Source organism: Chaetodon trifascialis, chromosome 15 (assembly GCF_039877785.1).
Source record: "Chaetodon trifascialis isolate fChaTrf1 chromosome 15, fChaTrf1.hap1, whole genome shotgun sequence".
In the NCBI taxonomy this organism is placed as follows: domain Eukaryota; kingdom Metazoa; phylum Chordata; class Actinopteri; order Chaetodontiformes; family Chaetodontidae; genus Chaetodon; species Chaetodon trifascialis.
In genome coordinates this window covers 23,486,665-23,628,289 of record NC_092070.1, presented here as the reverse complement: position 1 = coordinate 23,628,289, position 141,625 = coordinate 23,486,665, and the positions used below count along the sequence as shown (strand labels likewise).

At 43.9% G+C, this 141,625-nt stretch overlaps 8 protein-coding genes across 8 annotated transcripts; 5 read left to right on the top strand and 3 right to left on the bottom strand.

Moving 5' to 3' along the window:
- The first annotated feature begins 1,311 nt into the window (after positions 1-1,311).
- Positions 1,312-8,571, top strand: LOC139343096 (myosin phosphatase Rho-interacting protein-like). Its single transcript, XM_070980500.1, has 8 exons — positions 1,312-1,531; positions 4,004-4,081; positions 4,177-4,242; positions 4,635-4,786; positions 4,874-4,958; positions 5,533-5,707; positions 7,113-7,308; positions 8,364-8,571. Exons 1-8 carry the CDS (start codon positions 1,406-1,408, stop codon positions 8,569-8,571), a joined length of 1,086 nt encoding a protein of 361 aa, XP_070836601.1. The 5' UTR covers positions 1,312-1,405.
- LOC139343957 (trichohyalin-like) lies at positions 8,370-19,640 on the top strand. The gene is made up of 15 exons (XM_070981818.1): positions 8,370-8,463; positions 12,238-12,336; positions 12,813-12,869; positions 12,958-13,026; positions 13,110-13,199; positions 13,272-13,381; positions 13,584-14,109; positions 14,606-14,698; positions 14,789-17,017; positions 17,120-17,267; positions 17,487-17,604; positions 17,695-17,854; positions 18,070-18,171; positions 18,597-18,683; positions 18,881-19,640. Exons 2-15 carry the CDS (start codon positions 12,331-12,333, stop codon positions 19,019-19,021), a joined length of 3,936 nt encoding a protein of 1,311 aa, XP_070837919.1. The 5' UTR covers positions 8,370-8,463; positions 12,238-12,330; the 3' UTR covers positions 19,022-19,640.
- An 899-nt stretch (positions 19,641-20,539) lies between these two features.
- On the top strand, positions 20,540-27,510 carry LOC139344119 (uncharacterized). The gene is made up of 6 exons (XM_070982063.1): positions 20,540-20,899; positions 21,994-23,939; positions 24,808-24,901; positions 25,055-25,104; positions 25,568-25,634; positions 25,791-27,510. Exons 2-5 carry the CDS (start codon positions 21,996-21,998, stop codon positions 25,607-25,609), a joined length of 2,130 nt encoding a protein of 709 aa, XP_070838164.1. The 5' UTR covers positions 20,540-20,899; positions 21,994-21,995; the 3' UTR covers positions 25,610-25,634; positions 25,791-27,510.
- A 6,817-nt stretch (positions 27,511-34,327) lies between these two features.
- Positions 34,328-48,921, bottom strand: unm_sa1261 (un-named sa1261). The gene is made up of 4 exons (XM_070982001.1): positions 48,760-48,921; positions 39,761-39,983; positions 36,709-36,911; positions 34,328-36,529 (listed from the first exon to the last, which is right to left on the bottom strand). The coding sequence occupies exons 2-4, from the start codon at positions 39,930-39,932 to the stop codon at positions 35,720-35,722; spliced, it is 1,185 nt and encodes a 394-aa protein (XP_070838102.1). The 5' UTR covers positions 39,933-39,983; positions 48,760-48,921; the 3' UTR covers positions 34,328-35,719.
- Positions 48,922-66,840: 17,919 nt separating this feature from the next.
- radil2a (Ras association and DIL domains 2a) lies at positions 66,841-92,275 on the bottom strand. Its single transcript, XM_070982113.1, has 16 exons — positions 92,059-92,275; positions 90,854-91,192; positions 90,243-90,478; positions 87,794-88,122; positions 84,335-85,030; positions 84,108-84,145; positions 82,883-83,052; positions 82,650-82,762; positions 78,529-78,748; positions 77,906-78,078; positions 74,688-74,832; positions 73,173-73,354; positions 72,673-73,057; positions 67,494-67,627; positions 67,029-67,168; positions 66,841-66,943 (listed from the first exon to the last, which is right to left on the bottom strand). The coding sequence occupies exons 1-16, from the start codon at positions 92,184-92,186 to the stop codon at positions 66,841-66,843; spliced, it is 3,531 nt and encodes a 1,176-aa protein (XP_070838214.1). The 5' UTR covers positions 92,187-92,275.
- Positions 92,276-99,226: 6,951 nt separating this feature from the next.
- Positions 99,227-111,571, top strand: grap2a (GRB2 related adaptor protein 2a). Its single transcript, XM_070982189.1, has 8 exons — positions 99,227-99,495; positions 104,574-104,734; positions 104,830-104,921; positions 105,329-105,448; positions 107,290-107,479; positions 107,960-108,049; positions 108,917-109,033; positions 109,622-111,571. The coding sequence occupies exons 2-8, from the start codon at positions 104,657-104,659 to the stop codon at positions 109,799-109,801; spliced, it is 867 nt and encodes a 288-aa protein (XP_070838290.1). The 5' UTR covers positions 99,227-99,495; positions 104,574-104,656; the 3' UTR covers positions 109,802-111,571.
- Positions 111,572-112,940: 1,369 nt separating this feature from the next.
- Positions 112,941-126,218, top strand: fam83fa (family with sequence similarity 83 member Fa). Its single transcript, XM_070980882.1, has 6 exons — positions 112,941-113,446; positions 118,958-119,125; positions 120,796-120,917; positions 124,066-124,697; positions 124,788-124,949; positions 125,653-126,218. The coding sequence occupies exons 1-6, from the start codon at positions 112,973-112,975 to the stop codon at positions 125,700-125,702; spliced, it is 1,608 nt and encodes a 535-aa protein (XP_070836983.1). The 5' UTR covers positions 112,941-112,972; the 3' UTR covers positions 125,703-126,218.
- Positions 126,219-127,996: 1,778 nt separating this feature from the next.
- LOC139343318 (cytohesin-4-like) lies at positions 127,997-136,325 on the bottom strand. Its single transcript, XM_070980881.1, has 13 exons — positions 136,247-136,325; positions 135,535-135,617; positions 135,187-135,251; positions 133,669-133,735; positions 132,375-132,493; positions 132,184-132,264; positions 131,933-132,045; positions 131,435-131,583; positions 130,314-130,425; positions 130,149-130,225; positions 129,958-130,029; positions 129,696-129,844; positions 127,997-129,013 (listed from the first exon to the last, which is right to left on the bottom strand). The coding sequence occupies exons 1-13, from the start codon at positions 136,284-136,286 to the stop codon at positions 128,929-128,931; spliced, it is 1,212 nt and encodes a 403-aa protein (XP_070836982.1). The 5' UTR covers positions 136,287-136,325; the 3' UTR covers positions 127,997-128,928.
- Positions 136,326-141,625: the final 5,300 nt, after the last annotated feature.

Sequence of the window (141,625 nt, the reverse complement as noted above, 5' to 3'; positions counted from 1 at the left end):
AACAAAGTGTAAATCGATTTATACAGACGAATATATGGCAAATAAAAATAGTGCATAAATTGGAATCTGTCTTACTGTTTTTATTATTAACATTTTAAAATTTCCTAACTACAGCAGCACAACAAATGCAGCGCTCTACCGACCTCAAAGCTCTAAATACTCTTAACGTGCGTTGTGCAAGAACAGTGTCTCTATTGCTAAATCTTGTGTGTTTTCATTCATTTATTTTCTTTTTTTAATGTTTTATTTACCCTTTAATCCCTGGTGTGCTATTATTTTTTATAATTTCACAGGTTTGAATTAAGAGGGAAAAATAATTCACTGAGAAAACAGCATAAACATGCAACATGTGCTGATAACTGGAAGAACTGTTAAGGGGGAAAATGTATTGTTTGGATTCAGAGTTGGACAGGAAATCAGTTTTACTTAATGTATTTATCTTTTACTTTGCAACTGCTGTCAAACACTCACTTTGCTTGAGACAATACTGTACTGTATGTAGTGCTGTATTGTACTTGGCTTGTAATCTGGAGTTTAATGGCTCTTGTGTTATTTTTATTTTTCTATTAATTTCTATTCTTCTTTTCATTTTATATACTTCTTTTTTTTAAAACTTTTCTCTAATTATCTGTATTTATTTAAGTCCTTGTGCTGCTGCAACACCCGAATTTCAACCGAATTTCACTCTCAGTAACCCTGTAATGTTAAAACATCCCTAACCTACAAATTACGAATTATACATTCACAGTTTAAAATACACACTTTAACATACATCCATCTATAAATCCTGCACGCTGCATATTCTGCATATCGACATGCATTCTGTATACTGTACATAACTGCTTACTTCATGTGGCCTAGATGAAGTAATCCAGTACTTTATCCAGTCAGTTTATTCCTTATTTGTATTTGTTTACAGTCTCCAACACTTGATTTTATGTTGCCGTTTCTGTCTTCCTGTTAATTCTGTGTGAGCACATCAAGAGCACCTTCTCAGATTCTTTGTTTGTTTACACATACTTGCTAATAAAGCTGACTCTGATTTCCCCTCTGGGATCAATAAAGACTTATCTTATTTTATTTTCTCCTGTTTGTCTCCCTGACCTGTTTGTATGCGCAGGTTTTATTCTTGGTTACTTGCTGCAGTATCCTTTATAAATATTTTATTTTATTTTATTTAAAAATAAATGAATAAAGAAGTGTTTGTAGTTTTATTTTGTAGGTTGTGACCGGAAGCTTCTCGTCAGATGACATGTCCATGACGACAGCAATCAACAGAGCTCGAGCTGTGTTTGACAGATGTTCGTTCGGGGTAAACCGTTTCATTCAATGCGGAGCTCCGGAGCAGGAGAGCGGTCTGTGTTTGGATTTTTCACCGGCGGAGGAGAACCACGCTGACCGGAACATGTCGGGGGACAAGGCGACGAGTCCGTGTAACAAGTTTCAAGCCAACATTTTTAATAAAAGTAAATGTCAGAACTGCTTCAAGTCCCGGGAGCTGCATCTGATGAACGACCATGACATGGAGCAGGTAACGTTAAAGCACGTCTGTTCAGTCACTGTGACCGCGAGTTTATTTCAGAAGTGGAGAAAATTTAACGTGTGGAAAAATATCTAGTTGTCACATCGTTTTTACGCCCAAAAAACAGATTTTTGTTATTTATATTCGACGTAACGGTTGTCGTCTACACCTGTTTGTTATTATCGTCAGCTTCCGAAAACTGATCTGAGCTAGTTTTCTTCTATAAACGTTAAATTATTTTTTTATTTCTATTTAAAGTCCATTAACATACTCATATAAAATGTGAAAATGTTGAATTTGAGGTTTGCTTTTAGCTCTCTGCTGCTGTTTGTTAACAGTTCGTTAATCCATTAATCGTGTGAAAACCAACAGTTTTGGTTAAATTAGGGACTGTCAACAAATTATTAACAGGGGAGGGAGGGGGGGTCAGACAAGGTGGGGGGTTATTCATTTAATGTTTATACTGGGGGACCTAGATTTCCAATTCAATTCAACAAAAAAAATAAAAATAATGAGCACTATAAAAAGGAGAGTTTCAGGGATTTATTTTCCTAACAAAAGTCGTTTTTTGTACCTCGTGTCAAACGATAAAACAAAGTTCAAAGTGTCACTAAGTTTGACCTTTTGTATGAAAGTGGTAATCCCTCTTCAAATGTTGACATTGGTGGCTGAATGATTAATGATTACTCCATAAATATATTAAAGTTTACCACTTATGACGTTGGTGGTTTTCTCATAAGAATACCAGCAGTAGTATTTTTATGGCGTTTAGTATAGTATTTGCTGGCTGTAACGACTAATTAAAGACTGAAAGTCTTTAATTATCTCATCTTACTTGTACCAACCCAATACTACTGTTTTGGAAATACAGTGGAGTAAAATGTAAAGTATCTAAGTATCTAACTTTAAAGCAGCATATAGTGGAAATACTCAGTTAAAGCGCAAGTACCCCATATTTTGCTTGCGTGCAGTACTTATGTAAATGTACTTTCTGTCCACCACAATGATGTATTCAACTTACGTAAACCCAATTTAAAGACACGTAATGAGGAACACAAAAAGTCAGAAAGTGTTTCACAATCAGAAAGTGTTCGCTTTGTTCTGGACGTGTGACGAGTAATTAATCAATTATATAATGATCTCTTAATCCTTAATTGGTAACCGGCTGCGGCAGGAAAGACGAGTCATTTGTTGTATGCACTTGCTCTGCGGCGCTGAAAACACTGCCGCTCTGTCATGTGGAGGTGACGCTTCCTACATGCCTCACATTGTTGAAATATGTTATTGCTCTGCGTCCTCCTGCCTGCTTTCACTGTGCCCTGTAATTTCAGCGCCGTTGCTCAACCTGCAAACACTCGGCATGCTGGTGCCCCGACAGTCGCGCTCACAGAGAAAAGATGGTGTTTGCTGTAAATGTGGAGCGTCTTTGTATTGTTTTTAAAAACTCAACATACTGTGTGCACGTAGATTTGATATGAAAACATACGGGCAGCGATGCTCCCCTTAAAGGTGTGTCACAGCAGCATTTATTTTTGGCCATATTCACTAAAAAACATGGATAAACCAGCACAAATAGACATTTTATCTGGAGAAAAACGCTTTGTGTAAACGATTAGCTGATTAACCGATGAATCGATCACAAGAGAAAATGAATGATTTTAAGGCGTCTTTGAAGTGAAAACACGTTCACTTCTTTTAGCATCTGAAACGTGAAAACGTGCTCATTTCTTTATCTTATGTGATGGTTAAATGAATAGCTTTCTGTCAGTATTTGGGTATATTTTCTATTTTCCTTGAAGTGTTAAAAGTGTGGATTGATCCAGAGGTTTGCCTCAATGGTGCTTTCACGTGCAGCCATATAAATTGGAAAAGTGGCTCTTCAGAAGACGTCGGGGTTTAAATACAGAACAGCAAAGTCTGAAGGGACCTCATTCGATCCCCTCAGATTAAACGCTGGAGAGTTTTTCTCTACAGTTTCATACAGTATGCATCAGAAAGGATGCTGTACGTTAGTGATGCATCACCTAATGATTGTTTTCATTATCAATTAAATATTTTTATTCCATGAATAACAGTGTTCCTGTTTGCTTTTTGGTTTCAGATGTGTAGCAGTAAGTAAGCACAGCATCGTGCTGTTGAATGATAAATAAGTCACTGGCACAGATACGTATCAGATGTATTGATCTACCTCGAATCATTTTATCCGTCCACCAACCTAAAACCCAGATATTTAGATTTAAGATTTAATTTACGATCGCACGAGACACAGAAAAGCATCAAAGCTTCACATTTGAGAAGCAGGGATGAGGGAATTGTTGGCGTTTTTGGTGGAAAAAATGACTTAAACAGTGAATTGATTACATAAACAGCTGCCAGAATCGACTAACTGTTTTGGCTTTATGCATTATTGACGCAGCCTGTGCTTCATCATCGCAGCAGAGTCTGAGTGTGAATTATTTCCACTTTCCCCCTGAATTACAGGCAAAGCCCATCTATGGAGGCTGGCTGTGTTTGGCTCCGGAGGGGACAGACTTTGACAACCCGATGCAGAGGTCAAGGGTAAGACATGCGACACTGAGCAGAAACTCACACACGTTCATCAGTTCTTTACCGCGACTGTTTCCGCTGCAGTGACTTTGTGTGTTGTGCCTCAGAAATGGCAGCGGCGCTTCTTCATCCTGTATGAACACGGCAGCCTGAGCTTTGCACTGGACGAACTGGTAAGAAACCGCTCACCTACTGAAGCTGTGACCCAGCACAGATATTGAATTTTGGAAAAGGTAGCAACGTACAGTAAATCAGGCTCCCTGTGTGCATCTGCATTTACAGTTTGTTGAGCTCAAGCCAGCATCTTTAGGCCAGATGTCGCGCTCACAACCACAGCAGATGATTTGGGCTTAGCCTGTCCTCTAATGCACACATCCCCCCTCGCTCTGTGATCCCCTCAAATCTCATTCCCTCATCTCTTTCATCCCACACTTAACACCACAAACTACTTTCTGTTTGACTGTCACTCGTGTGCGTTCTGGTGATCGGCGCTGGCAGTTCCCGATTTCGTAACTAGCTCCCCGACCTCTGCCAGAGTAACCTCGATGCTCTGATTCTCCTCCAGCCGAGCACCCTGCCTCAGGGGACGGTGAACCTGAATCTGTGCACTGACATCACGGATGCAGAGCCCAGGACGGGCCAGAGAAACGCGCTCTGCATCGTCACGCCGGAGCAGGAAATATTTATCCGTGGTGACAATAAAGAGATCACGAATGGGTCAGTATGAAACAACATGAGCGCTGAGCGATAAGGTTTCCTGTGTGCCGCTTTAATGTCTCTGCTGTTTGTACCTTTGTTTACCAGGTGGAGTGAACAGCTTGCCGTCTATCTGCGGACTAACAAGCAGAATCAGAAGAAAAAACGCAAAGTGGAGCGTGTTGCCACCCAGGTAGCTCACGCTGCGTTTCTCCTGCCTCACGTGCTGGTCTGATTGACAGGAAACTCGTTCATGGTGCTCAGAGGATGAACCCTGAGGGTTTTTAGGACCCCCTGACCTTCCATCTTGGATCAGCAGACCAAAATGTCCATTAATACACAGACAAGACAAAGAGTTTACAGCCTTGCTAGCAGCTCAGTGATGCTCTGAGCTGAATGCTAACATCAGCATGCTAACATGCTCACAGCGACAATGCAAACATGTTGATGTTCAGCAGGTGTAATGTTTAACATGCTGAGCATCTTAGTGTCGCATGTTAGCATGCTAACATTAGCACTACACACAACGTGCAGCTGAGACTGTGGAACACATTTAATCTTCTACCTGCTGATGATGCTTGAAGAGAAGTCAGAGGGTCACCCTGACGGGAGCGTGATCATTTCACCCAAAACCACAAATGTCAGCCTGACAAAGAAAGTCAGACGATCGCCAGAATCACCAGGGTTCATCCTCTGAGCACCATGAACGTCTGAGCAAAACATTTCAGTCCAATGAATGATCTTTCTGCTTTTCTAACAAACTTCAGGAACCCACTCCAGCAAAGATGGCTGCAACTGATGCGAGCGTTGCGTCCTCTGAGAGCACTGCAGAGTCCGGCTGCGGTCGGTGGCAGGAGGACCAGCGGGGCAGGGGACCAGGTGTAACCCCCACGTGGACCGTCACAGACACAGACCCCCCCGGCCTGGACCAGACCCCTGCAGGTGCAGCACAAGCAAAACACACACATACTGAATACACACACATGCCGACCTTTCATGTCCGTCAGCCAATCAAAGCCACTTCCTGTCCTCTCGCACTGTCCTAACATCCTGCAGATGTTCACAGACTTACAGCTTCTTATTTGTACATTTCTTTTAACCCTTGTTCAGCCGGGCTTGTTGACCAAGTGCTGATTTGTCACGATGGGAACGAAGCTGGAGGAGTTTCAGCAGGAAGCAGAGTTACATAAACACAGACTGAAACACACTGTGAGACGTGCAGGAAACGTGTGTCTCTAACCTTCAGGCATCATAAAAGCCAAACATGACCCATAAAAGACCTCTTAAACGAGTCCTAATAGGCTTGATGGTAGCACAGCACAGGTATCCGTCCTTCCTGGAGCTCTGTGCTGTGACAGTGGACAGCAGCTCCCATCTGGCGTCAGACTTATTGCCGGGTCTGGACAGGTCCTGTAATAAAGGCCTGGATTAACTCCTGCTGACGAGGCTGCTTCATTAGAGCCATGGAGGGTCTACACAAGGGACCCTCTGAGAGCCAAACACACACTCATGAATGAAGGTCTGTCCTGGACCATCGTGGGTCTCTGGAGGGTAACACTGATCAGTCAGTGTCCAGTTTATTTCAGATGTTACCTGCATTCGATTTTAGCGTCTTTAAGCTCAATGTTTTGGCTTTAGGGCACATTAAGTTTATTGTTCAGTGTCACGGCTCTGAAGACCTCCAGGTGCATTGTGGGCAATGTAGGCAGCAGATTTTGTCTGTCTGTTTCTTAAAATGAGTGAAGCATCAGAGAAAAAACTAAAAATTAGGTTTCAATGACACTGAATCACGTTTGCTTCTTCCTTTCCTTTCCTTTCCTTTCCTTCCTTCCTTCCTTCCTTCCTTCCTTCCTTCCTTCCTTCCTTCCTTCCTTCTTCTTCAGTCCAGTTCAATCTTGATTTTTATTTGTGTTTTTTGTCATTATAATTGTTTTTTTCTTGGTGTTTGTGTGTGAGTGCAGTCTAAACAAAATGATTAAGTGTTACTGTAATAAATGTAAATATTAAAACCCTTCAAACCATTCAGTATCTGGTATTAAAAGAACTGATCGAGCTGCTTCCTGTAACTTTAAGGTGATTTCCTGAGATGCTGAATAACATTAGGTGAAATGTTAGGAGGGAAAACAATGGAGGTTTTGTGCCAGTGGCTTCAGAGTGAACCCTGACAGTGTTGTGTGATTAAACCAGAAGGATTTCATGCAGCTTGTTGGCTGCTGGCTCTTTAAAGATTGTCAGGGTTATGTGGTAAAGAGACATTGGACCTCAAATACCTTCCAAAAACTCTACTTCAGACTGTTTCTGCCCTCAGTGTATCTCAGTCTGAAGCCTGTTGTGCTGCTGTCTCCAGGCGACACGTCTGCCTACCTGTGCCCGGGCTCCAGGGACTCCCTGACCTTGGATGGCGGCAGCGGTTTGATTAGTCCGGTCGGTTCCTTGGACTTGGTGACTGGTGGAAACGTTGACCCTGGCAGCAACAAGCAGCTGGCCGAGTCAAACAACATCCAAACGACAGCGAACAACAAGAGCCAGAGCCGGGACAGAAGGTAAGAGCTGAGTGGAGATCATTTCAGCCAGCTTTAATGAGGATATTTGTAAATGAATCGTCTATAGGTCGAGTTTGGCAGCAGTCTCATGTGTATGTTCCCGTGTTTGCATGTTTTCTGCGGGCAACAGCCATTTAAAGTGCCTTGGCAGAGGAAAAGGGGTAAATGTGCAAGCAATTAGCACAAAGGACATCCACTGCCTCGCCACTTCCCCCCCCAGTATAAAGCCGAACAGCCATCACACACCGCTAAACACCAGATCAAAGGCTCACGCTCTACCCCTCCATTAGAGATCTGACTGCCGCATTTTTAAATTTAGCTTAAAGAAACCCTCCCAGTTTGAGCCCCAGCGGTCACGTGAGGAGAATACATCATTTCTTCACTCATTGCCTTTTTGGGCAATAAAAACAGAAAATACTTATGCCCCCCAAATAAGGCCAGAAATTCCAAAACAGTGCTGTAATTAGATCTCTGCGGCATTGTTTCTCAGGACCTTAACGCTGACTGTCTGCCTGCCCGTCAGGGGAGGAGACTTCAGCTCAAAGCTCAGTTTGAGGGCACGAGGCTGTCTGCACCCACGAGAGGCCGGAGGAGAGAGCCGGACACTGGAACGTCAGGCCGGAGAGACGTGACAGATGTTTCTGTATTTATAATGAACTGAGAGACGCAGAGCAGCTCAGTGAAACAGTCAAACACACAGAGTTCAGCATGTCCTGTTTCATCTTTTCACAGACTTTGACAAAAGTTTGTCAAGTTTTAATTGAGATAAATGAAACTAAAAACTGCCATCGCTGTTATTTGATAATGTAGCCACATTAGTGTCACAACAGCAAACCCCTCTGACACGAGCGGGAAGGACAGCAGCGCTCGTTCTCTGATCCTCTGGGCTCTTTTCTGCTGCACAGGTGCTGATTGGACTCTGTTATCAAGCTGTCATCTTTAGTGTTACGCTGCTGGAAATCACACCACCTGTGTGTTAGCGGCTCAGGGCAGCTACACACACACACACACACACAGGCGAAGTTTGTCACTAATTAGCTGCTCCTGTTTTCCAGCCGTGATGGAGCAACAGAGAGGCTGCTGGGACCGGAGGCCGAAGAGGGGACAGCTGTTTCCAGGACGGGCCGGAGTGAAGCTCGCACCAGCAAGAGAGAGGTAAGCACAGCAAGCACCCACAGCGAGGCTCAGGTGATGACCGCGGGCGCTGTAATACCTCGTGTGGCCACCGTGCCGAAACCGCTCCATTCCAGGGGTTCCGCGTAGCAGACAGTGACGTAGAGCTCAGCAGCCATAAGCAGCTGCTGTTGGAAGACGCACATTTAAATCAGCAAACATGCACGATTTTCATTGGACGGTGGCAGTAAATCATCCCTCCTGTGTGCTCTGGGTCCCTCAGGGTCTCCTCCTCAAATATCCTCAGAGTTAGTCATCCAGGAGGCACGTTTTGTTGCTACACACTGTAATTGTTCAAGAAACTTTGAACCCGCCAAAACAACATGTTGTACACTTTCTGCAAGTTTCCACATGTTTTATAATGTCGCCTTTTGAGCCAGAGGCCGCTTAACTTCACGTGACTGAAACGGGGAAACAGCAACGCGACAGAATCTGCCTTCCACGACCTCTAAGACTCACTAAATCACCTGCTACGTTCGGTTTGGTTAATCCACACAAGAAAGTGTGAAAACTGGCACGTTGTGCTTCTATGGGAGGGTCTGGAGTTTTGTTGACACTGTTAGGTTACCAGGCAACCAGGGGAGGCTCCAAAACGACAGTACTGAGAATCAGGAAGTAGAAAAGTCAGCATCATCCATCTCTGATGCACAGCAATGGATCTGTATTACCTTTAGTCCTTCATCTGCCAAAGAGAGCACTGGCTTTTCATTAAAGCTTTATTTTAATTAACAAAAATGAGGCAAATGTAGAAAAATAAGTGCTAAGCTAGCAAAAAAAAGACAGAAAAGAAGGTAACTGATGTTAATGATAAATTGCTGACAGGGCAAGTAGTTTTCAAAGGATATGAAGAAGAAAAGGTTCAACATGAAAAAGCCTTTTCCTGACTGGTCTGTTCCCACCATGTGATAGTCATAGCCATAAATAGGTAGTGCTGATTAATCCCACCATGGGTTTGTCATGATTCAGACCAGTAACTGTACCCAGCCTGTACTGGGCTGGGCTGTGGGCTGGACTGGACTTGATCATGACTCACACAACCAGGTGTTACGCCAGGAAAGACGTCACCGTAACGCTGAATGTGATCAAACGCCGCGGACTGTTAGCATCAGTCAGCCGGCGCGTCTAAACACGAGACCTGATCCATTCAAGAGTTTCACGCCGCAGCGGCCCACGTTCAGTCCTCACCGCGCGCTGAAAGGAAGGTGACGAGAGTTTGGCGTAAACCGCGTGGACGAGCCGATCCCGCCGTGTCAAGGCATGTGTTTCTCCCTCCAGCTCGTGTGTGAGTGGGTGCATGTGTCAGCAGGTGGGAGAGAGGCGGTGATTCATCCAGAGCTGCGTTTTGTTTGTGAACAGAACTGGTTTTGATGCCCTGCAGGTGTTCAGGCCGCCTCCTGTTGTGTGTTGTAATCTGGGAGACGACATTCCTCTTACAGATTTTTTCCAGGGATTCCTCAGACCTAAAACAAGATGCAGCGTCGTGTCAGGAGCTCTCAAAGACCCTTTTTGAGAATCAGTCACATGACGGCCCTGTGTTCACTGAACCTGATCACCTCTGCAGCTCAGAAAGTGCTTCCTCCATTTGTAGCTCCTTCTCAACTGCACATCTGTTTGTCAGTGCCAGTCACTGTGTGTTGTCAGGCGAGACTCGAGTAATTAAGAGGTGAGTAGACCTCAACAGGTATCCGTCTGCATGAGGGATAAACAATCCACAGGGATGTTACATAAAGCGAGATCATGAGCTGAACCAGGTTTACACTGATCACGTTGATTCATAGTGATGAAACCGGGCATGTTAAGGCCAAACGGCGGCGCTTGCAGCCACAGAGCGGCGCATGTTTAACATACAGTTCAGATCACAGAGCGAAGCAAAGCAAAGCAAAGCAAAGCAAAGCAGAGGAGAACAGAGATGATCTGAAGCCAGCTGCAGTCCTCAGTTGTTGCTGCTTATAGTCATGACGCTGTGGACTGGAATACTGTGCAGGTATTTGTCGACGTGTGACGTCCACATTAAAGGCAGAATGAGTTGGACTTTCCTAAAAACGATATTTAGTCTTATATAAAATTGTCCCTCTCATGTCTTTATCTGCAGAGACCCTGCCTGTGTTTTCCCATTTTGCCGTGTTCTGTGAATTTCTGGGCGTCAGCCTTTGGCAGTGAGCACGTAGCCTCCAGCCAATAACAGCGCAGGGTGCGAGGGCGGGACTTGCACCTGACCAGGTGCCAGAGCGTAAACACGAGCATCGTGTTTTCAACCTGCGACCGACAGACTCCTTTAGAAAACCGAAATTCCTGAATGAGCCTGACTGCTGAAGAAGGTTTCATTGATGATCGTTCTTCATGAGATGCTCCTCAGCTTCGTTGTCCAGGTGTGCCATGTCAGGTGACTCAGGTGAACCTGAGAGCGCCCTGCTGAGCTGAACCATGAGGAGAAAACTTCCTTTCAATATTTCATTCTCCATACATGTTTGAGAGCTGCTTCCCAAACGTGACACTTGTGTCTTCATGTGTCTGTTTTCCTCACCGTGAATCGATGTGATCAGCGCTCGTTGGGTCAGGCCTGCTCACATCAGCTCCCAGTTATGAAACCCTTTAATCCTGGTTTAGTTGGGCTCATTCAAGACAGTAGTGAATGAGCCACCTTCGTGAAACACCCCTCAGCGGCCGAAGCCGAGGCTGAAAAACGTCGTGAAAGTGTGATGACTGTATTCTGACATTACGACACAGATGGTCGTCACCGTGGCAGCTGTTAATCTTTGATTAAACACTGCAGAGGATTTGTCTCTTAAATACTCCAGCAGCACATTTTATCCCACGCGATGGTTTGTGTGTCTGTGGGTGCGTTTGTTTTGGTAACCAGGAGAAGGTCAAAGGAGCCTGTGCGGAGTTCATTCAGGCCTCAGAGCGCAGATTCTCAAGACGGCCTCCTCTTCCTCCCCCAGCCCCCCCCCCCCCCCCCCAGCTTTGGGAGGCTTCTTCAGGAAACAGAGGACAGGCTCTGTCTGCAGCGGTCAGCGATTGTTTGAGAGGAAAAAAAGATCAGTTCACACAGCAGCCGGATCGCCGTGTCCCTCCGTGTGTTGTGTCCTTGGATAGTTTTCAATGTAAATGCCAGAGGAAAAAAAGGAGCACAAAGAATGTTCTGTAACGATTAAAGTGGTCATTTTTTCCCCTTTAAGTGGTTATATAAGAGGGAAGAATGAATCTTTTGAATAGCTCAGGCTCAAGTAAACAAAAAACGTAGCCTTGTTTCATTAAACGCTGAGTAATCCAGACTTGAAAGAGACTGGGATACGTGCTGGTGAAGCAGCGTGAAACCTGACCGTAAGGAGCAGGCGGGAACCCCGCTCAGCTGCCGGAGCATCGTTTAGAAACGTAAGACAAAAAGCCACAGACTATCAGGGATTATGTAGCCTCTAAAAGCCTTTCATGCATTCCATAGCCGAGATGCAGTCATCCATGTGCGGCTCGCCGGCGATGTGAGTAAGAGTTTAACAGGCAGTGTAGAAAAGCCTGTTGGACTCCCCGCGGTGCTCTGCAGCAGGCCTAATCCTCACAGCTGACGGCTCTGCCAAGGATCCAGACTATCGGTTACTCTGGCTGGAGGAATGCAGCCGCACCGACAAACTGCCACCGTCCTGATGGAGAAGGCACGTCACGTCCTCACGTCAGCGGAAACCTGCTCCTCTTAGACGAAACAAAACAGAAGAGGACGTGATGATTTCTGTGTGTTCACACTCGTTTGATTTTTCACAGAAACTGCAGTCATGTGGAGACATAGCTCAGCTCGCCGCACCCCCCCCTCAGAGGAGAGCCCGGTCTCTGGACCGCAGGACGTCAGACACCGTCATGACCGTGAGTCACCAACACATCAAGAATCAGGTTTTTTTCCTCCAGATGAACTCAGATCATTGGCAGCATCGTACACTGAGAGGTACATAAAAAATAAAGCAGTCCCAGTTGTGACCCCTGGAGGCCCCACAGGTGCTCAGCTCCATGAGACCAGAACACCTCAGTACAGACCAAACTTTGTCAAATGAGACCCCTAAACTTTGGTATTTCACCCGGGGCGCTGCCTTAAATGTGAGTGTCTGTCTGATGTCTCGTCATAAAATAAAAGTAAAAGTGAAATACTTCCTTCTGAAATGTGCTGAAGAAAAACTATAAAGCACTATAATATAAATACTCCAACAATTATATCTTTAATACCCTAAAATTGTAAGTAAATTACTTTGTTGCTTTTCTGCACTGCTTACAGTTTAATGTATTACACATACTGTTGTTTACTGTTGCTGTTGTTTACTGTTGCTGTTGTTTGTGTCTTTTCACAGCCAGATTTATTGAACTTCAAAAAAGGCTGGATGGTCAAACTGAATGAAAATGAGCAGGTAAATGTAAATGAAATCATTTCTATACGTTGATCTGTTGACGTCTCCTCGCCCACACTGACTTCATTTGCCTTCTGCTTCCCTCTAGTGGAAGAAATACTGGTTTGTGCTGTCGACCGACAGTCTGAGGTACTACAAGGACTCGATAGCCGAGGAGGTTTGTTGATATTAGTTTTTAATGGAGTGTAAATCAGCAGAGTTTCCTTTATGATGTGTAAATGTGTTGTTTGCTCCCCTCAGGCTTCAGATCTCGAAGGAGAGATCGACCTGACCAAGTGTTATAATGTGTCTGAGTACCAGGTTCAGAGAAACTACGGCTTTCAGATCCACGTAAGGACACATTTCCTGCCATTGACAGACAAAACCAGCACGAACAGGAAGTTAACTGTCTTTATGTTGTAGACCCCAAAGGGCGTCTTCACGCTGTCGGCCATGACTTCAGGGATACGCAAGAACTGGATCCAGGCTCTGATGAAGAACGTGCATCCAGCAAACGCCCCGGACCTGACCAGGTAAGTTAAATCCTGTCAAATCTTAATCTGGTTTTAATGTGGGTGGTGATTTAACATCAGTCTGGTTTTAGATCAAACTTAGAGAATCAATAGAATAAATAACAGAATAAAATAAAATAAACAGCAGAATAAAAACATGCAGTTCTCGACATCGTGATGTTTTCTCTTCCTCCACTGAACCTTACCTACATGTTGTGCACAGTTTACCTGGCCACCACGGACCCTGCAGCCCACCTGAAGCCCTCCCCAAACCAGATGTGACTCAGGACTCCCCCTCCGCCGACGTCTCCACAGACAGAGACCCTCGCCCCAAACACAGGACTGTGATGGAGAGACGTCGGGAGGGGCGCTACAAAACCTTCGACTGGGCCGAATTCAGGCCTCAGACCAAAAGAACGGCTGTGGACGCAGAGTCTCAGAGGACTGACGCTCTGTGCTCGCTGGACCTGGGAGACCTGGAGAGGAGGAAGAGGCGAGAGGAGAGGAGGAGGAGGTACGAGAGCATGCTGGGCATCGCTCTGGAATGGGAGGCGATGGGAGACAAAACAGCAGGTGGCGCCATCAGAGCACTAAGTCCAAAATCGCAGGAAAAAATGGAGGGAGAGATCGAAGAGTGCTGGAAGCTGGTGGAGGAGACGGCTTTCAGGCTGGAGAGAAGTGTCCCGCTGCTAACTGAAGCTGGAGACGGCGTGCAGATGGAGAAGCTGCTGGACAGCTACAGGAAGGGGGTGAGTGCTCTAAGTCCACAAACACCAAAAACTTTATTTAAACTGATCGATTTTAGTTAACAGACGTCCACAGAGGACGAGTCCTGCTGACTGAAGCCATCCTGATTTATCATGTAGCGCCACCAGCAGGTCAACGTTATAATTCCAGTGAAAAATCTAAATGTCTCAACGACTGTTGGATGGACTGTCATTGAACTTGGCACAGACATAGCCAGATGTTTTGGTTTATGTTGAAATATCTGCAAAGCTGATAACATTTCCTCAGCCTCAGCCGTGCTCTGTGTTAGCAGAATTAGCATTTAGCTCAAGCAGTTTGATGTCAAAGTGCAGCTACACAGTCCGCTACCTGCCACAGACAGAAAAACTAGCAGCTAGCTGCTGATGAAACGTGTTGCAGATAAAGAGCCTGAGATTAAAGCCCTTTATCAGAATCATTAATGTAGCTCCAGATTTGGGATGTGAGAGGCTTTTATATGTGAACTGGTTGTCTTTGAAGCTGGAGGATCTGAAGGCCCAGCTGGCTGAATCGGAGCGTGGCAGACTGGAGCTGGAGGCTCAGCTGAGAGCAGCAGGATCTTATCAGCAGCAGGTTTGACACATTTTGGGCTTCAGCTACAGTTTTTCATGTAACATTCAAATCTTTAAAATAAGCTGTTTTTCTCTGTCGTCTTTACTGAAGCTGGACCCGCCAAGCTCTGAAGCAGCCTCTTGCCCGTCGGACACAAATGAAAAGCCAACGAACAGCCACACACAGACCCTGAAAGACACGTACAGAGAAACCAGAGAGCTCTTACAGCAGCAGAACATCATCAGACAGAGCATGCAGGAGCAGCTCAGCTCTGAGCCGCCCGAATTAACACCGCAGACACCCAGCATCTGGCTGCATGACGCTGAGGGACGCTTCCAGGAGCTGGGGGAGACGCCAGCCACGCCTTTATTATCACCTGCATCAGACACACAAGACCTGTTTTCTCAGAGTGATGGAGAAACCAGCCACCAGGCTCAGCTGGACGAAGAAGACTGTGAGCAGGTCCTCAGCTCTGAAACACAAATACATGAGAGTGAATACAGTTCGTTAATGGTGGAGAAGTCTGCAGAGGGAGATGACAACTCGCTGAGCTGCTGTGCAGATCATACACCTCCAGACCAGGAAGTGGTGAGGAGGCTTTCCCAGGAGGTGGCGCTGCTCAGCGGCCAGAACGAGGCTCTCAACCAGCGCAACCAGGAGATGCTAAACCAGCTGACAGAGGCTGACCGCGAGATAGAGAGACTGAAAGCAGAGCTCAGCAGCAGGTACACCACACCCCATCACCTCCCTGAGGTGGAACAGCTGGGACAAACAGCGCTGGAAGATCTGGAGAGAGAGCTGAGCGTGAGGAACCAGGAGATCCTGGAGGCGCAGACCTTGATCGCCTCCCTGGAGGAGAATCTGAGGGAGACGGAGGCACTGCTGCAGCTGAACGTCCTAGAAGAAACAGAAGAGCCAGGAGACGAGAAGAGGGAGAGGAAACCAGAGGGATATCTGCTGCAGTGTTTGGAGGCCACCGAGGCCAAGCTGACGGAGCTGGAGAGGCAGCTCGACCAATCAGAAGTGACCTGCAGGGAGCTGCGGACGCAGAACGCAGCGCTGAAGGAGGCCGAGAAACTTCACCGTGAAAGAGCTGCAGAGGCCGAGGCTGAGAAGGAGAGGCTGAAAGATGGAGGCAGAAACGGATGTGTGTCTGGTGAAGAAAGGATCCAGCAAGTGATCGAGGGGATGGTCGTGAGGTTGAACGCTTTGGGGAAATTACTGGAGGTGATCGACAAGTCGGATGATGGTTTGAGGAAGGATGAGAGCGAAGAGAGGACGCCCACTGTGGCGAGTCGGTTGAAGTGGGAGGAAGAGTTTTGGAGTTCACTGCTCAACAAGCTGAATCCCTCCAAGCTTAACGAGGAGAAACCTGAAGAGGTGCTCCTCAGCGAGGTGACAGAACGCATGATAGTGGAGAGACAGATGCTGCTTTTAGGGCATGGTCTACTTCCTGAGGCGCAGGGAGAGAGGGAGGGTTTGAAGGATCTGGATATTATTTGGAATATTGCAAGTGTGACAGAAACCCAGCAGGCGGATGACAGCCGGATATTTGATTTTAACGACCACCTGTGTGAGATCAGTCAGTTCAGAGTCGTCACACAGATGAAAATGTCTTTGCTAAACCAGCTCGCCTCCTCTGGCAGCGCCTCCACCCAGGAGAAACTCCAGCTGATGGCTGACAGGCTCTCCAGCTTCCACTTCCTGGAGCACCCCTGGTCCGGCTTCATTCACTCTGCAGCAACTGAAGCCTTGTACTGCCGCCACTTAAGCCGGCTTCGGTCGCAGTATGAGCGGGAGCTTGAAGACACCAGACAGAAACTGCTCACTTCTTCTTCTCTCGTCTGCAGCAACTGTGTCGACCTGATGGAAGAAAACAGGCAGCTGAGAGCGAGACTGTCAGAGCGAGAAGAACAACGGTCATCGTCAGTGGTCGATAAGGTGAACACGTGCTGTCAGACAGAAGAGATTTACCCACAGGACGCAGATGATGAGGGTCCTGCAGAGGAAACTGAGGAAGAAAATATCCAAGAGATGCCTGAAACACCAGAAGAAGAGACGGCTGAGTCTCTGGAGCTCGACTGTGTGGAAATCCCACCTTCACGTGTCGGACGTCAGCTGGAAACTCAGGAAGTAACAGAAGGAAACGCAGAGCAAAGCGACGAATCACACGAGGGAACAGATCAGAGCTTCGAGACGGAGCAAGTTTCAGTGCTGAGGAGGAGAGTGGAGGAGCTGGAGGAGCAGCTGTCCGTCATGGAGGAGGAGACGAGAGAGGAGTTTGACGAGAAAATGAGTTCTGTTCAGACGCAGCACGAGAGGGAGATGGAGAAGCTGAAGGTGGGTGATGCCGGGGGCGGGGGGCGGGGGGGGGGGGGTTGGCAGCTCTTAAACGGTGAAGATGAGACGGAGTCGCTGAGGAAACGTCTCTTTTCCCTCCAGGTCACATGTGAGCGTGGCTTCGCCTCCATGGAGGAGTCTCACGTGAAGGTCGTGGAGGAGCTGCAGCGCCGACACCAACAGGAAGTGGAACGCCTCCTGGTAGACAGAGACCGACTGCTGGAGGAGGAGAGTGCTGCTACGGCAACCGGTGAGCAGAGACGCACACGACTTCTGTCAAAACACTGAAAACTGTCTGTCCCAAGGAGACAGTGAATTAACAAAGATAGAACTTGAGCCCTTTGTTTTTAGCCTGCTTCTGTTTTACATTTTGGAAAATGATTCCAACAAGAGAAATCTGTAATTTCATTCCAGATAACGAGCTTTTTATTACTTATTAGTTTATCTAATCGTCAAACTCTTCTCTCAGCAATCGAAGCCATCAAGAACGCTCACCGGCTGGAGCTGGAGAGGGAGGTGCAGAGGAGGTGTCAGTCAGAGAGCATCACAGGAAACGCACACCTGGAGGACATTTACAGACAGCACAGGTACGTCAGGCCGGGATTTCTGCATGCTTTGTTTTTGAGGTCAGAAGTTGTTTCGGTCGACACGTTCTCATGAAAAGTCTGTGTGTGCAGCGAGGAGCTGGATTCGTACCAGCGGGAGCTCCAGGTTTTGTCCCAGCAGTTCTCTCTGAAGTGTCTGGAGAACGGGCACCTGGTCCAGGCTCTGGACGCGGAGAGGAAGGCCCTGTGTCAGTGCCAGCAGGAAAACCAGGACTTGAGGACCAGAAACCAGGTCAGGGCTCTTTAAAGCATCCTTTACATGTTCTCCATGAGGTGACGTGTCGGGCAGCGACCACGTTGTCTCCAGTGTTTGAATGTGTGCTGTAGGTTTCTCTTCTTCTGTGAGTTAGCCGCTAACTGCCGCTAGCTGCTTTTTAAATCCAGCAGTGCTGGCTCGCACACGTGACGTCTAAACCCCGTCACTGTTGTTGTTTGTGCCTGGTGCAGGAGCTGAGCGGTCACCTGGCAGCAGAGATCACCAGACTGTGTTCTCTGGCCAAGCAGGACGAGCTGCCGCTCAGTCAGGGAATGGACGTCTACGAGATGGAGGTAAGGAGCCGGTGGAGACCAAAATCAGAGCCAAAAGAGAGAAAATTCATCAGGTGACACAAACTAGACTCCAGATTAAAGATAATGTTTCGTCACTGCAAATACAAGACTTTAATTTGGGACATTTAAATGAAAAACATGTAAAGACATTAAATTAGAAGATTAAATGGGAACAAAACAGAAAAATAATGTCCAAAAGTGCACGTGACTCCCTCTTGTGGTCGTTATCAGTAATTCTTATCATGTTTGCAGTAAAACTTGAATACAGTGAATCAAAACGTGAGTTGGGGATGGGACGTTTTCTGTGGTAGTTTCACTTTCATTTATGAGCCTCGAGCCTGATCCACACGTCCACAACATGTCACTGAAGACACGAGTCCAGTAAACCGTTTCCGGAGGTGTGAGGCTGAGTGTTCTTCTTTCAGATCACTCTGCGAGTGAAGGAGTCTGAGGTGCAGTGTCTGAAACAGGAGATCACGTCTCTGAAGGACGAGCTGCAGTCAGCACAAAAGGTGAGAGACACGCGAGCAGCAGCCCGACCTGTGATTGGTCTGCAGTCAGAGACAGGAAGTGAATGAGCCAACCTGATCTCTGCATGGTTGCAGTGAACTAAAATGTTCTACAGATGTTTGATCCTTTGAATTCAAAGTTGGGAAAAATGTATTAAAAACATAAACAAAGACACGGCTTTGTGTGTATCGTGTTACAGGACAAGAGGACAGCGACTAAGAAGTACAAGGACATGTACACGGAGCTGAGCATCATGAGGGCCAAAACAGAGCGGGACATGGACGAGCTGAGAGAAAACCTGCGGCTGGCTCATCGCGCTCTCGACCAAACGTCCCCCTGAAGCGTCACGTCTGACAGCAGCAGCACATTTTCATTTGTCTTTATTTTCCTTTAGTTTAACACAGAACATCTTTTCCGTCCGTAACCACTTTCTGTCTTATTTAACAAACCCACAAGCTCATTTCACATTTCACTCCCCTTTTTTTTAAAATTTTTTTCATCTTAATCTTTAAAGGAAATAAAGATGTTCATGTTGTCTGTCCACTGTGCCTGATGTCTGTTATCCACTGAGTTTCTGGTACTGATTTCTCCTGAAATGCTTCTGTGAAACTGCAAGTTTTTTATTTTTAATATTTGTATTTACAAAATATTATGCAAAAAAGCGTTAATGTGTTTCATATGTATTTTATCTGTACAGGCATTTTGTTGTTTTATCACAAATGTGTGTTTTCATCCTCTCATCACTGCTGTACGTGTCGTTAAACTGGTTTTGTTTTAGCAGTTAAAACTTTTAAATTAAACTAATGTTTTAAAATATTTCCTTCAGGTAACTTTACTGACAGATTAAAATCTGTCGTTCACAAACTGTAATTTATATTTGCACACTGCAGTTTTAATAATATGAATGTTTTTTCTATTGTTAATAAATCAAAATGGCAGATGAAACTTCTGCTGTCTGTTATTTCGCTGTCTTCTTGTGGTTCCAGGTTGAAATTAAGAGCTTCGTGTCATCTGTCATGTTTCAGCATTGATGAAATAATTCAACTATAAAGATAAAAACTCACAGCTGCTGCACACGTTGTTTTACAACGTTGTGAAGAAGCAGCCAAAATAATTCAGGCTATCATTAAGAGGATTCATCACTGTCTGGAGGAGGAAGAAGAAGGTGACCGTCAAGCTGGCCTTAAACGTTCCGCGGTAATATTTCAAAATAAGAGCCTTGATTGACATGATGTGTATGACTGTTAGCATTGTCAGGATTTCTTATGGTTTGATGCAGAATTTTAGGCTCCAGACTCCAATTTATGACTGTCAAACGGAATATAATGAAAGAAGTATAAATAGAGTTAATAAAATAGACAATGAAGAGAATAAGATCAGAATAAAAAGCAATAAATCTAAACATCTGATGTGTAAACCATTGCTGTGTAGACATCAGCTTATACGTATAGGTTTTAATACTCTCCTCCACAACAACATCTCACAGGAAATATTTAACAGTTTGCTGATCTATATTTACGTGCTGTTACTTTTGCTCTAATATTGATGTATCAGAACTAACAATGTAATTATGTCACACATGAAAATATATCAGCACAAGGGGACATTTTACTGCAGAACGAGGACTTTTACTTTGATAGTCTTTGATTATTTCAATGTTGCGCTTTTACCTAAGTCTGATTTTAAATGCAGGACTCTTACCTGATTTAAAAAAAAAAACAACTTTTTGCTCCACTGGCGTTAGCTCGTGTTAAATGTGGCTTCTTTTAACGGCGTATAATTAGTAGAACAGTCAAGCCGCCATCTTTGAAACTCTTGAAGCTTTTACTATGAAGGGACGTCGTTCTATTTCTGTGTCGTCCTGCTTGTTTCAGTCTGACTTGACGCTGGAGGAAGAAGGTGTCCATGATGACAACTTTAAAATACAAACAGTAGCGAGGGGTGTGTGGAATTAACCTGCTAGCAGCTATTTAGCAAACATGTTTATCAGCCGTTTCCGTCGCGTGTCGTCTACATTAGGAACTAGCATAGCGGGCTAACGTTAGCTAGCCAGCTAGCATGAACTCGGGCTGCTTTTGTTTACATCCAGTCCTGATGATGGGCCTGGAGAGGTGTGTTAGCTAACCCCGCTACCCGACGTGTCTGAGGGAAAGTGTCATCCTAACAGCCCGCAGCGACAGGACCGGGGTCGCCCATCCAAACCGCCGCCACCTTGGGGGTAAGACCACCGGCAAAGCTAACTTTACCACTCAGATTCAGCACTTGTTGTGAGTTAGAGCTAACGGTAGAGCACAGCAGGTAATTGCTTACAGGTAGGTGACATTACCTTCACAGCGCGTGGAGGGATACTGAAGCGGCCTTCCTGTTAACATTTACTGCTGACGTCCACTTTTTTATGAACTGAATATTACTGAGAATATAGTAAATAAAAATAAATATTGATATCTGCCCATAAAACTGAATAGAATATTTGTTTTTGTTTATTTCCCTTCATGTTGCAGCTGCACAGCAGGCTGAGATCCTGTTAACGTCTCATTAAAATACATTAATCATGTAAAGCATTTTAATATTTTAATTTGAAAACCTGCAGTTCAGTTTTTTTTTTTTAAAATTGGGTTCCCTTTATATTTTGAGTAGTAGTATTTGTTAGGAGTACTACAGTGCATTATATGAAATGAATATATGTATTCAGGCCTGAAAATAACAGTTATTATCAACCAATCTGCTGATTAGGTGTCAGATTAATCAATTAAAAATATTGTTTATAAATGTCTTCCCAGAGGCCAAAGTGAGATTTACACGTTTTATTTTGGTAAAAAATCAGTTTTACTGTGAATTATGACTGAAAAGTGTCGTTGTCTGTTGAGAAGCTGAAACCATCAAATGAGTTGGATTGCGCATTATTAAATAAATAGATCAATAGGTTGTTTTTTGTCAGTCAATGAACGGACTGATTGTTTCAGAGTTCTGGTTCATTTGTGTATAAAAGATTAAAAACAAGCAGAAACAACGTGACTGCATCTCTTCTTCTTTCTCCTGAGTAGAGCTGAAATGATCAGTTTATTCATCGATTAGCTGCTAACAGGAAAATAACCTGCAGCTGTCTTCATAATCAGTCATTTTGGTCAGTTTTCAAGCAGAAATAGTGAAAATATTTTGAGCTTTCAGCTTCTCAAATGACAGAATTTTAATGGACTGCATCTAAAACTCTTTGGTTTTGGACGTTTGAAAACGTCCCTGCAGGCTCGTCTTTAACGCCTTTCAGAGGAGTGATAAAAAAACATGTCAGTCATGTTGGTGTGTGTGTTGCAGTGATGGAAGTGTCCTCTCAGGATCCTCCTCTCATGGCCATGGACCTGTCAAAGGGCTTCTCAGTCACCCCTCTGACCCGCAGCCACACTGAAGCCATGGACCTGGCGAAGAAGCCCGAGTGGTACCACAGACGCCTCCCGAGCTGCAGCACAGAGATCAGCTCCCCGTTCAGGTCCAGAGCCTCGTCCTCCTACAGCTCCCTGCACCCCGAGCCCGGCGCGCCCGTCCACTGCAGAGACATGGAGCAGCGCTCGGAGGCTTTAGGGAACTACATGAACTCGTCGCTGGACCTGTACCGCGACGGAGTTCACGGCAACCTGTGGCATCCGGGTTTCTACGGGCCCGACCAGGCCGGCGGTCCGGTCCCTGAAAGCAGCGGCGGGGAGGAGAGCGACAGCGGCTCTGATGTTATTTTCCTGGTTTCCTCGGCGAAGGAGCCGCTCCTGTGCAGTCCTTTCATCCAAGACAGCGTGAGGCACATCGTGGAGCCACTGTCCCCGGCCGTGTCCTCTCTGGACGAAGGCAGAGGGTGCTATCACCTACCTCAGCCTCTGAGCTCTCCCAGTCCCGACAGCTCGTACTCGGAAGACTCCTCAGACAGCTCGGTGGACATTCCCGTACATCACACCAGACCCATAGTCCTCCTGTCGGACCTAAGCGCCGTTTACGGAAACCCTGTCGAGTCTCCGGTGGACATTTCGAGCGACGACAGCGATGTCATCGAAGTTTCCGTCACTAACGAAAAGAAGAAAAGCAACACGTTTCCTTGTAAGAAGAGTCTGGAGAGAGAAACTCAGAGTGAGGATGGAAAAGCTCCACTGCGAGAAGTTCGACGAAGTACCAGGATCAGGAAGCCCGTGTCTGACGTACCTCAGTTCACGTGCAGCGCGTCTCGCCACAGTCTGAGGAGACGAGCCAAAAACGACGCCGTGGGCATCTACAACGAGAGCTGCGACTCTGACGACGTGATGGAGTACGCCGTGAGGCTGTCCAGCTCGGACGCAGACGAGTCGGTCTCGCAGCCGAACGTGCCGCAGAGAGCGAGCAGTAACTCGGAGGAGTCCGGCGTGGACGGTGGGACGGACGGGAAGTCACCGCAACAAGAGACGCACGAGCAGCAGCCTCGCCGCAAAGCGTCCTGCACGAAAAGCATCAACCATAAACGAAAGAAGCCCCTCACCATCCGGAAGACCAAAAAGTTAAGAAGAACGGAGCAGAAACCACCGCCGGAGCAGCGTCAGGCGAGCAAGTCAGCAAAGACAAAAACTGTCGTGAGGCGGAAGAAGAAACGGCGAGCGCAGGTGAGACCCTCTGCTCAGTTTCCTCCCAGAGAGCCGGAAATCAAGCTCAAATATGCAAACGTCAAAGAGGAGAAGAAGGAGAAGAAATCAGGCAGCTTCTGCCCCTTCGTTCACATGGAGAGGAGGACGTGCACCGTGGTCAACTACCAGGAGGAGGAGGCGTCGGTGAGGAGCAGCAGAGGGGGGCAGCAGCAGACCGCCTGCAGGTCGCTGTCGGGGTTCGTTCCCAACACTTCCTGTTTCCAGCTGGGCCGGTTCGGCTCGGAGAGCAGGTGTCAGGCCACGCTGCTGTGCTGCCTGTGTGGTCAGACCGCCAACGCCATGGGCCTCGGCGACCTTCACGGCCCCTACCATCCCGCCGGCCCCGCGGTGGACTGCCAGGACCCAGAGCACAAAGAGGAGGAACACTCACCTGGACCCGTCAAAAGCCATTCGCCGAACTGCTCAGGTGACGGTCGAGATGGTCACGACCGCGCCGCGGTCAAAGGTGTGCTCGAGAGCCACAACCACTCTCTCCCAAAGGTGCCTCTCCGTCTGCACGAGTGCTGGATCCACGAGGACTGCGGTATCTGGTCCGCCGGGGTCTTCCTGGTCAGGGGGAAGCTGTACGGGCTGGAGGAGGCGGCGCGGCTCGCACAGGAAACCGTGAGTCGCTGAAGTTCACGTTTACTTTTGTCTGATGTTCTGCGCTGATCATTGCTCTGAGCATCAGGTTTAAAGTGCGATTCTGACGCTGTCTAAACGGGACATTTCACAGCACTTCCTGTAACATGACAAACAATGACAACAGTGTAGAATTCTGAATCCTTTTTCTGCCTTTTCTTTTCATTAATCACATTTTAAATGTCATCAAAATTACTGAAACATGCCCAACAAAACTTTCCTAAAGCCCAGTCAGGACAAAACAGGACAAATAAAAGCAGTCAATCGTCTCATGTGAGACGCTGAAACCAGAGAATGAGTCGCACTGAGACCAAATACTGTGTGAAGTTACTGTGTTTTGCCTTTGTAGGCAGTATTAAGATTTAGGGGGTCCAGCCAAGACCAGGACAGCCTCAGACCAGCATGGACAGAGGTGTCCACACACATACATACACACACTTGTCTGTGCTTCTCATCATGTGAGGACCATCGTCTTCACTCTTCATAGTTTGATCTGTGTTGTGCCTTTCACAGTACACAGTACAACGTGTGCGTACTAACACAGTATGCAGGATGTAGGATAAGTATTTGGTTAGACTAGCGACCCCCAGAGGCCACGCAGCTCCTCACACTTCATTCACAGACACGTAGTTAATTTGACTCTGATTTGACTCCTTCCTCCTTCCTTCAGCTGGAAGTTTTGAACACGTTTGTACACAAAACAGGGACCAAAATCACTGCGTTGGACGTGCGTGAGGACGACTGAACCGTGTGTTCAGATGCACGGCAGTGATTCTGCATGATGCATCAAAGACGATGAAGAATGGACGCCGTGTCTGCTCTCCGTCTCACCGTCTGCTTGTGTTTTCAGGTGTGTTCGGCGTGCCAGCAGACAGGTGCAATAATGGGCTGTTTTCAGAAGGGGTGTCCCAGAAACTATCACTACAGATGTGCCATTCAGTCAGGTATGGTATGACGTCCGTCCCGTCCTCTGCAGGGGACTGATAAAGTGATGTTTGGATGGCGAGAGCTGGAGTCGCTGGCGTGGGAGGGCCGTCAGAGCCGCTCGGCCTGAAATGACGGAAACCTTTGTGTGTGTGTCTGTGTGTGTTTTTCAGGATGTGTGTTGAACGAAGACAACTTCTCCATCAGATGTCCAGAGCACAAGGTAAACAGACATGAGGTGTGAGGAGCTGCCAGGCCTCTAGGGGTCGCCAATGTAACCTGTAGGCTCCAAACACTTCATCCTGTGTACTGTCAGTATGCACATGCAGTACTTTGTGTTTCTGTAGTGAGAGCAACAGCACATTCAAAGCAACACTGATATTTATTAATAAATAATGAATTTAGCATAGAAGAAGTCTCAAACGACAGACAAAAGTGGCCAAAAGTATGTGGACACCTGTGTCCATTTTGGTCTTGGGCTGTTTGTCCTGGTCTTGGCTGGACCCCCTAAATCTTAATACTGCCAACAAATACACAGTATCTACATACAGTTTTTGCTCCAATCATTTGTTTAAGTTGTGTATGTGCATTTATCTGATCAGATCTGATCATCACTTTTCCTGCTCTGGATAAACGAGTTTGGTACATTTGTTTGTTTCCAGCTGATGTTTGTTTGTGTCCAACAGAACAAACTGTTCACAAGCGGAAGCAGACAACACAAGAGATGACGCCAAAGGCTTTCGGGCACTGGAGGTAAATAATATTTCTCCTTACACGAGTTTTAGTGGAGTCGCTGCAACAATCAGTCAGTTGATCAACAAGTGGCAGCTCGCTTAGAATTAGAAAACGTATGAAACAGTTTCTGTCCAGAAATACATGTCGTCATCTTTCATGTCGTTGTTTTCACAGAATGATCCACAGATCTCCTCAGGGTGCGACGTGATCTGCCTGATTTCACCTCTGCAGTTTTATAACACTAATTAAAGTGTGTGTGTGTGTGCGTGTGTGTGCGTGCGTGTGTGTGTGTGTGCGTGCTCGAGCAGGAGGAAAACCTTCTGGTCAGATTTCACTCGTCATTAAAGGCAGATCATCCAGGGGCCACTTCAAGATTTTTATAAGACGTGTCTTTGTTCTGTTTCTAAGCTGTGTGTGTGTGTGTGTGTGTGTGTGTGTGTGTGTGTGTGTGTGTGTGTGTGTGTGTGTGTGGAAGTGTGTGGAAGTGTGTATGGCTATTTATTCCTCTTCCTGACGACCCGCTCTTGGACTAGCTGCGTCACAATCCGTTTATTATTTGAGCGTAATTATTCTATTAGAGTTTAAATGCTTTATTGATTTGTTGTATAGAATATGATATCTTTATAAAAGGCCACTTCTTTTCTTTTTACAGGTTTTGTACTACTTTTCTATCACTGTTAGCGCTTCATCTAACCCGCATAATTTATTCTCATCAAGTTGCATGCACAGTCGATGTTTGCTACCATGCACTTTATAGTATAATTTTACTCTTAGTTGTTATTTATGTCTGTCTGTAGACTTTCGTTCTTCCCTTTTTACCTAAATTATTTAAAATTTAATATAAAGCTGCACTAAGCAAGATTTGCATATAATAACAAGGGATTTCTGTGGCTGCGACAGAGACATCCCGCCCCCTTCTGAAGAGACCACAAACTGTACATTCACCGTAATTTAGCAAAGACGCTCCTGGTGTCGGGTTTGGATGCTCCTCTGCTCACAGGAGGTGAAACTTAAGATTGACAAATGGAACAAAATGTCCAGAAAAGAAGCAGATGTTCAGTTGCTGAGATAGATTCTTCTGTTATGTAAGTTTAGTTAAAGGGTCGGTTCAGTGAAAGCACTCAAACACAAGTGCTGTGACTCAGTTTAATGACGTTAGAAAGGCTGAAACATTAAGTCAGCTGACACGCGGACAAACCATCTGAATATCTCTTTGAAACTGCAGTTCTCATCATTTTCTGCCTTTGAGGGGAGTAAACAGGAAGTGTAAAGCTGCCACGGGCGGTTTTGGCAAATTAGCACAATGCAAAGTACGCCGAAATAGCTATTAGCACTTCCTGTTTACAGTGAACCAAAGCATGCACAGACAGCTGTTGATGGATTTCTCTGATCCTGACGAAAACGTAAAAATGTGATGATTCTGAATGAAGTTCTGTCGTCAGAAAGAACGTCTGTCTGTGATTTCTGAAGCAGGTTTGTGGCTTCAGTTTGAAAACGTCCACAGGTCGAATATGTTTCTGTGTTTTCGGTGAACTGACCCTTTGAAATGTTTAATGTGTCGTCGCCGTGTAGAGCAGCTTTAAACATCCATGTTTGTACGAGCTCCTGTGTTTCAGTTCCCTGTGCTGATGGACGGATGGCAAGCGGACAGTTACAGCGTTAACTGTTCAAAATGGAGGATTTTAAGCAAATTGTTGGGAGATTGTTTTCATGCCTGCACTTTCTAATATTTGAGAATTAAAAAGATAATTAATGTTATTTAATAAAATCAATAAAACTGAACCCATGTCTTTCTCCTGTAATGGAAAACTGATTTAGACTCGCTGACTTTTGCTGTGAACTTCTTTCTGTGTTTGTTTTGCAAAGCTCTCCTATATAAATGTTGTTTGTGCAGAAACGGGGATCCTCGATCGTTATTGCTCCTACACAGGAACAAAATGTTCTTGCTGCAAGGAACCAAGTGTGTCTGCGATTTGGCAAGTCACCAAATACCTGAAGGGGTTTGTGTGATAGCGGTGTTTGTTTCCAGTGCAGTTTGACTTATTTCACAGCAGAATTACTTTACCCAGAGACAAATGAAAACCTTCACTGAAGTGAAACAAGTGTGATATATCACATACATGTGCAATTTAAGTCCACACATGAGTAGTATGTGAGATAAGCCTTTATTGATGCTCAGAGGGGAAACAGGTGTTGCAGCAGGGAGAGAAGTAAGAACAGATAAATTAAACTCAAAATTACAATATACCAATGAAATGAACAGCAAGCATATACAGCAAATTCTCAATAAACAACATGAACATTACATGCTTTGATCCCACCTCTCTAATCAATGAAGTTAATGTTTGTCATGATTTATTTAATACATTTTGACAATTAGCACAATTACTTGGCTTTAGTGTGTTTAATAATTTGGGACAGTATTTCTATCTTCTTTTACTTTTGGAAAATACTCTCTTTACTCGCTACGGGGGAGAAATCCGGTTTTACACCAAAGTCATGAAGTAACAGTACGGCGCATGTGGGACCAGCAGTGTGGTGCGCATGCGCAGTAGGTCTCCGGAGACCAACGAAGGTAAGCGGCGTCTCAACGTTTTTCTTTATTTCAGGTTCGTAATGACTCAAAACTTCGTTGAAAGTTACTATAGTTTGCTTGCTTATGCTGAGAGATAATTTAAGATCAAGTACAAGAGTATAATGAACCGAGAAATAATTTGTTTCGCTTTTTGAAAAGGTTTTTTTTCCCGCTGAGAGTCGCAGAAATGGCGGCGACACTCGTTTATTAGCTAGCATACTAGTGGTGAAATGTTAGCTTGGGCCACAGGTCTCTAATTGTAAATTATTTGTCATATTTTAAATGTTTCGTGTTTGGGGTTGTAAGAAACCGTTTTAGAAAGTGAACTTTGCCAAGATGTTTGTTTTCAGGTATTGTTATGGGAAAGTACAAGTCATGCTAAGGTTAGCTAGCGTTTGTGTGCTGGTGTGTATGAATCTGGAAAACGAATCTGGAAAGTGTATGAACGTTTAGAGAGATAAAAAGTAGTTGTGAATACTGGTTAAATGGAAAAAGGACCAAAAGGGACCGCAGACAGTAAATTCTGAATAAGATGTGAATCTATCACTGTAGTGCAGGATATCTCTTTTGGTTTGTTTGGTCTGTTTCTCGCCTCAGATGTGATTTATGGAGCTGTAGTAGAGACAAAAACAGCTCTTTAATTTCAGTTGCTTTAGTTGTTTTTGTTATCACAGTGGAGCGGCTGAGCATGTGGGCAGTGTGCTGCTGCCACTGCATCACTAATCCAGAACAGTTACACTGTCACACCAAGCTCTTCTTTTTGAGTCACAAACCCACTTTGATGGAAATCTGTTCCAACACGTTTGTCATAGTGACAGAATCTATCTCTGGAAGCATTTTACAGCCCTTCGTCATGTCATTATCAGGCTGTCATGTTGACCTGCCGGTGATGTTTGAATCCCAAATGAATGGCTCTTTTTGAAGGACTCTTAACTTGATTTGCAAACGGACACAAATCCAAAAATCCTGCTGCTCTGTTGAGCAGCCACAGGTGTACATAAGGGTCAAGTTAACTCGAGATTCAGAGAGCCAGAAACAAACCGAGCTGGTCTTGTCATGTGGAAAGTGTTTGTCACCTCCCTGCTCTGCCTTGTTGAACTGGAATAGCCTTGCAGCCGGAGACTGAGCGAGGATGAGGATGCTGTTACCATGGCATCGTTTTAATACAGCGTGTATGCAGGTCACAGCGGCTGGTGCTTCTCTCTACAGCTGAAGATCAGGTCGATTGTTTAATAAAAGATCGAGAGAATCATTTGATTAAAGGGGAGGTGACCTCAGACATTCGTTCTGATGAATCCGAGGAATCGTGCTGACTAGGAAATTGATGCAAACTGGGATCAGGTGGTCAGTTACTTGTCGTTGTTACGGTGTGTTTAGACCGAACGTTTTTCATGTGGCATGATTGTATACAAAGACAGTGCAAAGCTGCAAATTCAGCTGCCTCTGAAGAGTCCATTCATTCCTGATTATGGACACCTCGAGGGCATTATCCCACTTATATCATGGTCACTTGGTAAAGAAAAAAAAGACCACTTCATATCCATCAACGGATGGCGTGAATTTGGTGCAGAGATTCGGATCTTCCTCAGCAAGAACTGCAAAAATGTTAGTGATCCTCCGACTTTTCAGTGGCATCGTGAAACACACATTTTGTGTTTTTGGTCTAAATTGGCAAAAAACTAGTTAGCAAGTGTCAGCAAGCTGAACTGAGCTGGTGAACATTCCACCTGGTAAATATTAGCATAATAGCATTGCCATTGTGAGCATGTTAGCGAGCATGGCTGTGGCTTGTCAGGGCTGTAATTCTGTCCTTGTTGTGCTGTCTGTTTGGCTTTATATTGTGGCTGAAATGGACCCGTCTCAGTACAGTGTTTATGCCTGCAGCCACAGATGAAGCCTCCTCTCTCAGTTCCTGTTTATCTTCTTTCATTGCTTTGCCTTTGGTTCCTTTTTATTGTTCTCCTTTCACCGTTTTCCTTATCGTTCTTATGCTCGGTCCTCAGTGCCCGCCTCTTTACCGTCGCCATCCCTCGCTCAGGCTGCAGGCTTATCTCAGCTTTTAGGACCGACGGGCTCTTCTGATCACAATCCTCCTCGCTATCTCTGCAGCACAGCTCTGCTGCTTCAGCAGGTGGCTCAGCACAAAACGCTGAAACTGACACAAGTCGCACATGAAGATAGCTCGCAGTTTTCCGCTCTGTGTTTTCTTTGGTAATATAAACAACGTGCATACATGTCGAGGTCGTCGAGATCAAATTGTCTGTGTTGTTTGTGAGCTCACATAGATCATCATAATTTAGGGCCTCATGCTGTGTCAGCGGTGCTGCTGAGATGTGGATGGGATGAAAGGTCAAAGCAATTTGAATTTTACAAGAAAATGAAAACTCATTTGAGGAGTTTGTGTTTTTTTGAATGTTGAAGCCTGCAATATTTGACCCTTTCACAGCCTTCGCAACACATATTTACTGTTAGTGTTCTTCAGAGGACTTCGCTTGTACTTTTACTTGCATACTTGTAGTATTCCACACGAGTAATCTCGTAATACTAAAGAGCCTGATGACCATATAAATTTCGGGTATATTCAGGTTTAAATGAAGAATTTGACCTCATTTCCAGATGTTCAACATGTTAAAGTTTTATTGAATAAACTCTTTACAAGGTCAGTAACTAAGGTTGAGTTATCATCAGAATTTGGCTGTTGTCATTTTGGGAATGATTGATGGTTTCTGTTGTGTATTTGTATTTGATTGTGGTGTTACCTTTCAGATCATGGGTTATACATGCAGAACTACAGTACTTCCAAAGTAACGCCATATTCTGGCATGGTCTCCAACCCCTGAGTGCACTGCTAGTAATAATATTTTGGTTGAATTTCACACTGGATGAGGAGATGTGGTCAGTCATCTAACAGAAGACGTGACTGATTAGTCTTTGGTTGTGTTGGTGATTTGCTATACTGTCATATTTAGGAGAATAGCAGTCTTATGGTTTTACTCACTTTTCCACGAGCCCTCTTTGTTCTGTCTGCACAGTAAAGACATTAAAAGACATCGAGCTCCACCTGCCCACAGATGGTGATAATGAGCTTGTCCTCCACTTCTGGAGGTCAGGAGAATCTCAACACTTTAACACTGAGATTCTCCATTTTGTTCACTCTACTTGGACATGAATTCATTTAGTATGAGTTTGTCAGTTGGTCGTGTGTTCATACCTTTGTGCTGGTGGCAGACGTCCATCTGTACATGCGTCCATCCCATTCTTGTGAACATGATATCTCAGGAACACCTAGAGGGAATTTCATGACATCTGGCACAACAAATCATGCACCAATCATGGCAAGATTTCACACAAGGGTCTCACAGGATAGAATGAGGAAATGATAGCATTTTACATCCAAAAGGTCAATGCCGCTGTGACATCATATCGCTCCACAAAAGCACTTTTCTGGCCATTACTCAACACCATAACTCAAGAACAAAAGGTCAGATTGTGACCACCTTTCACCTTTGGTCAGATACTGAATTGGTGACACTTATCTTGGGCGTCCACCTTGAAGCTGTAATGATTGTACAGGTCTTCTGTAGTCCGCCTTAAGCTGATTGGTTGTGCTGATATTGATCTTCAGGTGATTGTCGCTGCTCCATGTGATGAAGCTCTCTATCAGTCCTCTGTCCTCCTCTGGAAAAATAGTCTCTAAGTGAAGACAGCATGTTTCTCACTGGCCATTATTCACTGATATCATAACAATATCTACCATTTCACATAAAACATACACCTATTCTTAAATTTCTTCAAAGTCTTGACTGCATACATCATGAGAGTCTGGACAGGCGTGGATGTAAGCTGCGATGTGACTGGTTGGCAGAGGCATAAAACCTCGAGGTGGTAATTGTACCCTGTCTTTGCAGTATTTTGTCTAAATGCTGCTCATGCTTTGTCACATTGGTTTTGATGTTTTTTTTAATTGGCTTGTGTTTTCTCAAAGTGCAGTGCATTGAACTCTCAGGGCCACCGTGCTCGAGACCTCAAACACAAGTAATATGTAATTTTCAGACTTCTGAAATCTGCTTTTTAAACAATTCTCATCAAATTATGAAAAGTCATAAAGTATCAAGGTGAAAACTATATTCATTTTTTTTAGCTGTTAAAGAGACAATTGGTGCAAACAGAGGAAACTTGGAGTGATTTGGTCCTAACCATCCTTTTATTTCCTAAAATGCTTCCATGCCACGTCATTCCTTTGACAGATCTTAACGCAGACTCTCTCCCCTGCCTCCTCGCTCGTGGTGAATATGTAAACATGGTGCTGGGACAAACACTGGGATCAGTGAGTGCAGCGCTCAGCTTTAATTGCTATGCTGAACATGAAGTGTTGCCTGATGATTTGCTCTCCAGCTCAGCTGCATTTGCCTGTTTTCTCCTCCTTTGGTTCCTTTATATTCAGGCAGACTGAGTTTGTTTTGTTGGACTTGCATTGCAAAGTCTAATTTTCCCGTCTCTGTCTTCTCATGCCATAAAAATGCTGTGTGATGTGCACGTCTGCAGTCAGGTTGGATTTATTTCCTCTGTAAGGGTTTTTCGCCTCAGCTGGGCCGATCTACTGTTGATGTATGGATTTTTTTTTAACTGTAACATATCAGATTTTGGTCTATCTAGGTGGGAGTGTTATGTAATTCAGCTTCCAGCAAGATTTTTGAGGCAGACGCTGCTCATTACAGGCGAGCCAGAAACATGCCTCAGTGGTTTTACAGCTTCATGGGGCATTGTGAGTTTATTGGGGCATAATTATGTGACCGACATACAGGAAAGCTTGATCTAATGTGCAAGGTGATCAGTGTTTTTCTATCAAAATGCTGAAGCAGGAATGAACTTCTTAATAAGAGTCCACCTCTTGGCTCGAAATCTGCAGTTTAATCAAATGAAATGAGAATCTGGCTTCGGCTCTTTCTCCCTCACAGTTGTTTCACACTTCAAAGTCTCAGAGAACAAGAGTCCAGCTCCCTTTCTGATTGCCTGTTTTCACCTTTTGTGAACTGAGAGACGTCCTGGTGGAATAACTACACACAATGTTACTTCCTGTGGTGTTTCATCTATTATCTGAAAGCCTAAAACAGCACAACACATCAGACGTAATTAAATAAAACACAGGGAAAGACTTCCAGCAGTCTGCAGTCACACAACACAAACTGTAATGAGGTACTTAAATGCTGATTAAATATGTATCTGACATACTATAAAAAGAGTTGTGACCTACTTTATATGACACTTTATTTTTCATGAGTTTCCTCATCCAAATACTGAAGGTCTTTTAAAAAAGTATTACATTTATACATTTGATTTATTGATATGATATTAACTAAAGATTAGCTGTGAGAATGTGACTCCAGTCAGCTGGAGGGGGAATTAATTTCTCTGTTGGAGTTGATGGAACTACAGAAAATACTTCTTGAAATTGTACAGTTGTGTTAGAGAGTGGAGGGTCTTTCCTCATAAACTAGCTTTGATGAGTACAGACAAGTTTAATTTTGGTCTGTTGTAAAGTTACTCATGGAACTAATGTAATTACAGTTGCATTGATGTGCTGCTAGCTTTTCATTTTAAGTGGTGAAAGCAACAGTTAGCAGCAGCTAAAAACAGGAAGTTGCTAGCTGTACTCTGCTCTTCGCTGATGCTTATTATCGTTGGAGTTTAGTGGATGCGTGCCAGCAGCCTGTTGGCTTTAATGTTAGCTTAGCAGACAGACTTAGCTCTGTTCAGAAGTTCACAATTCCACCAAATAGCACTAACTAACACATTTTGTCTCCCTTGTTTAATCCGTACAAAAATTTACCAACTAGCGTTTGGCCAGGAGCAGTTGTTATTGCTGAAATTCTGCTGCTAACCAAGAAGTCATCTTGTAGCTCGTAGCTCACCTCATGGCTAAAATGCATTTTTCTGCTGCCTTTGAAATAATGGCCATTGGAACAAATGCTTCCTCCTGTTTCTGTTATCTTAACGTACGCTAACCAGCTTTGACCTGTGGATTAAGATTTTCTGTCCACACTTCTGTATTGGTAATTAAATGGTATTTAAAAAAAGGGATATTTTCCAAAATGTCAAACATTCACACAATAAGGAACAGGAACCAGTTTTAATTCTCATGGTGTTTATTTCAACAAAGTTTTACCACAGTAATATCACTTCATGCAGTACTTCTGAAAAACACAAAAGAGAGCAGTTGCTGAAACGTTTTAATCCCCAAATGTTTCCTACATTCGTCCAGCCTGTCTCACATTTTCAGGCTTTAACTGTCTAATTATACAGCAGAAAACTGGAATAAAAAGTTGAGAGTGCAGGTAATCTCCCCAAATATTTAATTGTCTTTCAACATGAGAAGACAGAAATTAAGTCAGCGTATTCATTGTTCAGGATCTTTCCTGAATCTTTCTGAGAAAATGTCCAAATATATCACAATAATTGAGTTAACAGTACAATCCATTTTCTTTATTAACCATGCAAGTATAAAAATGAGAATTATTCGTGATACTTTTGTATGCGTCTCTCCCATTTGTCATATTACCAAAAAGATGATTATATGTGATCAGTTTTTACCGTAAAGGAAACGGGCTGCAGCAGTGTTCAGTTATGGTCCCAGTATACTGCAGGTTAATGGTAGGACTGGCTGGAAGTGTTAAAGGTACTCAGTTAATGCTTTCAGCTGCTCATGTTGTTGGTTGCTACTGTACAGTGGGTTTAGGCATCACAGGCAAACGTGAAAAGGACATTTTGGGCGAGACAAACAGTCTACGTACGTCTACTTTTATGAACGATCACGACGACATGATGAGTAAAGAAAAACGTAGGTCTGCGAAGCTGAAGTCACCTGTTTCTACAATCTTTTTATAATTATTTTTATTTCTCAAAACAAAAAACTCAGATCTGTGGTGCCTCCTGATAAAACAAATCATAAATATATGTATCTGACATAAATAAATAATTTAACTACAACTTAAAAAAGGCTAAGAAAAAAGTCACTCCTCACAGAAACGCATCTACCAAACATGAAAATGGTACACAACAACGAACACACAACAGTACCATCAGTCACGAATCGTCTTAGTGAAAGCTGATCACATCTTTTTCTTCAGATTATTTTTGCAGTTGCTGGATTATTCCAAACATTTGATCATATTGCTTGTGGATTATGAGTGTTTTTTTGTTTTTTTCTTTCCCTTCAGCTTTTTTTCTTGACAGATTTCCAGTGAGTTTGTGTATTATTTCAGTGACTGAAGCATAAACCACATTCAGGAGGCTTGTGATTGTCTCACTGGTCATTTCCTCAGCGTTTGTCTTCATTGGAAATGAGTAAATCCACAGTGAAGCTACAGCATGTGTCAGACTGTTGAAAGTTTCCTGACGCCAAGCGAGTCGTCACACTTTCCTCCACCCCTCTTTACTTTCTTCCTCTTCCTCGGAGAAATCTTCCTTCTCAGCTCACGCCAGTCGTACAGGTGTGAGCAGGCAGCCTGTAACGCAGCGTCAGCCGCCTCTACACGCAGATCTCGATGGGCGTGGCCACCACGATGCGCCCCCTTTCGTTGTTTTCTCTGTTGACCCGCTCATAGCTGCTGGTGGAGGAGGGCGAGCTGTTGGCGGACATGGAGGAGTAGTGGGTGTCCATCATGATGCTTCCCTTCGCCACCGCACAAGCAGGCGACAGGCTCTGCTGCTTCAGTCTATCCACTAATACGTCCTCTTCGGACGAGGACGAGCTGATGTCCAGAGGAGGCGCGCTGCTTGCTAAGCTGCTGTTGTTCCCGTTCTCCGTGTCCAACATCCAGCACTGGTTGAAGTAGCTGAAGACTTCTTTGGCGGAGCAGCGGCGCTCCTGCTCGATGGAGAGGAGCCGACGAAACATGCGTAGAGCTTCGTCTGTGAATCGGCGCCACTGCGATGGCACCGTACCCGTCCGGCGGCGCTGCCAGCGCACAAACTCCTCATAGAAGGCGTCGTTAGGCATGGCCTTCTCCCAGGGGAAGTTTCCCGTCAGCATGCAGAACAGCAGCACGCCGAACGCCCACACGTCTGTGCTGTAGTCCACGCAGAAACCCTCGTGCTGCGATGTGTCGCACAGCTCAGGCGCCGTGTACGGGATTGTCCCACTCACACGTTTGACCGGAGAGCCGGCGCGTCGCGTCATGCCAAAGTCTGACAGCTTGACCTTCCGACACTCTTTGTCAAAAATGAGGATGTTCTCGGGTTTGATGTCTCTGTGGACCAGCTTTTTACAGTGCAGGTAGTCCAGGGCGATGGCTACCTGGTGGACGCAGCGCTTGGCCACCGTCTCAGGGAGTCCCACCTGAGCACAGAGAGAAGGACAGCGTGGTCATGAATGAAAAGACGGGGTACGTTGTTTACGTTTATGCTCTGAAAACAGTTTCCAGTATTTGGGAGATTAAGATAATAATCTGGATTAAGTTCCAATGAACTCATGGATCATGTGAAAAGCATATTGATTAGCATCTCCATCCACCTCACCTGCGGAGGGATGATGTCAAACAGATCTCCCGCCAGAGCATACTCCTGAGCGAAGATGTAGTACTCATCCGTTTCGAAGGCAATGCCGTACATGTTGATGATGAAGGGGCAGGGCGACAGGTACAGGGAGATGCTGTACTCCCTCAGGAAGCTCTTCAGCTTGGTGGTCTTCTTCCTCAGAAACTTCAGGGCCATTTTTGTGCCTGAGAAGGAGGACGGACGTGTTACATAACTCCAGTCTCATTCCCTGCATATTAAAGTGTTTGGGGATTTATTTCACGGCCTCCTAATTGCGTGCAGGAAACTTAATTAAAATCATTTGAAAAATTTGATGAATAATTAACATCTTCAGTGTCACTGTATTAAATCCTGGTGGGGTTTTTTTTCCAGGAGATTTATACTATAAGTATTTCAAATCCTCAGCCAGACTAGTTATGTTCCCACAGAGTGACCAGGATGTTTCCTCAGCTTCAAAATGGGGCTGATCTGCTTTCATGTTGGGGATTTTGTGGTGCTTACAGCTGCAAACATGTCCTCACAGACATGTCTTTAGAAAGCCAAAAGCAGGGACGAGATCTCATCCTGCCTGAAGTAAATCATGTCATTCGATATAACATAAAGGACGCTTAAAATCACAGCAAGGTGGTTTGTGAGGACACGGTTCAGAGGCTTGATTCGCCTCGGCGGCCACGCACTGCAACAAGAGGAGCAGCGAGGGAGAGAAATTACCAGGACTAATCTGAAATACCCCAGACAATAACCTGGAGGGCGGCCATGTCTGCCTCTCCCTGCACCAACAGGCAGTATGTCAGCCAAGATGAGAGGGGACGCTTCTCCAATACCACTGGGTCAGCTCCGGAAAGTTCTGAGCATTTTACAGCGTGCAGCCACTTCAGGAAAGGTCAAGAGGGGCTTCAGTTTGTTCTTAATGCCGCGAAACAAGAGCAGCTTCAAAGACTCTAAGAAGTACTCTACTCTTTTACTGAATTAAGAGTGGCAATACCACGGTGTAGAAATACTGCATTCAAAATTTTACATGCAAAAGGCATCTGGCTCGCCATCTGTTCATGGAGCTCAGCTGACTCGTAAAGCCTCCACCGAGTGTTTGAGGGCAGAAACTAAAGATAAAGATAACCTACATTTGTAAAAACTCGTCTCCCCCACTGACCCGTAATGAATCTGTATCGCCCGCAACAAAGATACAAGGTTTTAAGCTTTCCATTTTTTAATCTCTATGGATCATCGTAATAAAATAAGCTGTTTTCATGGATTTCTATTTTGATTTAATTGATTATTTTTTTCTGATTATATCTGTAAAGATATTCAGTTTTCAAGTACTTCAAGTCAGTACTGAAGCATTGTCTTATGATGCCACTGAAATGTGACGATTTGCTGCTTTTCCTTTAAAAATTCTGAGTAATTGTGAGTTTTTTGGGGGATTTTTCTGCTTTGAGTATTTTTACTTGGTATTTTAAGTAAATTTTCCAGGACTTTTAGTTGTAATGGAGTATTTTTACAATGTAAACACTGTGCTATTAGCACTTTTGCTTCTTAAGGATCTAAATACATCATGGCTTCCTGTTTCAGCAGATCCACGTTGATGCTCCTCTGCACAGATATACTAAATACAAACTGAAGCCTGAGAAGCAGCTTTCCAAAGCAGAGCTGTGCTGCAGTTTTAAATCACTTTCTAAATGTGACTGTATTTTAATGAAATGTCCCTGTGGCGTCAGTGTGCTGTGCAGCTGTAATATGAAGGAAAAGATCTATAAACTCAAACCTTGGATTTGGTTGCAGATACTCAATATTAAAAAGACAGCTGAGAAACAAAAGCACCGTCAGGAGAAGTCTGCTTTTCACTGAATAGTGTGATTTTTATTTTATGATTAACACGACACCAGAGTGTAAACGATTAAAGCTACGCCGCTTCTCTGATGGTTTGAGGAAAGATGCCGGTGATACAGCAGCAGATACTGAAAGCACAGGTACACGTGGTTTCTTACATCCTTCAGCTGCACTTTACAGGCTGGAAAAGGTCAGAATTCATCTCAGTGACAGACTGCAGCCACTCTAAACGGGAAGTGTAGCTGCAGCTTTGTGCTCCATAAAAGAGGCTATTAAGAAGCTCCGAGCAGATGGTCAACATTTGGGCTTTTAATGTGAAGAGGTTGGACAGATTTCCTATTAGTTAATAGTGAATTTAGGCAGTCTGGATCCAAATCTGTGCTAAATTACTGCATTACGGCAGCCTATGTGACCTCAGATTTGGATTTCAGAATTCATCCTCAAAGGTAAACACTTCAGAGAGGAGTGAGAGCGTTTACCTGCACAGATTAGAGGAAAACGAGAAAACAGGACACATCAGCATTATTTCTGATTCTCTCTCTGCAGTGATACCAAAGTGAAGCATTTTAAAGCTGCACTCGGCACTATTACTGCTTAAAATGACCCTGCAATCACTCTGAATCACAAAGTAGAGCCACAGAAAAGAACAACATCCCATTTCCACCGACTACAACCCTGCAGACTCGCTCGCTCGGGCCAGATTCATTCCTGGAGGTGAATCTGGGAAATCTCCTCCCACCAGAGGTGATGAATTAAAACTTGAAAGGCAAACTGTCTCCTGCTCTGTCCAAAGAAAGAAAAATGGACTCAGTGATGGATCTCTTGGCTCCCTTTTCCCTTAGGTGCTTTTCAAAGCAAACACCAGGCAGGCCGGTGAACAGAAACCATGCTGTTTCATGATTTCACCTGATTTTAGGCATTAATCATTTTTTAATCAATGATTTCAGACAAAAGCTGCTGCTCTATTGGCTGAAACGATGTATGAACTGTCACTGGCACATTTGTTAGCTGTAGCTAACTGAGCTAACATGAGTCTCAGTTGTGGTGACATACATGATATCATGCTAACAGACTGAAGCTAACATACCTGCTGATTACCTACATCAGATGAAGGTATGATGAGGGACTAACGTCTGCCCTGACGCTTGCTAGCACAGGAAACTTCTAACATTTGCAGTCAGAATCATCTAAGTGGCGCAGTAGTTACCTCTGATTTTGTGGATGACCAAGTCCACTTTCCCATAGGTGCCTTTGCCCAGTTCACAGACAACCTCATAGTATTTGTTGATGTCCAGTTTCTCCAGGTTCTGAGCAGCAATCAGCTGGAGTTCCTCCAGGATGTCGACGGAGGCGCGGGAGCCGTGGGGTGAGGAGTTCATTGTTGTGGAGAGACGGGCCGGGGCCGAGGGCTGGTCTGGATACGGGAGTTCCTGTGGAACGGGAGGAGCAGGAAGGAAAGCAAGGTTCAGTATGTGACCAGTACCCACCCATGTCTCCATTCCCACCAGACCCCCACTGTAAACAGAGCACACCTTCTGCGTGACCTGTTGTCACCACACTGCTTTGTGTCCAGGCCAAATGAGCCGTTATGCAACCTCTGATTTGTGTTGAGACTTTGTTCATGTGAAAATCACTTTTCAAAGATCCTTTAAAAGGGAGAGAGGAAGCAACCAATGACTGCACAGAGCTGATGCTAAATGCTAGCATGCTCACTATGACAATGCTAACATTTGCTAATCAGCAGTAAACACAATGTATAGTTGAGGCTGATGGGAATATGATTCATACTCTAACGTGTTAACACCTTTCATCCTGAGGGGAACCTGAATGTCTGAACCGAGTTCATGGCAACCCGTCTGATCGTTGGTTCAACATTTAGCTTTTGAAGAGGAAAAGTTATTGAGTCTGAATGCAAATTTAACCAACAACAACAACACAAAAACTGAAGTAACTTCCTGCCCAGCGTCACTGTGACATGAAGTCAATTGCTGGCAGTAAGAAGTCATTACTCTAATAAGATCACACGAGCACTTCCACCTCAGCAACATCCAGGACTCTTCCTGTTTGCATGTTCTTGCAAAATGAAATGAGTCTAAGCTGCCCTCACAGCAGGCGTGAACGTGAGGAAGTCAGTGGTGTAATTGCGGCCCACATGCCGGCACACGAAGCTCTGACAATGATGAAGCAGGTAAAGAAAATTAAAGTGCAGACAAGTGGAATTGGATGTGAGAGGAGAATGTATTGGTATTTGTTGAGCTGATCCTCCGCAGCTGATTAATTATCCGCCTGCATTAATGAATGTCTAATTCTGGTCCGACGTGTTTCCACTCCGTCGCGCCTGCTGGCTCCCACTCTCAGCAAATCTGTCTCACCTTCCTCCTTCTGCTACCACAAGACGCCAAGCAACACTCGTCTGCTGTGTCCTCCATCGCTCATCACCCACGACAGCCAACATCTCCAAATGACTGGAGAGACTTTGCAGCCCTGATGGCGCAGCAGAATCGCTCCATCGCTCATTAACGGGGACGAGAAAGTGTTGAATGAGACAGGATGCTAGCCACATCCTGTGCATCAGGTCCATCTGTGCAGGCCTTGGAGACCGCTCCTGTCTGCAGTGTGAGCGTGCATGATGGGAAATGTGTACACAGAACTCCAGTAAAGCGTGTGAAAACAGTCAAACCAAACACAAACACACAGTATGTTCCACGAGAAAGAGTTGCAGTGACAGTACAACTGTGATTTGTGTTGTTCAGTAAAGTAGTAATCCTTCAGATATTCATGAAATCAGATCTCGTTCTTATAACCAGTGCTGGATTTTTAAGGCTGACGCTGATAGATGCGTTTTTGTAAAAATATACACAGTAATAGTGACACAGTTTATAAATGACTAACAGTTTTCGCTTTGTGCACTACTGAGATCTGCTGTTTGGTTTATTGACCCTGAACAGATCAGATTAAAGGTCTGGACTTATTTTCATCGCTGCTTCCAGTGTTTTCACAGTCCAGGTGTGTCAAAAACTACCTGCACAACATGCAGCAGGACAAGATGACAGAAAGAAAATATGACTGACTAATCACAGGTGTCATCAAATCAACCAGGAAGGACTGAAATCTCAAAGATTCTGACTTCAAAGATCAACACTTTGCTTCACCTTCTGCAGAGAAACTGAGCTGAAAATACAGAAAAACTGAAGGTTAAAGTCTCAGAGGAAAATGGGATCGTCTTGCAGCGACAGTGGTGGATGAAAATGGCTCCGGACACCAAAAGGTGTTTGCTGAGCAGAAACGTACGACAAGCAGATAAAAATGAGGAGTCAGCTGAGCCTGAAGGAGCCAACCGGCTGTCCATCAGCAACTCAGCATCCCTCAGACGAGGTCAATAAAACACACAGAGTGTGTTTGGAGCCGCAAACCCAAAGAAAACGACCTCTTCACGGCTGAACGCACTCTTTTATTTCAGATTCTGGTTTTGCGTTTCCATTTTAATTAAATTCAAGCTCTTTTCTAAATAACTGTTTTGTCCAGTTTATCTGCACGGCCTTAAAGCACAGCCACAGTGTCAACGTGGCCACATCAACAGCACAATAAATGAAAATGGGCTTTGTGTCCACATGAATAAAGAGTTGCTGCTCAGACACCTCTAATTGGATTTGATGGGCCTGTAAGAGTGATGCATCTCACCTCTGCAGTCAGCATTTTCTAATAACAGCGACAGGTCCAAGAAGGGGCACTTTGAAGCTTGCTTCTTTATTCATGTGTCGTGCACAAGGCTCATTCTTCACCAATACTCACAAAAAATACAGATTTTTATAAGGAGCTGAAACTGATTTCATGTCCAGACAGAACAAACTGGAAACACTCAGATAACAGACAATAAGTGAACAGGTAATGACGTTTCTGAAGCAGCAGAATCAACTGTTTATCATGATGGACCAGCTAACTAACAACAGCATGGATGGAAACGTGCATTCAGTCACGTTTTCTGGAAATTCAGCGACAATTTGAGCTAAACTTAGATGGAAACTTGACGAATGAGAAGAAAAATGGTTGATTTAACAAAATCAACACAGATCAATTCTAAACTTTTGAGTTTCTTGAAATGTTTAAAGCTAACAACACTGACTCTGTAGCATCTCAAATGTTGCTCAAACTTTATTTTGTATGGTTTCTAAATTTCTCTGAACGTCACAGCTGCAACTAAAGCTCAAACAAAGAGAAGATTTCGGTGCCGACTGCAGAGAGCTGCAGTGACTGAGTGCAACAACATGTTTATTGCTGCCTTGTTTTAGTCTTAGCTTCACTTAACCGTAATAACCTTGACATGTGTGAATACAGTACGTGCTTTCACGCCTGCTTCCTTTCTGTCAGCCGTTAAACCTCCTGAGCATAAGCATACACTCATACGTGCTCTCGCGCTGCCATCATATCAAAGAGCCTGGAGATGAAAGAAGTCACAACCAGCACTAATTAGGAGCATCTTCTGTTCGCTGCAGCTCCCAGCAGCCCCAGCCCTCCTTGTCAGGGTAACGGTGCCAAGGCTTCTCCCCAGAGGGAGCCGAGGAGCGCCAAGCCCTGTTTGCCTCCTGGGCGAGGGTGATGAGGCCGCCGTGCTCCTTCTCTTCGGTGAAACGCTCGTCTGTAATCAAAGCACAGTTGGATCTCAGCCAGTCTGCTTTTCACTCTGTATGCTAACGTTACCTGTCTATTGCACCAAACAGGAGGGAGGAGGTGAACGGTGCGTGTGACTGCAGAACACCTGTTGGGAGAACAGGCTGCAGGTATAGCACAGAGGCAACAAGCTCTCAGTGTTAAAGGCCTTTTACTCGTCTCTCTGCACCAACAGCAGCAATCTGTCAGGCCTGCAGCGACTGTCGGTGGATCTGCTTTGTGTTTCTGTTTCTTGGAGACTAAATGCTTCCCTGGATTCTAAAAACACCTGTTGAATTGTCCCACTTAGTATGTACATTTGTCACAATTATTGAAAAAATGTGAGGGATCAGAATAAATCTTAATTTATGTTATGCATTTATATTTTTTTAAATTCACCTTACATATCGCAGTCAGATTTTAAAAACTAATTATCCATATCAGTATTGGCCTTAAAAATCCAGTATTAATAAATGAAAAAATTCATAGGTGAGAAATGACCAAGCCTTTTAAGTTGAGCTGTTCCCTCTATCAGATTGCAGCTTCTTGTTTTGTTTAGAAAAAAAAAAAAACAAACAAACCCCAAATGGAGTACCACAGGGCTCAATACTTGGTCCACTACTTAACTGTATGTTAGCCTCACTTAACCATAATGACCTTTATGTGTACGAATGCAATACACACAATTTAGCACTCATTTTCTTTTCAACCAAACAGCCTCCTGTGATTCACATGAATGGATTAGAAAAAATCTAAAATATTGGTAACACTGTAAAAGGTAAACTTTCCATTGAGAGTTCCGCAAACCAAAATATGAGAAATTCAGAATATCATGATTTCTGACGTTCATCAATAATAAATGTCCATTAATCAACTTGGGAATCAGAAAAAATATGCTCCTTATAAGTCCAGAACTTAATGAATAAACAGCTGTCTGTACAACAACTGCTAACAGGAACTGCTAACAGGTGAGCTAAAAGCATGAGCTAAAAACAAACACTTACCCACTGAGGTTATGGCAACATTATACTTCCTGTTTACATCCCCAGGAACTTCAGTCCTAAAAGTACAAATTAGGTGTCAACATCAGACAATATTAACCTCTTTAATGATGCACGATTGATAACTTTTTAGTTGTCACGACTTGCTTCTTATATTCCTGTAACACTCACACAATCCATCCATCCAGTGACCCATCTACCTATGGACATACAACTTAAAATGTCATAGAACTGTTAAAACTGTCCTAAAACATGCACAGGACACCTCACATCCACAGTGACTCAGCTAACAGCCTGTCCAGGGTAGACGTTACATCACAGGCAAGAAATGTGTGACTGACTCTGGTCTAATTTTCAAGTTACAGAAAATGAACATAACTAAAGGTCAGTGCGTTTCTTTGACACAGAAGCTTGTGCAAGCATTCATTTAAAGCAGATTCGACTCCTGCGATGCAAAGATCCCCCAAAAAGTCATTCAATCAGTTCCAGCTTGTACAGAAAGAAACGTCCAGAGTTTAAACTGGAACAAAGAGAAGAGATCACAGGGCTCCTGGCGTTAAGTCCCTGCACTGATTTTGGTTAGTTTCTCGATAGATCACAGTACTTGTTTATAAATGTATTCGTGGCCCCTGATTATCGCTGATACGCTGCCAAGATCCCTTCCTGGTCCCTCAGATCCTCAGACTCTGCTGCTCTCTGGACCGAAAGTCTTCAGACCCTCTGCAGGGTTCAGATCCAGACTCAAGAAAACATCAGAGGAGCCCTGATAATTTACTCCCACATGTTATCGCTGCACGCTGTATGTAAACGTGACAAACCTGACAAAAGTGCTGAGTAATGGTCTCTCTGCTGTTCACACACATTAAGCACCGCAGGAAAACTGCCTCTGCCACCTCATTTGTGTTTAGGCCAACATCGACTTGTAAAACATTGGCACCTCATTAATCATTTGTAATGCTAAATCAATATGTCAGCCAACTAAAAAATACTTAATGAACAAACGCTGCCATCTTGAGCCATATTTTGGCTCCCTGCAGAACCTTTGAGACCTCCAAACGGTTCCAAAAAGAGGAGAAAGCAGCACTTCTGTCCTGGTATTAGAACAGGGAACAGCTTATGTCTGCTTGCAGGTTTTTTTCAAACCAGTTTGTCAATGTCAAACATACTTTAGCCACGTTAGCAGCACGGCTTTATGGACGGCAACATTGCTAAAACTCACTGGTTTAAATTATATTAAAGCTTCAAGTTACGCATAATTTTGGGAATGGCCAGGAGTTTGGTGGAGTCAGGTGCTGCCAAGATGGCGACGGCAGTGGCTACGTCCATGTTTTATAGTCTGTGGTAAAACTCACTTTGTCCAATAGTTTATGATTAAAGCTGCAAAACTAACCACATTCCCATCAGCCTCAGCTGCAATTTGTAACATATTAGCAAATGTTAGCACGAGAAACTCAGTTTGCCGTCAGCCTGTTAGCATTGTCATCATTAGCATGTTAGCTCAAGGCGCCGTTGTGTCTAAGCACGACCTTTCAGAGCCACTATCATGGCTGTATGATGTTGTGTTTCTTGTCAAGAAAGTGTTAAAAATTCATGAGAATTCTCGATCCACATCTGGATTTCCACCAGAAACTAACCTCCCATCTTTAAGCCATGGCCCCACTTTCAGCCATATTGATGAAATATATAAACAAGTCTGAGATATCCTGCAAACAAACAAACAGGACAGAACCTCCTCAGTGAAAATAATAATCACAACCAACAATCAGCATCCACTCTGCTGCCTTCTCGCTCTGCCGTCACGTCTCCTCCGTCTGGAAACAAAGCAGGATGGACTTTATTTCAGAACACAGCGACAGGGCGAAGGAAATGAAATCAGCACTTTGATTTATGAACTCTGACGGCACATCTCGCTCGGTTATGAAGCCGAGGCTCCGCTTTAAATGACAACATTGGGACCTGCAGAAAGAGTCGGACTTGCAGGGAAACCCTGACGCCGTCCTGCAGGTGTAGCAGCAGAAACGCTTCACTCTGTTATTTCCTCTCCGAACTAATTGACAGTGGATTGTTAGCTGGTTATTGTTGCTCCAGTATACGTCTGTAATACTGGAGGAAAGTGAGGGTCACTGATTCAGCACAACTGGAATTTGAGTTGTGCCAGTCTGGCAGGTTGTTTAATTACCTGAGCTGTTGACCTGCTGGGAGCTGCACTGTGCCTCAATAAAAAGAAGCAGCCTGTAAACACAGCAGGATTTTTTACACTTAACTGGACAGTGAAGGCGCCACAAGAGCCGAAGCCATCAATTTATTGATCTATTAGTCGATCGGCAGACAAATACAGCACAAAGAGTGAAAAAGCATCAGACGTTCGCTCGTTTTAAACTGAATATCTTTGGGCTTTTTAATGCTTCGCTCCACACAGATCTGATGAAGCTCTGGGAGGTTCCAACGGCCATTTTTCCCTGTTCCTTGACATTTCCACACCAATGACCAATGACTGAACTGACGATAGAAACAATGAACGACCTTTGAAGGTTTTCCTGCTCAGAAACTCACTGACTCATGTTTCAGGTTTAGTCAAAGCTGGAGGACGCAGAACATTTTGTGTTTTCAGTCACATAATCATTAGCTGACATACAGCGAGCAGGTTTGCTCTCCCGTCTGAGTCTTTCAGGCCTTCTGGACGCATCTTTCCTCACTCTTATCAAAGCCAGCGCCGGTGGACTAACGTGTCCGTGTGAATCTGCCCGCTGAGATTATTTCTGCCCCACCAGCAGCTTTTTCCTCCACAACTGTTTGCAGAACTAAAACTCCGTCCTGCCCAGCGGACGCCGTCGCTGTGTGCGTGGACGTCTCGCCCTGTGTGGCGGCCAGCAGATCTGTCCTCCGGTGGGGCCGGGAGGTCGCTCCCACAGCGCTCATGGAGCCGTGGAGCACATCAAAGCGGCGAGGCTTTACCCGGCTCGGCCTCCAGCGCCTGTGAACACTGGGCCTTTGTGGCTGCACGCTCGGCGGCGCATCGCTGGGCGCCCATCTTTAACGCCAGCCCGTTTCTGCCGCTGTGAACCCCACGCTACAGTAGGTAACGTTACCGCCTTTGTCTGTTTTAATCTCCGTCCCTTTCTTCTTCTCTGACTTCTTCTGTCTCTGCACTGTTGATGTGTGGCGCTGCTGTCGGCTGTGTGCACACATGCATCAGTGGAGGGAGACAACCAGACGTCTCTAACAACAAGCGGCTGCAGGGCCGGGGGTTACGTTCAGGTTTGATTCATCTGCAAATTATTTTTCAGATCGACCGATCAGGTCTGTGAAATTTCAAAAATTATGAGAACAACCTCTCAGAGCCCAAAGCGACATCTTCAAATGTCTTGATTTACTCAAAGAAAAGTCCAAAACCTCAAGATAAATTTGCTTCTTGACATCATTTTTGAAGAATTGATTCCTTGATTCTCATTTCTAGTCTGCATTAACCATCAATTTTGCCTGTTTGTAGCCAGTGAAGCTAATGTTAGCTTCATTAGTCTCAATACATTCACAATATCAAGCTAAAAGACTGCTGAACCTATCGATTCATCTACTAATTATTTTTCCTGTTAATCAAATAGTGAAAAATATAAGAAATCGTAGAGAACTCAAACATAAAATGTCACGATAATCAGTTTCCTGTGAACTCAAAAGAAAAAGCAGCAAATCATTTCATTTGAGAGACTGAAAACAGATTTTTTTTTTTTTTTTTTTGCAATTTTGTTCATCAGTTTTGTTTGGAAAATGCCTGGAGGGAGTAATTGATTATTAAAATAACTGCCAATTATTTTTCTGTCAATCAACTAATAGATAAATTAACTAATCACGTCAACCCTGAGGGCATAATCTCTGCAGCCTGAAATGCTGTTTCCCCCCCAGGATGAAAAGAGCTCCCATTAACACAAATGAATGAATAAAGTGTTAAAAATGGAGCGCGTCCTGAGCGGCTCAGCCTCCACAGGACTCAGAGCTGATGTCAGTATCACAAACACTGTTTACAGTGTGGGAGCGACGAGAGGCTGCCGCGAACCGCAGCACAAAGACATCAAGTGTGAATCAGACACAAAGCAGGCGTCTCATCCATCAGCGCGCGGCACATGTGAAGTCAGGTGCAGCTGGAGCGCGAGCATGCAGACAAACCCTGATCATGTGCACAAACAGAATGTGGGATCAATACACGAGGACCGCCGCTGACGGACTGACGCGCAGCTGGGACACAAAAGCTTGACAGCGGCTCTTTTGTTCTGCCCTGTCACTGTTTGGTCACGTGGTGCATGTTTAACTTTTGTGTGTCAGAATTTAAGATGTGATTTCAAGCTTATGAACAGTTCAGGTGAGGGTGATGAACACAGCTGCCGTCCAGTGTGACGCTCTGCAACAGAGACGGCACAAAGACGCACTGGACGCGAAGCGACGCGTCAATTAAAGCAAAGCCGAATAAAACAAAAACGCATCTGGGGTCGCAAACGAGCAATTAATTAGCAGTTAATTGGTTTGGACCGGCTCGGAAATGATAAGACACCGGACGTGCTCTTACCTTTCAGAATGTGCAGCATGCAAATGTCTGTCAGTCCATCCAGACCACCGCGGAGTCTTTGACTCGGAGAGGAAATGTCGCAGATCCTTCAGGAGTATTTCTCCTCTCTGAGACCCGCCGCTGTCTGTCCGCCTCCCCGCCGCTGCTCCTCCTGGAGCCGCTCTCTATTGTCTCCATCCGCACTCTGCTGACGGGCCCGCCCACCGCCGCTAACGACCAATCAGCGCGCAGAGCGGCGGTGCGCTCCTCTGCGACGGCGCTGCCTTCACTTGACGTAGGAATTTTTAGGACTGTCAGGCGTTTATTCACGTGGAAATCTTCAGGTTCAAGAAAACGGTTGTGTGTGGTGATGTAGGTCAAGTTTAGACAAAGCTGTGGTTAATTAAAGATATGGTGCAGGTTAATATGACATTTAAAAAAAACTTTATTTACAAAGTGCTTTACACAGTTGAACCAGGATTAAAACATTTCAGCCAGATGTTTAAATGTTGGTTAAACCATGTAAAGTAAAAAACTTTACATTCACATCAGCCTCAGCTGTTTGTACCAGCTGGCTAAATGTTAGCTTGTTAATACTTTTTTGTTCCACTGTAGTAATTTTTGAGAGTACTACAGTATGTGATGTATACATTTACACAGACAGTAGGTACAGTGCACTGTACAGTAAATAGGTTGTAATTTATGGCACATCCTGAGTTTTCTTGATCTTGTTGTCATGTGGTTGCTTTTCACATAAACAGTCTTCAGCCTCTACTGTAGGAGGACAATAAGGCCATACTAATTATCATCACCATGGAATATTTTGATATGTGACCCTGAGAAGGAAAAGCTGGATAGATTGAACATTACAAGTAAAATATGTGTTTCTAAGGATTAAGGCAATTGGTTCATGTTTTTGTTTTCTGGGCTGTTTATGCTAGAACATGTAGATTTTATACCAAATCAATATTAGATGGAGATTTAGCCACAACATGATGCTTAATGATTTGACTAAGTAAATGTAAAATACTAGAAAATACAGTATTTTGCACAAGGGAACAGAAGAAGAAAGGAAATCCAGCAACTCTAAAAATTCTCAATTATTCCAAACATTTCTGTAAATACCTGTAACCTATTTCAAACAGTGAAAGTGTCAGTCTCTCATGATTCCCACAGCCCTGAATGCATCACGAGGACAGGCAGACAGCAAAGCACAACATGTACTGGCAGAAACGTGCAGCTGTGAGCTTCTCAGCTCGATGGTTTACGATGTTTGCAGCAGCAGGAGTGAATGAGAAGGTGAGAGCGATCAGACGTTTTGCCCAAAGCAAAGCGCTTTCCACTGCGGTGAATGAAAAGTGGTTAAAGCCACCTGGTTTGAAGAGTCCAAAGACACTGAAGTGTCCTTTTAAAGAGTGATGGGTCCATGACGCTGCGGTTTGTATTGATTTATGTCTACGATGTGCAGCCTAACGATGGAGGGCATCGTATTGGAGTTTATCTGGTGGAAGGCCTCAGGCTCCATGTTTGCTGTGGCTGTGCTCTGACTGTGGCATCGTGTGGAGGGTTTCTGCTGATACGAGACAAGAACAACAAATGATGTTGCCTTTGATTTGTGAATAATTTGGGTTTTTTGTTTAAAAATAACATAATTTTGACACTACTTTTCTGTATCTAACCATACTAATTTTGGCCCTGTTTGGTTTAATTCATCATGCTGGCATAGTCTGAATACTACAGTACCCATGAGCCTCTGCTGTCGTTGCTGTGGATAAGAGGCCAATCAGAGTGGCAGTGGATTCAAAACACAAAACTTGTCTCTGAGCTGTTTTCAGATGTAAAAATCAGTTTTCTTAGTGACGCAATCTTCAGCCACTTTACCTTTTAAACACTAATGTGTCTCCTGATGTGGACAAAAACCGGTTCATCCTCTACATTTTGACCATAAAGACTTCATTCGTGGTTTGGTTAAAGGTCAGCGCTGCAGCTGCCTGAAATGATAATTAGTTGATAATCAGCAGGTGTCCGAGAGACGTGGAGCTCCGTGTTCACATCAAAGCTTCGAGACGAACGCGAGCAGAACAAAGAACACGATGCCATCATTCTGCGAGCGAGCGAGCGTCCTCACCTGCGAGGACACAAACATGATGTCTTTGGATCATTTCAGCGCGTCGTGTCCTGAGTCATCAGCTGCGTCACCGGTCAGGAAGGACGACCTGCGAGCCAGGACGAAGGACAACCAGCAGCCGTCACTGCTGATTTAATTCACAGCTCATTAGTCAGTTTTCACCATGAATATTTCTGCATCTGTCTGAGAGCTTTGTGTCCAACAGACGGTCTCGCTCTTTACATCCTCTGCTTTTAAATGTTTGTGTCTCTGACCCAGTTTTACTCTCCTTTAAAAACTACCTGACTGAAACACCTGAAATCAGATCGGGAGGCAAATCCCAGAGAGGAGGAGACGTGACTCTGGTATTTGAGCGTTTCTCCAGGGATAGGTGTGTCCTCCGGGTTAGGAAATGGGTGTATGCGTGAGGACAAAGACAGGACGTGGTCATACAGAGTTAGACATCAAAGGAGCAGTTTGACTTTTGAGTTAGAAGAGAAGATTAATAGAACTCTCATGTCTGTAACACCTGTTTAGCTTAGCTTAGCATAAAGACTGGAAACAGAGGAAACAGCTAGCCTGCTTCAGTCCAAAGGTCAGAAAGTCCACATACGAGCGGCACTTTGAATTAACATTCCCAAATACTTCAGGCCTGATAAGAGTTCAGACTGTTTCAGTGGAAGTGACTTTGTTTTTTTTGTGTCTTGTCTCAGAAACAGCGTGTCCTCTTCAGCTTGAAGGGTGGTGATCAGAGTCCGTCCTCCTCCTCCGGACGATGAAACGAGTCGACGGCTGACGGCGAAACTCAAACTGAGCTGGAGGACGCCGCGGCAGCAGTGGCGGCAAACAGAAGGTACTTTTCCTGCAGGAGGTCTAAGAGCAGATAATTAGTCGGCTGTCGGCTCGTTATCACGGCGCCGTGTTTGACTGCATTGTTTGATCAATTCTCCTCGGGCAAGAATAATGAGATCCCAGGGCTGAGAGAAAACTCTGAGAGGAAGCTACTGTATCTGCTGCTCTACATCCCATCGACATCTCCCAGACCCCACACACACACACACACACACACACACACACACACACACACACACACACACACACACACACACACACACACACACACACACACACACACACACACACACACACACACACACACACACACACACACACACACACACACACACACACACACACACCCCCCCCCCCGTCTGTCAGCAGGTGAAACAGACCTGAGAGCCCTGGATTATGTTTTTCATGTAAAAGTGCAACATTAGTGATCACAGAGGGATTTGTGCCACAGAGAGCTTCACGTTTGTCCTCGCTCACCCCCGCTTTATGTGTGTTCTTTTAAAAAAAAAGCACTGAACAGCTGGGACTCCTTCAATCAAGGTTATGGCGGCCACGTAGCGCCATGAATCCCCTCTGGGCTGACATCCAGTGTTTTTAATCTGGCCTGCAGTCAGACGCGGTTACCGGCCCGTCCGTTAGCTTCTCTTAAGATAACCGGACTCAGTTTCCGGCCAAATGACAATCTGTGAGCACCACGCTTCACATCCAACACCAGTGACCTCAGCGGTGCTGTGTGTAGAGTCCTAATTAGCATGTTTTAGCATGCTAACGTGCTAAACTAAGATGAACTTGGTGAATATTATACCTGCTTAACATGTTAGCATGTTAGCATTTAGCTCAAAGTGCGGCCTCACGGAGCTCCTGGCATGACTGAAGACTACGTCCTGTTTCATCGTATTTATCTGCTCATGTTAGATAATTTTTGCTTTATAGGTCATAATTTTACACAAAAAACCTTACTATTTAAATCACGTGTATCTAGTTTGCAGATTTGTTCCTACATTTTATTATATTACTCATATTCTCATCCATTATCACCGTTACGTCTTTGAATTCATTAGAGAAAATCATAGAAAATCATCTTCTTATAGCTTAGCTTAGAGAAAAGACTGGAAAACAGCTAAAAAAAGCTAAAGGTTTCCTTCTGTTTCCAGTATTTATGCTAAGCTAAGGCTGCTGGTAGTAGCTTCATATTTCTCATACAGACATGAGAGTGTTGTCAATTCACAGATGGAGCTGAAACGAACGACACAACCTTCAGAAAGTAAGAAATAAAAGTCTCGTCTAACATCAGAGTTTTCTCACTGAGCACAGAAAAGAATAATTTCATTATAAGATAAGATAAGATAAGATAAGATGAGCCTTAATTGATCCTCGGAGGGAAACTCAGGTGTTGCAGCAGCACAAGGACAGAAGAAAGTACAGATGAATAAAGAAAGCACATAAATAATGAGAGCTATATAAACCTAGAAGAAGAGGTAAGAATAGAGACTCTACAGAGCAGTCAAAGGCAGCAGTCTGCATGTAAACAGCCTTCACCAGATAATATGATTACATAATGACAGTATTTGTCTGAATTAGTACAGAAATGTAGTATTTAATGTGATAAAACAGTATAATACAGTCGTGTCATTTATAGTCTCATAAAGCAACATAACGGAAAATCAAATGTGATACAGAACAGTTAAATAAGTGATAAATATCAGTCCACAGAGACATTTTCAGGGGACTGTCTCATGTCTGGCAAACAGCTCGTTATGGTCGGCTCTGATGAAGCGTGTCCTCTCCTGCTTCACGTCGGTACATTCAGAGGGATTATGCTTCAGAGCTGAACCTCCACGCCGGTCCTCCCTCAGTCCCTCAGCCTCCCGGGTCAAATCCTCCACCCTGCATTTACCCCCCCGCCCCGCCGCTGCAGCACATGTCCAGGGGACAGAAACCAGAGCAGGTGAAGGGTGTCTGGATCTGCCACAGCCAGCATCTGCCGGGTGTGCTTTTCGCCTCCCACACAGGATCCAACAAACAAGAGCGCCACGTGTGGAGCGCCGCCGCTCGCTCGGACACGTGCACAGACGGAAAATAAACCGACCTCGGCTCTTCTTGACAACAGCGCTGCAGAGAGAATATTTATTTTCATCCTCATCCAGCGATGCTCTTCCCTGTTTGACCAGATCCTCCCTGTGAAGCCGGCGGTTCACCACCGTCATTAAATCCTCAAAGTGCAGCAGAACAAAAAGTCCAGCTTGTTCTCACGTTCCGCTTTCAGGACGGGACGATTAGCATGATTAACGACTGCAGGCTGAGTCACGACAGGCAGCAGATGAAAGTGAATGAGAGCAGCGTCACACATCGAGCCTCCAGCTGAGGAGGATGTGATTGATTGATCGATCGATCGAAGTAAATCTGAAAATCTGGTCAACTACAATGCATTGAAATGTTAGCATGCTAACCTGCTAACTGGTCTTGAAGAGCGTCGTTCGCACATTCAAACCATTCAGCTGATGGTTTTTTACTCAAAACAGAAACTAAAACTCGTTCCATGTGAATAATTTCTCTCTGATGGTGATGGTTCATATTTGTCGTCACTTCCAGCCAATGAGCTTCGACAGAACAGTTCTAACCAATGGAAGCGTGGGGCGGGGTTAAAGCTGACAGGAAGCTCTGTGTTTAATCACATTTTGGCAACAATATGAATATTTTTTGAATTCTTTAATGAGTTATTTTTCTTTGGTATTGAAGCTTCTTCATTATTTTTGGTTTCATTACATTTGTTTCTCAGTCGACGTTTTTTTTCCAGCTATACATGATTAAAGTTTTATCCTCGGCCTACCAGACAGGCAGTTTTCACCTCTTTCAGCGTGAAGAACTGAGCTGAATGTCCTTCTGAGGACGATTATTAAACCTTAATGACAGAAAACCTTGGACCTTTGTATTTATGTATATATTATGTGATAAAAACTCGTCTGTTTGGAGGATGCTGCCTTACATAACGCCGTACATCCACTTTCCTCTGCCCTGAGCTCCACATGCTCGTCACGTACGCAAGCCTTACATCTGATCCTCGAGGATGGTTCAAAGTCTCAGGTAGCAAACAGAAGCTGCTGCCAGACGCAAACACGACGGCGAGCTCAGGTACAGATGGACGACGGTCGCTGGGTTTATTCAGAGTGATTCATCAAGAGGAGCTGCTTTGTGCTGCAGCCGTGAGTCACAACGTTTTATTCCACCCAACGCCGAGTGGAAGGACGCTCGCCTCGTCTCAGTAACGAGGAAGAACTGCAGCTCTCACACTGATCTGTGCTCGAGTGCAGACGTGATCCTCGGAAATGACAAACCCGCTGCACGGTGGACAAAGTGTCAGCGGACTGTCCCAGTAAATCACTGGGATAATCCCACTGCAATGCTGGAGTCGATGAGGCGAGGGACCGCCCAGTAGATGGCGGTAATGCAGCACGTCTGGATGCCAACCAGCAAGAAACTCAGCAGAAGAAGAAGACAGATCAGATGAGCTGCATGTGGTGGAAATTGTCTCTTAGATTTTCAGGAACGTGGCAGACGAGGAGCTTTTGTCCCTTCATTCATTTTAATAGGCAACAAGTTTGCGATGTTTTTTTTTGCGATCTATTAACTAAACAAATTGCGGAGTCGTGTGATTGGTCGACTCATCAGAACAGTTTCTGGGTCTTGAGGTGGAACATTGGCGGACCACGTGGGACCGAGCGATGGACCTCAGACATTCCTTGAAACCGTCTCTGCACGTCAAACTGGACTTGCAGTTATGTCGCTTACAGGCTTCCATATAAAACTGGTCACTCTGTCAAAGCTTCCCTGCTTCGCTCTGTGAGGTCGACCGTCAGCCGAGCAGCTCAGTCAGGTGTTTGATATCTCTTCATCTTCAGAAGAATAAAAGCAGGAGGATTAAAAGCTTCTTCTGCCATTTCTTCACATTCTGCTTCATCCACAGAGGGGAAATTTCCCTTTGAACGAACTTCTGAGGGATGTTTCCAACTCACCTTTTTCAGGCCCCTGCTGCATGATGGGAGATAGTTATCAGGTAATGAAAGAAAAAAGAGCAGCTGCTGTTACGGCTCAGGCTTTATGCTTTAGTTAGTTAACGTCCTGGTCATTTCCAGAACATCAGTTTTCAGCTTTTCTTTCTTTCACTTTCATCATTCTTCCAGAAAAGGTTTTTAGGACCAACCAGTGAGACAAACGTGACGTCAGGTCGGTAACGTTGGCTGCAGAGCCGAGAGCCGGCAGGTGGCCTTCAAGTCGATGTCGACAATACGTCAAATTAAAGACGAGAACACTGAGCATCTTATTTTTCTGTCAGCAGTGAGTTAAACACACAAACAGCAGCTAATTATTCATTTATTTGTAGTTTATTTCATGGTGACAGATCTTAGAGGCAGCAGGTGGACACTCTGTTCTGAGGACATCTGATCTGTGTCCTTTTCTGTCCTTTCTGTGAGACAAGCGTGCCAAGAGCAGTTTGCTGGCTTCACACTAGACGACTGAACGTGGAACGTCCCGCACAGCGACCTCGTCCTGCCGTTCGGCATTTACGTGTCTGATCAGCCATCCACAGGACCTGCTGCGTCTGAGCCCCTAAACAAACAGCTGATCGACCCTGTGAGTGGATTTATAAGGCAAGAAAAACACTGTCATTAGTCTCACTGTCGGTATAATTCGGCCTTTTGTCTCGACCCTGCTGCTCTCCAGCTGCAGGCCATCACTTATGCACAAACATAATGGCCTCATGAAATACAGCAGATGCTCCACGAGCACCTAAAAATACAGCCGGCACATTTACATCAATTTCCATCGCTGGCAAAGGGACCAAAGCTATTCTGACAGGCTCATTTATTCCTTTCCAGTAGATTATTCTGGATAGAGAGCGAAGAATTGATTAATTCAGCATCAGTAACTAACCCCCCCCCCCCCCCCCAAAAAGGAAATCTTTGGTCACATACATCTCTGAAGATGTAATAAAGTGAACAAATATGTCCTTCATTCTCACTGTTGACATTGTATTAGTGTGTTAATTAAAAGTTATTTAGTTTCTTTGAATTCATTTGACAAAACATTTCCTTTCTGAAAAGTTGCCGCCTCAGTTTTTAGCCGTGTCAGCATCACGTCCACTTCAGGCCAATCAGAAGCATCTCAACACTGTGGACGGCCAATGAATGTGTTACAGACGTTCACGGTGCACAGAAGATAGTAAAACTAGCATTATTGTTCCCAGAACATTCAGGGAAAGTCCGCTGAAAGTTTCCCCTCAATGTTTTCTAGATGTTAAAGCGGTTAAGTTTAAAACTAATGTAATTGTTGGGAAAAGTGAGCTGAATGTTCCGGAAAGGTTACTTGAATGTTTCCCTTAACGTTCCCTGGATGTTAAAGGAGAGTTTTGTTCAACACAGAAGTGACTTGAGGCTTCGCGGTCAGAAGCTTCTGAATGAGTCTCACGTTACAGAGTTCCTTTGATTTACAGAATGTCTGACGTGTGTTCAGCTGAACGTCAGCAGCTTGTTCTCCGTGGCAGGTCGCTTCAGCTCCACCCTGTTAGCATTAAAATAGAGGATCTGAAGCCCAACGAGGCTCATCCCCCTCCGCCACAAACAAACTGAGCATCTCTGAAGACCAGACCTCAGAGAGTTCATGGTCGACAGTTAACATGAAGACGAGCAAGAGGCTTTACTGTTAACGAGTGAAAGAAAGAGAAAACGAAGCGGATGTTGGAGCTCAGAGGTGAGCGATCGCCGTTTGTCTGACTGCTGATTGGGAGTCTGGCTCCAGCCGGCGCAGGGAGGCCGGGAATGACAATGGCCCCCGACCGGCCTGCTCCCCAGTCCAACCACGCAGGGACGAGAGCCCCCACCAAGGCCAGACCGGCCTGGACAACGAGGAAAGAAACCCGACGGGAGGCGAATACAAACAAGAGGAAGTGACGGCCGCCGTCACCAAAACAAGCACCTCATCTCCAGAATCAAGATGAGTGTTCAGCACTTTTCAGGAAGCTGCTGCTTCCCATTTAATTTCAACTTGCATATTTAATCCATCGCAGAGAAGAGAAGAAGAAATGGTGTCACTGCAGCATGAAATCGTTGTAAGTAAATCCAGAGAAAACAGTTTCAGCATGTTAATCTAATGTATTCACGGCGTTACGTAAAGGAAAAGTAGGCTAATGGATGAGAGCTTCGTTAGGCGGCACAGAGCGAGAACAGGCCGAGGAAAGAAGAAGAAGATGAAACAAGGTGAGAAACACGACACATCAGATAACACGTGTGTTTAGAGACGCCCTGATTTCATGTTTCACACAGCAGATTTAATGTTAACAGACGTACATGTGACTTCATTTTTATACCTGACGACATTTCAGACACAAGCATCTACTGTTTACTACATTCATCTCCGTTTTAATAACATTAAGATGTTTGCACATTAAACATGTGAAGAGCTGATAAAATATGAGGTTTCTATAAATTAAACCACCCAACATTTTGTACAGGTTTATCAGACTGTGGGAAATATGAAGCTACAGCTGGCAGCCAGTTAGCTTAGCTTAGCATAAAGACTGGAAACAGCTAGCCTGGCTCAGTCCACCGAGCAGCACGCCTGAAGCTCACAGGTCAACACTGACCACTGCTCTGAGTGTTTTTACTTTAATCCTTTCAGGACATTTTACTCATTATGCTTAAAATACTTTTATATTAACATTTTTCAACTTGTACCAGAGTATTTGTACTCTGTGGTCATAGTATTTTCTTCATAAGGAAGGACCTGAACTCTTCCTCCACCACACACTTCAGCCGGTGGCTGCTGCCCCCTGGTGGACAGAAGGACAAACCGCTCGTCCTTCGTCTTCACGGCTGAACTTTCAGTTGAGGATTTGTTTTGTGGCTGATGAGCTGAAACTAAAGAAAACAAACATTGCTCTGAAACGCGTTCTCATTGGCTCGTCAGTCGACTTTACAGCACTGGCATGTGTGAAGGTCCCGTCTCCATGGCAACCGGTCAACACTGATTGAACCGCAAGGAAGAAGAAACCTCTCAGAGGTCTGACTGAGCGAGGAAGAGGAGTTCAAGCCTGACTGAACACTGTGAGTGACCTTCACTCATCCTTTATGTGTCAGCAACACGTTGTTAAAGCTTAGACAGTACAAGTACTCAGAGCGGCTCCTTTTACTGTGTTATACTACTATAGAATACTACACGTTCCTGTTTATATCATTAACAAATACAGCTAAGAGTATTTTAATGTTGTACTTCGTCAGTGTGGAGCCTATTCTTGATGTTTTGTGTACTACTGGGTAGATACCAGTAGTAATAGTACTGGATCAATATGAGCATGTCGTATTTTTTATGTTAAACAGTAGAAGTGTCAAATAAATGCAGTAGAATAAAAGTACAATATGAGATGTATTGAAGTAAAAGTACAGAGTCGCACAGAAAGGAAATACTCAAAGTACACAACCCACCTACCAACACCCTGAAGCTCAGTGATTAACACATTATATATTATTTAAATAATAATATGATGTCTTAATTTCACTGCTTTTGGACGGTCAGGTGAGCAGTTCACCTGTTTCCAGCCTCACTCTGTTGAGATTAAAAAAGAACTTTTTATGTGGACACATTGCTGTGAAGGATCACATGAATTAGTGTTGTGGGATTTTTGTTTAAAGGGACTTCAACCAATCAGATTTGACCTTTCATTTAACCTTGATTTGTCCCCTGAGAGCAGTTCACTGTCTTTAGCTTCAGACAAACAACAAAACGCAAAATAAAAAAGGGATGAAGGTGTGAAAAAAGTCATCGAGCCAGAATGAAATATCTTTCTCATTAGTTCCTTTGTGAGCCAGCAGAGGGCGCTGCAGCCAAACATTACATGTGACTGACAAAATGACTGAGAGCTCAGCTTCTGCTGTGGTGGAGGAATTTTCACAGTCACATCCTTTACTCAAGTAAAGGTACTAATACCACAGAGTAGGAATACTCCAGTACAAGTAAAAGTCCTGCATTTAAAATGTTCCTTGAATAAAAGTAATAAAAGTATTGCAGTGAATATTTTCTCCATTAATCGTCTGATTAGTTTGTAAAATCTGTGTAATTGAGAACCAAACATCATATTTAGAAACTGTCTTTATGCTTTGAATGCAAAACTCTCAGCAGTGAAGGTAAACGTTTGTTTGTCACTGAAACGCAGTGCAGTAGAAGTATACAGCAGCAGACAGTCGAATTAAACTCTCCAAAGGTATGAAAATACATAAACTTTGCTCTGCCTCCAAAAAAATGCATTGAATACTTTTAAATATGATACTTAAATACATAGTAACACATGCATACTTTGAGCTGTACTTGTAATGGAGTACAGTCACAGCGTGGTACTGCTGTTCACTGGAGCTTTGCTAAGTTTGTTCAGAGCCAAAATAAATCAAGTCCTGCATGAGCGACTGCCCCCCCACGCTCCTCTCCACATACCAGGAGAGCACCTGTGCTCCTCCGTCTGAAGGCGAGCGTCTGGGAGATCCTGACATCCTCCCGCCGTGAAGCGATCTGCCTGCAGAGCAGAGATGAAAGACTTTCAGCGTGTCACACTTTTTCCTCTCAGGAGACGTTTCCGTTCTGTTTTCTGTCAGAAACGTTAAAAAAGCTGTTTTTGTTCAGCGGTTTGAGAAGTGATCCTCTTCAACGACGACGACAACAACAACAACAACAACAACAACAACAACAACGCCATCCTGCAGATATCAGGGCGAGCAGCTCCATCAGTGCAGACAGACTGAACCGCCTCATTATTGGCTGGAACTCAAACTGAAAGCAGCTGAAGTGTGAAGCCGTCCAATCATTTTAAAAGTTCTTCTTCTTCACTTTCACCTGAATAAAACCGAACGAGCTCGAAGCTGTTCGCCGGGACATTTCCTCGGTGGTATCAGCAGCTTCCTGACCGTCTTTCCTCGCACACCTTCGTCTCCAGACGGGATTTCCTGTCTGTGTCTGAGGGAGGGGCCGGATCTTCTGAACCCCCCTCAGCTCCCAGGACTGGTACTGGATCTGTACTGGGACATGAACTGGGAACGGGACTGAGGAAGCCAGAGACAGCAGTGAGCACGCTCGCCCTCGTCATGGTGGCCTTTGTTTCCTGCCCTCTTTGTTTCAGATGAGCCATCAGGAAGCCGCGGCTGCTCGTCCCTCATGTCGTCACTGGATGTGATGAGGTGTCTGCTGGTGTTGAGCAGCGTGAATCACTGACTGCACTGTAAAACAGGGTGTCTGTAGATCCAGGTCTACTGTGGGGGTCCAGTCATAGATGAGCAGGTGTAGTAACAGGATACACTGCTCAGAAATACACTCCACATCTTAGTATTAGTACCTCAGTATTTCCCACCCAGGAGTATTTCTAGCTCAGGGGTTACTGCTCAAAATTAAGATTTGAACAAAACAAAAATCCTCATATTGAGAAAGCTGTGACACCTGAACGCCACACGATAAGAGCTAGCGAACTAGCTAGCGATGCAGAGAACTGACAGAGCGATGGATGGTTGAAACAGATGAAAGAGAGAAGTGTTTAAATAGTTCATAGAAACAGAGAAACGGTTGAAATAGCTGAAATCAGTTTATGGGGAAACATTTGAAAAAGCTAACGGATAATCATAAAATAACTGGCTAACAGTAACGGATAAATGGCTGATGTTAGCTAAAAAAGTAATAGATAAACAAATTAATTGGCTAATTGGTTGAGTTTGGACTGGGCCAGATTGCCTCATACCCCCATTTCAAGTCTTTGTGTTCAGCTAAGCTAAGCTAAGCTAAGCTAATCGTTTGCTGGGCGTAGCTTCATATTTTCAGATACAAGAGCAACATTTTTCTCATAAATCTCAGCCAGAAAGCGAATACGCACATTGCGGCTGCTCCAGTCTTTCCTCTGATTTATGCTTGTTGTAAACTCAGATGTGTGGAGCTCAGATTGTCCTCAGTGTCTTTTCCAGCTCCGCTGAATGTCAGGTAAAGACAATCTTGGAGGACAAAGAGTAGAAGAGATGTGTGGGTCAGTATTAACCACAGTGAAGTATTTATGAGGGTACTGTGAGTCAGACCTTTGATAATACGAGCAGTGGCTCATTTCCTCTTATCCCTCTGCCAGATAAGAGCCACCGGCTCTGGGAAACAAAACCAGGACAATGTCCCTTTTGTCCGTCAAACTTCAGGCGCTCTGAGTAAACGATGCTTTGTACTGGATGCTGTTTGAGGAGAAGATTCAGCTCAGACCTGCAGGACAATGACTGAGGTGCAGACTGTGATTCACTCATTCACGGCATGTGGTGAAGACTCGTCCATTTGAGGAAGAGTCACCAAACTTGACTGGAATCCCTGCGAGTTTTTAGAGAACAGCAAAGGAAATGAAGAAACCTGAGTCACAGGAAGGGTTCGTGTGTTTCAGAGGAGGGTTCGTCTCTTCTGATGCTCAGAAAACTCATCATCATGTCGTCATTGATCAGTGTGTCACCTGCTGCAGGTCTGATCAACTTAGACGTCCCCTGTCAGCACTTTCAGCTCCACATGCAGACTCTGAAGACAGAAGACGACGCGATCAATGATCAAGACTCGAGCAGACGAGTGCAGACTGAGGTAAGACAGACGGCTTCCTACGTTTGACGTCTGTTTGTCTGTTTTTATGAATGTTCTTCTGTCTGTCTTTCTGCCATCGAAGGCTGAGTGGCAGCACGGACATCAGCACTCACATTTCAGAGGACGTCTCCCGGGTGGACAGACGTGTCCCCCATCAGCTGCTGAAGGACAGGTACTTCATGCACAACACAGGCTACATTGTACTTCTCCTCCACTACATTTGATCTAGAAATGCAAAGTAGTAACTAAAGGTAACAAAGTAACGTAGTGAAGTAAAACATCTGCCTCCAAAATAAAATAAAGTAGCATTATTAGAAACAGTCAAGTAAAGGAAAAGTACCATAAACTGAAAAGTATACTTACACTGCGTTTATCTGACACTATTAGACTTTCATTTTCAGATTAAGATTTTACATTTAAAACATGATGACTTTATAAAAACTATTCAGCGTTGAAGATCAAACCTTTTTGGCTCGTGAAATCAGCGTCTAGTTGGAGGCCGTCGTCACGTCTCAGACGTCTACGAGCTGTTTTCAGACATTAACATTATCTCAATTGAAGATAAAGAGCCAAAATATGCCTTAGATAAGAATCTAGATTCAGTTTCTGTGGTGGTGTTATGAGTTTTTATTGAATTGGACCAGTATAAGTCCTCACACTGTGGTCCCGTTTTGGCTTCCAGATTTATTCATCTATTTAAAAACATCTTCTGGCTGAAAAAACTCTTTTGCTTCAGTGTGTTCAAGCTTCTGTTTGTCAATGGCAGCGATTCTGACTGCTGGGGACAAAAGTTCAGAGCTCCCTTCAGAAAGAGACCAAAGACAGCATGTCCTCCACATGGTTCAGGAGCAGTTTTCCGTTTACGTCGGGGATCCTTGGACGGACGTTTAAGGCTGATTTCTGCTGGACTGTTTTGAGGTTTTAAGGATCTGAATTCTTTTATCCACCGCAGCTCGAAGCGGTTCTTTTATTTTAGCATCATATAAATTATAATGAAGCCATCAAACATGTCCAGAAGAGTTTCGACATCCGTCCTGTTCTTTCTGCTGAGCTGCAGCAAACAGCAGCTCATGTCAAACCTCAGGCTGAGCTGACGTTCAGACCAAACCCCCGAGAGTGAGGTTAACCAGGCGAGTTATTTCTGAGCGTCGACTCTCAGCAGCAAATCACAGCGCGGACACACGAGCGCTGGACAGCTACGAAAACAAAGACGACCTCAGCACGACCTTTAGCGAGCGGCGCGGCGCGGCCGTTCTCACCTGTTTTACCTGAAAATGTACGTTTCTTAACTAAAGTTAAGTTACTTTGTAAACTCAGAATAATATAAAATATGTAAAATACATACATTTTAATGACAATACTTTTGTGCTTGTACTCAAACGTTAGATTTTCACGTGAAACACGTCAGGTGAAGTCAGCCACGCTCTCATGAGGCGTCACATGGCTCAGAAACGTTGAACCCAGAAGGAGCTCATGAAAGGATTCTGTTTGATCTGAAGTCGGATTTTAACTTCCACCATCAGGTTCGTGCGTCTGAGCGTCAGACTGATCCCCTTCGACTGCGCTGCAGCCCATCCAGGAAACTTCGAGGCGGTTTTATCGAGCAGCAGCAGAGTTTTCGGTCTGATCAGGATGATCCAGGACCAGGTCGGGGTCCAGACCTCCAGGCTGGAGGTTTTCCGGAGCAAAGTTCCCACAGAGGAGGCCCGTCTGCCCCCGGAGAGCTCTCTGGAGGAGTGTGGCTTCAGAGGAGGGCCAGAGGACTGTCCTCCAGAGGACACAGTGTACTACGACTACAGGCTGCCGTTCACAGACTGTCCTGTTCTCAACTGTGACCACTTCTTCAGGTCAGCGCCAGACTGTGCCGCCATGACGAGACGCTGCCGTCCATGACTTACACAACTGTGTCAGCCTGCTGGCTGCGAGGCGATGGTGGTCAGCGCCACTTTGGTCCAGACTGAAATATCCTAACGACTGCTGGCCGATTCAGACATTCATGTTCTCCTCAGGAGGAACTGGAATAACCTTGGTTTTCTCATCTAGTGCCACCATGAGGTCGAAATTGTAATCAGCCCCACACCTCGCCGACATTCCCACCAGCCTCAGCACGCTAACACAGTGAGCTAAGATGGTGAATGTGGTAAACATTAGCTAACACGGTGTAATGTTTACCACATTCACCATCTTAGCTCACTGTGGGCATGTTAGCATGCTGACGTTAGCATTAGCATCAGCTGTATTTTATGCTAATTTAGTTTACAAACTGCAACTGTCAAATAAACACCTGTAGAAGTACAAAGTAGCATAAAAGTGAAATACTCAAAGTACCAAAGATTGTAAAGTAGTAAAGTAAATGTACTTAGTTACTTTCCAGCAACATAAAGCTGAACAATGAGGATGTTTCCTGGCATGAGGAGGATTTCTGCCTCACACTCGGCGCCTTCAGGCCTGTTCACACTTTGATTACACTCTCAGATGTGTGTTCACTTTTAGATAACAGGGTGCAACATGTTCAGATGTTCTTACCGACATAAAACAGCGTTTTAACGACGGCCTCGGGGGGCTGCAGAGGCTCAGCTGTGGAGTGTGTGATGGAGTCAGTGGAAAGTGCTTGGCTGGTGGAAACCACAGCGCAGCTATAAACAGCTGCTGGTGGCAGCCGCTAAAGCGTGCCATGCAGCCGACACACCCAGCAGCTCCCCGCTGCTCCACCCTGCCAGACGCTCGGAGTCCAGCTGCAGAGCGAATTCACTCCTAAAACCTGCTGCTGCTGCATGCGCGCGCGCACACACACACACACACACACACACACACACACACACACACACACACACACACACACACACACACACACTACAGGAAGAGACGTGTGCAACCAGAAAGCATCCAACAATGCAAAAAGTGCAACACTTTCAAAGTCAAAATAAGTTTTATTACATAGTTTCAAAAATACTGCGCAATATAAATATTAGAAAACTGAATACTTTTGTGTCCGTACACTTGAGCTGTGGACATGTGGGATGGACAGACCAGCAGTACGTCATTCTGCAGTGTTAAACATGTCTGCTCTGACGTTTTGGGAAATACACTTATTTGCTTTCTTGCCAGCAGTTTGTACATTAATATGAAGCTACAGTATAGCCAGCAATGCTTAGCTTAGCTTAGCATAAAGACCAGACAGAGACGACACAGAATGAATTAGAGATTTGTTACTGTGAGCTTTAGAGGCAGATTTCCAGTCCTTATGCTCGTCTAATGATTTCTCAAAATGCTGAACTATTCCTTTAATTTTACTGCTGTACTACTCTGTACTACATCTGTATGTGTTTGTGTGTGTGAATGTTGATGTTGATGCAATAAAACATGCAGTACATGAGCTGATAAGCCGTCACAGACGAGCGTTCTTTCAGGTGCGACAGAATATTTTTGGTTTTCTTTGGGTTTTTGAAGCTGAGCAGTTTGAACCTGCAGTCCAACATCATCATTCATTTGTCCAGCTGATGTCCATCTGACGAATCCACGTTTGCCTCTTTTAGTTTTTGGTCTCCACCAACTCCTGAGGCGAATCTGACTCTTCAGCTGCTAAAGGCTAAAGGCTCTTTAGTGCTTCTTCTCTGAGAACAGCTGCCTGCAGAGCAGAGCAGTAAAGGTGAGGACCAGACAGCTGAACGATGAGTGAAACTCACTGTAACGCTCCAGGTTCATCACTGAGGCTTCTGATGTGTTATGATAAAAATAATTATTACAGCCACTTCACAGACAAACATGCTTCAGTTTGTTTAAAAGCATGAAAATTTCAGGTTGAAGAGCTTTTTACCTGACGAAGAGTCCCGTTGTTTAACGTGCTGCTGCTCATCGACCTGCTGCTGTAACCCTTCATGCACAGCCTTTCACACAATATAAAAAGGAAACGTTACAGTGGAAAGTGTGTACGATGATGCAAAGGCCGCAGTGAAAATGCCGAACTGCTAAAACACAAAGAAAATCACATGTTCTTCAGTCCAGCCTCAAGAAAAAAATCTCCCGGGAGGTTGAGATAATCCTGCTTCTCCTCGTTTTGGAAATGTTTTAGAAACGTGTCCAAAGAGACAGAATGTCAACAAATATGTTTGTACTGGAAAAATATGCCGTTTCACAGTTTTTAAAAACAGCCGCAGAAGCCATCATTTCTAAATAATTCCAGTTAAAGCCAGACGTGAATCGTGGAGCAGCTCGTGGTGTTCTTCAGACATCCAAAGGGAGGTGTCAGCTGTTCCTCATGGTTTCTGAGTGTATGAGGAGCACAGCCTGACAGAGTTTACAGGCCAGAGGGAGGCTGGGAGCACAAAATGAGCTTTTAAAAAGCGTCCGTGAGTCAGTCCTGCTGCTTTGGTTGATTGTCTCAGTGCTTCTTATGCCTGAAAGGAGGAACAGGAAGTGGCTTTGGTCAGAAATACTGACTTTGGATGTCTCAGGATGGACCAGACATGCTCTGGTATTCCCGGTTGCACTCGATCGTCTGCCACAGCTCTTCTTCAGCATTTAGTCGTAGCCGAGCTCTTGCTGCTGGTCTTGGAGTCGATCTTGGCCACCAGCAGTCTGAGCGAGTCTCCTGAAGATCGAATCAGCTCTCGACCACTGAGGTGAAAACACAGACAGCTGTAAACACACAGTGACAGGCAGCGGAGATCAGACTGTGTACTGTGTGTACTTTAATACTCACGTGTTGTACTCCATACCAACCAGGCTGATGCCATTCACAGCCAGGACACGATCGCCCGTTCTCAGTTTCTGACACCGAGCTGCAGGAGAGTCGGGAACCACCGACTTCACATAAATGCCGCTCATCCTCAGCTGTGTTTTCTGTGTGAACAACAGGAAGGTCAGAGATTACTGACAGCAGGAGGCACTTCAGTCCAAACGTTGTTTGTAGTCACGCTAACGGAGCGACCAACACTTCTGTCCACACTGAAATTACTTACAACTGGACAGATTGCCATGAGACTTTGTACAAATATTCACGGTGAGCGTGTATCAGCGCGCCACATCAGGCTGGACTGCAGAGCTCCTCATCGGTCAGAAAGAGCCTTTAGTGTGATCAGATGTGTCGTTTCTGACTCATTTTACTCGAAACTGTAACGATGCTGAAATACCTGCGGTTAAATCAATGACACCATCTTTTTCTTACCATTCCATCCACGAGCGCCAGGCCGAGGCCATGCGGTCCTCTGTGGAGCTCCACCGTGAACACTTCCTCTCTGTCTTCTTCTTCTTCTTCTTCTTCCTCCACATCGTCAGTCTTCCACTCTGCACATCCACTGGCTGAACAAAGAGGAGACAAACATGCTCACATCAACACAAACACCCAGACAGGTCCTGCTGGATCTGGATCTTCACTGACTGCTTCACGTCTATCAAAACTACATGTTAAAGGTTCAAATGAAGAGTTCTGGAAAGGAAGCTTTGGCAGAACGTTCAACGTTTGTTTGTCACAGCTCGTCTTTGTGCCTTTAACTCCGAATTCTGCTCTTTCTTCCTGCTCTGATCTTTTCCTTCTTTCAGGAGATTTAACTCCTCGGACATGAACCACCTGCAGGTTTCCTCCTCCTCCACCACCACCGGTGTCTGGCCTCCAGGAGATCCATGTCCTGTCCCCTGAAGACAGGGTCAAAGTCTTTCTCTGTGACTGATCTCAGTGAATATATTTCTACACTTCTAATTATCCACCTGAAAGACTTGTTTTTCTTTTTTTGACAGCACACAAACACTAGCCGCCGTGTTGAGACCCTGAAATGACCCGCTGAGCTGTTAGCCTGAGCGCTAGGACAGGTTAGCGCCATGCAGCGCCCTAACAGGGACTTCCTGTCCTTGTCCGGCTCCTGTGGCCGTCCTGTCACAACACTAACGCAGCAACAGTAGCATTCCCAAACACCCTGTTCCCACCCCTGCAGCTCCTGCTCCCCCTGCTCTCCCCCCGCCTTTTCCCAACATGCAGCCTGTCTGCCCCCCACGCAGGACCTGCCCCGAACAATGCCGCCCCCGATTAAGATTCCACGCACCAACCCAACTGTAAATTCCCATGACAGATCGGCCACTGCTCTTTTCTCTCCTGACATCACCACCTCTCTGTAATTCTTGGGGCCAGATTAAAGGATTACCAAACTTTGAAAATAACATTAGCCGTTAGCCAAAGCCACAGAGGTGGATATGTGGAGGCAAAGGTACGGCCTGCAGGGTGGGACGATGCAGACTCCCCATCAGGGTGTACAACAGGACATCTCTTTAGCTTCGTCCATGATGAAAATGAATTTTCGTCATGAAAAATATTTATTTGATTGGTTTTTTCGTTTGCACAATAGCTGAAAACTCATGAAAACTGATCAGATATTGGGTATAAAAATCAGAGAGTGCTGGAGCGTCTTGGATATAAACACAGTGTTGGGAAAATGGAAACAAAGGCCACAGTTCTCCTGCTCTTATGTTCAAAGTAATTTAATTTCCTTTATTATAATACTAGTTAACTAGCTAGTAACTACTGACTACTGACTGTTATTGTGCTGATTATTTTTTTTTAATTATTTGATTGATATTTTAATGTATAAAATATCAGAAATCAGTGGAAAATGCTATTATGTCATAGAAAAGTGAAGGAGGCAATTTCTCACATTTGAGAAGCTGGAGATGTTTAATGTTTAACATTTATGCTTGAAAAATGATCAAAATAGCTGCAGTTTAATGTTATACCAACTAATCAGTTAATGGACTGCACTGTGTAATAGCAGTGTGACGTGTGCAGCGTGAGGAAACATTAAACTGATGCTAATTAGGACGGACGTTCAGACAGATGGTGCCAGATGGTTTGTTTCAATCTAAATCCTCAAAGCCTTTAAATAAATGACTTTTATCACAGAAACTAATGGAGAAAACATAAAACATCCAGTAGCCAATGAGAGTTAAGGCATCTGATTAAGAGCAGCAGAGTCCTTCAGCTTAAAGCCTTTGAGTGGCAGCACAGAGCCACGGTGGGGGGTCTGAGGGAGCATTAACACAGGGTGAACCTCTTAAACTCACACACAATCACATGTGACGAGGAGTGTTTCTGAAGGTCTGCTTCAGATCTGAGGGGAGGCAGAGAGCGTCCGGACCAACCGGGCTCCTGAATCCACCACATGAAAGACATCAGCGTGTAACGTACATCTTTAAGGTTTCTTTTTTATTTATTTGGTCAGGTTTTCCTTATTTTCCTGCAGTGACGACAGCAGGGTGTGGATGTTTGGCTCACTGACAGTTTATGCAGCAGTAAAGTGACACAGTTTCCTCTTGAACGCTGGTAAAACGATGATATGTGCTCTCCTTCTCATGCGTTTATGTCCTATGTCAAAACATCCCCCTGCTTTGTGGTGTTAGTGTCACGTTTCTCTGAATTGTTTAGAGGGGAAAAAAGCCAAAACTAATCAGTGCTAAGATTAGGAAGTTAAGCTAACCAGCTTCCCTTTCTCAGTGAAACACAGACTTCACCTCATGAGCTGTGACTGTGAGGTGCTCTGCTGTGTGACGTTCAGCGTCTTTAAATCAGGTGAAACAAAGATCGCTACCTGACAATATTCATATGCTGCATATTTAAACTCAGTCTTAAAGACCTCACTTTTGTTCTCTTTGGCGCCACCTCTGGCGATATGAGGTAACTGCAGGTGTTTTTTGGACTTCACTTCCCAGAGATTCAACCAGTGTCTTTGGATTTGCACTTGTTTTTGAAGATTTGTAGTGATCAGAGACGACATCACGCCGCTTCACACACAAGTCAGCTGAAGAGGAAACCTGTTGTGTTAGCTCCGCCTACCCTCTCAGATGGACCAACCACTGCTGGGTGATGGAAAACTGTGCGCCACTTGTTATTTTTCCTAGCTTACACCATCACTACAGTGTTACCTCATTTCATGATAGATACTGATTCAACAGACATTTATTTAAATGATAATTCTTCTTTTAAGACTAAATAACACCCAAAAAATCTATTAGGGGGCATCAGAAAATGTGACCCAGCTGTACCTCATTCGTTTTCAGGTTCTTAACCTTTCTCTCACCTGCTTTAAAGAGGTTAATGCAGAAGCAACAAGCACTTGTACACAGTAACATCCAGGCAGTACAGGTCACATTTTACGATGGTCACAAAGATGTGACGCTGCCTCTCAAATGTCAAACACTGCCACTGGAAAACACCTCATCCACAGGCTGAAGCTTAGAAACGGTTTCCACAGCCAACATGTCTGAAATCAGTTTAGTTGATTTTCCTTTCATTTAAAAACTGAGCCAGCCCTCTCTCTGCTGACTCCCTCACTCCTACAGATGACCTCATGACAGAGGCGTCCAAAAACAATAGGGGTGGGAGAGGAAGCCCTCTTTCCTTTGCACGTTGAACCCACCCTGCACAGCCTTTCCACTTGAAATTCTTGACCTTCAGAGTCAGTAAAAGATGAAGGGACGACCTCTTTTATGTCGGGGGCGCCTTCACATGGACCTGGAACCTCCAGGGACAAATACTCAGCTGGTCCACAAGGTCAAGTCACTAAATACTTTCCTTAATAGATGTTGTCAGTCAGAGGAGGTGACCTCATTCCAGGCGTTATTAACAGAGGACACGGTTTGAAGTGACAGAGTGTGTGTCATTTGAAGCAGAACCTGCTGTGTGCCAGTGAAGCCATGAATGTGTGTGGTGGGGCTGTGGTTTATTCTTTCTATTTCTATCTCTATTCTTAGCCTCGTCCACATGTACATTTTCTTAAAATGAGGTTTTCCTGCTATCTTTAAAAAAGAAAAAATCTGCCCTCATAACGATGAAAACACATCTGATCTGAACAGGCCAAACCAACAGGCGGCTACATAACCTTAAACCTAAAGCCCTGTTGGCCAATCACAAGCCTGAATAAAACATATTTCTCGTAGGCTACGAAGAGGTGTGAACATTATATCACGCATGGCTCGCCTTCGCCGTAGGAGGATTTGTAATTCTGTAACTGGGTCTTGTCCAGAACCAGCAGGGTCCCCGTCCTGCTAACGAGGTTAACACCAGCACTGTTTGGCCAAATCTACGTCATGAGCCAAAAAAGTTTTTCCTGTTGACACGAGACTGCAAACTAAGTTCCTGAGCTTCACCCTGGAAGGAGTTTTCCAAAGCTCCGATTTCAGTGACTAACACTGTGTTTGAGTGTGGACGAAAGGAAACAACGCAGAGAAAAAGCTACATTTTGACAAAAACCTGAGTACATGATTAAGATGAGTATCAGCCTTTTGTTTCACCGTGTCTTTCTACATGTGCACACACTCCCAACTCACAACTGTCATCATCTTCAGTCAGGTTTCAGCTAACGCTTTTCAGCTGTTAGCGGCTTTAAAAGACCACTTTAAAGGATCTGTGAAGGCATATTTATTTAAAATGAAAACTATTTTAGCATCAGCGAGGTAGGTTTGTCATTTTGAGCATATTAGCATGATGTTAGCATTTAGCTCAAATCACCTATGTGTCTAAATACAGCACACATACATGAACATAGCTCTTACAGTTTATCAGCTTCAGTGTGTTTCTGTGTGTTCTGTGACGTGTGTGTTGTCAAATCACTGATTGTGTTTCTCAGTTTCTTCGGGTTTTATTTCTTTGGAGAGTTTTTCCCCACATGCTGCACATGAGTTGTCGTCATCATTCGTTGTGTATCTGCATGTGTTTTGTTAAGAGGCCACAGAAAACCTCTTTCATGCTGCAGAAACACAGTAAAATACAGCTCATATTGACTCAAAGAGGATGTGACTTCCATGACGGCTTCCCTGAGGGTGTTTCATGAGCTGAGGGCCGTCTGGAAGCAGCACGTCTCTGCCTGCTCATCCTGCTGAGGATATTTCACACCTTTACCTTTTATACCAAAGTGATGAAATACGGATTTTGAAGTCGAACCTTTGTTGTTTATAATTGGAACAAACTGTTTTGTATGCTGTGTATAATTAACATTTTCTTTTTGAAATTGTAATGTGATTATATTTGATGGTCTCTCTCAGATACAACACGCATGTTGGTCTGCTGATAGTTTGCTTTTTGCCATTTAAACTTTTTTGATCTTTTTGAGTCTTTGTGATATATTAGGTTTTAGGTGTTCTTGTATAAAATGTATTTTGATATATAATTTTTTTTATTTCGACCCGTTTCACTGAGGCGTGCTTTGCGCCCTGTATGGGTGCAGGAGACAGTATGATCCAGCTCTGCCCTGATTGGTCCAGTCTGACTGATGAGTGATGAATGTGTTTGCATCCACAGTATTACATGTACTGTTTGTTTTGTTCTATTATCCAGATAATTCAAATTACTGTAAGTTAGTTACCTTTCCTCTGCTGGCGGGCGCCCTCCTGCAGATCCGCCTCCAACTCAGCCAGCTCCATACCCTGCGGGGTGTTGGGTGGCGTCAGCAGGCAGGATGGGTCCAGTGCCAGACTCTTGTGGTAGACCAGGTCGGCCTGTCCTGGGAGGGTGTTCTGCAGCTCCAGACTCTTCAGCTTCTGGGTCAGGACTGCCTCACAGCTGCTCAGGTCTCCATGAGATCCTCGGGCCTGAGCCGGCTCCACAGGGGGGGAACAGTCCAGGTCTGCCTCACGGGAGGGGCAGGTAACAGGGTCACAGACCACCTGATGGGCGGGATCCTGGAGCACTCTGACGGAAGGTGAGGTCGCAGATTGGCTGTCTGTGCTCGTCCCCTTGACGATTTGAGTCTGAGGAAAACAAAGTCAATCAATAACAGATGTAGAAACATCAAGGTGTCTCATTTCCTGACTGCCACCGGCGTCTCGTCATCGTAATGAGCTCTGGGGTCAGAGAGCTTGTTACCTGTTCCTCCACATCAGGCTCGGCTTGGATTTCACTGCGGGGGAGTCGGCGTATGAACTCCTGCAGATGGCCGAGCTGTTCAAACAGAGCAGGCTCCACGATGGGCTTGCCCAGCTCCAGGTGAAACGTGCTGCTGGGCAGGATGAGCGGCGGGTGGTTGTCGAAACTCTCCAGGATGTCGCCTGCAGGAAGAGAGAGAGAGGCCTTCATCACAGCTTTCTAATGAAATTCAACCTTGTAACTTCAAGAAAAGCTGCTGCGTTTGGGTTAACACGTAACTGTAAGCCATAAATAAAGCACAAGAGTGTTCAGTGGGCAGCGCTTTACACAGCAGGGTGCAATCAGTCTGACAGGTGAAAACAGGTGAGAGCCAGGCGGCGGCTGCCCTGCTGTGAAAGGTGGATTTGAGACGTAAGTGAAGCTGATTGGTGGAGACAGACTGACAGGAGAGGATTAGTCTGGAGGAAGACAGACTGAGACCAACGTTTCCACTCAGCCAGCGTGGAAGTTACAACATGGAGTTGATCATATTGATTTTCAGTGAAAAATCATTTATCTTTGATGAATTAAAGTTAACAATTACTTTCATCCTCATATCTGTGGAGTCCCAAATTCTGCCAATATTATTTAAATAAATAAGGCATTATGAAGTACGTGAACATGAACAAATTGAGTTTTAATATTTTCTTCAATTATTTCACTATTTACTGTTTTGCTTATAGATTTTAAACAATTCACTGATAATCTTTTTTAAAATATTGAACACTTTGGGGGTCCATGTATGTAGTAAAAGGTTGGAATAATTTCTAACAGAGAACAAATAAACGTAAAGAAGGCAGCCTGATTCGACGGCACAGGACTTGATGCATCACACACTTCTTTCAGCGTGCTCTCTTCAGAGCCTCTGAGCAGATTCCTCCTCTCTTTCTATCAGGTTGTTCTTCTCGCTGAGTTCTCTGTTATTTATCATGACGTATGCAGTCAAGCACGCCTACTGTCAAGTTTGAACATGCAAGCTGCACAATAGAGTCGTGATTCCTGCTGGAGGAGAGTCTGGTTACTGCAGTTTACAGTACACAGACTCGTCCTGTGGACAGGACGGCTCAGGAAACGCTTTCAGGACTAGAAGACAGAAAACTGTAGAAGGTACTTTCATGATGTAAACGCAAAAAAAATATTTTTATGAAAACAAAAACTAAAAAGTTTCACACATTCACTTGTAAGAACTGTAAGTTATACAAAGTGAGCTCATTTATTTTTAGTTTATTACTGTATTTTCAAGTCGGTGCAGATGCTGTAAAGACTCTTTCCAGAAAGAGAGACGGATGGGTCTCAAGCTGCAGCTAACAATTATTCTCATTATTGCCAGTTATTCTTTCAACTAAAGTACAGTACTTGTTTACTGTTTCTTTAGGTTTATAGATTGTTTGTTTTGTCCAAACAGAAATGTAAACTCTAACGGCTGTGTGTCTGTTGACCAGGCGTTTCCTCCTCAGGACGGTCTCTGTCACTCACCCGTCCTGACAGCATCCTCCACATCATCCGGTGATGGTGTCCATCCGGTGGGACAGGCTTTACTGGAGCTGTACTCCCTCAGCATGTGGTGAAGCTGAGCCGGGTTCAGGGCAGCAAACTCACTCCTGAGAGACGCCCAGGACGCCTGGACGGACACAAAACAACAGCAAAGAAAGAAAAAATATAGAACTGTGAAGCAAACTTATTGTAAAAACCTTCATTGTAAACGCAGGATTGTAAAAGTGACCCTCTGATGGTTTGATCTGAAGAAGGAGCCACAAAAGCACTTTGTAGGCACTGTGAGAATGACAGGGTGGGAGAAACAAGTATTTTCCCATCATGTTTGTTTCCATACAAGGAAAAAAAGTCATTGCTACTCTCTCATTTACATGCAAAGTATTTTAAACCAATTATATGACTGAGTAAACAGTTTTTGTGCCCGTCACCCCAGGACCAGATGGGGTAACAATGCTTCTTGGGAAAATATTGAAGTACTTCAACTGAATGTGTCGTTCTTGTGCAGCACGAGAAATGAAATTTCTCCACCTGTCAGGTTGTTGTGAACGTCCTTATCATGAAATATGACCGTTTCCCTGCAGCAGCTGTTACTCAGGCACACTTGAGAGAGATAATATTTGATCTTTGAATGACTACAGAAAGTCTGTCAAAGATGAGGAAACAGGTGAGTCATTTGGCAGCGACATTCATGTGATCATTACAGGACAAACGCTGCCACCGTTACATCGCTCACTCAGTCCGTCTGAATTGGTGGAAGTGAGACTTCCCAGACATGCCGGGGCCACAGCACAAACCATAAGTTAAATGTTGTTGTGTCGCTGCCCTTCTCTTACTCACAGACGCCACTCTGAGCTCAACAGAAGGTGAAGTTTGAATGCTGCTTGTAAACAGCAGAAATTTTAAAATGTCTGTTTGTTTTGTCTGAGATTTAAAGTTAGGCAACTGTACTCTCCTAAAATAAACCCTCAGATGTTGTGTTCGCTAGAACTTCTGGCAAAACAGCCGGTTCCACATCCTCCGGTGTAATTTACAGCCCTGCCAGTGAGCCACTTCAGTTCTTAAAAGCCCAGAACTCCAGATGGAAAACTAAAAATCTGTCGAGGGTGTGTGCTCTGCTGCGGCAGCCACAACATGACCTCATGCCAGGGCAGGAATACAGAAAACCACCAGCTTCCTAGCAACCATCCAGTCCGCCGAACAGACAAGACACAGCCTTCCTCAGCTGTGTGTGTGTGTGTGTGTGTGTGTGGTGGTGGTGGTGGTGGTGGTGGTGGGGGGGGGGGGGGGCTGGTGTTCGTTTGTGCCCCGGAAATGTTTCAGCCTGGCACCACGACTCCGAGTCATCCAGTGAAAACAGGTGTCAACCTCAGAGTGAAATACAGCCTCATACCTCAAATATAGTCAGCAGATCCCAGTGACTGAGCACAGGATGCTATCAACTTTAAACTAGCTCTTTAGCCAGTTTAAGTATCTTAAATTATACCATAAGTCTCTAACTGTCATCTATAGCCCTGATTCCCACCTGGGGGCACTTATTTAAATCAACTGAACTCAGCTAAAAAATAGACATTTAAGCAAGTTCATCCACACATTTGTGTTCAGAGGGAAAATAAACAGCCAAATGTGATTACAAATTGAAGTAACCGTAATCCGTAAACTGCCTAATTACCTTGGACAGCTGAAACAGTTAAGCAATTGAGAATGTGTGAAAATTAATTAGCAAGCAAGCCGATGTTTAAACACTTAGGCCAAAGTAAAACAGTTTTGGTAGTAGTTAGCGAAACGTAATGAAAAAGCAGATAAATGTAATGGAGAAACAGCTGAAGCTAAAGGCAATGAGTAAACAGTGTAAATGGCTGAAAGGATGGATAAATAGTTAGTTTCAAGTCATCAGTGTCTCTGTCGTTGAACTGTCAACAGTTATAGATAAATGGTCATATGCTGCTTATGTGAAATGTAGCGTGTGAACAACATCCAGTTAGGGTTAGTGTTAATCCACTTAAAGACCATTTGAGTGGTGCAGATAAAGGGGTAGTTGAGCTCATGTGATAAGGCTGTGGGGTTAAAAAAGGTTGGAAACTACTGTTCTGCATGAAGATATTTAAAGACGTTTCTGGAAAATGCTGTTTTACAGCTGACAGTTATACTGGATATAACATACATAGATAATATTCAGTACATAAAAACACAGTTTTCTACTAAAGCAACAGTAGCATGTGGCTCCTTCACCACCAAAACATTCAGCTGGTTCCATCTGATTATCTCTGCAGGTGCAACAAACCTGTGAATCAGGAAGAGTTTGTATTTTTAACCTTTTCTACAACCTTTGCTCCTCATCTGTCACACCTGAGTAATTCTATGTGTTGGTTTCCCTTTATGACTCTGAAGAAGTCTTTCACACTCAGCCAAGAGAGAGCTCAGCTTCCTTCTGTGGAACAAAGTGTAAACAAGATTTGAATGGGTAACTAAGAGAGCGGTGTACTTAAGGAGGGATTAAATGTTAAGTTGGCAAGCTACCACTGCGCAGCGAAGACGCAACGCAGGTAAAAGCAAATATAAAGTTGTTGTTCTGGTGATGCAAAGGACTGTGTGAGCGATGCAGTATGTTATTCCTGAGCATACACTGAAACAGAGCCTGTGCCTTTGAACATTGAAATGCCATCTGAGCTCTTAGTTAAAAAGGATTTAAGATGATAATTTATTACACACATACTATGGTTAAACGGACCACATGATTTCAAGTTAGATAAGTGATGGCCAACATTCAGTGACATCATGTGTTGATCATTAGTGGATTTACACTTACTCTGCTCCTGCAGGACATTTCCTCATATCTGATCAGAGTGACTGGTGCTATGTGACTTCCAGTGCAGCTACTCTCAAGGCTACTATAACCATAAAATAACATGCGTCCACAGACTTTTATGGCATCATTAGTCATCATTATCACGATGTTTGGCAGCAGTAACAAGCTTTAGAGAAGAGGAGTTACACTGCTGCGGTATGAAGGGTTAAGTGAGGTTCAGACTTCCCAAAGTTGGAAAGTTTGGCACCTACTACATAAACACACATAACTAATGTAGTACTGACACCTTTGAGACAATGGAAACATTCAGGCTGACGCAGACATGACTCGACTCTCGGGGCTACACCCGCCCATGAACAGACAAACAGGAAAGGAGAAACGGATGTCCTCTGACCTGCAGGAGGGTTTCTTTGGGTGTGGCCAGCAGATTGACAGCAGCAGAAAGCTTCTGGAAGAACTCAGTGGCCAGATCGCCCAGACCGATGCTCTGGATCCAGTCCATCAGCAGGTCTAGGTTGGCCCGGATCTGAACGCCTCGAGACCACTGGTAGAACCCTGCGACAGATCCTGAAGAACACAGTGTTCACATTCAGGAACAGTAGTAATAAAAAAGGTCTAATCACAGTTATAGTAGTAGCATTAATGCTACTACTATAACCTGCCTGGTTACATTGAATAATGAAAGTAGTACAAACACATTGAATTCTCTCTAAAGCTATTTCGACATGTGATGCCAACAAGACAAAGAATCTATGGACATGCTAGCAGCTGTGTCTGGGTGTACTTAGCAGTGCTTTCAGCTAAATGTTAACGTTAGCATGCTAACATGTTCACAAAGACAATGCAACATGTTGATATTTAGAAAGTATAATGTTTACCTTGTTCACCATCTTAGTTTCGCATGCTAACATTTGCTAATTATCCAGTGAGTGCAGATGGACCGTAGCTAGCAGCTAAGACATACGTTTCTTCATATATGCCTTGCTACAACAAAAGTTAAAACAGGTTTCTTCTTACCTCTCTCCATGAGGGCGTTGAACAGCGACGCGTTGATGAAGAAGAACAGGTAGGCACAGAGCTGTAATGAGATGTCTGGGTGGACCTGGAAGGCTGTGAGAAGCTTCATGGCCTCCTTCAGGACCTCCAGGATGCCACTGAGTCCATCGGGCACTCGCAGCTGGCCACTCTCTGAGAACGGGTTCCCATCCAGCAGACCGGGCAAGGCTGAATACATACTCTGTGGAAAGAGATGGTGACTTTTACTCTCTGCTGATGCTGCGCTGAATGCTGACGACTGACAGCACAGTGTAAGAAACACAGTTAATAGGAATACAGAGCTCTTTGGTCAGTTTAGTATGGAAGACACTGACATGACTCGAACAGAGGAAGGCACTCACAGAGCAAACAGGAAACTTTGCAGGAAAGCTTGTGTTTCACAACACAAAGGGCAGCTGCAGGGAAATTAAAAACACTGTCCTGCAGTTCCACAAACTTAAACTAAAAACTGCACGTACAGTATGTCCCACAACAGAGTTTAAAACAAGGATTAAAACTAAACACAGAATTAAAATGAAGCACCCTGATACTTTAAGATGTGAACTTTAATGCTAGAATATCTTTACTGTGCCAATTTTAAGAAATAAGCATTCTTAAGAATAAACCAATTTAATTATTGCCAAACTTCTTTGTCAGATTTAGTGAGAAATCAGCTGATGGGCTGTGTGCTTCCAGACAAAATGCAGTTTCGAAATACTTTACAGTGTACACTTTCTAGCAGACAGTGTGGTAAAAGACACTGATTTTCAGCAAAAACAAAAGGAAACCCTTTATCTAAATAAGAAAGTTCCACTAACTTATATTTAGTCTAGCTCGTTAAAAAGCTGCTAGCGCTCCCAGTCCCAATGAAAAGCTGCATCATTTTCTGCAGCTCAGGGACGTTTCCAGCTGCTTTCAGATCACTGTTTTGTTTCAGTCGTTTTAAATCCCAGTAATTATCCATGATTCCTTTATACAAAACTGTCAGCAGCAGCTTTCAGCTCGGCACCACATGATGAGGACAGAAAGTACTGTATACGATAGTCTGGTGAAAAGAGTCGTACATCTGAGAAGCCACAGAGGTTCAGGAGCTGGTGACGCCACCCAGAAATGAAGTTAGAGTGAGACCATGAGTTTTGAGAGAAGAAATAACACGTTCTTTGTCTTAGCAATGAAAACTAAAAATGATATGAAATAAAATGCACGATTCCCCAATTTAATACCCGATAAATCCCTTCTTGGTCTGGTATGATGCTAATGTGAGCCAATCTTAGCTAAATTTAGGTGGACACTGATGTGTAAGTGACCTTAGGAAGTGTGTTCACTGACTTCATAACTCCTCTCTTATTGTGCTACTGTTACACTGTGTTTTAAGCAATTTCACAGTCTTAACTGTCACTTGTGGTCGGCGGTTTCTTCTCAGTAAAGTTACATAGTGTCTCTTTAATATGCCGCCTTCGTGTCATATTGGAGATACCATAATTACCTCTTTCTGACTTGTAAACAGCGTTCACATCAACATCCAAGTTATAATTATGACAGGGAAACTTTTTCAAAGGCTCTTCTTAAAGGTCCACTACTGTATCCAACTTGGCACCTCATAATACAGAAGCGCCTGATAACTAAACAAAAATAGACATTAGCCCAAATTCCTTTATTCAAGGTAATTAAAGCCAAATTAAATCAGCATCGTCTTCATTGTCTAGTGCTGAAAACGCTGTTAATGCAGCCTTAAAGATGCTGAACGCAGTGTTTTAAAAAGGGTCACGTGTTTCTAAACATGGAGTTTCATTCTTATGTATAACATTAAACAGGAACACAGCAGTCGTACAAACACAGCAGAACCGTGTTGAAAGCTGCTTTATTGAACCACCACCTCACTGTCGGTCCTCACACAGATCCGGCTCTTATCACTAGTCTGTCTTATGACACAGTTCTGCCACCGTTTCATAAGCATGACATCACCTGTTAGGTACACACACACACACACACACACACACACACACACACACACACACACACACTCTCACTCACACACCATGACTAAGATAATGACCTCGGAGAAACTGAAAGAGGCCATAAAGACGACAATAACCCTGCAGGCCTGAGGTAGCAGTTCAGCTGACAGTTGAACCTTGTCGTTCATATTCTATTTTTAAGTAGACTTAGCCAGAAAGAAGAAAAATAAGAAGTGAAGAAGTAATGTCTGAAATGATGATCAGCCATATTTCTGAGGAAATTAACAGAACAACTTTTCCCCTCTTGACTTCCTTTCCCCCGTCAGGGGTTTCTCTGATGAGTTCACCGCTGCTAATCCTCCCTTTCTCTCCACCACAAGAACAGTAATCAGCAAACACACAGTTAATAAAACATTATCTAACTATGAGAGAATTTGTAATGTACATTCAAGCTGTAAACAAAGCGGGACTGCGTGCCTCAAGAGTGAATGAAAAACTGCTTCTGAAAAAGCCACATTAAAGAAACGTGTCAGTGAAGTGTTTTCAGACAGAAGAGATTTTACTGTGCAGTAAAATGTCTCGTTTGTCAGTATAGGCTGATGTGCAGCACAAGCAACAGAAATATGTCTGAGTATTGAAAACACCAGCACAGACTGTTCCTGCTTCCTTCCCTCCCTTCCTCAAACAGTCACTGTGCAGGGTGGCGTTTCTACAGGCTCTGCTTTTCACTGTCTGCGCTGTGATGTCGACTGGATTCTGCGTAAACCAGACGGCCTTTAATAAGCAACTTTAACATGGGAAAGTCACATAAATCCAGCCTGGGAGTGTCCTGTCAGGCTGTAAAACAGGAGGGTCGACTGTTCTGTCACAAAACAAATCCAGATGCATTTCCAGACTCTCAAAAGTCTTTATCAAAGTGTGTGTCCAGATGTAAGAGTGGCCTAAGAGTGGCATCAACTGTATCTGCGACATAGATAGACCACTATCAATAATGATGAATCAGTTTTCATTGGCTTCTGCTACCTTTTCCTGTGGCGTACCCCAAAGCTCCATCCTGGGCTCTTGTTTTATTGTTCTCATACATGCTTCCACCGGGGCTTTCAGAAAATTCAACATCCTTTATCATGGCTAAGCAGATGGTACAGAGCTGTACTTCCTCTTGAAACTCAGCGAAACATATAATCTTCAGTCTCTTTTAGTTGTCTTCAGGACATCAAAGACTGGACCCCAGCTTCTGTCTTTAGCACTGGCTTTCAACAGTGGAAATAAAACCCTTGTCTTTGTTTTGAAGATCTGGATTATTACCTCACATCTTGACCACTACAGCTCTCTATAAATGAGAGTCTAGTCCAGCTGGTCTTCCTTAGTTCACCTGCAGCTGCTTCAGAGTATTAGCCTCCCTTTCTTTAACAATGAATTGCTTTTAAGATTCTTTTATTTGTTTTTAAAGCTCTGCATGGTTTGACACCAGCCTACATCTCTTATCTCTTCAGTCCATATTGTACATCCAGACCCCTCAGATCCTCTGAGCAGTTAGTCTAGGAACAGTTTATCTTCGCTGACAGACGTCCTCCACCTACCTCCACTTTCAAATCCTGGTTAAATACCCACGCTTACACAATTCATTTTAATACTGTCTGTAACAATTATTTGCCTGTTTGTGTTAATTGTTTAGTTGCATTTAAAATGTATCTGTAAAGCACTTTGGGTTGGCTTAACTTTCAACAATTCATTAATGCCGCTGCAAAACTAAAGAAGACCATCAGATGTTCATAAAGCGGTTCTCACCAAATCAGGCAAGCTGGTTTTGTTATCAAACAAACAAGTGAAGCCTTGGGAGACAAGATAATCTTTTTGTTTATTTTCCAGTCAGTGGAAAAGACACCCGGCTCACTATCTCGCAGACCCTTCCTGACTGAGAGTTGGTGTTTCCATTCTGTTGTTGTGTTTTCTGTCTGGAATATGTTCAATGAAAACAGAACAGTGTTTCCACAGTCCAATCTCCCACTTTACATGTGACTGGCTCTCAGATTTTGCAAGTCAAAAGGAGGTGAAACATGTTGCTGTCACTCTATGAATGTGTGTAAGTGTTGTACTTTATGCTGTTTGTTAAAGAACAGAGTGTATTAACATGTGGCGGCTAACCTTCGTTAGATAGTAGACAGACTGCTGGAAGGTGAACATGATGACTTCCTCTAGGACTGTCATGGCTTCCTCACAGGCTGCGCGAGTGGAGGACATCTCAGAGTCCAACAGACCTGACAATACACACAAACAAATTTTAAAAACACGTACTGTATGACACACTGCAGGTCTGCCCACTGTGAGCATGACGGAGGTAAAAAAGCTAAAGGCCACATCGCGTTTTTTTTGTCTACCTTCGTCGTCCTGGTCCTGCCTCCAGGGCAGCAGCTGAGGGACTTCATGCTGGATGAAGTGCAGCAGTTCGATGGAGTTGGCCATCCACAGCACCAGCGGCTGCAGACCCGGGATCAGTTCCTCCATGCTGAGCAGCTGAAGATGCTCAGGCTGCCCCTCACTGGAGCTCCTGATGTTCAAACACAGTGATTTTACTGCCTTTTCATGAGTCATTAACTAATCCAGATGTCAAAATCTGATTGAAGCTTTTAAAAAATCCAGAGTTGACTACTGGGATGCACTTTTCTCTGCCGACCCACGAGACCTTAGAAGGTTTGAGGAGTAAGATCACATCACAGCTGATGTCCTGACGCCAGCCTTTGCGTTGGCTACCAACACAAGCGAGGGCTGATTTCAGAATCATCCTTCTTTAATGTATTGGCTCCTTCTTAGATCTCCTCATTACTGTGTGTCCTCCATCACATCCTTTAAGTTATTTAGCTGTTTTTAGAGTTAACAAAAAAATCTTTTGTACAAGTGTCATAATCTAAGCCTAACACAGAAGTAGACTGTTTCTGTTTATCCTCAATTTAACCTAGTTTGATGTAACTTCCTCTAATATTTCTGCAAATCAGCAAAAATCTAATGTAGAGTTACAGCAACTTCTTCAGTTTCCAGTTTCTGAATGTGAGAATTTGCTGTTTTTGCTTTGACTGACATTTTCACATTTTTTACTTTATTTCATGACAAAATAACTACTAAAAAATATAATTGATAGGCTATTTGATAGTTAAAATAATTATTAGCAGCTGCTGTTAGACATCAAGGTCCTTCTGTCCTTTGAATATTCGCTCTGTCTTACGTTCACTTGTATTTTACGCTCCCACAACGGTCTTTGGTTGAGAGTTTGTTAAACTTTGATAACTGTGCTCTCCTCCTGACAGGCAGAATGTAATCCGGTGACATTTGATGATAAAGAAAAGTAGATACGGTGCTCATGAGAAAACTCTCAGCTGCTGTTACTGTCTTAGAGAAGAGACTGTGGGAAACTCTCTCTCTGCACAGCCTGCATTTAAATCAACTCATTGTTTTCTGAAGGAGCACATAGTTGTAAAATCAGACTTTAACGCCTCTTTTATTCAGACAGTAAATCTCGAGGTGTCATGTGTCATATAGCTCTCTGTGGCAGGTCATTGTCATGTATTTCTGGGACATTCTGGAAATGCTTGTGGTTTGTCTACTCACGTTTCGGGCTGGAGTGCCGCAAGTTCCTTTGTCTTCTCCTGAGAGGGAGAACACGCAAAGAAAATATCAATTTCATCCATGCATTACCAGCAAACATCAACCGTCTGATGTACGTTTCATCCACCACTGATGGCACATTTCATAACTTACTAACACTGCTTATTTGAGATTCTCTGGAACAAAACGTCAGTTATCTGATGTCAGGAAGAGCAGAGCTTCATCCTTACCCACATAACGAGCTGGATCTGGCTGGCTATCCGGAGCAGCAGTTGTCTGAAGTGTGCCAGCTGGAAGGTGGAGGCTGAGTGCTGGATGCACAGGCTCAGCAGGAAAGCAGGCGTCAGCTTTGGTTCATTTCCACTGGGGTCCACCAGATCCAAAATCTCCTGCAGAACCCTCTGCTCCTGCTCCAGCTCGTAGCTTACCAAAGCCTCTGTGCCTTCCAGGTCCCTCCAACGAGGCGGTAAAGGCTTCCTCTGGAGCTTCCTGATGGTGATGGTGGAGCCGCATGATAAACAAGAGGATGACGTCTTTGTGTCAGAGTTCGGGCAGAGTCTGGTCATCCAGGGTGGAGTCTGGAAGGATCCAGATGTGCTGGTAGGATCCTTAAACATGAAAAGGTAGTGTTTTCCCAAGCCAACCAAGTCCCCCGGGTTCAGTTCCACCTCCTCTTTAAGAAGGAAACCATTCCTGGTCACAGGAGCGCCGTGGAGGGGCTTCAGCATCGTCAGTGTCTTTCTGTGGTCTCCTGTGGAGGTTGGGATGCTAGAGTCCAGGCGTCTGACACAGCAGTGTTGAGGCAACACATCAGGAGCGAAAAGAAGGATGTCGACCTTTAACCTCTCCTCATCTTCTCCATTATAGTGCTCCCTGCAGCAGCCAAAAATGGTGGTGGTCCCACTCATCAGGTAGATGACAAAGTCCTGCAAAAAAAAGTGCCTTGTTTAATCAAAGGCTGCAGCTAACATTTATTTCTGGTATCAATTACTCTGTCATTTATTTCCTCGATTAATACATGAACCATCTGGTCTATAAAAGGCCCTTATGTCCGATTGGCAGTCCAAAACCCAAAGACACAAAGACAATCAGTTCACATGAGTCAAAACAAAACCACAGCAAATCAAAGGTAACTTCTGGCACTTACACAATTAATTATTTGGTGTATAAAATGTAAGAAATTACAAAAAAAATGGTCAACCGACATCTTCAATTGTCTTGTTTTGTCCAAACAACAGCCTATTTATTGTCAATGCTGATTAAAGCAAATAACTTTAATAAAGTAAAGAAATTAATCAATTTTTACTATTAAGATGTTACAAGGATTTAAACAAGCTAGCCAGTTTTTCTAATTTCCCCCCAAAAGGAGGATCTTAAAAATCTACATCCTAGTGATTAAGAGCAGAATCAAACTGTTTACTGTTTACCTTTATTTCATTAGAATACGTTTGTTGTTCCAAGTACTTGACCTCTTTCTTTACAGGGATTGTAAAATAGCAATAAAGTAGGTCCATGAATAGATATTAATTTACAGTTAACTACAATTATTCCTTCTTCCTCACTTGACACGCATTGACTTTTGTCTGAGCATAAACAAAGCATAAAAGCCTCCTGAGGATGAAACTCAGGACTGCCTGCACCTGTTAATTATTAATCGATTATCAAAACAGTCGCTGATCATTTTTTTGTTCATCGACTAATCCACAAATTGCTTCAGATCTAGTTTAATCCCAGATTCTTGATGCAAAACCCTGAACGTCAGTGTGTGGGATGGGATCGATTTTCTTGTGTAACATTCTGGAAATGACCCAGCAGAGCGCGTGTGAAAAGCAGCGGGACAAACACCTGCACCGGCAGCGTGAGGCGAGACAGGAAAGGAAGGGCTTACGAGTGAGCCACCAGTGATGTCCATGACCTCCAAGTCACCACATTAAGACTATTAGGCATGCAGTGATACCGTATCATCTGCGTCTGACAGGCCTGTGAGCGGCAACGCTGCAGCTTGTCACACAGCAGTATACACCTGCCTGTTTCTTTGCTTTGGCTCTGGCTTCACTGAGCAACATTAGGCCTGCTGCAGTTCCTGCTCTGCTCTGGTGCTACCAGTATCCTGCACAGTCAGCAATCTCCACCAGCGGGGATAAACAACATTGCGAGAAAGAGCTTCCTGTTCCTGGGATTGGTCCGTGCTGAAGCCGCAGCCTGACTCTCTGGTTTACTGAGAGAAGTGAGCTGTGCAAACTTGTTATTCAAACTGCATCACACACACATCAGCAGGGACCCGTGTGGGACGTGATATTTTAGAAACTGCTTTCAGAGGAGGCATAGTTTAAAACCCTGATCACATATAGTGGTATGTAGATTACAACACACCAGTTTAAGTGCCCCCTCCCACTGAGTTTGTTTGTATACTCTAAGAATAGCTTCTGTGTAGTCTGTCCTCTGCAGTGTATCTTTAATCGGGGTTATCTCCTTGTTTTAAACATCCTGAGCAGGTTTACTTCTGACTGTGTGGTGAACACTCTGTTCCTTGTCCTTCCACTGGGACATGATGACAGACAGCTCGTCCTGTCTTGGTCAGCTTGGAGCAGAGAGTCGCTTGTGTTTCGCTCTGAGCTGCAGGACAGCACACCTCTGTCGAGCCAGCCTGAATCCACCCTGAGAAATCCACAGTGCAGCTCTGAGTGCTTCCTTCGTCTCTGGCCTGTTAGAACACCTGTGTTACCAAAGCTCTCCTCTCTGACTCCTGATTTTCTCCTTGAGGTTCTTAACGTTAGACGTTCAATCCAACACTCTTGTGCCCTTGTTTACACCGCGTCGCCGCTTATAAGCTCATGTTTGACTCTGCCAAACGCTGCCAGGACACTCTCAAGGATCTTGTGAGGTCTTCAGTGACCTTATTACAACAGAGTCCTCCCTTCTTCAGGAACAAACTTTCCACTACACAATAATTTAATCTATAGATAGCTGAGAGAAACCATTCATTTCAATGTTCTTTTCATATACATTTCATAATCACAGCCAGTCTAACTGCTCTGCTGCTGACAGAAGGGGGAATGAAGGAGGATATAAATACTAAATACTAAAATACACATTCAAGTGTTTATTCTGGTCGCGCTTTCTGTTCTGGAAGTGTATGCAAATGAATGCATATTTAATTAGATAATGCATGATTTGCATAATTCATCATAACATTTCAGAAACGTGTAATAAGAAAAAATAATTGTCCTACTGTAAGTAATCAACTGTGGAAGTTTGATGGAGATATATGGTGAAAATTTTTATCTCCATCGATCTGTAGTGTCTTGCCTGAAATCTAGTACTGTTTATAGACCAGTGGATATTGTAATCTCAACCATTTTCCCCACTAATAACAGTTTCCTAATACTTTACTTTCCTTTAAAGACAATGAAACACTATCTTACTGAAAATTTCTTAGTCAAAGGCTTAAACATCTGCTCACACACACAGCACACTGAGCTGTGTTTAGTTGTTATTTACATATTTTTCTGTTAAAAGTAATTATACAGAGCTCTATCAATTCATTTCACAGCATACATCAGTGTTTAAAATACTGTCTCATCCACTTTAAGCCCATCAGTGCATTAGCTGATACATAATAATTATGTATCAGCTAATGCGCTAATAGGCTTAAAGTGTGGTAGCACTTCTCTTCCTCCCTCCCTCACCTGTCTGTGGCTGTATCCCTGCAGCAGGAGGAAGTAGGGGAAGTCAAAGGGCGGGTGAATGGAGTACTGGGTGGTGTTGTCGTCACTGCTTTCCGTCTCCTCCTTCTCCATGCCGAGCCGCAGGACCTCCTTGTCAGCCTCCGCCTCAGGATCCTCTCTGAGCGCGCTCTGCCGGGCTCGGCCGGCCTCCTTCCCCATCGCGGACAGATCCATCTCACTCAAACTTCTCCAGATGCCGAGTCCGTCCATGTCGTCCCCACTGCCGTCCACAAACAGTGAGGTCACTCTGGAACGGCTCTTCTGCAGCTTACGAGCCTGAGCATTGATGCCTGGATGGACAAGATGACAGTGTGTTAAAGAAATGAACCCAAACCTGGCTGCTAACACTACAAACAAAAACAAGCCAGCAGCTGTCACCTTTTCTTTTGTGGGGACTTTAACAAACTGTGATAACTCATGAATAAGGAGCATTTCCCCTCCGAGACAGCAAAAGACATTTCTTTGCAAAGTAATATGAATCATGTATTTTCTTCTAGAAACAGAAGATAGTGATACAGACTAACACTAAACTTAACATCTAAGACTGATTCGGTCAAAGCATGACTAGCTTTCCAAAGATAATTTACATTTTCATCACCAAAAACTTGCCAAAATACCTCTGCTTTAGACAGTTTGTGGAACTACTGGAGTAAAATGAAAAGTACAAATACATTCAAAACAGGCCTCTTTGATTTTGTTAGTAGTAAGTAAGATTTCAAATCACTCTACTCAATCAAACAGACGCCAGCATGACGGTTCACTGCACTGGCACCAATTCAAATGAAACACAACCAGAGGAAAGAGAGGAAATGTGTGGGGAAAGTGAGATGTGACCACCTCTATCTGATACCAACAGCCGCTCTGTCGACCTGACGTAACACAAACACTATTCAGCTCATTTGGAGCCATTAAGCACCATGGAATGTCCACAGAGCCCGGCTTCACACCCGCAGCTCTGCTGCTCTTATCAGCTGTGGAAGTGGGTGTTTTCCACATTGTTCAGCACCGCTGTGACAGGCTGGGCTCAGTGCCTAAAAACCCACACTGTAGAGGTAAAGGGCAGTTTCCTCTGCTCCATGAGAGGAGAGGAGGGTGGATCACACATGACACAACGATGACTACTAAGGTTTGACTAATATTGACCGGCACTAATATGACAGACTGTAATCACTGGGTGCTGAGTTTCTTCCATTTTCAACATTTTATGACATAAATGTAAGTTGTCACACTTTGAAACAGCATTAGGAACATAAAGGGTTGATAAAAGCCACAGAGCAAAACCTACAATTAAAAAAATGTAAGGAATACTTATACAATACTTTGGGAAATACACACACTCTTTCTTTCTAAGAGTTGGATGAGAGGATTGATAGCTGTCACTTATTTGTATTAGGTTGAGTCATCAGCAAGTTAGCTTAGCATAAAGACTTGAAACAGGGGAAATCAGTGAGACTGGCTCTGTCCACAAATGACAAAATGCACTTACTGGCACCTTTTAAACTCACTCGCTAACATGCAAATTGTTTGTCTGATCTGTAGAAAAACAGGAGAGTTAAAGCGACATTTTGCAATTTACACTTTTTTTTTTTTGCACAGTTTAAAGAAACAAGATAATGTTAATGAGCTTTAGAGGTGCTAGGAAGTGCTTTTTTGTCACCTTTGACAGAGTCCTGCAAGCTGTTTCTCCCTGTTTCCAGTCCTTGCGCTAAGATAAGCTAACTGGATGCTGACTCATATTTAAAGTACAGATACGGGAGTGGTATCCATGTTATCATCTCACACTCACAAACAAAGGGCATAAATGTTTTTCTCAAGTAATTACTAATAATCACAAATTAGTACTGATTAAATAGCCAGTACTGTTGAAGTAGTACATTCATCTAACGCAGGGAGAACCACAACAAACTTGTGCCAACGTCAACAGTTCCAGTGTGCAGGAAGTGAGCTCTGACAGAAAGAATAACAGAGCAGCGAGTGGCCACATTCTGGCAGCTACAGGTCCAGTGGGAAGAGACGCCCGGTGCCTCGATGTTTCACGGGGCCCTAATGGGCCCTTGCAATAAAACAAAGATAAGAGTGAGGCTGCACTGACCTCCTCTATCCCTCACTGCAGCTTTTGTTTCCTCTTGACCTCTCTCACATGCCTGCCATCTCCCCTGTTCTAGCTGGTGATAAGCTGGACAATGAAGGCTGTTAGTCTGCAATAAGAGACAAGGATAAAGGCTCCCCATGCCACCACAACAGAGACTGAGTGATTGATTACCCAGGCGTAAGGATGAGAGGGTCACTGAATTGTATCTACATCACTGAAGATGGTTAGATGTGCGTTTTTAAAGAGAGGAGGCACAGAATTTTGTCTCTGAAGAAGACAAGGGACAAAAGCTATGAAGGTATTAGCAGACATGTATACCTGCTGTGACTGTGTCTCTGTCCTTCAAACTTTGCTCTTCAACGCTCGCTTTCAACTGAATTTCGAAACGCCTGGAAAAGCCCTCCTTGGGTTTCCAAAGTGACTGCAGCATGAGGGGCTTCTCATTGTCTCCCACCACCCGGAAACACTCCCTCTTCCACTGGTTATCTGTGCCCGTCTGGCCAATGACATCACAGAGCACGTAGTCATTGGCGTCTTCTTTTTCCAGGCAGTACCTGAGCAACAAAAGTAGAAATTTAGACAAGAGGACCACAGAGTGTCCAGAGTGTACAGTCCAGACACTAAACATATTCACTTTACAACAACATAAAATAAAGAAAAGCAGCACGTCCACAAAATTCCTCCTGGTCCTGGTACTGCACATATTTAATAAGGAGCATCACAAAAAATATCAAATCCTCCAAAAAATCCAGTTCTGAAGCTAATGCTTGCTGATCCAATAGATATCATGTTAAGTTCAACTGATCGTGGAGACTCAGATCTTTCACCTAAAACTGAGGCTGTAAGATGTAGTTTAGCTAACGTGTTTTAACCCCATCCCAAATTAAATCACAATACGACTCACACAGCAGTTGAATGAAATCCCTCACCTCTCCAAGGCCTCCTTCACCAGCTCCTTTGCGCTGGACTGTGTGGTGGCCAACACGCTCTTATAGTTGGTCCCCTGACAGATGTCACTGCCAAAGATCTTCAGGATGCCGGGGACAGACATCTGACTGGACAGCTCTGCCGGGTCGTCCGCAGCCTGGAGGTCACTTGCCAGTGTCCCGCTGCCCAACCCCTGGCCGCGGCGCCCACCGTCCCGCAGGTTGGGGCTGTGGTTGAAAACAGTTGAAAGCCTGTTATTGTGACGACGGATTTTGCTCTTGGCTGGCTGCCGGACACCCACGCTCTCCGTGGAGCGGACGGTGCTGTCCGAGTTGTTGGACCTGGGAGGGAACAGAGGAGAGGACAGTGAGACGCTGAGAAGTGACAAGTCTTAAACTCAATGTCCTTCCTATGCAACACTATTTCACAAGTGCAATACAGCATATGACAACATATGAGCAGCAGGATTTTTATGGCATTTAGTATTTTTATAACCTGTACAAAATGTATTTATACATAGCTCTTTTCCTATTCTGTATACTTTTCTCTCTTGATCCTTCTGTGCCACTGTTTTTGCATTTTGTAATTGCTTTTTGCTGGTTGTAATGACTGAATTTCCCCAGTGTGGAATCAATAAAGTCTTATCTTATCTTATCTTAAATATACACATTCTGCATTAGTACCTTTAGTGGCTTTTTCATATCTAGGCAGGTCAAACATCTTCATGAAACAGTCAATCAGTGTCTGACTGTGCACAGTGATTTCTGGGTAAATGAAAAGATTAAAATGTGACCTCAAATCTGATCATCATTTATTATCACAAATACAGATATTAGTTGTTTTTTCCCCCCTGAGTTATTTGTTATTTATAGTTAAAAATCTTTCCCTATGACACTGGAATATATCTCACATGGATTTCATACTACTTATAATATTAATTTAGTGGAAAATGCTTTTCTTGGTGGATGAACTGGGTTTGGGTGGGTTTATCTCCACTACATATGTCATACACAAGGCAAAAAGGAAGTGTTCATGAACTTTAGAAAAGCTTGCAGTACTGCAGGGAAATAGTGATCATGACAACTACTTTTAATCTCAACTAATCAAGCCATAGTAAAGGTGGTTAAAATGATTTTCACACTAGCTGTCACAGTCAGTGTTTATACTACATGTGGAGGTGTTAGCACTCAGGCGCGGACGGACTTACTGGACAGATCCATTGCTGGGTTTCCTCCCCAGTTTGGCCAGGCGCTTCTTCGGAGAGCGGATCAGCAAACCCACGGGGAAGTTCAGGGCTTGTTTATTGACGTGGCTGCTTCTCTCCTCCGAAATCATTATTGTTTTCAATTCACGTTAACGCAACAAAAGTACTGGAAAAGCTGAGATATCCACAAAATAGCATTCTTCGGCGCTAGCTAGTTTAGTGATGAGCCTTTTCCAGGATAACAGTCCGCTTTATACTCCAAAACACTCAAAAATCACAAAAAGGTGTGTAAGTCCAACAGTTCACCTGTATCCATCAGACAGAGGTGGTGAGAGTTATCTGAGATGTTAGCTTGGTAAATGAGACGCACTAACGTTAACGGTTCCCATTCACACTCGAGTTAACTTGGAAGAAAACCCAAAGAAACGTCGGTTCAAACTCCCGCATCAGTTTTCTTCAGGAAAAAATCCAAACTGACGTTAAAGTTTAGCGGAAGAAACAGAAGCTGCGACATTTTCACGCGTCGTCTGTTCGCTCCTGAGAGGGGAAACGAGAAGCGGGACCACCTGGTCCATAATAACCGCAGGATCCGTTAACTCCGTCCGTCCGTGCGCGTGGAGACTGAATGAAGAGGGAACCTGCTGCCGCGGGAGGCACGAGCCACTACAGCTGACGTCACCGTAGCGTCACGCGGACGGTCGCGAAGAGGCGGGACAAACACAAACTGATCCAAGTCTGCGGGGAGGCTTCAGCTTCTCCCTTAAAATGTTCAATTATGCGAAATATGGACGTTAAATATGAAGTATATATGCTTTTACTTAAGGACTGTAAATAACTACAAGTTTAAGGTACTTACTTGAATATCTCTTTTTTATGCAAATTAGTACTTACACCACTACATTTCAGAGGGAAACTACATTTACATGACAGCTGAGCTGCTCTGTGCAGATTCACATTATTAATACAAAATATGATAAAACCCGATGTGTTTTCAGAGTTTAAGCCAAGCACATGAATGCATCATAAATTCTAATTCAACACTGTATTATAATACTGTATTATTCTGAAATGGGTCATTTTGTATAGTGAGTACTTTTACATACACACATACACCCACAATAACCTTTTATGATTTGGATTTTGAGACATTTGTTGATATGGTGACACTGAATGTTAGCAAACAGCAGCTTATTCACAGATCCAGCATGATTATTGACTGATTGATCATTTAGGAGTCGTGCTGTGCTGCCGGATGAAGGTCAGTCCCGTGTTCACTGTCTTTAGCTGTTTTTGGTTTCAATGACCTCCTGAGGGAAACATCTGGCTCTTCAGCAGCTAAACGCTCCTCTGTGTTCAGCAGCTCGTCTGTCTGCTGAGCACAGTTGTTTTTTAGAGCTGCATCTCTGAAAACAGCTGCCTGCTGCCGCTGAAAACAACATTACGAGAGTGGAGAGGGAACCAAAGCAGTAAAACTGTGGCGGGTTTGCTAAACAAGGAGCTGAAACTCACCATAAAATCCTGTAAAGCTGATGGAAGCTGCAGATTCAGCTGATAATTCACATAAAAACAGTCATTACAGCCCTTTAATGCATTACTCTGCTGATACTGCACTTCCATAAAAACACAAAACGCAGATGCAAAAACAATGATAATCATACAGACGACGTGGAGATATCCTGACTTTTAGTGCCTCGCAGGCATTAAGGTTGAAAAATGTTGGATCAATTCCCATATTAAACAACATTTTTATTTCTAAATCTGGAACGCTCCCCCAGAACCACAAGACACAATACACCTGTTTCCACAGCCCCCTTAAAAGCTGTTCATTAATTTCTGATCATTTGGGGCCAAAACGTTGTAAAAAACGTCCATCTAAGGGCCTGATGGGTCATGCTTGAGAAGAACTAGTTTCGTAGTTTTGAAGTCAAAGAGTTGACTGACTGCTGGAGGGTGAAAGTATTTATAGTTGCTCTGAAGTGCAATGCTGAATGTGGGTATGAACAGGCGGCTGTCGCAGAGAGGAAGGAAGATGAAATGTTTAAATAGAAGCAGGAACAGACAGAAACAGTCGTTTAAGGAATGAAAAACGAGAGCGAGAAGTTCAAACAGAGGGTTTGTGAGAAATGGGTGTGAATGTCGCATTATCGGTTTGGACAGTTGCAGAAGTGGTGAACCTTGGAGGGTTATATAAGAGGAGGACGCTCAACCTAACATTAAACATGCAGTGATACCAAAACTAGGAGTGAAACGAGGTTTAAAGGCTGTATGGAGCTGCTGAAACAACGTTGCTTTGATTTTGATCCTCTTGAGATGGTTTTCTTAATATGGTGAGATCACTATAGACCAGATAGGCATATATCACTGTAAAATAATGATCTGAAGAACTGTGAAACCCTGTAATAAGTACGGGAATATGTGACATGAGTGATGTGTAGTTTTGTTTATTTGCATTTTTTTCTTCAGGAGTGTTACTTTTAAATGTGCCTTTTTCAAAATGAAGAGTGAAGACTCACATAAAGTGAAGAAGATAAATGAAATGTATAGATTAAAAGCTGTTCTACATTAGTGCTTAGAATATATTCATATATCAAACCCTGTGATAGACTCTCGGCTCTGTACTGATGTACACGTGCCTGGTGCACACGCTCCATCTAGTGGCAGTAAAGTTGAACTGCAACACAGCACGATGTCATATGAACAAGAACATAGTTGTACTGTGATGAATGATGCACAGCAACATCTGTGCAGAACATGTAAAATGCACTGATGTTTATGATAGCAGGTTGAAAATGTGCGATACTTAATTCTACATTATAATATATCAATGTGTAAATTTTTAAAAGAATTAAATGCGAAGTCGACAGTCAGAGGTAGAAAGAAACAAAGTGCTCAGAAGACTTCATATGTTTAATATTTCGAAGGGAAATAATGATGTAATTAATTATGTTCCAGATTTTATTTACTTTAAGAAAATGTTACTCAGCTTTGACTGAAAGCAGCACCTGGACCACGTACATATACATACATCAGTATACTGACAGTGGTGTAAGAAGTACTGAAATAAAACTGGAATTATCACAGTGTGAAAATGCTCTGTTCCAAGTGAAAGCCCAGCACTCAAAATCTAGTATCAGCATCAAAATATATCAAAGAACTGAAAGTAAAAGTACTCATAATGCAGAATGATCCAAGTCTGAATCGAACACTATCATTGGCTTATAATTAGTGATGCATTAATGTGTTCGTTTAACTACATTATACACTGACAGGTAAATAAATCCCTCATAAAACATCATAATTAATTGGTTGATTTGTAATTTATATTAATAATATGAATCTGAAAACCAACTAGAAGTAACCAAAGCCGTCAAATAAACGTAGTGGAGCGAAAAGTCTGAAGAAGCATGAAATGGAAAGTAAAAGTACCTCACAGCTGCACAGTACTTGAGTAAATGTACTTAGTTACATGCAAACTGAGGTTACCATCGCGTTAAGAATTCAATTTCAATTTCAATTTCAATTTCACTGACGATGTGTGTTTGTAACCTCACTGATGTCGTGTTCATATCAACTGTCTGAGTGTGAGCAACCTTTACACATTACATGTTAACTGTTAGCCACCACCAACATCTGCAGCACTTCTGTACAGATACACACTCTCTCACACACACACACGCACACACACGCACACGCACACGCACACACACACACACACACACACACACACACACACACACACACACACACACACACACACACACACTCAGCCTGCACAGCCTGTCTTTGTGGTATTGAGTAACAGGGCGACGGGCGGATGTGAATGAGCTCCACCTGCAGCTGCTGTGCACAGCGAGCGGTTTGGAGACGACGAAGATTCAGGTCAGACTCACATTTTTACACTTTCCTGCACGCAAACCTTCACTCTCTGAGGATGTTCATGTACGCTGCAGACCTGCAGGACAGCATGGATCCTGTGGACGTGCATGCTGTGACAAGACAGAGCACGTGGTCATTGGGATTAATGTCATTATTATCATATTATTATTACATTTAACAACAGCAAAAATAATCCACGTCAGGTCATCAGGATATTATGAAGCGTTTATGAGATGAAAACAACACTGAGCCACTTTTACTTCTATTATTGGGTTTGGCTCCACAATATTCCTCAAATTCAATGATTGGTTTCTGAAAATAACAACGTTTGAGAGACTTTTATCAGCTACTTTGACAATAATTTATAGATCAAATGTGCTTCATTGAGAAAATTTATGCCCGAACATTTACCCTCTCGCTGGTTCACATGCAGACAGGTGGGTGACGGCGGAGTGAAGCAATGCTGACTGACGCCAAACAGCGTTTTCATGAAGCAATCGAGCCCTCAAGGTAATCTGATTTTCTGTCATGTGCAATAATGTTCCATCAAGATAAGATTCAGTAACTGGCAAAATGTCAGCGCTGACATGTGTTATGACACCACGCTGCAGTTTAACATGGTAATATTAACAATAAAAACCATAATGTTTCACATCACAGCCTCCGCTCACACATGCCATAAATGGACAGCATTAAACATTTGTTCTTTTTCTTCGCAGCGAGAAGTTTCTCTACAAACGGGACTTCATATGGAATTGTTGAAACTGAACTCCAGGCTGGTAATACTGATAAATATACAATATAAATATACAAGATTAGGTTTAAATGCAGAAGCCACCTATAAGGTCTTTGTTACTTCAGTTTATATCCTCCTTTTGTGATTCATATTACTACAAAGAAATATAAAATTACAATCAAATTACCACAAAAAATGAACCTGGCGCCCTCGGGGCCCCTGAGGGTCTCAGTCCCTGAGCATCACTTCATTGTTATTTCTGGGTATACTTTCAGTCTTGCTGTTTTCTGCACAGTGCTGTGTTGAATTGTTTTTCCCACTGTCCTCACAGCCAGCGGTTTCCGTCCATTTGAAACTGGATTCATCATAAAACAGTCCAGACTTCAAATGAAGCTGCGCTTGATTATAGTAAAACTATGACGTAACTTTCACAAAAATAGAGCAGGCACAGATTTCTGCGTGTGAGGGAGTTTATTTTCTACATACAGGTGTTGACCTACTTCCTTGGCCTTCACTGAATAATGCAGCACCATCCTCTGCGCTCAGCATCGAAGGCTGAGGCACAGACGTTCAGGCTTTCTCTCCACAGGCCGAGTAAACCTCCTTTTTTGATCAATAAACAGACAAGACCTGCATGTACACATGCAGGAGAGAATATTTTGCAGTAAAACATGCAAAAATCCCTTTAAAAGGCTTTAAAAACTAATGCTGAAATCAGCAGGTAGGTCTGATTTGAAAATCAAAAGGCATTATAACAGTGCTACCAAGCCGCAGAGTGAAGCATGTTAGAGAAACTTCAACTGACCGTTTTCATTAGTTTGACTGTGGGTTTTGTTTTTTTACACACCAACGCTGGCAAATAACAGGATGGCTGTCAAAGCCAATACATGCTGGATTTGAATCTGTTGGAGGTGGAAAGACTCTGATCACACTCTGTTCAGTGGAATAAATCTGTGATAACAGCATAAAAAACACGAATCATTGTCCTCATGAATGTGCACACGTGTATGTTATATATTTTCTCTGTATCTGATTAAATGTTTTGTAGTTCACGTTAAGGTTTTTTGCGTACCTGCGTTTTCTTGTGCACATGTGCAGCTAAAGCACTGCTGCAGAGGTGCGGGGTTGTACTGTGACCTTCCACTGACAAATGCTTTACAGATGAGAAAGGTCAGCGGTGAAATACGAGGAAAGGAAAGGGAAGTTGATTCTAATTAACCAGGAAGCAACAGACTGGTAACAGAAACTGTCCTGATTTTCTGCAAAATGAAACACTGCTAAAAAGAAAGGCTTTGAGCACCACAAGCAAAACTGCATTCACCTCTATTGTGTTGAGCTGGCAGCAGAAATATCAGAACTACCTACAGGCCTACACACCTTCAGAGGTAAGCGAGACAATAGGATTTTGGGGGATTTTGATAAACAAATTTTTTGCCTCATAATTTATTGTACCCAGCCAACAAACACTGTAGCTAAAAATTATTTTTATCTTTCAGATCACAGTCGCAGTTATATTGTGCACCTATTTAACAATATATGCAAAAAAAATACTGCATTCTTCTACCAAAATCCAGTCCTGTTACTTCCTGTAAAATATGACGCATGCTCACGTAGCATGAACTAACCAGTTTCAACCAATAATATCATGGCATCCATCCATCAATCAATCTTCAACTTTTGGCGGCTAGTTAGCTAGCTAGCTCCAGCATGGTACGTCACATACAGAAACGTTCAGACCTTGTTCCATGGGACGGTGAGGCGTCCGCGTCTGCCTGCTGTGGTGACGGGGGCGATGAGGTGTTTGAAGGAGACGAGTAGTCCTCCACGACTGACTGGAGGCCACCGTCCAACTCCGAATCACCGCGAGGCTCCATGTTTGTTTTGGCACGCCCACTTGTTGTTGGGGGTGTGTGGTAAATTAATAAAGTTGGATTGATTGATTTAAAAAATAATTTGTATTTATTTATTTTTTTTCACCGGCAAGTCTGATTACACACCTAAAACATTTTTAATTAGGTTTTTCCATCCTCATTACAAATAAATTCTCTATGAATATGCAAATATTGTTCGTTTACGAGGGCCAACCATTATAAACCAACATTTCTCCAAAATCACTTAAAAGTTCAACAATTAAAAGCACTTTAAAAGATCACTAATTTACACGTAATATCTTGTTTTAATCCAAAACCGAACTCTATAGACAAATTCAAGTTGTCAAGTTCAATTCAAGCTGTTTTGCCCATTTCCTGTGCTAATCAAAAGAGATATATTGTGTTAATAAGATGTAACAGGCTGGACAGAGCCAGGATAGGTTTTCCACCTGTTTCCAGTCATTAGCTACCTGGCTGTTTGCTGTAGCTTCATAATTAACGTTAACTGTCCGTTTAACATGAGAGTGATGACTCTCACCAAGAAAGCGAATAAGCTATTTCACAAAATGTCGAGCAGACTTGGAAACTGGCGTAGAACGCGTCAAAAAGTTTAGTTTTATTTTGAAAATGCGGAAGGAAGCGACATTTTCTACAGCCCGTGGTGGCACTGCGAAGAGAGGCGGGACTGGAGCGTCAGTGCAGCGGAGCGACGACCGCAGAGGCAAAGACACGCCGAGCATATATATATCTTCCGTCTTTACCACACTTTTTCTGTTCAGCCAGTTAACTGAGCAGGAAAACATCTCTCACTCAAACTTTTTATTTGTTTAAGCGAGCATTGTTATTTTTTTTTTGAGCTTCTAAATATGCTGCTGTGTTCACACTTCGGAAGAAGAAGAAGAGGCCAGCCTTAGAATAAACCCCACAAACTGAACTGCGCTCCAGAGAGGAGGAAAGGTAGGATGAACAATGTCGATTAAAAGCCATAAAACTTTGTAAAAAATCAAACACCAGACTTCCTTGTAAAAATGATTCATTTTAGTAACGGCTCGCATCTCTTCCTCTTTCTCTTTCTCTCTATTTCTCACTTCTCTATCTTTCATCTCCACTTTAAATGAAACAAAACCTTTGCTGAAATTTTTACATTATTTGATTGAATTTGTTGTTTACATTTGAATGAAAATCTCTGCTGCAGCTGTAACAGCCAACACCACCAGATTAAACATATTAATTTGGCTTTTTAAACTGATAATCTATCCAGCTGACACCAGCAGGCTGCACCCCAGTCTGGTTTTTGTCACTCAGTCAGGTGTACTTTTGTACAGGTGCACAGGTTAAGTCTTCATTTCTTTGTTACTTGTGTTTGTTTAATGGTTGCTGCCGTTTGATTTGGCCTGTGTGTTCCTCAGCTGCATGTTTTTACTCTCCTCACTTTGGGGAAGTGGTTTTTAAAGCTGTTGTTAGTGTGTGGGGAGGGGATGAACAGAGTTTTATTAGGTCTGAAAAATACATGTGATTTGTGTGCAAACCAGCCTGTGTGTCACCAGAGAGGTCAGACTCTGGCGTTAGAGGTCAGTGCCCAGTTTCATCTGAGCGACCTCATGTCAAGACATCCTCCTGCTCACATGGTACACACCCTTCTGCATCCTGTGGTGGAAGAACAGCGAGTATCAGCTGCTTATCAAGAGCACTGAGGGATGAGTTGACTGCCGTTAGCCACACAGTCACAAGTTGGTTAATCAATCAGATTAATTATCTTCTCAATGCACCATTTTGTTGTGAACATCAGAAAAGTTGTGAGGACGTCTGATAAAATCTCCCGCAGCCCAAAGGTGTCCATTTCTGCAGCTTGTTTCATTTGACAGCTCAGCTCGTGACAACATACAGAAAGTGAGAGCTCAAACGACTGGTTGATCAGTTGATTGATAGAGATATAATCAGCAGCTATGACAAACATTCTGTAATTCCAGCTTCCCAGATGTGCAGATCTGCTGCTTTTCTTTGGCAAATTTTCATTTCAGTTTTTTGAGATGTTATTGACTAAATGATTAATCAAGCAGGGCTTCTTGTCACGTGTCCCCTCTAAACTGCTCACACGGTTTCATTTGATTAACTGTCCAAATGAGCAATGTTTAACAAAAACCCATAATTATCTCACAGCCCCTCATATTTATCTTGGAGGGAGCGTGACCCTGAGGTCGGGCACCACTGGACTAAACTAAACTTTATTCAGCTGCAGCAGTAACAACAGTAAAATGCTGCTATCACACTGATGCATCAGTGTGAGCCGTTAATGATGCAGGTGCAAAATGAGAGAACCCCCCCCCCCAGCTCAGACAGTGAAACTTAATGCAACACTGCAGGCAACGCTTCAACTCACAACTGATAGTATTAGTTACATCTGGGTGTTAACACTGTTGAAAAAATGCTGAATGCTGATGAGTTTGTTCTATATCAGCTCAGATCGGATCAACAAAAAACATCTTCAGAATCTATTAAATACAGCTGAAAAGACACTGAAGAACTGACTCACATCTTCAGTCCACAGAGCATCCTGAAACAATTTCAATGATCAATTAATCCTTCACATTATTTCTTGTCAGCAAAGATGCCAAGAATTCACCTGTTCCACATCCTCAGAAGCTTTTCTTTGTCTTCTCTGACAGTGAACTGAATATCTTTAGTTTTTGACCGACAAAAAGACATTTTTTTAGGAATAATAATAATAATTATATTATTAGAAATATAGTAGAAATTAATACAAAAATATGGTGATTTGGCTGTGATGCAGCCATGTCTGTCTGCCTGTATTCGCCACTGTGCTCAGTGTCCCGCCCACACCACTGATTGGTTACACATTATGAGTAACAGCCTATCAAAACTGAAGGCTGCCGCAGACAGGGAAATAGGAAGGCATGCACAGACTGGAGCGAGCGGAGTCTGAAGGACTTTTCTCCCCATGAAACTAACAGCAGCGACTGTTCGACGATGAGTATTTGATTGGCCAAGAGCACATCGACCATCCAATCAGCCAGACGGTGTCAGCCCGACAAAATGTTTACATCAGTAGAGGAAAGAATTTGCACATTAATCAATAATGAAAGTAGTGCTGGCTGCAGGCCTTGCCTCCAGCGTATTGACAGTGTGTAGAATGCCCTCTTTGTCTGAACGTGTCATGCTGTGAAAAACCACTCGCCACGCTGACCAACCCGCTGTCAGAACATCTGTGGTTAAATTCTACACAAATGACACAAAGTGTTGAAGTGCAAACATGTCCGAGTGTCAGCTTATCAATATGGTACATGGCAGCGAGTAAACCGTCGTTTCGTTTCAGGGTTTCAGGAGCGAGCGGTTCAAAAAATGAATAATAATCTTTCAAATCTGTAAGTTTTTCGGTGTCTGATAATGAATTCTGGAGGCTGTGATCACACCCACCGCAGTGACTGAAAATGGATATATTTGGTATTTGAGACCAGCCCTCTAATGAATCTAAAGCAGGAGTCACAGGGATTGCTGAACCAAACCAAACGTCCATGAATTCCTTCACTTTGACTCAGAACGCTTCCAGCGGTGCTCTTTTCCATATACACTTGAGGAAGGCTCCTGCTAACCTAACCCTAACCCTGACGCCCCCAGCACAAAACAAACACAGACTTCTGAGAAAGCATTGACGCGGTGGAGTCACGGTAGAAGAAGAACAACTCAAAGAAACGCCTTGTTTCTGTTATCACACGAAAGCTGACGTTGATTTAGCACCAATCAGTAGTTTTAGCTAACTGTTAGCTGACTGTTCAGCTAAGGATTTCAGTGACTTCACCCTCTTATCTATTGCTTTTAGCTATGGCGTAATTGTCCTGAGTCGCACTTTTTTGTTTGAAACTTCACTTCATCTACCAGGTTAATGCAGATGATTGTGTCATGTTTACAGTTAATGGTGTAAAAGTCTATCTTCACTTAGCCTCTGTCAGTGAGGTGATGCTAACGCCGGTGAGTTAGCTGTGCTCGTCAACGCTTGTCACGGCTCGGACGGTTCATCAGAACAAATCAGCGCTGTCAACACCTCCACCTCCATTCTTCACAGCAGCTGCTTCAACTGTTTTATCCATCGCTTTTGACAAACGACTCCAACTGTTCATCCGTTAGTTTTAAATAGCAGTTTGAGCCGTTTATTCGTTGTTTTCAGAGACTCACACTTTTCCTTCTTCTGTTAATCTTAATTTCAGTTTTTTTTTTAAATTGACTGAGCTACTTCACAGTCATTAAAGGTTTTATCTAAAAAAGGTCTTCTCTCCTCAGAAATGTGAGAAATAACATTCAGCAATCCGTATTTATTCTGAAAGCCGTGTGTGCAAATTAAAAGTATAAAATCTTTTATTGATGGACGTTCGTTTGCCTCGTGGGGAGTGAATATCATGAGCGTTTTTCAGCATTGTATATCTACGACTGAGATACTTGAGTTCAAAGAAGAAGCTTGTAAGCTTGCAGAGCGCTCTACAGCTGCATGCGTGATGCAGACTTTTTCACCATCACTCACCACATCCTTCACTCCACAACCACAAACAGAGGGAAGGTTTTATTCACGTCTGTGGGAAAATAACCAAATGTAACACCCAACATTAATGGCAGTCATGGGACTCACATTCGGCCTGTAGCTCTAATTTGCCTTTTGATCCGAGTTTCAGAAGTTAAGCTCTTATTTCATTACATTTTCTCGATCTTTGTGTCCCTGCCCTGTTTGTGTATCTGTGGATAAACTGTAACAAACGAGGAAGTGGCTTTTATGACTCTTCCTCATTTAAAAATAGATCACAAATGAATATTTCCAGACTCTCCACGTTTCCTTGTTCTTCATTCATGCAACTATATAGCTGCGTCACATATGACCACTTCGACCAATTACTGTGTAATTACCAGGAACTGAGGGATTAAATGGTGAAGTGGATTAACGCACTCGTAACTGCTGCTGTTTGAGTTTCATGTTTAGTTGTTGTCTACATCTTGTTGCCTTCCCTCATAAACCAAACAGAAGCCCGATGAAGACTATTGCATAAGAAATATTTAAAATCAGCTCTGAATCGTGAAGAATGTCTGTCCTGTCTGCACATTGAGTCCTGTGCATTTGCACATTTACCGCTTTTATTAACCCTAATGTGCTTCGGGTTGTGGACGCCATGTGACCTCAGCTCAAAAAACCCCTTTTATCACCTTGACACTTTTTTTTTCCAACAGAAAATCACACATTATGTTTGGGGTCTCAGAGACACAGCACTAAAACACGGCTCCGTGTCTTTGATTGGTGTTGACAGGACGTTTTACGCAGCTCTACACTCCTAAACTACGAATAAGAGTGTCAGGTCATAGGAGTTTTGTGAGGTTGTTTATAGGAGGTCTAACAGTGAATCGAGCCCAAACATAAAGTCACTGTAGAATAACATATTGTTCATTTATCTCTCTGTCAATGACTTGCATGTGGCTTAATTCTGTAATTTTGCGGCTCTATATTTGCTTTTGATGTTAACGTATTTCCCCAAATGTCGCACTAATCATTTACACACTTTGAACAGCAGTCATTTAGATGAAAGACTCTGCCTTATAATAAAGTTTTAAGAGATAAATTTCTGTTTCATGATGAACTATGAAATTATTCTCTCAAGCTTCCTTAAATTGGTCATTTCACTGATTATTAGATTAGAGGCCACAAAGTGCAAAACGCCCATTTTATGAAAAAGTCAGAAATATGAACATCTCTGTCTAATTCTACACTTCAGAGTTTTAAAACCATCTTGTGACTTCCTAAAGATAATCTTGTGACCCTCCCCAAACCACAGCTGGTGTGTTTCACTCTAAAAGCCGAGCGATGTCATCAGCGTTGACACCTCAGAGAGAGACGTCTCTCTTTGCTCCCACAGGGCTGATTTGTCTCCGACATGCTGTTTTAGCATTTTCTTCTCGACAAACTGCAGATTTTAAGCACATGCTGAAGAGCTGAGGGTTGTTTTGTTAAACTTCCTACATTTTTCTTTCTCCCGGCGTAGAAACACCTGTGGCGGACTCTCCGATCGTCCCGTTGCACCTTTTCTTCGTTTGCTAAACCTCTGTGTCGCTTCAGCCTGCACCGATGGAAGCCAGAGGAAAGTATGATTTTGCTGCAACAGCAGACGATGAGCTGAGCTTCAAAAAGGGTGATTTACTGAAGGTCTGTGTCTGTGGATTGGATGATTTTCTCAATGTGGGTTAAAAATCTTTTATTGAATTTGTGTAATTTCTTGTTCCTTTGCTCTTTCTGCTCAGATTTTAAGCCCACAGGATGACTGGTATAAAGCAGAGATGAACGGACTGGAAGGATTTGTACCACAAAACTACATCGAGATGCAGACTCCGAGGTGACAGAGTTTGTGGGGGAGTTTCTTACCTTATTTGGGATGGCATCCACTTCATTCCTCTCGTAACCTTTGCTAAATATACTTCATTTGAAAGTCCTCCTGATTCTACCTGTGCAAACCATGTTAAGATCCCAGTGAACAGCTGTGAATTGTGCAACAGGACAGCAGATAAAACAACAATAACATAAGAAAAAATGAAAACTGTAAAGTTAGTTTAGTAGCACTTGAGACTAATTCTGGCTTTTTCACAATAAACCCCAGAGACTGTGAGAATAGTTCATTCTAGGTTTGCCGTTTCTGGCATTGTCGACAAAAAAGCTGCTGCTGTTTAGAGAAAGTGCGGCAGGTTATGTGAGGTTGGTTTACATCAGATAAGCAGCAGCAGTATATCCTCTGTGTGCATGCAGGTGGTTTCAGGAGGACGCCAGTCGCAGCGCTGCAGAGGAACTCCTGAGGCACAAAGATGTGGGAGACTTTGTGATCCGAGGGTGTCAGAGCTCCCCGGGAGACTTCTCCATCTCTGTCAAGTGAGTGAAAATAGTCTTTGTATGTAAATAAAGTGCAAACAAATTCATCGGTCTCAAAGATCGCTTCGTCATATCCCGAAGAAAAGCCTGTGATGGAGCTTTGAATCAGCGTAGAAGATTTCTTTAATTCACAATATCACTTTAATGATCTTCGTCTTTTTTGATGTCTTGTTTTTACTGTTTGCTAAAAACCTCCTCTGAATAGTGCTTGTTAGTGATCGCAGCTACTGCTTTCATGCTGCTTTTTAAATATCAAAGGAGCTTCGATGAAGCTTTCTTTTTCTGTCCTCTCAGAAACCAAAACACGAGACAAACAGTGTGAGGAATGTATTAAACAGTGTGTTTGTCTGCTTTAGCACGTCCAGCTAGCTAGCTTACTTCCTACAGTCGTAACGCAGCATGACTTCCGTAAGACTCCCTGCAACATGAGGACAGTTCTGTTTCTTAATGTCCATGTCTTCCTTGTGGATCATTAGCTGGGATATGCTGCTTTAACTTCAGTCTGTTAGCATCATGCACCAACTAACTTACGGAGCTAATGTTAAGATGATGCTTTATTGGCTAGCTCGCTAGCTACAGATGATACAATCTACCAGCAACAGTTGGCATTTCACATGGCCAAATTAGAAGCCTGCGTTCGTCTTCTCTGACTGTTCTGATGGTAAATGTGTCGCTGTTATCGCTGTAAACTCTGCGTCTGACCAGTGTAGGTTTTAAGTGTGGGTTTCTGTCACGAAGCAAACCGACTCAGCGTCTCTAACTTATTAGCCAGAAGGATGAACGTTAATCTGTAACCAGCTGGTATGCTAACTGTTAGCCGCGCGGTGACGTGTTTACAGTAAGTATCTGATCAGTTACTGACAGGGTCGATATTAAAAACCTTCACCAGATTAATTAGTGATGAGATGATCAGCTGCGGCCAGAGCTGGAGGGCGGGAGTGGATGAACCCGGTTAATGAGTAACCGCCTTTAAGGGACGCTCTGAGAAGTGAAGCCAACGCACCTGCAGCGAGGCAGGGGTCCATTCATTGGTCAGCACAACACTTGGCGTTCTTTTGGTTGGGGATTTGGAGAAAAGAGTCAGAGCACACAGAAGCAGCCTGAGAGTGAGGAGGAGGAGGAGGAGGAGGAGGTCTGGAGATGGACCACAGGAACAGTATGTCTGACAGCAAGCATACAGTTTGAACAGAGGCAGAGCAAGTCCGCTCTGTTTGACTTTGAGGGCAGGCTTTGAAATCGATGAGTCATGCTCTGAAAATGGAATACCACACCCTAGAATAAAAAAAGGAAGAAAGTCCCATAGTTTTAACACATAAAAGTGTGACTGAAGTCTGTTAAAAGGTCAGTTACCCTCACTAACCTGATTTAACCGTCAGTACGCCAATATTTCCCTTCTGTGGCCATCGATATAAGAACTAAACTCTGACTCATCATCTCTCCCTCTTAGTTTCTCTAATGTGCTGCAAACTGCAAAACTTGACATATTTACAGCGAGGAGGCAGCTGCAGAAGCAGCGGCAGAGTAAACAAGACAGAGACAGAGAGAAGCAGGCCTCCAACGCCACGTTCGGCTGGTTTCCCTCAACGTGTCTGCAGATCAGCAGCCGACATGTTCAGACTGCACAGCCTTTAACTCGACTGCTCTTAGTTGTTGTTGCTTAAGCTCTGTGGTCTCCTTCTCGTAAACTTTGATGTTGTAGTTTTGTACATTGACCAGCAGAGGACAATCCAGCCGAGGAGTCGGCTGAAGCTCTGGAGTGATGGAGCAGAGGCAGTCGTCAGCTGTTCAGGTCCAGCTAATACAGCCCTGCACTCCCGTGCGTATGCTTTATCTCCCCCCAGACACGAGAGTGACGTTCAGCACTTCAAAGTGATGAAAGACAACAAAGGCCAGTACTTCCTGTGGTCTGAGAAGTTCACCTCTCTAAACAAGCTGGTGGAGTTCTACAAGGTCACCTCCATCTCTAAAACCAGAGAGATTTACCTCAACGATGGCAGCTCGGACAGGAGGAGCCCCTCCTCGGCTCAGTCGGTACGACATTCATGTCATTCAGACACATGCATGGTCAGTCTGCTCGGCTTTGATTTGCTCTTCCCCGTAAAGAGTTTATCTCGCAGAAACCAAAAGGCTGCAGTAACCTTCATCAGTGGGTTACTTGTTAAAAATACCACAGCGTGTGCACAACGGACTCCTCGCTTTACATCATGCACTGTTCAAATGTGTATTATTGTTTGCTCAGTTTCAGTATATTTTTAGGAAGTCAGAAGAATATTCACATGCACTGTGCTCGTTTACTGTCATATGGGAACTTAGAGTTTTCCCTGAAGTGTGTTCATGTGGATGCTTCTGCTTCCTTGCTGTCCTGGAGTCCACGAGGCGTTCGCGTCTTTGTGCACACCAGATGAAAAATGTTCGTTTTGTGAACATGTGACCAGTGTTTTTCCTGCTCTGCTGTAGTTTGTGACGCGGCGGCGTGCTCTTATGTCCTCTGTGTGTGCTTCCTTCTTGTAGGTGAAGAGGGGAAGTTTGCCTGAACAGCGTAACACAGCTGCAGCCGTCGCGTCGCCGCGCAGAGCTTCAGATCAGCCTCACAACCAGCTGGTACGCACACTTTCTGCCCGCCTTTCCCAACCTTTGTCAGCCTGAAGACCCCCTCAGCCCTCAAATACCCTCAGAATGACCCCGCCCGTCCTCTCCCTGACATGTTCATGTGAATGGATTTTAACCTGGATTACATTTGAACTCCGTCATGTATCTGAAAGCAGAAATATAAAACAGCATTTTCTGTTCAGTTGAGCTGTTTCCATCAGTTTGGTGAAGCTGAACTTTTCAACCACTTTGTCCATTTCTTACAGCAAACTGCTACTTGAACTGTTTAAAATATTATTTTTAGCTGACTTTTTTATTACTGCTCGCTAACTATTCAGCTGTTCGCTTACTATTTCAGCCTTTCATTCACTGCTTGTAAGCAGACATTTCCACTGCTTCTTAAAGTATTTTTTCATTCAGATATTTCAGACATTTTTCCCTTTTAACAGTTTCAACTGCTCTTCTTCACACTCTCACGCCGTGTTCAGGCGTTTCAGTGTGTGACTCATTATGTGGATGCATATTTTTCTCTCTGATATTTCTGTGATATTTTTTTCAAATAAGTCAAAACCGCAATCTTTCCTCAGCAACTGCCAAAGAAACCCCCCCAGGGGCACAGGTGGTCCTGGGTGGGAGTCACAGCTCTCTACCATTATGACTCATATAATAACCCCCTTCTTAAAATAGCTTTTCAGTGATTTCGAATGTTTTCTCACGTTTGAGTTTCTTTTATTCTCTTTTGAAAGTGTCTTGTTTTTATCGTAAAGCACTGAAAGGTGCTGCATCGCTGACGTTTATTACATTTTTTGACTGTAATATTTGACTGTGTCTGTTTCAGAAGCAGAAACGTAAATTTTTGTGTTATTCCCTCTTTCCCAGGCTAAGCGAGTTGGTCTGGAGGAGCGAGCTCACACCATCGGTCACACAGGAAGAAGCAGCCCCGTCAGCTCTGCTTATCCTCCCCGTCGCACGTCGGAAACCATGCCTCTGCCTCAGGTCAGGAGAACGAAGTGAAAGTCAAATGACTGTCTGACAAGAGTCAAACACATCGTTCACTGTATGATCAAAACCGATCAGCTCATCTGACCAGAAGTGGAATTTTGAATGATCATTTCAGCAAACGTCCAAATTTCGGAATCATTTTAAAACCTCAGTTTAGTCATTTATGCCCTCAAATGTCAGTGTATCCCTTCAAATTAGCAGTTTGTCCATCACATTGCTTCATTTGTTCAGCAGCATTATCAAACATCTTTAGTCGTTCAGCTGTCAAACATTTCACAGTACATGCTTCAGTGCTGAGGTGTGCACTGAGACGGTGCTGGAAGAAGTTTTCAGATCCTCAGATCCTGCCTGGGGCAAACTTTAGCCCATGTTTGTAGTATTTTAAGGGCATGTTATTAGTTAGAGGGAAGAAATTGAACAATTTAAGAACTGAAATGAGTAATGTGAGTTATTTGTGATTTAAGGGCACATTTTCCTTTTTACTGAAAAGCTCGTGTCATGATAGAAACACTGAACTCCTCTTCATCAGTTGTATTGGTTGAGGTGTTGAGCGTCGCTTGCTTTCCTCCTGCTGTCCCACAGAGGGCGTCGGTGGTGCAGGTGAAGGCGCTGTACGACTTCACCGCAGAGGAAGACGACGAGCTCGGCTTCTACGCCGGGGACATCATCGAGGTGCTGGATCGCTCTGACGCGTCGTGGTGGAAGGGGAGGCTGCGGGGGAAAAGCGGGCTGTTTCCTGCCAACTACACAATACAGCTGTGAGAAAACACCCCGGGCGACGCGCTTCATGTGCACACATCCGCAGACTCGCTCTGCAGGTGCGCCGGCCCTGAATTTGTGTTTTTGAACACAAACACTGAGCAGTCAATGACTCATCTAATCTAATCTCTGCTCCACATGGCGACCCCTCAGGACTGAGTCAGTCAGTGTTTTCACTGTATGCTGTATGATATTCACATAAATGCTGCCACTCAGTGCTCATTTAGGATTGATTGAATATTTTTGTGTCAGTAATTTACAAAAAGGAGCAGAGACTAACGCCCTGAAACCAGGAGCGCACAGGAGCTGCTGCAGCCGGCGCTTTTCCTTTGTGTTGACATGTCTGGCAGCAGGTCATCTTTGGCAAAATGCTCATTGGCCGGTCTGCTGATGAACTGACTGTAATCCAACGCTTGACGTCATATTTTTTTATCACTGATTTCATTTTTAAATCTAACTGTGGATGATGAGGGTCTTGGGGTGAAATGCAGCCAAAGAAAAGCCTTTTAGGAAGGTTTACTGTGTCCTCCTCAGCTAGAAGCTTCAAGACCTTTCTGTTCCCTGCAGCAGATTCTCTTATCATCATATTTCTATGTAATCCTGATAAAGTCCTGCCCAGCTGCATGACAGCAGCCACAACCCGCCACAATACAAGCAGAAGTAAGCAAAGTTTGATTTCAAAATAAAAGCAGGTTCAGAGCCTGCGTCCTAATTCCCACACTAGATCCTCTGAAGGATGCAGCAGCTGCTTCCTCCACCTTAAAAAGGTTCATTACTCATTAAGTCCAGAATTTTCAAGGTCATGACCCAGAAGATGTCCCACGTAGGCAGTGGTGTGGCACAAAGATCTTGACCCCCTCCCCTTTAAATACATCTGTCGCCTTGTCCAAATGTGTGAAGCTTTCACTGTTAAAACATTAGAGGACCATATCTGAGCATGAAGCGAAGGCGTGAAGTTGTTTTCCTCTGGCACCTTCAGTGAGAAACCTTTATTGTATGTCACAATAAAAGACGAACTAACAGGACTTTCTTTTAAGGGAATTTCTTATTTTTTTTAACAACATGACATTTCTTCAAAGGTCACATTTACTGAGGCTTCCCACTGAATCACATGTCGAACAAACAACGGCTCAGTGATCAATGTATTCATGTAACTGCTAATCATGTGTAAAACCCGTCATTAACCACAGACCCGGACTGATGTGTTTATGCGTGACTGATGGCAAATGGACTGTGATTATATAGTGCTTTTACAGCGAAGCGCTTCAAAAAGGGCCTTTCATTCACTCCATCGATGGCTGTGCTTTTCTCAAGGACTCTTCAACATGTCGACAAGAGGAGCCGCGGATCAAAACACCAGTAATCTAGCCACTCAACCTCGTACATAGAATGTGGTTACAGGACACTTTTCATCTTTACAAGTGGGCGAGAAGCACCTGAACGCACCATCAAACCGGCCCTCCAAAGTGTACCTTTTTCACAAAAATACGTTGAATCTAAAAGAGCAAATGTTGACAGTTTCATTCATTAACCAGCGGCTGATGATGTGACTGATTTCCTTTTTCTGCCTCAGCTGTTGATGAGGAGTGATGAAGGAAGATTTATTCCACTTTCATCCAGCAGGCTGATTCTTAAACTCTTTACGCAGCTCCAACGCTGATGTTTTAATGAGGGCTCACAGGTCAAAAAGGTCGGGACTGCTGTTGGTTTAATCTTTAACAATGATGTATTTTGTATGTTTATCACATGTTTTTAATGAAAAATCTTGATCTGAAGGGTAACGAGTAACTGTGTGTCAGACAAATGTAGCTCTGCTACTTTCCTCTGAAAGTAATGAAGTAGAAGTATAAAGGAAATTCTCAGGTAAAGTACAAATATATCAAAACTGTACAATACACGAGTAAATGTACTATCCTCTGGCAGTTAGTCCATTAAGATGAAATAGTGCACATTAAGTGGTTTCCATTGGCGTTTGCTGTGATACGGTAAAGTTTGGCTACTCTTTCTGCTGCTGTGAACAGCTGATAGTAAAAGCTGATTTCCAAATGGCACGACCCTTTAATGTTTGAAACTACTTTACTGTATTTCCATCCAGTTTCAAAATAACTGAAGCAAAAATTTGGGCACCTTTCTAGAGTTTGAGCACTAGAACTTAGCTCAACTTAGCTCACTTTACTGTAGCTCAACTCAACTTAGCTCAACTTAGCTGGACTCTTAGCTGGCGACAAACAGCCTTCACAAACTGTGCTTGTTGCCAAAGGGAGTGTTACTAAGTACTGCTCATATCAGCTCAGCAGCTAACTAAGAGTCTTTCAGTTCTCGTTTTGGGGATTTCCGCCCTGCAGAAGGCTTTTGGTTTTGTGAGGTGTTGGGCCGTCACTGCTCTTTAGAGCTCTATCCACAGATTTTTGATGATGTTTAGGTTGGGGGACTGTGAGGGCCACGGCAAAACCTTCAGCTCCTCAGGTAATCCGTTGTGGATTTTGAGGTGTGTTCAGGATCACTATGCTGTTGTAGAAGCCGTTGTTACACACCGTGTGATGTTTGCTTCCAGGATTTGTTGGTTTTTAATTAAATCCATTCCTCCCTCGACCATCGATCGACCCGCCCAGTCGGCAGGAGGAGTATCTATCTGAGTATCTAAACTATCTGAGTATAATCAGGAAAGGTATGTAAAGTATTCAAGTATTAAAGTAAAAGTATTCAGTGCAGTAAAATGTCCCCTGTGACTGTTCTACTCTTCTATCTGATCTCATCAGACTATCATCATATTTTAGAAGACCTTCATGTTTTGTGTGTGAAATTCTTGATTTTTAAAGTAACTGAATGTGAAGTAAAAAGTACAATATTTCACTTTTTATGGGAATATAAGTAGAAAATGGCAGAAGAAAAAGAAAGTGCAAATACCTGAGTACAGTACCTTAGTAATGGTACTTAGTTTCCTTCACGAGTTCAAGCAGGACAAAGACCAATGTTTTTATTTTTATTCTGAAGGTTTATAACAGGAAGTTCTATAATAACCTGGTTGGCTTTATGTCGCCGTGTGAACTTCCAAACAGTAGCTGTTCCCGCCTCCTGCGTCTCACCTGAGCACCTGGTGGACTGGCCCGCACAGGTAAGGCTGTGCAGGAGAGCTGCGGATCAGGAGCGACTGAAGGAGAACTTTGATCTGCTATGGCGGAGTCTCAGCTGCTGTGCATGGACGATGAGCACGTCAACGAGAAGATCCCGGAGTCCAGACCCGAGTTCTACTACAGCGAGGAGCAGCGGGCGGCCCTGGAGCGGCTGCTGAGGAGCGGGGACGGCGCCTTCAAGATGCGCCTCAAAGAGGACAACGTCAAGGACTTCCTGTCCGCCAAGGAGGTCAAAAACCTCCGCAAAACGTTTCAGGAGTACGACGCGGACAGCGACCCGGAGTCCGGAGAGCACGAGAAGTCCAAGGAGTCCCCCAGCGCGGACTCCGGGGTCCACTCCACCTACTGGCCCCAGATGTCCGACACCGAGGCCCCATCTCTGGACATCGGCTGGCCGGGCAGCAGCGGGGTCTACAAGGGGGTGACCCGGGTGTCCATGTACAGCCATCCACCCAAAGAGGCCGGGCCGCACATCAGACAGGTGGTGAGGAGGCTGATCCAGGAGGCACACAAGGTAAGTTTAACACCTGAGAGTCCACAGCAAAGACAGACTGAGAGCCATGTCTCCAGAAAGTCTGAATCTGTGAAGTCAAACGAAGACAGTTCAGCTTTTCAGCCTGTTTCCATGAACACCAACACCATGGATCAGCACCAGCTGTCCTCTCCTTTAAGGACGGATTTCAGAGTGCAACGTTTTGGTGAAATTATTCCTTTCTGGTCATGTTCTCCCTGCCTTTTTAATCTAATTATAAATGACATCATGAGTTGAACTAAACTAAACTAAAAACGCAGTCAAACGCACTAAAAACAATCAGGGCTGCAACTTACAACCATTTTCATCACCCATGAATCTATGATTGTCTCAATTAGTCGATTTTCTGTGTGTAAAATGTCAGAAAAAATGTCCTTGGCAGTTTTCCAGGTTCAGGTTTGATTCATTACATCAAAGATATTCAATGAAAACAGCAAATATTTGCATTGGAGGAGCTAGAATTAAGGATTTCATTTTTGCAGGGAAAAATCTGATGCGGGCTGCACAGTGGCGCAGCAGGTAGTGCCTCACAGCAAGAAGGTCGCAGGTTCGATTTCTGTGTGAAGTTTGCATGTTCTTTCTGTGCATGCGCGGGTTCTCTCCAGCCACTCCGGCTTCCTCCCACAGACCAAAAACGCCTCTCGCCCGTTGACAGCTGAGATAGGCTCCGGCCCCCCCGCGACCCCGAAAGGGATAAGCGGCATAGAAAATGGATGGATGAAAATCTGATGCGTGCAGCAAAATTCAGCCAGAATCTGTAAAGAATGAGGCAGGAGGGAGCAGGTAGAGAGATTTATGGTCTGAAAAGCTAATTGGATCTACTAAAAGTTTATTTGTGAACTCTAACCTACAGATAACAGTTTGACCTGAAAAGACATGATAAATTTACGATTACTGTCGCTTCACAAGTGTGCCGACTTCAGGGATCCACGAGGCTGCTGGGAATAAACTCAGGTTTAAAGCTTTTACATCGATCCAGAGAAAACAGCCTCTGATTTCTGGTCTGGTAAAGGAAGCCCAGACACGAGTGTGACAGATTCATTTGGCCTGAATCAAACCGCTAAAAGAGGCCTGAAATTGGCCCAAGGTGACACCTGCAGGTACGTTCACCTGCTGTTTGATCTGCTGCAGCTCTCACCTTAAATGAACTGTTATCTGCAGATTTCGCCCCTTTGTTCTCTCAAGAAAATGAGATAAACTGATACGTTATCATGATAAAACAAACTTATAGTCTCAAGTCAAGGAATAAGGAATAATTAACTAGTGATTATGACGTTGATAAAATTAATAGAAACGTGGTTGTCTGGCCTGTGTGCGACAGAGCTGGTGTGTAAGCAGCAGACAGACACAAAACACTATAAACTGGCTGCTTGTTTACACTTCGTACGGATTAAACAGATGATCCTTAACGTATGACTGTGAGACGTTCATGAGGCGGCTTCCCCTGTTCCCAGCCTTTATGCTAAGCTAGGCTAACCAGCTTGCGGCTGCAGTGGTGTCATTGACAAGCAGACAGAATGAGTCTGTGTCATAAAGGAACGCGTTTCCCAAAATGTCAAACTATTGATACACGTGTGTACTGATATCAGGCAGATCTTTGTACATGCTGTAATATTCATTTAAACCCTGAGAACTGCAGGCGAGTACTTCTGCTCGGCTTTGAAGTGCTTCTGTGGATTTAAAGAGTACAAACTTCAGATCGGTTTCAACAAGTCCAGTGAATCCCGCTGAATGTACGAGGATGGGAAAATAAAATTGATGCTTTGAGTTATTGCCCAACATCTCGTGATCTCCTGCACTGCAGAGAATCTATGTGTTTCAGCATGTTGGTGTGTCCTAAATCTCCATGTTAATGCCAGGAACATGAATAATTCTGCTGTCAGCACCAACTGAGTTTCTAATCCTTCACATCCTTCAACTGAAAGAAAGTGGAAACCAGGTTGTTGTTGGGCCACACGAGAGAAAATGGAACGCCGTGTGAAAACGGTGTCAGATTGAGCATCTAAAGACGTACCTGTACGTTTTCAAACAGCGCGTCTTTGACTTCACTCAAGCCGTGGATTCTGTCGAAATCCTGAAATGAGAGCCGTCATCAGCGGGTTTTATCAGCTGCAGCCGGCTTGTGTTAATTAATCCTGACGCTTAATCTCTAGTTGCTTAAAAACAGTGTCTCCAGATGCTTTTGCAATGTTCCCCGTCGGCTCATTCGACAGGCGACGTGAATCATGTCATTCTGACAGACGGAGGCTAAAGCTAACAGGTTCCAGTCATCAATCAATCAAACAAACTTTATTTATATAGCACTTTTCATACACAATGAAATGCAACACAAAGTGCTTTACAAGAGTCAAAAACAATATAAATAAAAACAGAACAACATTAAACATCAGTCAACAGCCATCATCCTCACCGGGTGATGAAGGTGTGAAGATCGTTCCTTCTACTGTTCTAACACAGTACAGTGAATAAAAATGTTATTAAAATATGTATTTAACACAACCCCGGGATGGTTTGAAAGCTCATTATAAAAAACTCACTTGGACAAACAACTAGTGCTTTGATTTTTGCTTCAATGTTCATATTTTCAAAGAGTACAAAAAGGATTCGAGGGAGAAGAATAACCAACGTGTTCACCAAACACAGCATTTAAACTTCCCCAATGAGAACCAGCTTAGAGCTCTGATATACGAGCATCACCTGCGCTGTGTTTTTCTAACGCTAACACTGTTAGCTTGCCACAGCCTTTGTCTTTGGCAGGTGATGTTAAAGCAGACAAACGCATTGTTTATATCGATCGGAGGAAAGTAGGAAGAAATTATTAATTGAATCCTGAAAATATACTGATCTTTATGTCTTTGTGTGTCTTATATGAGAAGAAAACAACTAAATGCGTAATGTCATTACTAAAACCAGGACCCTAACCCCTAACCCTAACCTGTGATTGTATTTATGGTACAACAGAACACAGTGCGATGACATACAGATAAAGAAAGAGCAGAAATACGCCGGACGCTCACAACTTCCCCTCTGTAACCTCAAGTATGTAGCATCATGATACGGCTAATTTGAGCTGCAGTAATAACACAAGTTTTTTCTATAACTGAAACACGTACAGAGTACCTGTCTGATCTAATAGGTGTATTCAGAATCATGTTGAATTTTCCACAAAGACATAAAAACAGCGGAGGGTGAGCTGAGCCCTTGGCATCAACCATGAAATCTGCATTAATGGGAGAGTCAACCTATGCAGGTTTTAACAAGCTGAGTGCTACGTGGTGCGGACGGAGGAGGCCGAGCTCAGCTAAATGTCAGCTCAGATCAGGACTTGCTCCGCAGAGATAAAGGCTTGTTCAGTCTCGATCCTGCAGCCCAGGTTAGGGCTGGTTCTTAACAAGCCTCTTCTTTATTTGTCTCTCACCCACTCAGAGATTCCCACGGCTCCCTCTGATTGGCTGACCTCTTAGGTATGCAGACTTTAACTAGAGAGAGGAACGTTCAGGTGCGTTTGGTTGGATGTACAGAGGCCATAGTTGCAGGGTACGGAGGTAGGGTTTGTTCTAACTGGCACAAAGACTACAGTTTCTCTTTTTGAGGGCTGGGGAGCAGCAAACGTATCCGGACCAGACGGCGTGACTCACCGAGAGACCGGTTCTTTGACGGCAGCCAAGCTGTAGAGCTGTTCTGGGTCAATTATTGATCATGCTCGCACACACGTGTAAATCCTCTTTATCTGCTCACAGCAGCCAACTGGAGGCCCCAACAGCTCAATCAGCTGATCTCATGCTGAGATTGTTTCCCTCAAGGTGAACTAAATCATCTCCTCCTGAACGCGTGCCAAATACTCCAGAGAGTATCTCTGCATTTCAGTACCCTGAAGTTCAGATTGTCACTCTCGTGCTTATAGAAAGGCGTGCAAAAGTCAAGAGACAAGCCCGGCAGTGTGATTAATGTGGCTTCAAGCAGAAATGGTTTTCTGTGCTACAGGTGGAGAACCGTGCTGCTTCTGGTTCAACTGCATTCAACAGCAGCTTTGCAGAAAATACATGTATTAGTCATTTCGACCCACGTGCAGTCAAAGAATCTTTCAGTCAATCTTTTCAGTGCAGTCTTTATCTCTCTGCGCTCAGCGCTTCGCTCCTGGACAGCACGACAGGAAAAAGTCAGAGGATCAGTAAAGTCAGCAGGATTCATCCTCCGGGAGCCATCAGTGTCTGTGCGGAGTTTAGTGGAAATCCATCGAATCGTTGTTAAGATATTTTAGGCTGGACCGAAGTGGTGGACAGACGTAGCAGCTGCTGTGCTGTTGTTGTTGTAGTATTGTATTTAAAGGTCAGAGAAAGGCCTGGCACTGCTTAAAGCAACAATGCTCTGGAAACAGGTGGACCTGTTCCAGCACACAGTCTAAAAAAACACTTATTAACACGTACTTCCTTTAGACTCGCACACGGTTTCTTTTCAATAGTTGGTTTCATGTCCAGCTGCTGTCACTTGTGAAGCTGTTTCTCTGGGAAACTTGTTTTGGATCAGGCCCAAACATGTCCACCAGAGCTGCAATAAGGAAGCGAATGATTGTCGCATGATCAGTCTGAATTGCACTCAAGGATATAAAAACATGGCAGCTGTAAAACGCTCCACTGCAAATAATCGGCGTGTTTGTTTAATGGGATGTAGATTCAGTATGAAAGATGCTCTGAAAACAGTGGGACAGAGAGCGTCAGTTCTGTGTACTGTAGGATTCCTGTAGTACTTTGTGGTACAGTGAGTGCAGCGTCTTGTGACAGGATGATGAGGAGCTCAGATCCTGTACTGTGTAATGGTTTTGAACACCGCAGTAGTGCAAGTTAATCATAGCCGTTGCTGGACTGTGTCCAAACTGTCTTGAGTAACCTACTTAATCACCTGGAATAACGAGTTCCACGGAGGTTTCAACTGTTACTTCCTCTGCAAATGATGCTCTTAGACTGTGATTGTGCCTGCTGTGACAATGGGAGCAGGGTTACGTACTGGCAGCTGTGAAAGAGGTAAATTTCACCTGAAACACCCAGAAATACCCAGGTGTCATATCAGTAACACACCCAGAGCTCACCAGTCTTTACCAGCCTGCCTGGTCGGAGATGTTTAACAATCAGATGAAATGATGAAGAATCCAGCTTTTGCTGACCCTCACTGCTGTGCCGTGGACAGTGTGTGAACGCCAGTCACCAGAGTTTCATATGAGCTTTGTCCTGCTGCCCAGTGATGCAGGAATTAGTCAGATCCTTTACTTAAGTGGCAACCCTGAATTAAAAGCTTAAGGTAAAGGATCAGTGGTGAAACAGTCGGCTGATGCTACAGTATTTCCCTCCAAACTGCAGTGAGGAGAAGTGAAATGGAAAAACTGAAGGTCGAGTAGGAAGAAAACAAATTTCTACGTCAGTAAATGTATGAAATGAAATTCCTCCGCTGCCGCTGTGTCTCTGCTTGGCCTCATTAAACCCCCCTTGTGCTCCTCAGGTGGTGGCCATCGTCATGGACCTCCTGACGGACCTGCAGATCCTCCAGGACCTGCTGGATGCCTCGTCGCGGCGCGGGGTGGCTGTCTACGCCGTTCTGGAGGCCAGGGGCGTGCCCCACTTCCTGGATATGTGCACGCGGCTGCAGATTAATGCAGTGCATCTGCGGGTGAGGAGCGAGCGCGGCGAACGCTGGGGAGCTTGTCAGAGAGGGCTCGCTAACACGAAGCACAGAGCAGATGAACACGGAGGGTTTGAACAGAAGCAGCTCAGCGGGTCGCAGCTCTTCCTGTCATGGATTAAAAAGCATCGTTGATCATATGTCAGACGGATTTCCTTATAAGCGACAGACAGTATGACCTCAGAGGCGTTTGTTGTACAACCGCTGGCCTGTTAAAACACGTTGATGAATTGCCAAATCAAAACCTCTGCATTCTGCTCTTTTATCTTTTAAAGGGTCAAAGCATTCAAACCACAAATAGTTTCAGGTTTGAGTTTTCAGATCTGTGCTGCTGATATGTCACAGTGGAGGTGAGAGGAGTTTCAGAGTGCTGCTCAAAGCTTTGAAAAACAGCCTTAGAAAACTCACCACCACACTTTATTTGGAAGAATGATCAAACCTGCACACAGTTGAGTCTGTTGAGCTGCTAAACTGAGTCATTTGGTCATAACAGCAGATCCACTTTCACATAATTACCTTCAAATATGGACACTGTGGGAAGTAATGTGAGTGAGAGGGCCTGTGGTGTGACTGAAAGTTAGTTGGAAGTGGAACAATAGCAGCTGGAGGTGCAAGATAAGCAAATCGTCTGTAAACACAGAAAAGATGATTTACATAATCCTTCATAAGTCTGCTGTTCACCTGAACGTCACGTGCTGTCAGTGCGTGGAAGCAAGTTAGCGAGCAGGGAAGGAAATGGATGAATGGCTGAAATGAATGGCAGCATGAATACATGAATTCATGTGGCAGGACTGTGAGAGCGTGTCTGACTGGTCTACAGCGAATGAGGAAAGATCCTGGTGGATTTCCACAGGAAATACACACATAAGTTTAAATTCACTTTTGGAAAATTGGGGTAATATTACAAAAAGCAAAATTTTTTAAAGGTGAAAGAGGTGAATACAAATGTTTAATGTGACGTATGAAACACAAGGTTTTTAGGACCGACTGGAAAGTGAATCCTGGTTTCTGAGCCGCTGAAGCATCTGAGGGTCAGATATCATCATGTGTTCAGAGTTAACATCTTAATGCTGTTCTCTGAAGCAGATGAAGAGCCAGCAGCAGCACAGACTGTCATCCTATCTCCACAGGGACACAATGCCCAGCCTCATCTGCTGTACGCAGAGCTGTGGAGCTCCAGTCTAGTTTAACTGGAGCGCTGGAGTATGTGGCCTTTGTGGTGTCAGTTGATCAGGCTGTGAAAGGCCTTTTCAGAGCGCTGGGCTCTGTTACTCTTACTTCCTACAAATGAACATTGAGAGATCCTGAGAATGGATCCAAAGGCGGTAACTCGATGCTTCGCCCCACGCTGGGGTTGACAGCAGAGAGCCTCCTCCCTGTGTGTCTGCTCAGCATTCACGTCCTTTTCTGTCTTTGTGTTTCTTCCCTTTAAGTAAACACATGTGCCTACAGGCTTCAGGTTTTATCCTCTATGCCTTGAGAGAGTTGACTTTATGCAGCAGGTTGTGACAGCGACGTTTGGCTTGGCATGTCCGTACATCAGTCATGCATGATATATGAGGGACGTCTGATGGCTGTGGCCGAGTGAGTTTACTCAGGCGCACTCATGTGATGCTAAGCTAACTGAAATGTGTAATTAGGTGGGTGTTTCTCTGCAGAATCTCCGTGTTCGGATGGTGAAAGGGGCAGGGCTGGCCCTGTCCTTTGGAAAGCTGCCCGGGTCGCTGTGCTCCAAATACATGCTGGTCGACGGAGAGAAAGTCATGTTTGGATCTTACAGGTAAGCACAGATGCCTTAAAGTCACACATTCAGCCTGAAGCCGCTGGAAAAACTGTCACAGAGGAGCTTTGACACTTGGCTGAGGTGGAAAAATGTGTTAAAATGCCAAAAAGAGCAGCGCTCACAGCCCGGGTGGATGAATAATGACGTACGTGAAGCATGTGACTTACAGAAGACTCATCAGATCTGTGTACAGCCATTTAGTGACCCCCTCAAACAAACACGTGGAACCAACACAAACGCCATGTTTCCATCTCGTTTCTTCACTGTTTGAGTGACGTTCTTCTTCATTCGTCTGCTGACGCCTCATTTGCATTTTCTTTTGCTGATGTTCTCAAAATTCTGTAAAAATTTGTGCTTCACTTGGATAGAAACTAACTCTGATGACGCGTCGTTAGCAGCTGCATTAACATTTTCTAATTGTCTCCAATGTCACGACTGACTTCTAAGAGCTGAACTTGCTGTTTTGTCTGCTGATTCCTGACAGCAGCTCTGCTCTTCTACAAATTTCCCAGTTTAGGGTCTTTGTTTATGCTAATGATCAAATCTCAGAGCAGGTGTTGTTCATCAAGTTTGTCCTGTTGAGTTCAGTTTGCTCAATCTGGCTTCCTGACTTTATTAAAAAGTGACAGATTAAGTTTCAGATAAGGATGAAAAACACTCCCTCGTGACGCTCAGTCATGTGATAATTGGACAAACTCCATCAGCTGAGGAAGCTCTTACCATCAAGAGATTGTTTTGTTGACAACAATGGTGACAAAACGTACCAGTAATTAAATAAAAAGCTTATTAGGTGAATCTATTGGCAGAAGTGGCATATAATAATCAGTAGGATGTTTTCAGGTTGTGTATAAACACCTAAAAATAAGAGGTTTTGTGTTTTTGACTCACCACTATCTGCCCTTAAATCCCACACGCCGGTCCTTTAATCCGCAGCATCAGTGTATTATTTGTTTCTTTGTTTATGTGAACCTGAAGCGGCCGATGGCGCCTGTTTTCCACCCTCAGATCTAAATGTGAAGAGCTGGCAGGCTTTAAATCTAAAAGCAACAATAAAGGCGGCGGACTCCAGCACAATAGAAAATCAATTACAGATCAGCACTCTAATAACTCCTCCCGGATCTGTGCAGCGTGTTAAACTGTGGCATGATGGGAATGCTTTTTGCACCGCGCTGCTCCTATTAACCACCGGCCCTGCAGACAAACCTATTGTTGTTTGTTGAACACTCTGAGGAGGTAAAAAGCTTTGTGTGCGCCACCTGAGGGCTGATTCAAAATGATTAACGAGCTTCTGTGAAATAATTAGACTGCCCACATTAGTTAACCCTTCGCTCCCACCTGCACATCACAGCTCATATTACTGTAGAAACGTGTGAAAGTGAATCACAGGATGGTGAGATTTAGCTCAACGTGTAGTTACTTTAGGAAGCGAGGAAGCGTTCAGGTTTTTACTTAAGTAAAAGTACTAATACCACTGTAAAAATACTGTGTTCCAAGGCAAAGTCCTGCATTGAAAATGTTACTAAAGTAAAAGCATGAAGGTATAATCAGGAAAAGGCGGGTAAAGAATTAAAAGTGGAAGCAGTGCAGTAAAACGTCCTCTGTGACTGTTCTGCTGTGTATCTGATCTCTTTGGATTATGAGTCATGCATTCATGTAAAAGCAGGATTTTACTGTCGGAGTTCTTTTCATTCTGGATTCATCTGCTGATTGTTACTTGAGTAAATGTGCTTTCAGTTGTGTTTTATTGTATTACAAGCTCAGAAATGTCTCCCCTTTCAGCTGTAGCACAGCCTTAAAGTCAGCATTTAAGGCGTCTGTGCTCAAAATGAACTTGTTTGTGAGGCGTGTTGCTGTTGTTGAAGTACGATGGAAAATGTTTTCCCGTCTCTTCCAAACGCTCATAGAAAGTGGTGAGATGCTGCAATCAGTAGCGATGATAATAAAAATGAAAATGAAATGAATTAATGAGTGTGCAGTAGCTTGGAAGGAATCGCAGGAATCTGCTGAGCTCATGTTTAATTAGCTAATTAGACCAGTGAGTGTTTGAGCTAACGTTAAAATACAGTGCAGCGTTTTCTGATCGTTGTCTGATCCTCGCTTGAAACGGACAAACCCTTGACCGAGACTCCCTTCAAAAATAAGCTGATTTAAATGTTTTGGACACAAAGTGCAGAACAGCGAGTTAAGCTCGTACATGCAGAAGCCAGAGTCTGAATACAGATGAGTCATCTCTCCACACGTCATTCGTCAGCCCCTCTTCTGTCATCCAGCCCCGAGGCCTCTGGTAAACCACGTCAGGGACCACATCAGTGATGCAGCTGTTGTCACGGCGTCTTATGAAGACATTAGTGATACGCTGGAATCGAAACTGGAATGGCTGATTCGTGCCAAGCGAAAAGAGAGCGGCCGTGTTTTGACTCATGTGCGAAACCTCGTTATGACTGGAAGTTCATATAAAGAAAATTGTGCCTGTTTGACATTTACATGAAATTTTCGAAGCTTTTCAAAACAGAAAATGCTAAAACAACAGAGTAATCTAAACATGTACTGCTTGTTGGCTTTCTGAGAAGATTGATTAACCCCTGTACCGTAAATGTGAAGCTACAGCCAGCAGCTATTAGCTTAGCTTAGCATCAGGACTGGAAACAGGGAAACACTCAGCCTGAAATAACAAAATCTCCCTAAAGCACCTCCTAAACTCACTCATTAACACGTTCCAGCTCGTCTGTTTCATCTGTATAAAAACCAAAATGTGAAAAGCCTTCACTTTTCTTGGGGCTGGTGGTTATGTACCACAGTGTTTCTTGGCCAGTAACCAGTAACCAGTAACTTTCCAGAGTTTCTGCTGGTTGCCTGGTGAAGAAATAGCTCCTTAAGCCCATAACCCCCCTTAAAAATTCAGTGTTTGTGCAGATGACACTAACGAGATGCAACATGTTCAGCAGGGAGCTTTAGAGGTGGATTTTGTTGCCTTTTGTTACCGGCTGGCTGTTTCCTCCTGTTTCCAGGTTTAATGCTAAGCTAACTGGCTGACAGTAGCTTCATATGTAGCTGCAGTGTGTAAATGCTATCAATCATCTCATCTAATGTTCGAGAGTTTATTTTACACAACGGTCTTGGCTCAAATCCCTCTTTTCTCCTGCAGCTTCACCTGGAGCTCCTCTCGGATGGACAGGAACACCATCACCGTGATGTCGGGACAAACTGTCGACTTCTTCGACAACGACTTCAGGGAGCTGTACGCCGTGTCTGAACAGGTGGACCTCTACAGGGAGTTCAACATCACCAAGCCGCCTATACCTACGCCCATCGCGAAGCCAAAGGTGGAGCCCATCCGGCCTCGACCCGTGTCCACATCTCGCTTTCAGGTGTCTGTCAATGACTCCAGACAGATCGACCTGAAGGTACCTGCACATAAATACCACAATCCCAAATACTCTTTAGTTTTTGGAAACAGTAGAGGTCTAACAGGTTCCCTCCAAGACCTGTCGACTCACAGCGACTTCATGGTCGGTGGAATGAACCAGAGGAACGGCCTGCAGAGCACCATCCTTCACCCCCGCAGGAACAGCCAGGAAGTGGAGGACCAAGTCTTCCTACAGAGTCCTGGCTCGCCTGCAGAGGAGGACGAGGACGGAAAGGGAGGCTTGAAGAAGAACCAGGCCGTCGGAGTGAAGAAGCGCAGCTCCTTCAGGCACTTCTTGAAAGGCAGAGGAGCCAATCAGAGCACAGAGACTATAGAGGAAGACGTGGTCACTCCTCAGAAACCCACCCCACCTCAGAAGCCCTCCCCAGTTCAGAAACCCTCCCCAATTCAGAAACCCTCCCCCCCTCAGAAACCCGTCTCGCCTCAGAAACCCGCCCCATCCTACAAAGTGCCTGAGACCAATGGCGTCGCAGGAAATGAGCAAGAGGACTCGTTTGAGGTCTTTGAGAAACCAGGTCCACTGAAATCCAAATTCAGGAAGTCCTCAAAGGTGATTCAGAGAAGCGTGTCTCTGCAGACCATCAACACAGGAGACGACGACGGTACGTCCTCATGCGGTCTGTTATTACACGGCCCGTTTCATGTAACAGTATCATTTATTAGCGTTTGATGTGCAGATAATTGTATCCATTAATGTGGTCTGTAAAATGTAAATTTCCTATTTTCCATCTTAAAATGTCTTTTTTGTCACATGAACAGTCCAAAAATATTTAGTTTGCAGTGAAATTGTAACGACAGAGAAGCAAATATTTGCCATGTTTGCTTGAAAAATCACTTAAATGATTAAAGTAGTATTATTGTAAAATCTGCGTTTCTGTAAACACCAAAATGAGAAACTGATGACAGAAATAAGATAAACTACTCAAAATGCCCGAGTTATCGTTGAATATTCAGCAGCTAAAGAGACAGATGTTTCACTCAGGAGACGTTAGGAACCAAAGGCGGAGCTAAAAGAGAGAGAGTACTGGACTTTGGTTCATCAGGTGACAACTCGACTGGACTGTAACTGCTGGATGAGTAAATAAGCAACTGTTGGCAAACGAGTTGAACGAATCAACTTAAAAGGTGGTTTGTCGACTTTTTTCTGCACACATGGCCAAAAAAAAAGTAGTGAGATGCTCTACTGTCCCTCACTGTGATCTTTAATAATTAAGCTTGTTATGTTTGAATTAATCTCTTCTTTCTTTCTTTCTTTCTTTCTTTCTTTCTTTCTTTCTTTCTTTCTTTCTTTCTTTCTTTTAACAGGACCCAAAAGTCGACGGCGACATCAGAAGAAGAACTGCATCCAGTCATGAGACGCCACCAAGAAGTCAGTCTGAGGAGCACCGGAGGATGTGTTGATTAGACATGCTGCAGAGTCACAGTCTCACCTTTCTGTAACAGGTGACGTTATTTTACCTGAGAGCAGCCAGTGCGTGGCCCGGTCACTGCGTCAGGCTGGGGTGAAAGTCCTCTCTGTGCCTCATGGCAGCGACCGCCCATCACATGTTTAACCAATCATGTGAGGAGAACGTCCTCAGTGTTGAGCCAAAGCGCTGATGGAGGCAGATTTCATCGCCACTCTGTTGTTTTTCTATGTTTTTGTATTAAATTATTCTCCAGTTAAGTGTTGTTTTTGTATTTCACACTCGTATGCTTGAACCTGAGCAGCACAGAGGGGCCCGAGCTGTGACTCAGGTAGCGTGGGTGGATTACATCACACCTGTGAGCTGACCTGGTTGCTATAGAGACAGGAAAAGTGATCAGTGGGGCTGTTTTCCCTGAGTGTCGCCTTACAGGAGACCCTTGGTAACGCAGGAAGCGCTCATCGGAGCGCGCTGTGCAGGCTGTGAATAATGCACGCGGCGCTGAGCAGTGCAGCGTCGGCGCCGTCCTGCTGGTTACGAGCCTGTCTCTGCACGCGCGCTGACCGCTGTGCGTGTTTGCACACAGGTCGGGATTTTGTTTTTGTTCACTTGAAGCTGGCAGAGATTAAAATGTGAATCCTGGAGAACCACTTGAGATGCAAATAATCACAACTTTCTCACAGAGATGGAATAAAAGAGCTGAAAACAGCAGAAACATCTCATCTTACTTGGCATTTAAATTACAAGGTTGAAGTGAAAGCAGCGTGACTGAAGAGTCAACAGCCTGTATTTACAGTGAACAGTGAGCAATATTTACTAGTAATGGCACTTACAGTCTGTATTCATATAGAGATAGAGAGAGAGAATAGAGCTATGTAATCTAAATATAAATAATATGGTGAATCATGATTGTAGTTAGAAAATAACATTTAGTATAGTGCAATATACTATACTATAGTACTATAGTACAGTAATGGAGTACAAAATACGATAGAAAATAAGAATACTATGACAGAATATATCAAACGTATGCAATGAGGTGTATAATCAGTCCAACAGAGAGACAGTGGACAGGGTACCAGACGCCGTGGAGTGTGTGTGTCCATCCCAAAAGTTCTGTCAGTTCCTTAGTTTTACATGATTTTCTGTGACGTTCAGTGCGAATTGTTCCTGATGCACAAAGAAAGATGGTGTTTAAAATTAAAGCGTTGTCTGATGAAAGGTGCAGATTGTCATGTGAAGCAGAAATGTGTCTGCATGCACATTTCTGTTCAGGCACATCACTGTTACCCATAGAAACAGCAGGTTTACTGGCCTAAAAGACTGTCATGTGATTCAAGTGAGACTGGAATCCAGTTTGTGTTTAACATCACGATGATTTAATGTTCGCTTTTTAGTGAAATGTCCTTAAATCCTGAGATTAACACACAAAATGGTCTTCTGCCTGATGTCTTCTTGAGGTCTGTAAAACAGGGTTAAATACAGCGAATCTTCATCTGCTCCATGTCTGTGATTGGTGTTGTGATTTTCCTCCCAAATCCTAAATAAGCTTGTTGCTCAGAGCTCTAACAGGGAGTTTAACCTCTCTCCATGAGTGATGTCACTGTGCAGGAAACATGACAAAACATAAAATTTCCTTGTTTGGGGCAGCAATGATATTTTATTGTCATTCCTGCATTCAGTCATCTTCATCGTCACCTCTTCTGCATATTGGCTGAAGAGAAAAAAACCTCAAAAATGTTAATTTTATTACCTATTTTTGAACGTACAGCAGCGAGGCCTGCAGGACAGCAAACAGTGAGGAGGTGAAACAGTCCTGAACCTGCAAAGCGAAGCCTGGGAACTTCATTTTTCACAGGTGATTCAAGACGATGATAAGCTCCAGGTCTGAAGAAAACATTGTGAGGAAATGTGTTCTGCAAACACGCAGCTTCTTTTCTAAGTGTTGGTTTTTTGGTGAGTACCTGCTCCCAGGAAACCACAGCTCTCTATCACAGCATCACACACTCACGACAGGAAAAGCCTTCATGCAGCACACACCGACTGATCTGAAAACGGTGAAAAAAACAAGATACGACAGGATTTCTCAGTGGTTTGACTTCTTACGTCACGCCGCCATCGCTTTGATAGTGTGATAAAGACATTCAGTCACAATGAAACGATCATATTTGACCATGAGCTGCCTGAAGAAAGAGACATGGAGTGATGGTGTAGCACCACCTGCTGGACAAACAGCCACACCAACAGCTTCAGACATTTATTTTACAAGTTTGATTCTTCCATCACTATAAAGTCATTAAATTATACAAACAGAAGACACTTAAATTAAAATATATGCAAGCTAAATGAAATATACTGTACAATTTCAAAGGATTCATAAGTTAACTTTTTCACTTTTTACAATTCCTCACAGATGAGAGACTGGACTGAATTTACAGGATAAGATGTGAAAACTCGACAGATTTACAAATATGTTTTAGATTTTCTCTCTAAAAAAGATCAGGTTTGACAAAGTGGACAGCTGGATTCTAACATGAAGTAACATCAATGAGTAGCTGCTGTTTGGGACTCCAAACAGCCAACAGCCACAGACAGATCGTGAGACAAGGGGACAGACATGGAAAAGACTCCAAACCTACATGAGAGCAACACACCCACGAAGTGCAAAATGACCACAAATGACCACAAACGTATCACTTTGTGGTCATTTAACGTCCCTTTTTAGATATTTTGCATCTTCATTGAGGTGTTTGCCATTTGTCATTTTGTGTCTCTTGGTGGTCAATTTGTCTCTCTGTGGTCATTTTGCTTACAGACGTTTAGTGAGAGCAGCCCTGGACCTGCACCACTGGGCCCATTCAGACCTCCATCCATGACGCTCTCAGGTCAGCTACCTCTCACCTCGGGGCTCTGGTCGGGGGCACAGACCCCCCTGTGGTAGCAGGTGTTCGGCAGTGGGAGTTTCAGCCTCTAAGCTCGGAGCAGTAGTGCGTGCAGTTTGCAGAAGTGATCTTAATTTACACTTTATAACAACAGTTAGTTCCCAGCTTGCACATTTCTGTGAAATGTTGTGCGATTTAACTTTTGCTTTCAGTTTTTGTCATGAAATGACAGGACTCATAAAAACACGTCCAGGATCCAAACTCGCGCGTCGTTTCCACTGACGTCTCGTGTTTCAGGCCGAAGAGGAAGTGTTGCTGATGACCTTCCTCTTTCGTAGAGCCACCAGATCACAGAAAGGGTTCTTGGTGATGCTCGCCCTGAAAGAGAAGATTATGAAGTTAAATCAAAAACATAGCGGATTAACAGTCATGGTTTTATCATTTTACCTGTTCAGCTGTGCTGCAGTCATTATCACTGCTAGCAATTAATGGCTGGAGAACAACTGGAGTATGAAACTGTTTTACTGCTGTTCAGTGGGTTTTATTCCATCTCGTGTTAATGCATTGTCTTTGTCTTATTTTTAAATTAATTTTTATGAATAACTTATTTCCTTCTGATGTGTGTTTGCAGGCAGTTAGCTTAGCTTAGCACAAAGACTGGAAACAGGGGGAAACAGATAGCCTGGCTCTGTCTGAATGAACCCTCCTTCAAACAAAAGCTCAACACTTAACAGGTCACATCTCGTTTGTTTGATATGAACAAAGTCTAAAGTGTAAAAATAACAATTTTCTGTCTTGTGCTATTTCTTGGCTCTGAGCTGTTGCTGGGCAACCAGCCTGGACTCCAGGAGACAACTGATCCCAGTAAAGACACAGTTCAACACATCGCCCCTCGTCGTAAGAAGAGGCTGCAGCTTTAGTTGAAGATGGTTCTGGAGGTCAGACGATTTCATCCTGATCGTCTCTGTTGATCACGTGTTCCACCTTAAGCCTCGACAAACACGACTCGCTGAAGGCACCTGGCCTTCGCTGTGTGCTCAGCTGCATCAGCAGCTCTCACCTGATGGCATCTATCCAGGTGTCCTGGTCCTCTGCGCTGGCTGCGCTGAGCTTATAGGACTGGTGTTTACCCTGCACCACTCTGCCTTTGTTCTCCGTCTTGCAGGCCTTGATCTTTTGTCCTTTGGGGTTGTATAACTCCAGACAGTACTGTTCAAACGCACACACAGACACACATACAGCACTGTTAGTGTTCATACGCTGCTCTCTTCTGTCCAGGAAGCTCAACATCTTCATGACACCAAAAGGAAATTCTACTCTACCGGTTTGCTTGTGTCCTGTAGCTTTCTGACACACAGGTTCTCCAGAGGAATGATCCCAATTGGGTCTTTATCCTGGAGCGGGAGACAGGTATTAAAGACAGATTTAACCTTTGGACCACCAGAAGGAGGTCTGACATTTCCATGTTTTGTAGCCTAAACGTTTTTATAGTGGCGGACTGATGGATGCTTACTGTGGTGTATTCAAAGTAGTACAGGCAGCTGTCCGTCAAAATGAACCACCTCCTCTTCCAGGTTTTAACTCGACCACCTTCAACAAAGGGAAGAACATTTCAGGGGACACAGACACAGAGACGCTCTGTTTGCTTGGATTTTTTGTTTTTTTTTCATCATCTAACCCATTTTCAGGAGCCAGCCTTCTCTGTCTGGATTAAAGAAGGTCAGCGTGAGGTCGTTCCCATCATCCTCTGGGATCTTGAACGGCTCGCTGCGGATGCTCGCGTACAGTTTCTGGAAGATATTCCAAGAAAATATTAGTTTCAAAATCAAATGTAAACCATGTTTGTTTTGATTTCGACAGACGTGGATCGTGTTACTCAGGAAAAACAGAAATGTCACAATGGGAGGAGGAGCAAAAGTTCGAAACTAAAAGGACCAACTGTGACGAACATTCACCATCAGAGTGGAAACTGAAAATCCAGATGATCGGAGATAGCGACAGAATAAAAATCCCCCAAACCCCAACACCTGGATTTAATCTATTGTTAGGAAAAATGAATCACTGCACATAATGAAATATCAAAAATCCCCAAAACTGAAGATAAAGGAAGTTAAATTCAGCCAAACTGTGATTTTATGATTCAGATCAGTTGAAGGATTCTGTTCAGTTTTATAAAGTTGTTTATTTACACGATGATAACAAAGTACTGTTACCACTAGGCTGAAATAATAGTGAAAAATGATATATATGCAGAAAAATGTATGCGTTTTGAGAATTTGGTGATGTTGTTCGTGTACAACTTTACACCCTTCAAGTACAAGTACAGTTATCTGTAGAAGCAGTAAAATGTTGCGTCTGTGAAACACAGAGGGAAGTAAAGTTGTTATATTATAGGGGTTATATTTAGTTTAGTGACAAACACGAGTTTATCACAAGCAGCAACCTCCACGGCTGAAAAATGAAGCCAATTAAACTGCAGTTCTTCTAATGAAAAAAGGTCCCCATAGACCCCCACATTAAAATGCAACCTTACAGGAGAAATAAACATGTTTACAGGCCGGCACTGAAAACAGCTTTGCTCTCTATAGCTAATCCCCCATTCCAGCAGAATTAATGGCATGGCAGCTTGAGCCGCTAGGTTTCAGCCACCCGGCTTCATTTGGCCGCCTCAGCTCCACCCACGCTCCACCTCTCTGCCAGTTCTTGCTGAGATGGACGTCACGGATGGGACGTCCATGTTTTACACAGGCTGTGGTTTGTCAGGACATTATGAATGAGGTATTGGTGTTAGTAGCAGACCGTGAGCAGCTCGGTGGGCAGGTCCTCTCCGTTGTTGATTCCTCTGTTCATGGACACAAATCGCTGCAGGCTGGGTTTGTCTTTCACGTTTGGGTTGTGGAGACTCGTGTTGAGCATGATGATGGCAAACGACAGGATGTAGCATGTGTCTGTGGCACAAACGCACACATATACACACATATAGAAAGCAGAGAAGCACGGTTAGTCTTCCTCAGCTGTGCATCATCATCACCGCTTCAGCTGGATGAATTGAGCCCATTAAAAATAATGAGTTTTTGCGAATGCTGCCTGAGCACAAACACTCCAGCTGAACAATCTGTTTACTCTGATCAGTGGGGGAGAGACAGGAAGTTACTCAGGCTTCACCCAAAAGAAGAAAAGATTCCTATTAACGAGTTTAACTTGGGTGTTTTTTTAATCTGTGAAATTAATGAAACTTTTTAATTGGACTGTCTGAGAAAGCGAATCAGGCGAGACAAAGCCTCTTTGTGTTCGTACCTGTGGACTGGAAGACCCCGGGGTTACAGTCACAATAGCGAGTTGCAAACGCCTCCATCATCCTGTCAATCTTCTGAGCTTCTCCCGGGAGACGGAAACTCCACAGAAACTGCCTGCAAGACAGCAGAGGTGTAAAAAAAACACACGAGCAATGTCGAGCTGGTAGGGAGGAGGATCTCTACATCATCACCAAAACAAGACGAAAGGGAGAAACTGCTGCAACATTTCAGGCTGTATGTCGTGACACGCACCTCAGTGCCTGCACCAGATTCAGGTCTGAGAATTCGTGCAGGCCCACAAAGGCTTTCAGGACCTGCAGGTGCATGTCCTCCCTGTGCAAACACCAAGAAAAAGATCAGAACAACCACCAAATTCAGAGAATAATCAAGCCCTGAAGTTACATCCACGTGTGAATATCAGGTCACTGGTGTGTGTGCTGCACCTTTCTCCCAAAAAGTTGCCGATGGCGGTCTTGTTCAGTCCCTCTTCTTTGTAGAGAAACTCAGCCACTGACTCTGCTCGCCGGTCCAGCAGGTCGTTTTCAACCAGGTAACAGATGCCCTGCAGCGAGACGGCAGGCGAGGTCAGAGAGAGGATGTAAATCAGCAGCATCCATGTTTTCACACAGAAACATGTGTTTTATGTGGTGCAGAGAGGCTGTTTAGAACTAAAGACGGTCCAGTCTGGCTTGTTTAAATGTTAAATGTTTGGTTCAAAGGTTTTGTTTGTGTTTGTTCATGTTGGCCAAAACTTCTCTTTAAGTCCTGCTGTCTTCTGCAGGTCGATCAGCGAGTCAGATCACACGTCAGGAAAGTTTACTTCCTCTCCTTCTGACTCACTGTTTTGATTATTCACCGGTTGAAGGGTTGGATGAACACAGCATGCTGTTATCTGTAAAGCTCACAGGCTGCTCAGAGGCAGATCCTCAAAATATGACCCTTTCTTCTGAGAGCGTCCTCCTGCTGAGCAGTTCTTCAAATCTACTGCGTTTCAAGGCACTCTTAACCCCAGCAAGTCTAATAACTAGTCGGTCCTCGCTCTCCTGCACGTCCTCAGGCCCGAGCGCAGGGCGGTCACAGGCCGAGGGACGAGGACGCAGAGAGGAAGGAGCGAGAAAACGGAGGTCGCTGCGGTGAAGTGGCGCCTCTGCCCCACTTCAGGGAACAGGATGTGGTTTTTCTCGCTCTTCAGTCATCTGTGTCTGTGCACAGTTTGCACTTCTGCACATCACAGACGCACACACACCACTGCAATCGACATCCGCTCTGTGAGCTATCTCCGCTGCCGTCTGCAGACGCTCATATCCAGAGCAGCTCAAGTGAGTCAAAATAGAGTTTCACCAACTGTACCTTCACTTCAACTGTGCTGCACTCAGTGTGTATGAAACACAGAGCGTGACGGCACTGCGTGCTCTGTGTTTAGACTAAACTGAAATCGTCATCCCTCATTGGATCAGCTGGAAACTGTTTTTCTGAGCTCATGAAGAGACACGTGGTTCTCACAGACGTGTGATAGTATTTAGATATAATATAATATGATGCATTGCTGTAGATTAAACTACCCAACATCATTTCAAGTAGGTACAATCACCTCAACCTTAAGTACTGAACTTGAGTAAATGTACTTAGTTACATTCCTCCACTGGTGACAGGACTACACTGTTTACCTGTCTTTCCACTTTATATACACAACTGTTGTGTACTTTTATATGTTTGTACTTTACCTATATACTATACCTTTTTGGGGTCCATGTTGAATTTCTTTTTCCCACGCAAGAATCTTCTGTTCCTCACAATATTTTTACTGCCAAGACAAGTCAAAGACAATTTTCATTGTAAACAAATAAATATAGGCTTTTTTTAAAAAATTGATTTTGAGTTAATGTTTTTAAAATGACAAATACAGATGTTCAAAATCAGAGAGCTCGTCTCATTGTTTGTATCATAAACTTTCTCTTATATATCATATTTGTTTATTTTCTGTATACTGCATGTATAAACTATTTTATCTCGTGAATTCTTCATTGATTCTTTACATTTATTTGACTAATGATATTTTTAAATGTGTCTTCTGTATTCTGGGTCTAGTTCACACAACATTAACTTGTTCGGTCTTGAATTTTGGATATATTCAGTTATTACTGAATCACTGAAGCTCAAAACGACACCATCTGATCGTGAAGAGCTTCTGCTGGCCAACAGTTAAAATCAAAATTATTCAGTCATTGTGCCATGAAATGAAGAAAAAAAGGAAAATCTTCACATTTAAGAGGTCTGAAGCAGAAATGATCATGTTGATGTGAAGAAGAGATAAATATCTGTTATCAAAATGGTCATCAAATCATTTTCTGTCAATCAGTAGATTCTGAAGATAAACTCCTCGGAACATTTTCTCCACCGTTCGTGTGGGTGTGTTTAATCTTGTGTTGGCTGTGGGGGTTTTGGGATGGGGGCGGTGTTACTGAGAAACTGCGCTTATCATGCCGGTAATGCAGGTACAGCAAAATGAACCGTGACACCACTTATAGGCTTTTATCGCCTTATTAAAGCGGCAAAAGCGGCATTAGACAGCCACACGAACACTTTACCAACATGTCAAAGGAGAACTTCCTCTCAGATTTCGGTTTCAGTGCTTCAAAGCTGCAGCATGACCAGACTCTCTCTAACATACATCAAAGTGTGCTGAATCAGTTAATCCAACCAGGGTACATGTGCTTCAGAGGGTAACCCCAAGAAACCTCTGGATTTATGGATAAACATCTGAAACAGTTAGCTAAAGTGATCGATTATCAGTTGAAATGGTTTGCTAAAGTGATGTTTAAGCTATTGAAACAGCTAAGAATAATGGGAGAGTGGTTGACATCAGGTTGGAATATAGATTTCTTAAAGGAATGGATAAATGGCTGAAATAAATGGCTTCCCAGAAAGGCTACTTGAACTCATCTGATGGGGCTCTAGAGGTGTAAAACGGGCCAGGAACCGCTGCATGAGAAGCATTTCCATGAAAAGAAGGTTTGAAAACATCAGAGTGGAAGGTTTAACAGGTTCAAAGACGCGTTCGACAGCAGGCAGCTTACAGTGGAAGCTATCTTGACTTCTGACTCAGGCAAATTAAAATCACAACAAATCTGCCTGCCAAACTGAGAAATGTGTGTGGTGTGGAGGTCTGAAGCAGCACCAAGGTGTCGCTGAAATAATGGGAAGAGGCCGCGCTGACTCATAGAAGAGCTGCTCTGAAAATGTGCTCATACTCACTTCTGCTCCTTCATTTCAGGGCTGTGGATTTCTGGCCTGACATGATTGATCTCCAGCCTCAGCTTCTGAGAGACGCAGTGGAGAAGCAGAGCAGTGATGTTAACTCGGGACCAAGGCTGATTATTACATCACAGATACCCGTAGACCCAGTGGTGCATGACTCAGGGCCGATTTGTCCCTCACAGTTATGAAATAACCTTCAAATCCGCCATATCTCATTTAAAAGTTGGTGAATGAAATGCCTTTGTGAGCTGTGAAAAAACTGGAGGCTGCCAGCAGTGGGTGCATGGAGGAGAATAATGAGGGATTTTAATGTGAGACCTTGGACGGATATATTCACCATCGTACCTGAATATCATCCAGCAGCTCAAACTTGTGAGTCTTGATGGTTTCACCCTGCCTCTGCTCTCCTGGGGGCAGTTTGGGGAGAGCTGTGGGGTGACAACAAGCCTCAGTTCAGGATGGTAGCGTACACTTGACGAAGCCGTCGCAGACATGCAGCACTGTGGACGGTCTTGACATCCTGCCTCACGCCTACACTCACTGTCACAGACCAGCATGCAGCACAACTTTACACTTCACTGGTTAGAGAAGTGCACTATGAATGAGAAGAAAGGGCTGAAAATAGCAGCTTCGCTTCCTCTTTTCATTAAATTTTGAGTTTTCCATTAAAGGACAAGTCATATTAATTTTGGGATGGGATTGTCCAGGATGACAATTTGCAGCAGAAGTTTCAGTGTAAACAAACAAATGAATCACAGGTCTCAAAATGAACATAACAGAACTGTCACATATGTGTTACATGTGGTTTTAAAAAAGCAAACATTTCCATCTGAACAGCAAAACATACATGAAGATACTTTAGGAAACATGTCTGACGGGTTGTAATTCACAAAATCTAAATTAGCAGCATTTTGAGTTCAACTCTGAGTCCGACAGACTAAAATACACAAATGATTCGACTAAGAAAAGCCTGAATCATCTCTCAACAACACCAGGTTTTGTTTCTGAGCAGCACTTTTCCATCATAATTTAAGAATAAAAAGAAACGATGGTGTACCTTTCCCCCAGAGGAAGCTGTCTTTTCTGCGTATGGCCATGTTGTTAATGTGCAGCGTTTGACGGCTGCACAGGAAACAAACAGAGAGTCAAGTGAGTGAGAAAAGGGCCGGCGCTGCCATTCTGAGGCGCTGAAGACTCCGGCTCGCTCAATCGTCTCTTACAACATTTCAGATGACGTGCATGGAAAAACTGTACGTGTGTGTGTGTGTGTGTGTGGATTTCTTTAAGAAACAGAAATGTCATTCATACCCTTCAACTACGCAACGCTGCTACTACTATTACTACACAGCTGTTATTACAAATACGAGTTCTGCAAAAACAAATGCTAATACTGTAGTACTATTACTACGAACGTCAATACATTTAATCGCTTTGTACTGTGTTACTACGCTGGAGTAGTAATTTGTTTAGTCCAGTCATGACACACAGTACCACTGTACTGGTAAAATGTACTTTATGCTGTTTGGAAGGGACCAAATATTAATAAAAATGTATAAAAAACTCTTTAAGAAGTGATGTCAAGTGTGTCTTGTTCTTCAGAAAGGAAACAAAAGTCGAACTGAAAGCGCTCTTTCATTTCTAAATGTGAGGCCCCACCTAGTGGGCCTTCACGTTTCGTAACACTGCTGGTTTGAGGTGAAATCATGATTATTATAAATCATTAAAAATATCTGTTCCTTCATTTAAAAACAGCTCGGTTACTTCCTGAAACCTCTGCGCCTGTCATTTTTAATGCTTGCATGGGAAGTGGTGCGTTTGTTACTTTCAACAGCAGATTTACTGATAGAGTGTTTGTGGCAGCAGGTGCGTGCGTGCGTGCGTGTGTGCGTGCGTGCGTGTGTGTGTGTGTGTGTGTGTGTGTGTGTGTGTGTGTGTGTGTGAGCGAGTGGAAATAAACTACACTGTGTGTTCATGGTGGTGCAACACTGTGACTCACTGTGGTTGAGGTGAGGTGGTGGAGGCCGACTGCTGCTGATCTGACGAATGATAGCCGGCTCTGGTCACTGAGAGGCCGGCGGAGGGAAGTGAAAAGTCGACTGTTCGTTCGACCAGCTCCTGGCTGAGGCTGGCTGCTGGTCTGACTGGTCAGACTGGGGACAAATGCATCACATTACAGCCACTGTAGATAAGTAGATTTTATCTGGACTCTTTCAATTATTCTATCATTATTAATCTTATTATTCAGTTTTTTTGTCACTTTATGCTACTTTACAATGTACACGTGTTATCTTGCTTGCTTATTGTTATATTGATTTTATTCAATGTTTGCTCTATGCAATTATTGAATTATTCCTCTGAGCAGCTGCAGCTTCTTAGGTGGCAGTAATATGCTGAATTTTTTTATTCCTGTATAAATTTATCCTGCATATTTAGGCTCCTGAAATAAACAATAGGCTAAACTTGTCAACAGAGCACAGTTTCTGATCTAATAAACACAATGCTGTCTATTCCCACTGTGGCCATTAAATGGGTGGGTGGGGGTGCACTTAATGCACTTACAGCATCGTACGTTGTTTTTTCAGTGAGCTGGTGGAAAATGGCTGCCCTGCCCTGAAAGCCATGCTGTAACTCAACCACTGAAGTGGTCACAGAGGGGAACGGTTCACAGATAGAAACCTGAAATAGATCTTACACAGTGCAAAGTCATCAGAGATGTCAGTTTTGCGCAGTAAGTCAAATATTTCAAACTTCATGAGTCAAGATCGGCGTGCCTTCAAAGCAGGATGTGAAAATGCTGTGACAGGTCAGCAGCTGTTCCTTCACCTCACGAGCTCGATTGAAGAATGAAACGTCCGGTTTTGGGGGAAACTTTTCAAATTCGCAGCTTTATGTATTCTAATATATTGCACTTATAGCAGTGAGTAATGACGGTGCATTTATGAGTGTGTCATGAAATGTATTAAGCTCTTCACGTGTATCACACCCTGAAATGAATAATTAACACCTCCGTATAGCATTAGTTTAACCGTGTGAAGGTGTGAAAACAGGAGCGTTTATCTTGTTCACAAATGAGAGACTGAGCTACATCTAAAGTCTCTATACGTGTATTAAATGCCTAAATATTTATTCAGGTCCTGCAGAATAACACAGTGAGGGAAAAGGTCAAATGTCATCTCAAACTTGACTGTGACAAAATGCTTCAGTTCCTGAAAAGCTTCTGCAGACTCGAACAGGCCGACCGTGTGTTCTCGGCTGATTGTGCTGAGTCGACCCTTTTTAATTAAATTAGGCCCATTTCTCCTTCCGTCGATCACCAGGAGCATCTGTTATAAGACAAGGTCATCTACCAGGAGTGGCCTGCTCTGCTGCGATGCTTTGGTCCTCCTGCTTCTATCACTGCGTTCCTCTGTTCACCATGAGGAATGTGTTCCCAAAAGTTTCATATTAAGGAGGATAGCTTGTAATCAGAGGCTTATGAGAACATGAAGGGAAATGAATGGATTACTGAATGGGTCTATTCGGCACAGGCCCAGGGGGGCCTGACTGCTGGGACTCCAGGGCCTGTGAGACACAGATCAACTGCAAGAGAAATCAGCTGCTAAGAAGCAAAAAATGACCAGAAAGACCAGAAAGAGACTCAAAATGACCAAAGAGACAACAATAGACTGCAAAGAGACATAAATCCACTGCCAAGAGACATGAGAAAAACAATGGAGGATATCGAGACGATGGTGTTTGTCACATCAAGGAGGCAAACTGTGCGTCAGAAAAGGCTGAAAGCAACAAAAGAGAAGACTGCCGAGAGAAACACGACACTCGTCCAGTCGTCTGATGTCTTCCACTGTTCTTATTGTCTTACTGTAAGTGAAGCTCAGTGCACACTATGTGTGTGCATAGTGAGTGTGTGGTTGAGTGTGAGGCAGAGAGGTGATGGTGAACGTGAGGACAGCAGAGGAAATGTGAGCAGCGAGATGTCAACGTGCTGCTAAATGTAGTAAATGAAGCGTGTCAGCTGACAAATGCTGCAGCTTCTCAAGACCAAGAAGAGTGGCGTCTGCGGTGCAGCCTGCAGATCTCAGGTTCGGGCACATGTAGGCACAGTAGCCGTTGATTGTGCCACTCTCCTCTCTAGGCGTTTCACATCAGTCAAAGCGAGCGTAATTGCTTCAAAAGTGGCTTCAACAGCTGCTGTGTTGACAGTCCCTCACATCAGCAGCAAATCACCATAAATAAACATTAACCGTGGGCCCGCTGCATAAATCGCAGGTGCACAAAGTGAGACGGAGGAGAGGGAAAAGTGGCCTTTACACGGTTATTATTGAGATGCCATCTATCCCAATTTGTGGCATTTAGAAGCTCTCTGCTTGCACAAACAAGTGTTTAGATTCCTCATTAGGCTGCGACAGTAGGATCCTGCCTTCAGCCCTTCCCCGCATGCCATCGCCTGACACACGTCCTCAGATGAAAACTTGGTTCGTAACACTCCTCTTTAGTCTCTCATCCAAGGTCCTGGTGGTCCATTCAGTTGTCATGGTAACCAGATACACACAATGCTAATGCTACCTTGTCAGATTAGAGACCTTCAGAAAAGAAATGCACATCTATTAACAGCAGAGGACTGCAGAGAGCAGGCAGTGCGACGGTGACGGGGTTCATGTCTGATATGTGCTGCCGTGCGTACATTGTGTACTATTACCTGATTCACTTCACAGTGTTGGAGAGTACAGCTAGTCAAAGAAATATATGTGCTAACCCCCCCCCCTGTATTTTCATACTGTTCTTTTTCCAGATTAAAATTAGACAAAAAGCAAGACATGACTTTGCTTTAGGATCTGGGGGAGAGCAGTGAGAGGTCATAGCAGGTGAGCACAGGTGAAGGTGCTGCTGAAGACTTGAGTTTGTGTGCTGATTGGTTGAGGTGATGCCTGGTTACCTGCTGGTGGGAATACCAGCAGCCACACCGGTCATTCCCAGGGGAGCACCTGCGTCTGCTCCGGGGTGAACAGCAGGTACGTTCACCATGTTCATCATCTTAGTTTAACATTTGCTCATTAATACAAAGGACAGCTGTGTGCTGGAAAATTCAAATTTTGACTTGATGGTGGCACTAAAGGATCATTAATGCAAGTAAAATTCATCCTGAGGGGGACATAAATATTTCAGACAATCCATCCAACAATTGAGACATTTCACTAAAAACCACAAATGTCATCGTCATCGTGGCAAAGTTCACGGTGAGAAATGTCACTGAACAAGTGAAAACATTGACCTCATGGTGGCGCAAGAGGAAATGTCAGGGATCAAGTTCGATAGGGTTCATCTGCTGGGGAGGATGAACGGACCGATCAATCGACACTGCAGTCTGAGAGCCACACTGCCTGCATAGCTAAAAATGTTATTTTCTCCTCTATATTTTATTCATATATGTACCACAGTTTCCTCTGTGCTTTCCTGTCTCCATAGTTAACAAACTGGCAAAAAAAACCCTGTCAACAAAAACAGAATATGAATTTGTGAGGCCCTGCCTGCTGACATGAAGTCAGCCTGTGAGATTATCTGCTGAGCAGCTCCTCCTCCTCTTAGAAATGAAAGGTGGTGAATGTGACCGTTCAGTGCTCAAGGCCGTTTGTAAAAAATGCCAACAAAACAATCAGAGCGCCTGTGTGACAGTAATGAACACATGAACACCTTTTCTCCATCGAGCCCTGAAGAGATGTGCCGGCTGAAGGTTTCACAGCTCTTAGAAACAGCCTCGCCACATTCATCCTCTGACGTTCATCGTCTCTTACAATCGCTATTCAGCTTCTGCTCTGCTGGAGGTTATAAAACACTCGTTTCCAGAAGGGACCGCTGAATGAAAGGAGCTCGTGTGTTCGAACTGTTTGTCGTATCACAGCATTCGTGAGGCGTTCAGTGGCCTCAGAAGTACAAACTATGTCAAGATCATCGGATAAGTTTCAAACCAAATGATGACTCTTTTGAGCTGCTGAATGTTCGTCCTTCTATAAATTCGCCGTACAGTCGGTGGCAGAGTGTCTGTCAGAGGCTGTAAAACGTCAATGATCATCCCCCTCGAACCAGGCTGTTTTCATTCAGCTGAGATATTGATCACCACTCGACTCAGCCTGCGAGCAGGCGTTTGAAGTGAAGTTGTGAAGTAAGAGCACCGCTGGTTGCAGAAGTAAAGATCCCTTCCTTTTTTCCCATAGACAACGTTATGTGACGTACAGTTGGAGCACTTCTGTGGCTGTGACTCTCAACAACAAATGTAAAAACCTGTGTTAGAAATACCTGGTTCTGGCTCTGAGGAGCAACACTGAGGTCACTCACCTGTCACCTGTCACCTGTCACCTGTCACCTGTCACCTGTCACCTGTCCTCGTGCCCGTCAGCTCTTGGCGGTCACGCCGCCGTTAGAAAGCCTCACAGATGTTATC

Coding starts and splice junctions, on each gene's coding strand:
- LOC139343096 (XM_070980500.1), top strand. CDS start 1,406: ATGTCGGGGGACAAGGCGACGAGTCCGTGTAACAAGTTTCAAGCCAAC. Junction 1,532..4,003: donor ACGACCATGACATGGAGCAG/GTAACGTTAAAG, acceptor CCTGAATTACAG/GCAAAGCCCATCTATGGAGG. Junction 4,243..4,634: donor GCTTTGCACTGGACGAACTG/GTAAGAAACCGC, acceptor ATTCTCCTCCAG/CCGAGCACCCTGCCTCAGGG.
- LOC139343957 (XM_070981818.1), top strand. Junction 13,382..13,583: donor AACGCCCCGGACCTGACCAG/GTAAGTTAAATC, acceptor TGTTGTGCACAG/TTTACCTGGCCACCACGGAC. Junction 17,855..18,069: donor ACTTGAGGACCAGAAACCAG/GTCAGGGCTCTT, acceptor TGCCTGGTGCAG/GAGCTGAGCGGTCACCTGGC.
- LOC139344119 (XM_070982063.1), top strand. CDS start 21,996: ATGGAAGTGTCCTCTCAGGATCCTCCTCTCATGGCCATGGACCTGTCA. Junction 24,902..25,054: donor CAGATGTGCCATTCAGTCAG/GTATGGTATGAC, acceptor TGTGTTTTTCAG/GATGTGTGTTGAACGAAGAC. Junction 25,105..25,567: donor TCAGATGTCCAGAGCACAAG/GTAAACAGACAT, acceptor TGTGTCCAACAG/AACAAACTGTTCACAAGCGG.
- unm_sa1261 (XM_070982001.1), bottom strand. CDS start 39,932: ATGAACTCCTCACCCCACGGCTCCCGCGCCTCCGTCGACATCCTGGAG. Junction 36,912..39,760: donor GGTCATCCACAAAATCAGAG/GTAACTACTGCG, acceptor CCTCCTTCTCAG/GCACAAAAATGGCCCTGAAG. Junction 36,530..36,708: donor TTGACATCATCCCTCCGCAG/GTGAGGTGGATG, acceptor CTCTGTGCTCAG/GTGGGACTCCCTGAGACGGT.
- radil2a (XM_070982113.1), bottom strand. CDS start 92,186: ATGATTTCGGAGGAGAGAAGCAGCCACGTCAATAAACAAGCCCTGAAC. Junction 91,193..92,058: donor CCCAGCAATGGATCTGTCCA/GTAAGTCCGTCC, acceptor GTTCCCTCCCAG/GTCCAACAACTCGGACAGCA. Junction 66,944..67,028: donor GTTGGTATGGAGTACAACAC/GTGAGTATTAAA, acceptor TTTTCACCTCAG/TGGTCGAGAGCTGATTCGAT.
- grap2a (XM_070982189.1), top strand. CDS start 104,657: ATGGAAGCCAGAGGAAAGTATGATTTTGCTGCAACAGCAGACGATGAG. Junction 108,050..108,916: donor ATCAGCCTCACAACCAGCTG/GTACGCACACTT, acceptor CCTCTTTCCCAG/GCTAAGCGAGTTGGTCTGGA. Junction 109,034..109,621: donor AAACCATGCCTCTGCCTCAG/GTCAGGAGAACG, acceptor GCTGTCCCACAG/AGGGCGTCGGTGGTGCAGGT.
- fam83fa (XM_070980882.1), top strand. CDS start 112,973: ATGGCGGAGTCTCAGCTGCTGTGCATGGACGATGAGCACGTCAACGAG. Junction 113,447..118,957: donor TGATCCAGGAGGCACACAAG/GTAAGTTTAACA, acceptor TGTGCTCCTCAG/GTGGTGGCCATCGTCATGGA. Junction 119,126..120,795: donor TTAATGCAGTGCATCTGCGG/GTGAGGAGCGAG, acceptor GTTTCTCTGCAG/AATCTCCGTGTTCGGATGGT.
- LOC139343318 (XM_070980881.1), bottom strand. CDS start 136,286: ATGGCCATACGCAGAAAAGACAGCTTCCTCTGGGGGAAAG. Junction 133,736..135,186: donor CCTGAAATGAAGGAGCAGAA/GTGAGTATGAGC, acceptor TTGTCTTGGCAG/TAAAAATATTGTGAGGAACA. Junction 130,030..130,148: donor ACTACTTTGAATACACCACA/GTAAGCATCCAT, acceptor CTCCCGCTCCAG/GATAAAGACCCAATTGGGAT.